Below are 144179 nucleotides of genomic sequence, written 5' to 3'. Positions count from 1 at the left end.
AGGATAGGCTGGTCTCTAAGGAGTTGCATTTTTCACTCCTGTTCATTTATTGAATAAAATGGCTGATATATTTAACCCTTTTCAAGTTGCTGGTCTGTAATAGCACAGATTACACCAAGACAGTCTGTTTCTGAAAGTCCTGGAGGATGGTATCTTGGATAAGAAAAAAGGACCCCAAAAGTTACAAAAATAAATCTTTTCAAGTGTAGTGATGTGTTTTGCAGCAGGTTGCACACACTGCTGGGCTCTGTATGCATAGCAGAGAGAAATCAAATGTTAGGATCTGCTCCTGAAAGGTTAAAGTAAATAATGAATCCTGAAGCTAAGGCTGTTTCATGGGGTGGTGGTTTTTACCATCAATATCCTGAATGCCCCACAGTCTCTCCAGTGCCAGTCCCTGGCAGGAGATCTGCAAGTCTGCTCCACTCTTGTTGGGTGCCACCTTGCAGTTCTCTGTGCCTGCCTCCAGAGCTGGAGGCTCCTGTTGGGGAATTCAGAGTGGGAAGAGTGTGGGATGCAGCTCCCAGCTGCTGAGGGCTGGGATTCTGGCCAGGGGCATGAAAGGTCTTTGTGCTGCCCTCCATGCTGTCAATGTGTGTTACCATGAGTGTCACTGAAAGATCAAGCCCTTCTGGAAATTCAAACAGAAAGAAGCTGCCTGGCCTATTATTTTTAGATGGTGGTAGAGCTGAGGAAGGATTCAGAAGCCTAATCTAGCAGTGGCAATATTTCAAAAACCTTGCCATATTGCTGTGAGGGGCATTTCCTCACCAATGAAAAAGCTGCCAGTGAAAAGTAGAAGATGCTGAATTCTAGACCTCTTTTAGCAGCTGATTTTGCCAATGTCCATATTTAAGGTTGCCTGAATGCCACTTCTAACTTCTAAAATTTAGTTCACACCAAGCAACACACAGTATGACAAATCATTTATCTTTCCCTTTGCAGTCCCCAGCATCTTTACAACAGTTGTTTTGTTTTGTTGACTAGCCCTTGCAGGGACTTTTCTCTGGCATATACTTACTTCAGTCCTGTAAGTCTCCCATGCAAACTTTGGAAAGTTCAGTGTTAATTTTCCTAGTGCTGAATTATTGACCTGCTCTCCCATGCAAGGACAACAGGCCATATGACCTCCTTCATTGAGAATAAGGCTTGGTATTACTTCTTTGACATAATGAAATTACATATATTGTGCTAATGAAAGATATTACTTTGAAATTATTTCTGTAATACTGCTCAAGTGTGTGGACCATTAAATCACTCTCATAGTGCAGAGTCACCAATCTATTAATTTCAATCCCTTTATAACTATGGATCTTTTTATCCTTATTTTAATCTTATTTTTAATCTATTTATCCTTATTTTATCCTTTGATTATCCCTCTATTTCATCTTGGGGAGAAGAACAAAATTTAATATTGCTCCTTAGATTTGAATTTAAATATGAATATGAACTGCCTTAATTAATCATCTGTGCATATGAATAACTATAAAATACCTACCAAACCAATCAAAAGATAACTAGCACTGTCAAAGCAACTGGCAGTATATAATGGGATGTAAGAAGAAAGACAGTGCTCATCCTGCAGAGCCTCTATGGCTCTATGGGAATGCACAGAACACTGGAAAAGGTTCAGCCCTTGAGTCTGTCAAATGACATAAGCAGAATTTTAAGATCTCTAATTACATCTAGTATGCTATATTTTTGTAAATGATTTACCTTCTTTTTATGAAGGAATAGATTTAGGAAAGCTGTATTTGTTTTCTATATAATTTAAAAATTCTAATGTCCAGCCAGAACAAGGCTTGCCTCCCATGTCCATGTCCTCAGCTCACTCAAAACCCATAGAATTTTTTTTTAAATTACCTTACCTTTCTATATTTTAATTCAATGCCAGTGGTACAAACACAGACTAGATCTTCCTGTAGTTTTTAGTTCCAAACAATGACTATTGTAAACCTTCAAAACTTGGGGGTAGGGAGTGAATGACAGACAAAAAGATTCTTTATCCAGGACACGATTTGCACTAATAATTGCACACTGCTTTGGCATCAATAGATAAAGTGAATCTAAAAAGAATGTAACACTTCTCCTATGTCACTTTGGCATGGCAAGATTTACTGTAATACTGCAGGATAAATTTCAGTGGCTAATTTATTGTAAATATACCTATGTGAGTTAAGCCTTTTTCATGGAAGCAGTAAGGATTCTGCATGATTCTAGTTGCTATATAAATAAATAAAAGGAATAGAACATCATGTTACACTCACTCTTGAATGTCTTATTGAAATTACATATTTTACAGCACTGGCATCGAGTGTCTTTGTATCAGGTAGAAAAAAAAAAAGCCATTTAATTCAGCTAGATGTTAATTCTGCTTCAGTGGACAATTCAGACATGAGTCTCCAGGGAAATCCAATCCCAAACAGGAAATAAAATCAGCTGCTAATGAGACTCAGCTTTTTACTGTGCTTTTCCAAAGACAGGTTATATTTGAACACAGCTCCAGGTTTGTGGCATCCTGTGTGCTGGCAAGCCATGCAGATTTTACATACTGCAGCATGCTGCCATTCAGAAATAAATAAAATAAATAAAGTGCAAGCTCAAGCTTCTCTCCATGGCAACCGCTGCATCACCTGAGCCTCGTGCCACTTCCTGAACAACTGCGCCTAGGAAAATAAGCCAGCAGCCAGCATGGGGGAAAACAACAGGGACAGGTACATAAAATATGCCCAGGCTGTTAGGCACAGTCTTCCTACAGGCTGTTTAAGGCTGCCTTTTCAACTTTGTTTCCATACATTCTGTGGTAGCGTCAAGTTTATCCTCACTCTGGCACAGGAGCAGAAGACTGGGTGGCTGATCAGAAAGCTAAAGCTGGAATGATGCAGAATCTTCTTCTCCCATGGGCCTCATGCAACAGCCTTGCCCCTCAGCAGGTCTGGTGGGCAGGAGGCAGGGCAGGAGGAAGGGCAGGCTGCCCCTGGGTCTTTCCAGAGCCACCAGCATCAGGTCACTGCAATGATTCCTCCCAAACATCTGTGGAGCTGTACTTGGAACCAAGCCCCTACAGCCAGGCAGTAAAGCAGCTTGTGGCAACAAGTAACCCCAGTCCCTGAACTGTGTATGGTCCTGCAACAGTCGTCAATTTTACATAGTCTCTTTCACTGAGCCCATTTTAGTGAGCAAAATGAGCCACAGTAAGTGGCTAAACTGTCCTCTCTTAGGTCAGGCTTTTGTTGTTCCAAATGTCCTGGAGAAAGCACCCTAGGACACGGCCATGTGCTGTCTGGAGGGAGCCCGGGTGGGAAGGCTTCCCACCTCTACATGTATGCTACCTGTCAAATCCTGTGGAGGAAATTGGAGCAGTGTTTACATGCCTCTCCCAATCCAATTTATGAATTTCCACATAAAAATGTTGGAAACAGGTAGACATCAGGATGGCATCAATAGGCAGTGCTCTTTTTACAGCTTTGCCCTTAGAGCAGAGACATTCAAGGGGAGATGGGCAGAGCCAGCTGCTGGAAGGGCCAGACTTGCTTTGAATTCAGAGTGCTGATGTGTATAGGAAGAGATTGGCAGTCATCTTGCAAACTTCCTGTGTTGCTGCAGGGATGGGAGTCTTACGGTGTTTCTGATATTCTTCTTGCTTAATAAAGTTCATTAAGGAACTAAATACAGTTGTGCCTAATGTAGGATCAAAGAACAAAGTTCATGACCCTCTGCTATATGAAGGCACTCCATATCTAATGGGTTTCTCTGCTGCAGCAGCCTACATACCCCTCAATATTAATTTTTTGGTACTTGGTACCATATGAGAGATGGAAACCCTATATTCAGACTTAAAAGCATACACCAAGCAATTGTACATAAGTGTATCAAGTGTGTATTTTGCATTTATCTGTATATATGCACTCTTCTTTAGCCACTTTCTAAACCTAATAATAACATTTTCATGAGTAATTGCTATAAATCTATTTTTTATTATATATGTTAAGCCAAATTATTTTTATACAAACATTTTGTTACACTTTGCAAATTTGCTGCTTAGAGAATGGCTCACTTACCAGCACTGTGAAAAATGGCAACTAATGATGAATCAAGGGGTACATGACTATTGAAACAATTAATGCAGGGATGAGTAAAAACCCCAAATCTCTCCTTTTTGATAGAAATAAATTGACTACAAAAGTCTTTGCAGAATACTTTCTTGGATTAACAGGTCAATTTGCCAAGCAAATGTCCTAGTCACTGGATCAGAGAAACATACTCTTCAGAGGTCACTGAATGCTTAATTATTTAAACAAGATGGAACAGCTAAAACTGTCGAAAAAATAACATTAGCCTTGTGGTAAGGGTAGTTAGCTGTCATTGGAAGATGTGGAGTCAAGTCCCTGCATCAAGGCAAGCACAGTGTGTAGGCACCACACAGGACAGCTGACCATTTGTCTTTGGCTGTTCTTCAGCAGCAGTGCTTACTCCTCTAATAGCAGTGCTTACACGTCACCTTCCTCATGCAATTTTTTAATTTGATTTGTTCCCCAGTGAAGATTAAGACCCAAGGCTCATTTTATTTATGAATAAAAAGAGGCTGGCTAGCTAGACATCCTGATTAATTTTCAGAAACAATTTTAGTTTGGGTTTTTTTTTCCTACAGAATATGCAAAATTTGATGGATTTAGTCAACTGAATTTGTCAATGGAGTGTAAACATGTGTATTTATCATTGGGACAATGGGAGGTCAAAAAGGGGGAAAAAATGTTATAAGGAGAGTAGTGAGAATTTTTCACGTTACTGATTCCATTGTCCAGCATCTGCTTTGGAAGTTTTTCTTTTTCCAGTTTAAAGGAAGATCCTCATAGCTGCAAATTCTCTTTTTGCCCATTTTCTACTCACAAATATTGAACAGCATTTCTCTACTTCCATGCCTTGTGTAATAGATGCTCTCTGCTAGATGATCTGCTGTACTTACAGTCAGTCAAGGTCTCTTTCCTTGTTGGACTCCTGCAGATTCAGGTAAAGTGGCAGCCTGCTTGGAAAAGCAGAGGAAACAACTGAAGGCAGCATTTGAGTGCCTTCCCATTACCACTGAGAGCTATTCAAACAAGTATTTTCCTTGTTTCAGGTCATAGCTGTATAGTACTTTTGTACATGTAATCGAGTACATATGTTATCCTTAACACAGACATTTTAGAAAGCTGTGCCACTGCAGACTTATTTAGGCTGTACATTTTGCAGGCTGGCTGTGACAACTCTGTGCTATAACAAAACTCTTGAAAGTTTTTCTAACAATTTCCTGGGGGTGGGGGAAGAAAATAGATAACAGATAATTATGGTGGAGCTTTTGAAATGCATGTAATAGCAGGTTCAAGGTGTGGAAATTTTTCCTTTTATTAGCGTGAGGATGATATGAAATTGACTGACTTTGGAAAAAGCTGTACTTTTATGCCCAAAGGTAGATTTGAGCCTTCAAGACATAGTTTGTATGTGTTGTCCTTAGATGTTCCTGGAAATGGCTGTAATGGCTGTTTTACAGAGATGTGTGCAAAAGCTCAAAAACACTTCAAAGCACAATTACTCTTTGAAGTGGTCAGCCAAGAATGGTCAGCTTATCAAAATTTGAAGTGACATATTAAGGTAGCCATTTGGATACTGCATACAGATAATAAGTGTTCAGAAAGAGACTTTCTTTGTATGTCTGTACCAATCTAATATCTCTGCAAATTACATAGACATCCTAAGCCACTTTTAAAACACTTTTGTAAGTACTGGTTACAGACCAGGCAATGTAGGCTACAGCTATGTGTGGCTTAGTCAGCACACTTGTTTCTTTGTACCTTGTGCTCAGTGTTTAGCAGCAGCAGCAAAACATCTGGAAAGACCAACTTAGAGGAGCTGTGGCTGACTGTAATAAAATTAGAAATCTTGTGTGAAGCTGAGGGAGCCAGCTGTTGGTTCTGGGTCCAAACCACTATTTCTTGGACAGATACAAGATTGTTCTGTCCTGCTCCAGGGCAAATGAAAGTTACTTGGATGTGGCTGCAAGGGTGCTGACCCTAAGCTAATACACCCTCCCTCACCAGAATGTATTGGCTCAGACTCATCACCATGTTAATTGCTTTTCATATCTTACAAACATTAGCTATGCAGAATGGACAAGTGAACACATGTCTTCTTATAAATAGCTATTCAGACATTGAATAAGCCAAATTGTCTGGTGGAAATAAAAGTGAGACACAGACAGTTCTTGAGCCCAACTGTTTACTCTGGTTTTCCTATAAAAGCCTGAACACTGTGTGTCCCAGATGGGATGTGAAAGGAATACCAAATTACATTAGCTGAGTTTTCCTCTGATTCTTTTTCAACTCAGTGGAAAGCATCCCAAATCTCAGGTTTCCACTTGGCATAAAAGAGCAAGAGTAAAGCCTTTTGTGTGATTTGTCTGTTGGAACAGAAGAATAATTAGAGACTGTTTATCAGTCTATGAAGACCAACTGACTCATTGCTTCTGTCTTTAATGGTTCTTTTGTGTTCACAGCTTATCTGAATTGTGCATTAACCAGGGATTCAGGAGATCTTCTTATTGCTGTAGCCTGTGGCATGACTTCTAGCAACAAAACCTTACTTGATTGTTTCCCAATTTGTAAATTATGAATAGTGACAACAAATACCAACTATTCCATCAGAAAATTTGAAATATGCTGATGAGAAGTACATATTAGAGAGAGGTATTATTATAATAATTGTTTACTTCTTGGTTAACTGAACAATAATTGATGCCACACAAGTATACATATGGTTGTGCACAGAGATGTGGCAAATAGGAATTAATGGATACAGAAAAGGAGACTATCACACAGATAGTGTCTGAGACCCTTTTTATCTTAGGAGCTTTCAATCTTATATTTGTATTAGAGAAGAGAAAAAAAAGGCAAGAAGAAAAACAAGAAGAAAGAATTGGAGGATGCATTTTTGAACATTATGTGATGCAGTAAAGATTGCCTCTACCTCCATGCTAATGGTTTTCACAAGTCAACACATTTGTTTGCTGAAAAGTAAAAAAGAAAATCTCATGAATGAAGGTTGAGAGGAGAGAGAGAAAACTGGTCCATTTCTTTAGCAATCGTTGGCAACAGCTGTAGCACAGCTGAGTTCTTGTAAGTGCAGTGGGGAAAAGCTACACCATTAATGGTAATTTATCTTATGTTGTTCTCCAGGCTCTATTATCTAAGTGCTCTGTGCCAAATGTAATAAAAGGGCCAGATTTCTCATTATAGAAAGCATAAATTGCTGAAAGCAAATCTATTATGAAGGAAACTGTCAATATGATACTTGTGCACTCCTGTGACTAAATTGCAGCAAATATACATGTATATGACTAGATACCTGTGTATGGTACCATGCATATATTCATGTATGGTACCACAATATATTACCATGTGTATGGTGACCCTCTAGACCATTTAGTGGGAGAATAACTGGAAGAGTGGGCACTGAGGATGTTTTATTCTTTTTGTCATTTTTATTCTTTTTGTCATTTTCAGTGCTACACAGCCTATAGAGATTACACATTACAATATATTTAAAAAGCATTATAAATAGGTCAGGATGCCACTATGTGCTCAGACACTTGTAATAATATAATTTTAGAAATTATAAAATTATTTGACCATAAATTAACTAGTAATTCAAGGGAGATGAAAGTCAGTGGATTTAAACTTGGCCTTTGTTAAAAATATGAAGTCAGCTGGTTTTATTGATTAAATACATGCTTCTCATATATAAATTTTTTGAATGTTTCTAGTGATCATCAAAGTCATCAAAGAAATACTGGCTAAGGTCATTTTAGTTTAATAGGATAAGTAGCTAGTTCTCACATATTTAATTTAAAATATTATTTATTATGAAACTAATTGATATTTTTAAAACAGAACTTGTATGCAATTATTAAACTGAGTTTTGGTATCTTCAACAGGAATAGTTTTTAACTAGGAGAGTTGAAACATTGTCAACCAATCTACCTGTTCCCTTTTTTAGGGTTGTTTATGAAAACCATGATGCAATTTTCAAGTATTAAATAAAATTATGCATCAGAAACAAAATTTTCCCAAATGGGGAGTCTTGGAAAGATGTGGATAGGATAGAAAGGAGGAAAGTGGAGATAGAGAAGAGGAAAGGGAAGAACTCCAAGTTGTTCTGGGCCCCTTGCCAGTGAATGAGTTCTGTGTTACTCAAGTTACCTTTCTAGTGACCAGGAAGGAATTTGGGATGGAAGGATTGAAAAATTTCAGAGTTTCCATCCTCAGGAAAAGTGAGAGAGGAGCTTCCCTGCTCTCTGTGGATGCTCCATCTACCTGTATGCTAGAAGGTCCTGTCTTCCCCTTGCTCCTTTTCCTGGACATCAATAGGATCTGGAATATGCTCCAGCCCCAGTGTTAAATGAGAGACACAACTCAGCTGACCTATGCACCCAAGCTGCCACGCCTCAAAGTTAGCCAAGATGCTGGAACAGAGAAGAAGAGATAAGATTTCATGTACAAATTAAAAAACATGCTTTCTTCATTTATCATTCTGCTCTTTGGCTTCACTTACAATTTTGAAAGCAATAAAATTACTCTGTTTTTCTCATGTTCTTATGTTTAGAATTACTTTAGATAATGCTGGCGAGCATTAGAACAGAACTCAGTTCAAAATTAAAGTATCAAATACAAGTACCTACAGAAAAGATGGCTAGATGTCTAAGTTCCTATGGCAGTCATTAAAGATCTCATCAGTGGGGCCTCAGCTCACCATGCAAAGTCCACTGACTACATTTAATAAATTTTTCAGTATGTGGCAGCTCAGATGCTTAGCACATATGTAGACACCTTCATTAATATGTAGCTATGATGGGTGAATTAAATCTCACCTATAATATCTTAATAAAAGCATAACAAATTATAGCCAGGTGTTTAGAAATTTTTGACCTTGATACAAGGTGGTGGGATGGCTGTAACAGCTGTTTTGCCCTTAACATTCCTGCATGGAGTAGGTGCTGTATCTACATCTATGTAGGAACACACCCTGGAATAATGCCAGGCAATGAAACCATGTGGCATGTCCTGAACTACCTTTTGTTAGTGAATCTGTCAGCCTCCAAAACATTCCTGTGCACGTGAATGTGAGCAGGAAAAGTGTCTGCTGGAAATGGCAGGGATCTCTTCGTCTCCCTGCAACATTCTGACCTCACACCACTGCTGAAACCCTGGGGTTTTATGCTGGGTGGCACGAGGTAAAAACATGCAGAGCAATCTAACAATTTATCCACATCTGACTAGAAACCAGAGCCTGGGGACATTCCTGGGCATTGTTTAATTTATTAGTGTACTTATAGCTTGTGAGTTGTACTTCTCATCTATATAACTTGCAGGGTTTTCCTTTGAATCCAGCATGATCCACCTGGACTAAAAGAGAGTTACAGTGCTGTGAATAAAATATAGCATTTGGTTACAGATGAAGGAAATAAATCCAGAACCACCAATCCAAGAAATCAAGAAATAAGGTACATATTGCTTTGTTACAGCTTCCTTACACAGCTTATGATAACTCAGTTATTGGTACAGCAATGCAACATTTCCTGGGATTTTCTAGTAATGAACACAAACAAGTGGCATGGGAAGGTAAATGGTGCCATGGAAACAGAATTTAGATACTGCCTTGAGCAGGCTGGTAGTGTAGTGTAGGACTAACAAAAGAATCTATAATGATGATGTTAAATATGGTTTAAATGTGAGTGAATCTTACATGCAAATAGAAGATAACAATACATTTATATTTGGTTATTTTCCACACCCCCCCCCAAAAAAAAAAATCTGTCTCACAGGACAGTGAAATCTGAGATTTTTATTCTATAGTGCCATGCCCTTTAACTTTTAGAGGTAACAGATGTATTTTTGTACCGTATCTGAATGCATTCACAAGTCACATTTCTTTTTGTTGTTTTTACTGTAGAAATAATACAGTTAACTCTAAGTGTCCTGGAAATATCTCTCATCATCAACTCAGTGCAAAATTAAATTATCACAGTGGATTAAGAAAAAAAAGAAACTCGAATGGTCTTATGCAGATAGCCCAGTCAAAGGAAAACCTCTCACTAGATTTGGTAGTAAAATATGGGTTAGGCAAATAGCAATGTTTTTCTTTAATTCTTGTCTTAAACATTCTCTTGAAATTATTTTGATTTAAAATAAAAGCAGATAGTTTTCCTTTTTACATTATTTTTTTGCCTTGCACATTACCTTTTTCTTCAAGTATTGCTGAAGTGTTGCACCTACCACCAGATTTTGGCATCTGTGTGCTGAATCTAGTCTTTACATTGTGCAATGCCTATTATCTCTTTCTGCTTTGAAATTATCCATCCAGCCATTCTGATCTATAAATAGCAGCATACTGGTGGAATAAAAATCTGTATCAGAAGTAATTTAACAGGATTTATGTTTCTGTCCCTACTTGTTTTGAATGAGCTGTCACAGTATGCTGGGATGCCCAGAATGTGTGCTTCAGGAGCTGGGACATAAAAATTAGGCCAGTTTGGAGCTAGCAGTGGCTTGGTATTAGAGTTTATAACCATAATATTTGAAATCATTATATTTATGAGACTGCAAGCTGGAGAGTGGCAAACAGAGACCAGGGGATGTGTAAGGAAAATGAAAAGTCTCAGTTTGTGGGAGCAGCTGATGCCATGGTCCCACACAGGCAACAAGCAGCTGCAGTGAGCAGGTGGATGGACACACAGCCCTTCCATGAGCATTGCCCATCCCACTCCATCTCAGCACAGCTTTCAGGGGCCCATTGCAGCCACTTTGGCAAGGAAGACCTGAATAAACTCAGGAATAGAAACTCACGAGCTGTCTTTGAAGAGTACAGCTGTATTTCACATTACAGAGATTGAATAGCTGAGGCAGAGAGATTGCCTCTTGCCCAAGGTTTCAAATCAAACCAGTAGCAAAACCAATAATTAGGACCCACAAGTTCCTTATTCACAGCTTTCCCCTGTTTGCCCAGATGCTGCCACTTCACCATTCCTTTATCATTTTCCTTCATTTTCCTTTTTATTTCTTTCTTTTTTTTTGAAAGTTAACTGTAATTTGAATTTTAATTCATCTTTGAAAGGCCAGGGCATGAATGCCTCAACATGCACTGGAAAGCATGGAAGCATGGCCAATGGTACTAACTTGTCTCTTGAAAATTGAAAATAAGATATTGAATTCCATTTTGTGTATGAAATGAAATATTTATCACAAGAAATTTAGGGAAAAGGATTTGAAAGGTCAAATTTTCCATTATGGTCTAGCAGCAGAAAGGACAGCATAGACCTTCAGAGAAAAGCTAAGGTAAAAATATCACTTTATTCTTAACCTTGACATGCAGACACTTCATTTAATTCAGCAAACTGCATCCTTTTGGTGCTTAACCCTTTATCCCCTTGACATTCACCTATAAGAGCAACGCTTCACAATTTCTGTGTGTTGTTTTTCCTTTCATTAATTCTTCCACACTTCAGATGTGCTCTTTCTGGATGCTCAAAAGCAGTTCTGTGAAAGTAAAATCTTTAAAAAAGGAATCGTGTAGCTTTTTCCCCTCTCTATTTGTAAACAGGTGATTTCCTTTTTAAAAAAATGTGTGAATCTCCCCCTCATTTTTGCCTGATAAAAGTAAAATTTTTTTCTGCAACTTTCTGGTGTCCAATCCACAGCCCATGGGCTGGGAAGAAAACTGAGAATATCTCTTGGAGTTTTCTGATTTCTCAGCTATGCACAACTTGAGTCTTAATGATTTCTATGTGTTTCAGACTCAGGCTTTGTTGTGTTTGACTCCTGTCCATCCTTTCATTGCACTTTGGTCATTGTCACCAACTCATATTTGTTTTTAGGAATGAAGGAACTACTCATCATGAACAAAGGCATTTTTACAATGAGTTTTCTAAATTATTATTTTTTTCTTGTAAGACTGTACTTTGACTTGTTCATGTTACTGCTAGACATAGAGAGCTAACATGCCAGATTTGGCATCTGGGCATTTTTGCACAAGATGGAAATGGTATGTACTGCAAAAATACCACCTTTAGAAAAGAAAAAAGGAGAAGGTCTAAAGATGGTCATCAAAGCAAAAGACAAATTCCAGGTTTTTTAGTAAAGTGCAGTCTGTATGAATCATGAAAAGTTATCCATAAAAATGCCAGACTAGTAAGGAAAAGAGAAAAAAAGAAAAGGAATAAAAAAGTTGTGCAAACTGAGCATATTTAATCTAATTTAGATTTTAATTTTGATGTACAGTGACAAAAAGTTGGATGTAAGCATTTTGATATATCAGAAACAGGCTCCAACAATTACTGATTCAGATTAAGGGACACTCTGAAAACTACTCTGGAATCTAAGAATGCAGCAAGAGAAAAGATCTATTATTTGTCTGCTGAGTCATTTCTAATGCAGAATATTATCTTCATAATATATTTTTCCATGGATTTGTTACTTGGAAAACAACTTAAGCAAATTTTTACATTTTGAAAAGCTGTCTTCCAGGCTTTATTTTGTTTTGTTTTTCTCACAAGTTTGACTTTGCCTAGACAAAGCAAGACATTTGGCATTTGAAGACAGAAGTTTCAGGACTCCAGCCATGTAGTAAACTAAATTGCATTTTTATTGCTAATGATTAAAAGCAGAAAAACAAAAAGTGAGTGTTAGCACTATGGAACCCACACAGACTCCCCAAAATTCACATTAATTCAACAAGAAGTTGTTGGCAATTGAAAAATGACAGGTTCATTTTGACCAAAAGTGGGGTTTTACATACCAGGTGCGATAGTCATGATGAAAAATATCTGAAATTTAAAAATAATGGATAAAAAAGTTATTTTGAGTGAAGAGGTAAACTGCTGTCTCATGCAAACACCGAGTTACTAGTCATCAGATTCTGTGGATTAGCAACCCAGGAATTAGCTAGACATGTATTAGTTCCTTTTAAAAGACATACTTATTTGTATTCAGCATTATTCTCAAATTTCTTTTTCTACTTATACAACTGTCTGTTTCCTTTCAGACAAAATCTGGATTGTTTGGTTGTTTTTTTTTCCTTTTTCTTTCTTTCCAACAGAATACTTTTTTTTTTTTTTTTTTTTTTTTTTTTTTTTTTTGAGATGTAAAAGCTATAACTGCATCTAGGAATAAAGTTCACTTCATGAAGGATATTGTAATTCTTTTAAATTCTAATTCAATACAAAACCCTCTAAATTTTTTATTCTTCAGCTAGAAGAATGCTACCATATTGGGCACTTCCTATGACAAGAGTGTCTCAGAGTTAAAATGCTGCTCAGCCAGGTCTCTGGGCTGCAGCCATGCTCCTAGAGAACTGAGGAAGTGTTCCAAGAGAGAATGAATTTATTTCCATTGCTGAGCTCTGGTGAAGTTTTGTGGTGATCAAAATATCTTCATAAAATGTCTTGACTCCAGGGAACAGGAGCCAGAAAATGCTGGATATTTTCTGAGCAGCACTTATGTTAACAAGATTTCTTTTGGTTTTCCCACAAAGGCCTTTCTTTTTGGAAGGGCTTGATTGGTATGAACTATTATTTCTTTCTCATCTGCTCATGAACTTTCTTTTACCTCCTAAGTTCTATTTTTTTAAAGACTTTTCAAACAAATTTTGGCCTTCACCCACTTCAAAAAATCAGAAGAATTAACATGAACATTTTTTTCACCTGTGGTACATGCATAAGCAGCTGTTGTAATAAACACAGTGAATTTTAGGGGATATTGATACATCTTGTTTTAGAAGACTCCAAATGATGAAATAAATAGCTGTAAGATTAATGGAAAGAAAAAATGCAGCACTGATAGTGAATGACAAAAACTTGAACGTGTTTAGATAAATAATCTTTGATATAAAAAATGCACTTTAAATGCCAGAGAATTTTAATTACTTGCAATTTAATAAGAAAATTAATTAAGGAACAGCACAAGTACAAAGTAAGAATGCCTGTTGCTTTTCTCAGCAGATAATTGACAGCTTTGAAATACTAATAAAAGCCAAGCTTGAGACATACAAGGCTATTATAGAGCCTAATATTTCATGTAGAGGTGAGTTTTGGGCACACAGTGAAAAAAATATCAAAAATATCATTGGGAAAGTACCAAATATAATCGGGACCCATAAAAAAAACCAAATAAGTTAAAAAATTATTGAAGAAGGAAATTAGACAGGTGTACATGAAGTGAAATCCCAGCAATAAAAGAAGGCTGGACATATAGTTAGGATCCTGAAGGATTTCTACAGTTATCTTCTGTCTCTACTTTTTGACTTCATGTCCATGGAAAAAGCAGACTGAATAAAATATATAATTAAGTAATATGATTTAGAAGCAATAGAAGAAACATATTGTTGGCTAAAAGTGTTTGGAATAATAGTGGGAAAGACAGTAAAAAATGTTATTTATTGTGAGAAAGGCTGTTAGGATCAGGGAGTAAAATATAACCTACAGTGTGATGTCTTAAACATTTCAGATGAGAAGAACTCTAGTAATCCCATATACACTCCTGCTTACTATGCTGGGTAAAGATTTTTTCAGTTTGCACTTTCTACCACTAGACCTATAAAATGAATGTTTGATTATCTGATGAATCATGATAGAAGGGAGTTTTATTTTTCAGCTTGTTGTTGTCCTTTCTGTAGATGTATCATATTCCTCCTAATTATGTTCAAATGGATAGAAAAAGGCAAGGAGAGTGGAAACAACCAAAGGAAGCATTGGTGTCTACTTTTAAAACTCTCGCTGAGTTTATAGCACATGACATAATTGAAACAGCAGAATAAAAAAACCTACAGCATTTTTATAAAGTATAGACTGAAACATTGAAATTAGTTTTGCTCATACTTTCATATGTTCTGTATAGTCTTAGATGCATCTCCAGGGGAAATCTGATTTCTGTCAATGGGAATACATATATGTGCCAATTAATGATGATTTTTAAATTCAATATATACAGACAGTGCAGTCCTAAGTTGCCACTCCATTTGAATACCCATTTTTTAACTATTATAACTCTAATTTATTTACTAGAGTGGTAGATTAGAGGGTCTGTTTTCAGAAGTCTTATGTGCATATTGTCACAATATTTATTGCCATTTAAATGAATCATGACCTAAGCAAGAGACATCTGTATCTTCCTACTTAGGGCACCCAAGGATTTGTTTCTTTGTTGCTTTTATTATGTTGCATTTTTCATGCCTGAAGCCATTAGTTCTTAAAAAAAATAAAAGATCAGCAAGAAAAATTCTATGGCTGCAAAGTTTCCAGGTGTCCTAATATTGATCTGCTGTCTCAGATTGTGGACATTTTTCCTAAACAGTTTTCAGTAAAACAACTCTTCTAATAATATTAGAAATACTAATGTTATCATATTACTAGGAATAACCATAATTTTCTAGTGTTAATTTGTTATTTCATTACTTATATGTTAAATCTAGCATTGTAGCGTTAGGAAACCATGAGCTGAGCAATGCAGCAAGGAGATTTTGTAAATTTAGGAGAATAGTATTTATATTCTTTAATTACAAGTTGAACAAATAAGAGGAGAAATTACTCTGACACAGATTGAGCAATGATTTACAGATATCATGCTAGTTCTCTGTCTAGAAGTTCTTTTAATGGAGTTTTTCTTGTTATTTACAAATTTTGATTGGAGTTTTGAGAAGAAAAAAGCTGTTCCAGTTGAGAAATTAAAATTAAGGGAACAGCTAGGGATATTTTAGAGTCCCCTGGGTCTACCCAGGGCTGGATCCATGTGTCCAGAACACAAGTAGTATCACTTGATGAATTGGGAAGGAAATCTTGTCATGCTGCTCTGGACAATATTATCCATGGACATGTTTATCCTGTCATCAAGTGTGATTTCCCTTAATTAGCTGAGCAGATGGGCTGATGTGTTTAGCTCCAGCACTGATGGCAACAAGGCTGCCCTTGCTCAGGCTTCAGTGAAGTTTTTACCAGGACCCAGTGTCTATTCTTGGTGGTGAAGGCCTGACTTGCCATTGCTTAGCAACTGGTGATTTCTAGCCAGATTAAAGTTTCATGGGCTGTAATGATTCTTAATAAGGCTTATGATCTTGAGCAAGTGTGTTTATGGGTGTGAGAACAGAGGGCTGAAGATGAATAAGCACACATCAGCATGTAGGAGGTGGAAAACTACTGGAGTGAGCACAGGATATCCCTGCTCTCACTGCCTCAATGATGTGGTAAAATTCAGGGTGGGCAGAGGATATTTGAGTGTAACATTATGGGATTTTTTATCAGTCAAAGCATTTCAACAAAATATGTCATGTTCTATATCTTTCAAAGGCAGTAAGTTTTAGTCACTGATAATTCCCCTTTTGTTCATAAATCCAAAAACCTTAACAGAAGTTCTGTGGAGGGAAAGAACTTTTTGTCTCCTTTTTATGGAATCACCTGCGAAATGCAATAATTAATGTTGGAAAAGCCTTCTAAGATCATCGAGTCCAACTGTTCACTACGTCAACAATTTGGGGTGTGAAAATGGAGGATATTCAAACAGGTACTGGTCTTATTTGGAGAATGGAACAGAAAACAGCTTTTCTCTATCACAGAACTTGTCAGGATTGCAAGTTTTCAGGACTGCAGCAAAACTGGGTCATGGGCTGACCTCATCCAACAGCCAAATTCCTACACTACCGCTTCCTCATTCCCTCGGCCATGGGATGGGGAGAAAATGGAAGGAGGGTGGACCAAGATAATGACAGTTATAAAAGAAACTGTTCTGAACACAGGACCAAACAGAGGATTCATTCACTACTTCCCATAAGCAGGAGTGTGGCCATTCCTTGGAAACAAGGGGCTCAGCAGTCATGGCGATGACTTGGAAGACAAATCCATAACCACATATTGTGGTTATTGCCATAAGCATCCTTCCTCTTCCTCCTTCATTAGGCTGACATGAAGAAAGCAAGCTTCATCCCAAACAGACCCAGCAGAAACTGAAACTTTTATGTTTGTTTTATCCTTCCTCCTTTTTTTCTTTTTAATGCGTGGCTGAAGAGTTTTTTTCTGATTTTTTCTATTCTACTTGACATTACTTGGTTTTTGGCATGGTGACTCATCTTCCCTCTGTCCTAACAAACATTTAACTATTTAAATTAGTTTTTAAAAGTCCAATAAAAAAACCCCTAGAATATATCAAGTCAGGAACACCAAGTTACTTTGAGTGCTTGTTCAAAGTGGGGACTTGTTTTCTAACAATTTTGACCCAGATAAAGTAACAGCTGACAGCTGCTTCTTCAATGCTGAATCAATGTCAAAATTAGCAAGTTCTCACAAGATTTCCTTCTCTCTTTGACTGGAAGAGGAAATCTTCATCAAAATTGATACATTCTTGCAAAGAAATTTAGTCCTCAAGGAATTTGCTATTTTCTAAGAATGGGAAAAAATGAAAAAAAAAAAAAAAGAAAAACAAAAACAAAACCCCCAACAATGCTCTCACTCAAAAATTTACTTACCCATCAAGGAGTGAGTCAAGAAAATTACCTCAGGAAATCCAAAAGGAAAGGATTCAAAAATAAGATATGCTTAGAGGTTACATTTTAATTAAGAGGCTGCACAGAGCACAGCCGTGAGTGTGCAATAGGTGATTGCACAGATATGATGGGAGATGATTCTACATATAAGAACTGAGGGTGCAACAGTGAAATTTAATCCATTAAATGCTTTCAGTGCTAGAACTGATGGCTAGAAAGAAATTGATATATGTTTCTTGTCAGTATGGCATCTTTTTGCTTATTTATTATTAGCTGCCTCTTTCACACAGTGATACTCTTTCTGCCACCTGTAAATACATGGTGTGCTTTCAGTGCCCTTGCCATTTTCCTTTGGACTGACTCCAAATAAAGTTAAACCAATGGAAGGTCTTGTATGAAGAGTGCATAGTTTGACTCAAATTATCTTTTTGCTCAGAGGCCGGAGAATGAATACAAAAAGTAATATTACTTTCCAAATAAAGTCATTAGTAATCATTAAAACAGAAGCCAAAAGCAGACAGCATTATAGCTGCATTAAAAAAATGGAAGTGGAAGTCAAACATTACTACTAATCACTGCCATTGTCCTGAAAGAGCAGAAATAAAGCACTGATTTAAACTCATTTTAAATCTCATTACTGAGAGACCAAATTACTAAAATGGTGGAGGCCTTACTCATGGATTTCCATAGAACAAAACCATCTTTGCATTCTTTAAATTTTCAAGTGTCCTTAAGAGCTTCTAGAATGACAGCATAGGAGCTACATCCAGTTGCATGGGTGAATAATGAGTACATGGAAGCCAGATTCCTAGTGCTGTCTTGCTGGTGTGACTTGACTCTGATGGGGTAAGAAGCTGACAGGTTATTTTAGTCCTCTTGCCCTTTCATTCTGAGACAACAGATGAAAATTTTGTCATGATGGCATGCCTCTCTTGTGGGAATTCACAGAACTCACTACTTTGTTTTCAGCCAAGGAGTTTGTCACTACCAGGCTGGGCTTGATTTGAGCATTACATCAGAAATTAAAGTCTCAATGATCCATTTTAGATTTCTGGCCTTTCTGGTGCCCCTATTTATGCTCTTGAATAAACAAAGATATGGAGAAGCAAAAAGAGCCTACCAGTAATCATTTGGTTTCCATTTGTAATGTGAGCTTGAAGACCCTGATATAAGCCATTCTCCTCCTTCCCTTGAAAATGCAGCCATGGCTAAAATACTGCATGACTATGTGTAACATCCCAGCAAATGTTCATGGCAGTCCCAAACAGCTCTTGGGGTAAGCTTGTGGTAAAAATGGATTGTAATTAGATGATACCGTGTTCAAGGTGCTGAAACGGCCCAAATATAACTGTAAAGGGAAGGATTTGCTAGTTTCCAGTATATTTGTGTCTGTGATGGACAGATCAAAGTGAGGGCCCTGCCACTCCAGAGTGTTGCAGTAGTTTATTATATCTCTGCTGACCCCTGGTAACTGAACTTCTTTACACTGTGCTATTGGCAGACAGGATCTAATTCCAGGTACTTTTACCTTACAGGCCATGGTTTAACTGATCTGACTCACCTTACAGGCAGATGGATGGTTACTTCAGCACAGCTGATATCCTTAAACACATTAAACCAACCAAATCTGATCAAGTATCTAAGCTGATGTTATTAAACCTTTTGTTGTTGTTATTAAATTTTTCAGCTGTGTGAGTTCTTCCAAAGAGCAAGCTGGATGTATTCCTGACCATGTGTCATTGCCAGGGCAGGAAAAGGCCAGGTGAACATCTGTGCAAAGCACCTTTAGTGCCTTGCAGAAACAGGAGTGGAAAGAGTCCATGTGCATAATGTCAGGGACCTTGGCTCTGTGTGGGTATCTGCTCACACACACAGACCTCAAAGACCTTGCAGTGAACAAGGCCTGAAAACTATTTTACTTTGTGGTTCAAGTAGGATTAGCAGCACTAAAATGTGGAAGAAATGTAGGTTGTACCTCTGCCAGCACAGCAGCTACAAACATAACCACAGCTAGTGAGGTGACCTGAGCAAATAGCACCTTTGATGAGAGCAAATATTTCTGTTCAGTTTCTCAGTTCCTTTTTAAGCAATCCTGACAGTCTGGCTCAATGTCATTTTGCTTTAGGCCCTCATTTGAGAATGAAGGTGATGAGCCTGGCAGCCTAGCACTTTCCTTAGTGCCTGGAGAAATGGGCTGGACACAGATCAGTCTAGAGCTGCCCACTCCTTACCACCAAGGGGAGGAAGACAAAGGGGCCCAGGCTCCCCAGGTGCTTCAGAGAGAGGCCTGTCCTTGAGAAATTAAATGAAAAATTTGTCTCTTTTCATGAGCTCAGTACAGTGAACTTTAGGATTAGGAACTGGCCAAGCACCTGTACACTTTTTGCAACATCCTAACTATTGATTCTGCCCATCCTGCAATGGACAGCTGATCATTTTGCTTTCCATTTTCACTGGCCACACAGAGAATTGATTCTCCTTCAACTTCATTTCTGTTTGTGTCATAGGGAAAATCCAAATAACCCAGCAGCTGCACAGGTTGTAATTGAATGTCACAACCAACAAACAGAAAGGTTCACCTCAGGCACATTGTAATTGGTTTTAAAATGTAATGAGTCAGTGTGTCTGTGTCTCCTAAACAACCACAGGAATATCTGCAATGTGTTACACCATTTCTAGAGCAGCTAGAGAGGACCCAAGGAGGGTTGCACCCACTGTGCAGAGTGTTAAACAAAAGGATTAGTGAGAAAGCTCTCTGTGGTGAGGTAGTTGGCATAACCCTTTTTTTTCATAAAGCACAACTTTCCTGGAACTGAAACTGTTTATGAGTCAGTTCCGAACAAATTCATTCTCAAAATAAAAATCCAGGGGGAAAGAAGAGTTGAAGTTCAATTGTTGAAGCACCCAATTTTGACATTTTTAGAAGTTTTATTTTTCCACCTTGAAGATGTGCTGCCTGCCATCTCTTTTAACTTGTGAAAAAAGATAAAACTGTTCATTGAAAATATAGACATTTCTTTCATTTTAGATTATCATTTAACAATTTTATTAATTATATGTTATTTCTAAGATGTGATTTTATAATTTGTAGCTGAAAATTGCTATGGAAACGAGGAAAATTTCTTTGGTTTTTCTAGATATTTGCAGCGCTCCATGAAAGACCTGGTGGTAGAAATAACTCAGTAAAGCACATAGTTGGGATTATACATGCATCATACACAGAATCTTCAGGTGACTTTCAACCTGTGCCATATTACTTGGACCTCAGGAGTATTAGGACTGTCTGTGGAAGAAGAAGATATTAAAAAAAAAAGAAAAGAAAGACTAATGGGAGAGAATTAAAAGGAAAAAAGAAGAAAAAATAAAGCATGTCTATGAAGGAGATGGCAAAGAGGGATGCAGGACAAGGGAAAGGGGAGGGAGATGAAAGGAAGTAGATGAGAGAGCAAGCCTCACATTGCAATTGCATAGGGATGGTGGGGAAGGAACTAATAACCAGTTGCTGGAAAATGCATTAAATCTGAGCTGCTGAGCATAACTTCAGCAGCCTCCACAGGATGATGAAAACACAGGGCAGAGAAATGAGGCATCCTGATTCATCAGTCTTTGCCTGCTACAGCTGCTCCAGACCCATGATTCTTTCTAGGAAGAAAACTTGTCCTGGTTATTGCTATTTTTGAGAGAGAAAAAGGGTTCGTTTATAGGTACTGCATTTCATATCTGCTTAAACTGCCAAGAGGAAGCTGCATATTATATAATATGTAATCATATTTGCTAAATAAAAAACCCCACCAGCTGTCAATCTTACCACCCCAGCATTTAAGTGTTCACAGAAATCCTCACCAAAATTCTCTTGTGTATGAAGCGTATGGAATGAATATATTTGAGCCCTCCCTCTGCTCCCTTTTAACCTTTGCACATAGAGAAAAACATATGCACATCCTGTGTCCAGTTATGGAGAGCTTCATCATCTAATGTCAAAAGGCTCACTGAGGGATTTCACAGCTGCAGATACTAATAGCTAATTTCAGTTTCCAGTGGAACTGCTGACTTTGCCCTCACATCCCATTGGGGTCAAAGGTTTTCCATACTAAATGCCTCCTACCATGGTAGATCAGTGGAACAAATGCAGTTGTTCTCTAATGTTAAAATATCTTATTTATTGAACATTTCAAAGACAGGGACATTGCTCAGACCTTTTGCCCCACCATAAAATGAATCTGTAAAATCCGAATGCCATGACCTACTAATAATAGTTGCTGTATATCTGGCTGTGGTTTTTACCAAAGAGTAAAGCAAAATATAGTGTGAGAATATCTAGTTTTAACCTGACAATGGAAAGGTTACAAAACCCATGTTCTATCAAACACAATTTAGTATTAGGGATTTCAGTAATTTTTAAGGAAAGTCTTAAAGAAATGCCTTTTCTAAAAGTGATTTTGAAATATATTGAAAAGGATAATTTCATCTACAATTTATTTTTTCTAAATGACTTTTCATTTCCATGCATATTCAGAAAACAAAAGATTGCTAAATAATCACACTCATCCAGTAAGAGAAATACCCTGTTTCCTCTTCACAAACCAGTGCAATTCAGGGACAATTTTTATATTTTTAGGAGAGGTGAAAGTCAAGTTTTCTGACCTATATACTCCTCTCTCACTACTGGACTGTCCTACACTTTGCTCTGGTGTTCTTCCTCACTTTTGACTCTCTTAAGCAAGTTTCCACATAATTTCTGCAGGTATTTTAATAGACTGGGTGAGCATTTTACTTCTCTGACAGAATGGTTAAGCCTTCACAGCTGTGCAAAATCCTTCTGTGTTCCTGACAAACATTTTCTATTTTTCCTCTCTGCCAAGGTCCAAGATAGACTTCTTGGACCTCCTTAATTGTCCACTGTGAGGTAGCTGGGAGTCCTTCCAAGAGCTGGCACAGTGGATGGAAGATGAAAGTGTACCAAAGGAAATGTTGCAGTTTACCTGAGTGAAGAAACATGATGGATTCTGAAGAGTTGTAGGGATAACTAAAGATTTTTCTGGGTTATCCAGAACTACTGGGTTCACAGGGTGTGGGTTATAACTCATAATAATGAGATACTATATTTTTTAATATTCCCACTTTTTACTATAGAATATTTGGGATTCCTCTCGCAGATCCTGAAACTCAATAAAGGATAAACAGTTTTTCAGGGCTTGACATAGTCATTCAGCCATGAAAAATCCAGGAAGAAAGAACTTTAAGGAATTTCACAGACTGTTTGAAGCACATCACACAGAGCCAAGTTTGAACACAATGTCTTATCACTGAGTTACTCTTTTTAGTGAGCTCGCAGTCACTTGTTAATTTTGATATAAAAAGATAGAGTTATTTAACTGAATTATTCATTTAAGTGTTAGAATGACTGAAAAGTCACTCTACTTTAAGACTTCACAGCATCATCCAACACATTTTTGCATTTATGGCTTTAAGTGAAGAAGGGAAGAGGAACTTGCAGATCTCTGGGGTAAAAGGGGTAGGGCAGCTCAGAAAGCCTTCCAAGGAGCAGAACGACCCTGGCTGGCTCAGGAGAGGCTGCTGTAGGGAACCAAAGCCTTTCAGGGTGATCACCACAATATTGCTAAGGCAACCACAACCTGTGTTTTGTGGATGATTTTCAGCTGCCAAAAGCTGGGAGGTAGGAGTTTGCCTACCAAGACCAAGATGATCTCTGACAGCTTCTGTGGTCCCCTGCAATATATTTTATTTTATCTTTTTTCCTTGAGAGGATCTGGGGGACACAGGCAGTTTTCTCTCCCTGATTTATTAGGCTGTGTGCCTCCAAAAACTGATGCCTGATTTCCTAGTCCTGCTGTCTGGAACCATACTGTATCAAAGTGGAAGGGCAGGATGAAAGCAAGAGAACAAGGAAGAGAATAGGAAATCCTCAGTCCTGATTTTCAGGGGGTATGAAGGGTGGTTTGCTTTTTCTCAGTGATCTGAGCTAAGTAAAAGGCTGGGATTCTTCAATATTTATTAGTGTAATATATAAGAGAAGTATGTTTGTGTTTGGAAAGCCAAACAAATTGTCTCTCTTGGGCACAACTTAATATGACTAATGAATTCTCTAAGTTATGAAAAGGGCAGATGAAAATATTAAAAAATAAAATAGAAGAAGAAAAAGCAGAGAACCACACCACAGTAAAAAAAAACCCCATACTGTTAAGCCATTTGAATTTCTGGCTACTGCATCTGAAAATGGGGCTGCAGAGGAACAAAAATGTACAGAGGAGAATGAAAAGGATAGTGAAAGTTTTAGAATAGCTTTGCCATAATAAAATACTAAACAGATTGATTCTTTGGTTTGGAAAAGGGAGGACTAAGGGAGGGATGTGGTCTACACAATTATAAATTATATAGACATAGTGAGTAGGGCTCAATGATCCCTTATTTTTCACAACCAAAGAACTAGAGGCACCTAATTTAATTATCAGACATCCTGATAAACAAACAAAAAGGAAATTCTTTTTCAAATAAGGCATAATTAGATTGTGAGGTGCATTGGCACAGGATGCAGTAGAGGCTATCAGTATAAATGTGGGCTCAGAGAAGATTAGATAAATCCATAGAGGATAGACCAGTTGGTGGCTCTTAAAAATGTTCTAGATTAAACTTCTGCCTCAGGAAGTCCCTGAAGTGCTGGTTGTAGGAAGTTGGAAAGGTATTTTAGGCAAACTATGTATTTGCCCTGTTTTTAGCAATGTCCTTTTGGGCCAGTTCTTGAGCCAGAATACTGTAATTAAAAGATCTTTGCTGAATTCATCAGGAACATTTCTCTCTCTCTCTCTCTCTCTCTCTCTCTCTATGTGTGTGTGTGTGTGTGAAAAAGAAATAGAAAAAAGGAGGCTGTGATGAGAAAAGAAAAAGCAACTTAATTAAACAATGACTTCCTCTTACTGTTGATACTTTTCATACAGGCCACTTGCAAAGGAAAACCTCAATAACCCTAAATTTGCTACTATCAGCTTTAATTTTCATTTCAATCAGAGTTTTCCCAGCCCTGCTGTCCTTCTGTGTATTTGTTGCCTATCAGCATGCTATGAAAACAATGCATGAGAATATTGTATTTGACAATACTGCCACCTGGGCTGCATCTGTAGTAAATTAAACAGTGCCAGGACAATGCCCAACAAATAGGAATTTGATTACTTGTAATGCTGCTCAGACAGATCCCTGTCTTAATTTTATACTTGGCCAACTAATTTTCTCTGTCCCAAATAATTCCCAGGCTTTACTAGGGAATTAGCATGGACAAGGGATAATTCCCCATCCCAGTTTGGATGGATCCAACTGTTCTTGAAGATATGGCTGTAGCATGCCAGCTGGCCTCACGGCCAGAGGAGGAGCCTTCCCCATGCCTAGATTGCTTTATAGATGTGATAAAGATGGGATGTAACCTCTGAAGGATTGGGTGAGGATAGGAATAAGTTTTCTAGAAGTCTTTTTGGCCTCTTGGGGAAGGTCCAAATCAATCCAATTAGCTGTCAGGAGGGAGAGGAGTCCAAAACATCTCCCAGGCATGCAGACATTTGGTTGTTTCCCTGAGGTCAGGACCAATTCTCAGTCCTCTGTTCCCCTGACAGACACTGAGCAGTCTGGGGATGTCTTTGGTCAGGGTGAAAGGCCACCTGCAAGAAATGTTTTGATTTCATAGCAGGACTTCAGGTACAGGAGATTTCTCTTCTAGATCTTTAAGTTTCCCTAGTCTGGGAGGGGTAATTTTCTTTTCTCAGATTATGGAGTGATGTGGTGAGTGTCCCATATTCATCCTCTGGACACATTCTGTCATTATGTGATTGAATGAAATTCCAGCTGCAGTTTAATTCAGACTCTTTGTGTTTTCTCTCATTTGTTGCCAGACTTATAATACCAGGCACTATATAGAAACTAAGAAAACAACAACTGCCATAGGGAGCTGGCAGGCTGACAGAAAAGCACACAGTGAAAAAAGTTGGTGCGAGGTCCAGAATAGGCCAATAATAAATAAATCAAATTCCTATGAACTAAGAAGTTCAGTATCAGTTCTAGTTCAGTCTTTCTCTTATATTGTGATGGAGAAGGCAGTTAATTGATTATAAGTCTTGCCGAGGTGAACCTTTTAAAGTATGTGAGCAACAAGTCCACTGACACTGGGGCCTATTTAATGGATGCATAGGTTATAAAAGAAGTACAATTAGGAGATGGAAACAGCTTGCCTGACTATTAAGGGTAAAACAAATGCATGAAAAATGAGGTCCAACAAAGAGGCAAGATTTTGCAGGTGAAGAAAGAGAATTTAAACTGATAGATCAGTTTCAGAGAGTAGACAGAGGTTAAAGCTGAGAGGACAAATTTGAAGGGTGGGCAAAGTGATTATTCATGCCTGTCACAGCACATACCCTTGACCAGATTAAGCCCATGCCAAGCAGTGCTTTCCTAGAGAACATCTCCTTGGCAGAGTATGGAGCAGCACAAGCCAGGCCACACTCCTGACAGACATCCAGCCTGCACTGGGGACAAAAGCTGTGCCACACCAGCTTGATCTTAGGCACTGTCTGTGTCATTTCCCAGTGTACATGCAGTAGCTTCAGGGTTGAATGAGCCGTCTGGATGTGTCAAGCTGGTTCCAACTCAGCATTATCTCCTGACGTTTCCAAGCTTAAGTCTGGAGAACTTCAGCTGTGACAAGTTCCTATCACAGTTTTGAGTGTCATCTGTGCAGTGTTGAGCTGGAATGAATGACAGATACATCACATATTTAAAAAGGAAGATGAGATACTTCATGTAAGTGATAGTTTTTGCTCTCCTACATATGCAGATCACAGCATCATTTTACTATACATTGAGCTTTCAAAGAAGCAAATTTCTCTGCATTTTTAGAGCCTTTCATTTTTTGTCAATGTTTTTGAGCCCTGTTGAGAGTGAAGAGTTTTCCTGCTATGTTTTAGTTTCAAGTTCAGAGCAAGAGTCTTGTTTTCTATTTAGACCTGTTTGTGATGCAGTAGTTTATATATTGATGTGTCCCTTGTGTGTGAACTGTGTTCCATACATAGTTAAAACACTGATATTGTAAATCATCCCATTTTCATAATCTGTTTGCAACTCATTGCCCATTGAAGCATTCCATGCTAAGAACACAACTTTTTTCTATGTCCACTGGTGTAGAATGTTCCACCAGTAGGTAGCAAAGGGCAAGCTGAGGCCCTGCATATCTATGAGACAGAGAAGGTGAATGACATGAGATGAATGCACTCATTTCTGACACTTGCATTTCAGCATGAGCCAGAATGCTGTGATAACCTGCCTGACCCATTTACTATGAGAAATGAAGTGTTCATGAATGCTGTGTGCTCATGAATGAAGGCCATGCTTTTCATTTTCATGGTCAATAATAAAAATGTCAATTTCTAGGAAAAATGTAGACTAAAGAAACAAAGGCCACATATGTCTGTTGCTGAAGGAATAATATGAGTTTGGAGTACAGTTTAATCTCATACAAAGATTATCTGTGTAATACTGCAAGAGCCACCAAGATTCTAGATTAATTTATGCTTCATAAGTGCAGAACACAAAACCTGAATTTTTTCAATGGCTGAAATAACAAAAGCCTTTTGAAAAGACAACAGAAATAATGAAATAGTGATGTGAATATGTATAGTGATAAAATATAAATAAATAAGACATCCTCATAATTAGGAAGTGAACTAATCGCTAAGACCTACTCATACCCCTCATACAGATTCATAAACCTAAGGGAATAACAAAGGAATTCTAAGTTCCTTTGAAATATCTGCAATTGACCTTATTTATAACAGAATATAACTTTTCTGCAGGAAGGACATTTTATCTCTTTGTGCTCTATGTAGGTTTTTCTAGGCAACAGTGTCACTGACATTAACAAATGTAGTACAGCTACAAGAAAGAAATTCATTTTAATCCTAATTCTAATGGGAAATTGAGACAGAAAGAGATTAAGTGGATTGTCAAAATTTGCACAGAAATGCTTACAGCAAAGTCAGAATCTGACTTACGGATCTCATTGCATGACCTTTCCCTTTAATTTTGGAAAATTTTTTTTTTTCTTTTTCTCAAACACTTCCCACCCTCAAATGTTTAGTTTTAATTAGCCCACTCCTAGCATCTAAGTCTAGTTTTGGGCAGATTTGTTTTATGGTGTTGATTTCTTGCAGGGGAAAATAATGTTATGCATTAATTCTGTATGCGTTTCTGAATATATGCACATGATAGACCTTTGAAATAGATTAATATATTTTTTAAAAATAATAAACTATCTTCTTTATTTTGAAGTTAGCAGTAAGATCTCCTACTTACTTACAAGAATGTAAAGGATCCTTCAGAATATTTTTGTTACACCTTTCATTACTTATAACTGATTCCTGTGCAGCCACATTAGAGGACAAGCATATGAGTTATACAATATAGGCAGATCATGTGGGCAAAGTCTCCATGGAAACTGCCTAATTTGTGCTTTTATTTAATTAGAGTTGTCCATTACCTCTCCAAATTAAGTTTAATTTAAATTCATATGCCAGTCATTTTTTAAATTGTGTATGACTTTTCATCCATCACTTACTGAGATCTCTTGCAGGCTGTATTTTAGCAGACTGAGTTTATTTAACAATTGAGTTCATAAACAGGATGTTTATTTGACAGCTCAGCTTAGCCAACATTCTTAACATCCTTGGAACCAATTATCTATTCTGTATCTGTGCTATACAACTCATTGTTATCAATTAGATATTCTTAACCTCAGAAATTGTCAAAACCGCGGAACAATTGCTTGAGAGATCCACATGAGGATATTCACTCATTTTGCTTGCTGTGAGATAATTGGGAAAAAAATTGAGTACAAATAAAAAGTGTAACCAAGAAATATGCAAAATGCATCTGTTTGTTAAATGGAGCATTGAAGCAGGCAAAACTGTGTGTCTACTGTAAGCCACACCAAAAAAGCATCTGGTCTCATTGAGGTACCCTTAAGAAAAGTCTGAGTTGGTTTGACCTGACAGGACTGCCTGCCTGAGGGTATGATAACGTGAACTGATGTGATTTATTTGGAAGTCATCAGTCCTTGGCTGTGCACCACAAGAGCATGGTCTGCAATACCTGATTTTATCTTTCTTTCAAGAGCTGCTTGTTGAATCCATAGTGAGAGGATATGAAGTACTCCATTATTTCCCAGTTCTTCTGGGGTGTCTTGCAACATACACAGATGATAAGAGAACAGTGGAAGGCTGTGTATACTCAATAATTCCCACCCACCTGAGACATCAACAAACATGGAGAACAGGGAAAACATAAAAAGAATTAAAAATGCAGTATTGAGTAAATACATGAAACATATTACTGACATATTTTGTATCATAATGTACATATTCTGAAGCAAATCTTGCATCTCATGGAATCATTATTGACCCAGTTTTCCATTTGCAGCTCCATTACAGAAATATCTAGACTAGGTGCCTGGTCCAAAATTAGTTTATGTGCCAGCATGACACGAGGGCGATGCAGAGGGAACAAACTGCAGCTCTGAAAGGGACATTAAGCCAGGGTAGCTCAGAGCTGCACTCTGGTGCCATTCAGGGGGTTTCTGCATCCATACAGCATATACATATCATCCAAGTTTAAATATTTTTTCAGAATTACAGAAGTTATCTCTAGAGAAAAAGTAAATTTTAACAATAGCAAAAAAGTCATCATCACATTATGATAGTTCACAATGGCAGAATTGAAAGTTTGTATATAAAAGGTAATAAAAGTGGCCTAAGAATCATGTGTGGTAAGCACTAGAGGTGCAACTGGAGGACCAACAATAAGGATTCTTCTGGAATAACTACATGAAGGCTAAAAGTCAATACAATTTAACATAACTAAGAAAAATTGGAGAGAACAATGTAAAAGATGTTACAAAAAAGGCATTTCTGAATAGTATGTAATATTAATGATTTGAAATTGCTAGAAAAATTAAAATAATAATAATTTATAATATTACTACTAGAAGAAAACTTGAAAAACTGGCGAAGGGATAGATACTGCAGATAATAGCAACATAGCAGTTTAACATTAACAGAGGTCCTGAATGGTAATAGGTGTCACCGAGTGGATTTAAAAAGTAGTGGAGAGTTATGTCTGGATGTAGAAAAATATCAGAGTTATTAAATAGCTACTTTGTTTCTGTCTTTTCAGAAGAAGAGGGTGGCGATCTGCTCAAGTCGAGCTTCAGTTTTCCAGGGACGCCAGAGGAGGAGCTAGGTACAGATCCATCTCTCAGACACCCGGGACCACTTGTGCACCCCGGCTGGGCGCAGCCGTGGGCTGGGGCACAGGGGGCTGCTCTGGGGTACGGCCTCGCCCTGCCACAGAGCCCACCACTGCCAGTGACAGTGGCCAAAAAACTCTCAGTCAAACCCTTCTACGCATTTCTGACCTGCTGAATGAGGTTAGAGAATGCCAAGGAAAATCATCAGATTTGGGTAACACTCAGGCAACTGAGAATTCAAAAGAAGGTATTCAAGGAAATTGCCAACCTTCCTTCTTTCGTCTTTTTCTCTTTGTCTTACTCTTTAGAGAATATCCTGAGTGTAGATGGAGTTTTCAATGTTACCTTTTCAATCTGAAAAAATAACAGAAGCAAGAGGAAATCAGAAACTGTTCAAGTCCATGAGTGAAATCTTGATACTTCTGTCTTACAAAGCTAGTACTAAAATGTCCTTCTGGCTTCAGTTTTATACATTTAGATTGTGAAAAATTGAGTTTCTGTTCCTGGAATTTCATACCCAGATTGTCACTGGTTTATGTGAAATCTGTCAAAATTTTGACTTATATGCAATTACTTTATGTGGTTATTTTTAGAAAAGCAATATGGGAAGTGATTTCTATATGTTTGCTACTTAAAGCTTCCTTCATTCAACATGAGCTTGCTTACATTTCAGAAGTCAGCGTAAAGTAATTTTCTTTTTGTGCATATGCTCATGTTAATATATTGCAGCAGTTTATTTGTTGTTATTAAGATGTTGTTGTAGTTGACAAGAATATAATAAACTTTTGCCCTGACTGTATTATTACCCACTGCTAGGAAGATAAATTATAGTTGCTGTGTTAAGGAAAACTACCCAAGCAGTTAGAACAAGAAGCATGAATTCAGACAGATTTGTGTCTTTATGTTTAGCCAATCTCTTAGAAGAGGATTCAAGTAGTGTTGCCACTCAGTTGCACTCAAATCAGTGAGTGTCATAAATGTTCAATGTAAAAATATCTTTGCTGGACTTGTTTATTAACCTAAAATTCCAAGATTAGTGAAAAAAAGCTACAGGATACATTGCAAAGACTCGACAGAAGAATGTTCAGTGACTTTCTGCCTTAATCAAAGTGGTGTAAAAGGGAAGATATCATTTAACACGAGGCTTCCTAGGAATCTCATGAGTGGATCCTATGGAGGAGTCATGAAATGAACAGGCCTCTCAGCCTTCTTGGACATTTGGAGTTTTTTCACGCTGCTGTCCCATTTCACAGGAATGAGTTCAGATGGTCTGGGTTAGAAGTCATCTCATCTGAGAGTTGGAAAGTATTTCAGATGTAGATGTCTAAACTGTAGATCTCAGGACTTCTTGTAGAGTCAATGAAGAATGATAGATTTTTCTAGGACATAGCAGGTTTGGCCTACTTTAGAAGGTTAATGAAGAGTGAGATAAGTAATGCTTTAGAAGAATGTCAAAATTGTTCTCCTTCCCATTTGTTTGAGAAAAAACTGTAGGATTTCTGGAGCCAGAACAAATGATATACAAGTCAATAATATTAAATGTCAGGTGTCTATAGGAACAAGGACCCTCTTATGAAATAGGTAGTCAAAGATATAACATAAAGATTTATTCTAACTGACCAATCATCCAGAACCCTGACTAGGAAGAAGATGGGGGACTAGTCAGAAATGAGAAATAGGAAAGTGAAACAGAAACAAGAAAAACAAATAACAACCAGACTACAAAGAAATTAAGCCGCTTTCCAACATTCCAACTATTTACAGCCAAGTGGCTGAAAAAAACATGCCAAAAGCAGGGAAAAATCTGTCCTTGCTCCTAAATTTTGTCCTTATTGCAGACCTCTGAAAGTAAGTTCCAAAGATTTCTAGATAATACTTGGGAAGAGGTGGATGGCTTTAATATTTTTGGAAGAAAATCCTGTCTTCCTGACAGGACCTAGTCACCAAACTGGAGGTGGTCAAAGTAAGTGGACTGGATAGTATCAGTAATGTAAAAACAGAATTTAAAAACATATCCCCTTCTCCCCTAGAGACAATCACTGAAAGTAGTAAGACTTTTAGAAAAGTTGTGGGATAGTTAAATTCTGTGTAGACAAGCTCTGCAGTTTCAGCTATGCTGATGTGCTACCCCTGTACAGATGAAGGACACATCTTTCTGTTTTTGCCCCAGTGTTGTGTTCTGGCACTTGAAGATTTGTGCTCAAATCAATGAACCATATATAGAACATAAGTAAGAAACTGCAAACAGGTCTTTCTCAGTCTTCACTTTTTGCTGCTGTTGCACATGCATAAAGTTAATTATTCAATGGAGATAAATATGATTCTGGGTGGATACTCTGATCCTTGGACTATGGAAATGGGCTCGCTTCTTTTCTGTTATATACATAACCCAATGACTATGTCATAATTTTGTATGAAGAGCCTCAATCTGACAGACTGCTAGAGACCTTCATCCCTGAAGAAAACCCAGAAAGGGCTTTCCTTGAGAAGTAAAATAAACTGCCCTAAGTCAAGACAGAGTCAGGATGATCTTTGAGGTAGCTCTAGCTGCAGGGCCATTCATTATTCTAGACTCATTGTCCCAAGGATCTTCAAGTTGTGATCTCTCTGGTACTGAAAGATCTCTGGCTCCAGGTCCTTGTTTGTAAAATGGGTTTAGAAGTGAGAGAGGTTTGTGGCTTTGGTGGGGTTTAATTAATGTTTGTGCAGTATCTCATGAGAACGAAAATGCTGAATAGTCATTAAATAATATTTTTAATAAAATTATCCACTGCCTTAATTGGTAAAAGGTATCAAGGGATAGGACTGATCTCAGATCTTTCCCACTATTGAGTCTATAAAAGACCTCTTTAGTAAAAACAAGCAGAAGAGCAATGTATTCCTTCAAAAAAAGCTTATCCAAGCATTATCAGTCAGTTCTTTAGAACATGACTTCATGGCTTTACCACTGACATTTATTTGTTACCAGAATTCAGGATAAGTATTACTGTTACAAGATTCACACTCACACCAAAAATTCCTATTCTTTTCAGGAAGAATATCTCAAATAAGAAACCCGGTTAAACAAATAAGAAAATAAAGGTAGCAGGACAAGGTGATGGGAGCAAGAGATCTGACTTTTGAGCTCAAGCAGCTCACTGTAAATCTCACAGAAACTGGAGTTCTTTCATTCCAGGCTTTCTTCTAGCTTGTGTTTATATCATCTAAACAATGTTACTGTATTAGGAAAAAACATTTAATGAAACTACTCTTTTCTATGACATCTGAAAATTTCTCAGTCTTTTTTACTTTAGGCATGTATAGGGTAAGGCAGTATTTTGCTTTAGATGTCCTAAGCAAATAGTGTAATCTTAACAAGAGACATAGAAAAATGCCATGTTTGAAAGGCATTTAAATAGTTACAGAAATGTGAACAGGGAAGATGGGATGAACTTCTCTTTAAACATATATTTTAATAGGTAGTAAATGTACAGAGTAAATAGGAAAAAATAGATTATTGAAAAATTATTTTAACTCATTTTTACAGGTAAGAAAAATATTTGCTTTACACAAGTTTTATAGTTAGGCTTTTTTATAGCTAGCAGGATCTAATGTCAAGCAAAGAAAGAGAACTAGCACTAAAAGCTTTTTACTGCAATAAATTGATGTTTTCTCTTTAGGAATGGGTATTGAGTTGATGTTAAGGAAAAGGTTGAAACCTGTAAAACAGGTTGCAGTTACTAATAATGCTCTTAACATGCCCCAGCTGCAAAGTAAACTGTTAGGGAGTTTAAGGGCAGGCTATGAAAATGTATTTTCATTTCACAGTTGATGCTTTTGATTAATTGGAAAGGTTCCAGTGTCAGACAGTAACTCATGGTTATTCAATCACTGCTGATTGCATGATCATGCCTTTATGACCTTATGTGTTGGGAGGAAGAAATGACATGGCTGTTCTTGAAATGGAAACATTAATGAAGTCCTGACTTTTCAGTCTGTCTGTCCTTCTACTGTGCACTCAGTGCAGTCAGTGTCTGAACACCTCACAAGGGTTTTGGCTTCATGTGCCAGGAACTACAGGAAATTTTCCCAAGGACAGAGGAGGGGTTGTCAGCGAGTCTCTCATTTGTGCCACATCCATGCCTTGGTGCACCTTCCCCCAGAGCATCCAGGGATAGTTAAACATCTGCAGACTGGAGCTGGTGGGACTTCAGCCAGACACATGGCTTGGCCACACAGAGTAACCACTACAGTGACACTCATCCCAGTAATCTGCAGGCCCAGGAACACTCTGGTATTAATTCCTAGAAGAGCCACAGACTGAATGTTCCCCTGGATTGTGACACTAACACTCAGAGGTACAGAAGGTTAATTGTAGTTCTATGGGGAATTGAAGTAGGGAGTCTATGAGAGATGTGCACAAAGGATCACTGCCACCCAGTGAGGTAAGATCAGCCTCTCCATGGCAACTGACACCCCTGCCCATGGCATTGTCCTGAAACATGCAAATAATCCATGGCTGACAGAAAACTTGTCTGCAGATTTCCCAGGTTAATCCTCTAACCACAGGGCTATCTTTCTGTCATGTAATAAAAAATATGTAGCCAGGTTGTTTGGTATGACAATATAAAAGCCTTTCAAATTTACAAGAGATTTTAAATATGACATGCCCTGATATGATTCAGTGTCACCCTGTAATTTCCTTATTGTGACTAGATTAACAGATACTGCAAAAAAAATAGCCTTTCTTATTTGTCTTATTCCACCATATCTTGAAATAATTCCACTTCATATTCTTCATTTTTCTCTACCCAGAATTGTAGTGTAGAAGGTTATTGATGTGATAATCAAGACTGTAGAAAACATTAATGAAATAATAAGAAATGTTTTTCAGAAAATAAATTTTGAACTTTAAATTCGTTTTAGTTATGCTTGAGAACTTATTCTTTAAATTGCTTTCAGTCATAGAACAAAATCATATCATATGGCCTGATCATATAATAACATATGAACTGTCCAGGATTTTAATTATAGATTATTGGCAACAAATACTTACCAAAAATCTGCAAATCAGAAGCTATTTCTAAAAATTAAATACCTCGTAATGTCAAATAACTGCAAAAATCCCATTAGGCCCAAGGTCAATTCACAAACAGGCAAAGATATTTTTAAGGATGTAACAATAATCACACAGGATATTTGTAATGAATTATTCATCCATTTCTACTACATAATACAAAGGGAGTTATGCATTCGTAAACAAATATTTCTGTCCTAAATGATTTCACACCTGGGATGTTGGCAAAGAAGGGACATTTTTCTCTCCCTGGTGGCCCGCTGGCTCTGTAAGCCCTGGGTGGGTGCGTACCTGACACACAACATTTACCTGCCCATAAAGAGAGTGACAGCTGCAGAGATGAGAGGAAGATGATGATGATGATTGAGATGAGATGAGATGATGAGATGAGATGAGATGAGATGAGATGAGATGAGATGAGATGAGATGAGATGAGATGAGATGAGATGAGATGAGATGAGATGAGATGAGATGAGATGAGATGAGATGAGAGACCAACTGCTTAGCCACACCTTCCTTCCTCAATGTGTGTCTTCACTGGATTCTCCCTTTTCACAAGCATAAACTGTGGAACCTTTTAAATGTATTTCTATAATGAGCAGATTAAATGATGTCCTCTCAACTTCCTCAAGAAGAAAGTTAGCATACCCTACATCCCCATTCATCATTGCCTGCTTAGGTTCTGTTGGGAGTGGGACAATTTTTGGCACAACCAGTGTGGTGGAGATGCTTCCAGTGTGGAGGCAAATGACTGCAGCTCTCTGTCAGAGTGCTGGGCACATAGGCAACTGTCTTCCCAGGGGAATTTGCCCTGGCAAAAGCAATGCAGCCACATAGACATCAGCAAAGATGGCTAATGCAATCCCAGCTTTCACTGCTGAGCCCAGTTGCCACCTTTCATTGTGCAACTTCACTTGTTTTTCCACCTATTTATAATGTCGTTTCTCTTCATAAGAGAGCAGACACCAGCATATTGAGATGCCTTGTCTCAAACTCAGCCAGAGTGGGGGTTCTTAAACCACCACCTTGTCCCAGGAACAGGAATCACTGTTTGGCCCATCCCTGCCCCATGGGAAATCTGGGTGCTAGTGATTGTGGGCACAGGCAGTCAATGTTTGCAGTGTTTGTAACAGATCCAAAACAGAGCTCAGCCAGGCAGAAAAGAGACAGCACCCTGATTTGAAAAATTCCCAATCTGGAGGTTATGTAAAGAGGGAGAGTGTCTGCCTGTTACTATGGCAACAGGTTTAAAAGGGATCTTGTCACCAGGCTGCTATTTCTTCCTGTACCCCACAGGAAAATCAGGATGAGTCCTCCTCCATCTCAGTAGGTTGAACTGAACAGAAAAGTTCACCATACAATGGCAAAGCAGCAAGAGGCAGCGCCAAGGGTGTACACCTAAGCAGATAATGATGAACTCTGAAAAGTAAAATAATTCTTTTGGGTCAGACCATGGCTAAAACTAAAATTTTTGGTGAATCAAAAACCTGTAAAAAACTTTTTCTGAAGCAAACATAAATTCAAATAATTTTCTTTAGTTCTGATAATTTAAAAGCTGAATTAATGTTCAAAAAAAAAAATAAATATAAAGATAATTTTGAAATAGAATGGTATTTTAAATTGAGCAGTCATTGTTCTATGGTAATAATCAAGGCTTTTGGGGATTAACCATTACATTATTTCTTTCCCAGAAGAGCACTCTGTAAAAGAGGTGAAATCTTTAAAACATATCCATGTTTTAAATAAATAGTAACAGGCAATTTAGAGGGAATATACAATACAAATTTTTCCTTGGATACATGAGCATTAGTTCTTACAGTCCCCTTAGTATTGGATGGAGTGGAAAATTTCCTCTGTGACATATCATAAAAAGTGGACAAATTCAGAAGAATTCCAGAAACACTGAGGAAAAAAATCAGGGAATGGGATCATAAATACCAGCATTAGTTTTTTGTCTGATTTTTTATTTAAGAATTAATGACAAATATTTCTTAGTAGAAAAGAAACCCTGGACATTTGGTAGTTCCATCCAGCTGAACAGCTGGTCCAAGTGTTTTGATCCTTGGGATTAAATTTTGGCAATTATGCTATCCCAGGCAGTATTTCAAAAAAACAGTTTCACCCTTCCATGCCATTGTCTTTCTGACTGGGAACACTTGCAGGTTTCTAACACATTTATTCCAATCCAGCACAAATTGTGCATTCTGCAAAATGCAGCCTTGATTAGAGATGATCTACCTCAAGTAACACAGGTGTCATTGGTAAAATGACCAAGAACTTCCTCAGCAAATGTTTGCAACTAATCCTGGCCCCATGAAATTAATGGGAGATTTGTTGCTGCAATCAGCATGACAAGGATTTCCCGTGTACTTCCAGAGCTGTGCACAGATTTCTGTGTGTGTCTTTGCGTTGAACCCTGCAATTACTTTGGTTGCCTTTAATTGCTGAGAAAATAGTGGCAGTTTTATGACCACAAGGGAAATGGATTGTCTCATGACCTAATAACTGCAAGCAGCAAAATTTTATCCTTTAGGAAAGAGAATCCATAAAGCCAGGCACAATAAGGAACAAAAGAAGTTAACTGGTGTTGGGCTAGCATTTGTGCTGTGCATTTGGAAGCATTGTTACCAATTGTTCAATGATATTCACACAGTGAAGTCCCAGTTGACTCCATAGAGCTGGATTTTTCCAGAAAATAAGCTGACATGTTAGCTATTTTAGGTCAGTCTAGTTCTGCTACATTATATTTTTTCCAGAACTTCATTGATCATACAGATTCTGTGAAAAAATATTAGTTGTAAATAATTTTGTGGACTTACCTGTGTCACAGATAAAAGGTGAATAATGGCAACATATTTCAAACTTGAAAAGCACTGTGAAGGCCTGTGTGCTGCATACTTGTTGGTATCAAGACATCACACATCTCAAACCAATGGAAATTTATTTTGCACCACCCTGAGGACTCCCTGTATTGCTCCACTCCATATCTTGGAGCTTTATACAAATCCCATATTGCCTCTCAGGGATTTCTGTCCTGTTATTTTTCATGGCATGGGCACAACATTGTGACTTACATCCTCTCCATACAGTCCAAGGGCTGATTTTTCTACCCAGAAGATGTGAGATGTCTTCATTCCTCAGTAACTGTTTCCACATTTCTTCATTTTCTCATAGAGTATGCCCTATTCTCCACGCCCGGCAGTCAGTGATGTAACCTGGCTTTAGCTTGTCCCTGGTCAGAGCTTTCCCCAGTTATCACAATTTTGTACTTTCCTTCTTCCCAGTACATTGTGCTTTGAATCCCCCACCAGCCTGTTCACCACCTCCAAGGTTCCATTCTTGCTCATCCACTATTATTTTGCACTCCTTTTTGTTATATATCCTTTTCTCTTATCATGCTTATTTAACTCAGAAATAAATGCCTTAAGATGTTGGACTGTCAGTCTACTAATCTTTATTTGAAAGATGGATTGACATGGAAAACTGTTGGGCTGAACAATAGGATTTGGTGCTATCAAATATTTGTTCCACATGCAGACACTGGTGTAACAGTGCTAAAAAACTGACTAGTGAATAAATTGCAGCATTCCACATGGTCCTTACTTCTCCCTTTGGGTTTTCTGACTTTGCTCCAATTTGGTATGTTCTGGACTCTGATGTTGTTCTAAGAATACAATTTGAATGTCCATTTTTATTTAACATGGGAGTTATAAAAACCATCTTACCCATGGTCATTATTTGGTTCCACTGAACTAGCTTTGGCTGTCAAAAATTTCCTGTGGTTTAGAAGTATCCATGTGTCTCGGATCACCTAAACTTATGCATTTTTGATGTAGGTTTCTGCACTGGAGCTTGTCAGGCATAGTTTTTGCCATAGTCAGCAGGGACAAATATGTACATGAAGGGTAGTATTCATCTGTCATTTTTGGACACACAGTTCAGACTTCAGAAGAATCATGCCAGTTTCTCACTCAAAAAATAAAAGCACAACCAGACTGTGTATTTGTAAGGATCTTTGGCTGGTGTTGTTCCTGAAATCATACCTACACATCAGTTCCTATTTCCCTAGTATGAAACTGTGATGGCAACTGCTGAGCTGTATGGGCTGGACATACCCTCCAGCTCTGTTTACACTGCTAGTGGCCACAGCCATACCAGCCTGCCAACAGTGCACAGGATTCTGAATAGAGCAGTATTTGTTTTTCAGGTTTATGTGTCAGAACAAACCAAGCATCCACATAAAACCCATGTGCTGTTTGACAGCTTTGGGTATTCTGGTGCTTGGCTTTAGGTCCTCAGAACCTTTGGCTGTGCAGAGACACTGAGGGCATAAAGTACCTTGTTGCAACAGTGCTACAAGAATCAATAAACCATGTCTCTGAGGGGATGCCACTCAGTGTTCAATATTTCAAGTAAGCAGCCCGAGTAGGTATGTAGGAATTCACAGAAAGGTCAATACACTGCATGAAGAGCACACACATCACCAAAAATACAAGTCATCTTCTAAATCTGGAAGATGGTCATTCAGTCTTTGCAATTTTATGTAAATTTTATACCAGATGTTATGCTACATAAATAGGTTGGCAATCTCATGAGACCATGGCAGAAGCTTAAGGCACTTGCATTTCCAGGACTTCTTCCTGGCCAATTAGTCACTCTTCCCAATCCCTGTAAATATTCATTTTCAAGGCCAGTAGAGAACAGAGAAAAATACTGTAACAAGTTAATGAGGAAACAGTACTCATATAATACTACTTAATGCAGACCTTGTACAGACATTTTTCCAGCTAAAACATTTAATTATGCATTTTCATGTTTAATGTCTACTTAGTCAATTAATATGCCCATTTCCCCAATATTTCATTTTTTATTAGTTATAGGTTAAGCTGTGAAGATATATTTTTCATAATGCATTTCAACACTGATTCAACTGTGTGAAACAGCAAGATGCAGCAATCTGTTTTTGTCTACTACCTCTTTTTGAAAGCTGGATTAGGTATCTTTTTAGCAGTGCTTTTTCCTGGTTATACTAAGCAGAAGAACAATTCCTTCTCCAAGGAAAACAACACAGATGCTTCAGATGGGAAAGCAGTTTACTGAGACTTATACAGTTAAATCAATTAAAATTAACTTCACAATAGAAAGAGAAGTAAGAAAAAAATCAGGCATCATTTAGTAGTTCCAGAGAGTATTATCACACCCTGAAAGCTTGCTTCTAATATACAACATACAAAAGATTTGTGGAGGCAAGCACTTCTTTTGAATGTCAGAGAAGTTTCTGTGTTTTTCTATTGATGCTCTTTAGCCAAGTGCAGTGTTCCAAGGACTCTAGAAATGCACAGCTCTTATGTTTCATTACTTAGAGGGTTTCAGCCTTCTAACCCAGAACATTAATAGCAATTCTAATTCACCATTTTAAATATTACGCTTGGTCCTTGAACTTATTTTTCTTTCCTTGATACTGACCAGCTCAAGGAAAAATCTTGGATGATCTAAAAATAGTGGCCAGACCCCAAATGCAGGCAAACCAACATCTGCTTGGAGCAAGAGAACAACTCTCAGAAAGTCCAGAACTGAAAACAGGAGAAAAAAAAAAGCAGGACACAACATGGCACAAGAGGGGAAAATTTGAAAGAGATAGGAAGGGATGCAGAAATCCTTCCATCTGCTGAGGTTAAAGGTTGGCATATCTGTACAGTAGTCTCTGAAAAAGAAGAGCTTTAAGGGATTTTCAGGGTTTTGGAATTACTGGATTCTCTGACATAACAGCTCTTGTCTTGTTCTAGGTCCAACCCCAGTCTTTAAATATTATCTGACTATCCATTGAAGTTACTTGGAGGATTCCATTCTGCTCTGATGAAATCTTAAAAAAGGCTCTCATATAATATATTTTTCTCTGTTCCTATTCCTTTATCTCTTTGTCTGCTTTAGGTTATGTTTATTTGTTCTTCTGTGTCCCTTTAGCTCTTTAGTTCTGATGGTGGCATTTTATGTTTTTAGAGTGATTGCCTAGAGCAAACATAAGAGCTGCTGTAAAAAAAAAAAAAAAAAACAAACTTCAAGTTATAGACTAAAACTTCAGTCCAATTTGTCATTATCTGATCTATCAAATATGAAAGTATTTAATTATACCAAAAATATTAAATTTCTTTTGAAAGGATTGAGAAAAAAATTGTTGTAGCTTTATGAATTTTTATTAATCAGCTGTGTTGTGATCATTGACCACAGAAATACTTTTAGCCCCTTGCAAATTCTTGAAAAGCATGTTAGCTTAATTGAGTTTTAAGCTAGGACATTTTTCTTGGCAGGGTAAGAGCTAGCTCATGGGCAATTACACTGCTCTGGTACCACACGGTAATTCATTCAGCCACAGCTCCATGGTTTCTTCAAGCACTTCAGTCTCCTGAAAAAAGTTGACTGAATAGTACAAAGCACAAATTACTCGATGAATTTTTATATTGTATTTCAAAATTCTGAAGATTTTTCAAAATATTTGTATGAAAAACCAGTTGTATCTGGGATAAAGAACAAGTCTGATATCCTAGATTGACAGACCTAATTAGAGTGATACATTTAAATGATGCACATGTAAGTAATTTGGGAGTTTATCTAGTTTTAGTTACTCTCTATGACAGAGTTAAGAAGGGGCAATTACTTCTGGAAAACATCTACTTCTTAATTCATGTTTTAATTATTTTGATTACGCTTAATAAATGCCTATAGCAGTTTCTAGCTACTGTGTTTCAAACAAAAATAATTCAGACATTCCATAAAATGCTAGATGAAAGCATGCTATGTGAAAGCACCATACAGAAAATGGTATTTTTATATAGTTGCAAAATGAGCTGGAATCACAGGGAGCCATGAGGGACAGAAAAGCTGTTGTTAGATTATCCATTGCAGTGCAGTCAAATCATCACTTCTCATATTCCTAGGGATGTAACAGGAGAAAAATATTTGAAGCCTTCTGGATTATGTTTGATGTTACATGAGGCCTAAACAAATCACCAGGGACTAGCAATTCTGTGCTCAAGAACTCCTTTAACATTACTTTCTTATTCTCCTTCTTTCATTCTGGATTTCTGCTGTGCCCTTAATTTTTTTTTTTTTTTTCTAAATACACTGGTGAGGCATAGTACAAGTTCTATTCATTCATAGAGGGGCAAGATTGTGATGAAAAGGCTTGGTGTTGACTGTCATCAGGTTGTTAGAGTGACAGAAGAGCTTTCTTCCACCTCCCTCTGGCTCACACCTCTCAGAACATTAATATCAGAAAATCCACAAGCACTTTGGAAAATATTTCCTATACTGCAACTTCCTATGTCTGTAAAAGGAGAACACTACCTTCCTTGGGTTGGAAGGCACCTTTAAAGGTCATCTAAGCCAAGCTCCCTGTAGTAGGCAGGGACATCTTTGATGAGATTAACCTCTTCCAGTGTTTTACCACCCTCACTGTAAAAAAACTTCTTCAGTCTATCAAATCTCATGGGTTTGTAAGAGCTACAGTAGTAATCTCTGTCAGGTGCTTTGGGAGCCCTTTATGGGAAGTACAGACAAAGTGAATTCAGCACATTCAGCACATGGTCCATTATAATTCCCCTGATAATGTTTGGTAATATCCTGGGTAAAGTACCACTAATTACAGGACTACTTTATGTGGCTGAATTCCAAAGCACTGTCATAATTTACTGCCATGTCTGTATATAATCAAAATTACGTCATTTCAGAGAAACAGTTATATTTCCTTCCTGTAACTACATTTATGCAAGGTATTATAACCTAAGTAGGACAACAGACTGGGCAATCAGATGTAACAAGATTTTATTTTAATATAATAATAGCCAAGAATTAAGTAAAAGAAACAGACAGGAAAACAAAATAGAAGCAGAAAAGGATACATGCACAGACCCATCAGTTTGATGCCATGATAAAGTATGGAGGTGACATTTATCCATCTTTGACTTTAGTGTGGCATCATTATGCCTTGGCTGAAGAATACTTCATTGTTTATTAGTTTAATGCTGAATTCATTTTAAAACGTTGTGTGCAACTCTGTTGAAATTACCGTGTAATAAAATTATCAAAACATCTCCCACAGTAGGAAATACACAGCATTTACATTAAGTTATCATGATATAACCCATATTAGTTTAATAAATTAAGAGAGATATGAGTATTAATCTGTTTCATGACCATATTCAGGCATTGAGTTTTCACCAGCAGTGGAAATATGACTTAGGAGAGCTTTGCCATATGGTTAGAAACCCTTCCAAGTGCTGTCAATTACTGTGTTAATTCTACAGCCTGGTTTCAAGTGTCCAGTTAATAAATATTCTCTAGCTTCCATTTTGGTTGAGACCTGCAATTTCCTTCTATCAACCACCTGTGCAAGATTATTTAGATTCTTAGAACAAATTTGCAGAAAGGCTGTGCTAAGTGGGTTGTATAAACACTTACACATCTGTCTTATCCTCTAAAGGATTATCTTGCATCTTATCTCTTTGTCCGCTATTGAAATGTTTCTTAAATAAGCTGAAATTGACGAGGGAAATTGAATGGGAAAATCAAATTGAAGTATTTCTGGGGTTGTTTTTAATTTTTTGTTTGTAACATTCAACAGCTGCAAGAAATTGCATGAGAGAAAAAAAATCAAAGGCTTAAGTATCAAAATCTTTGCTTACAAGCTACTCTTATTTAGCAATCATGGTTGCATAATAACCACAACTTGGAGCACATGATTCATAGGAACAAGTAATCAAGTATAGAAAACCCCATGGCTTGTTCCTAAACATATTTGTGGGCTTTTCTAGGAATAACTTAGAGTGATTAAGTAAATATTTTGTAGCGTGGTCATACAAAGCTTTTATTGATAAATTCTGTAGCAATACAAAAAATTAGCTTCATTTCAGCACGTTCATTTTTTTTATTTTTGCTGTTTATTATTTATATTTATGAATAGTGAACTTGAGATCATGAAGCTGAGATTCATTGAAGAACATGAAGTTCAATTTATGGTACAAAAATGAGAGAATGGATACATATAATATATCCAACAGTGAAACCACCAAAATAGAAACTAGACCCACATAACTTAAATGATTAGTCACAAAGCTTGACATATGAGCTATATATACTAAACAATAAACTGAATACTTGAATGTATCCATTAAATTTGAGTAAATTTACACAATTAATAGCTTCATAACATCTAGAATTGCTAGCCCACAATTTTACGAAGAGAAAGGAGGTTGTATTCTCCCCATAATTTACTCATAGTGAACAGTTTTAATTAGTTTTTAAATAGTGGAAAAAATTTCATGAATGGCGAGACTTTTCACCAAGGTCATAGAGAAAAAATGTTTAGTTTTTCAATATACTTAGAATTTTCAAGTTAATCTTTTAATCAGACACATAACACAGGTTTTATGTGTTCTCATGACAGACCAGCAGTACTCATGGTCGCCTTCTCAGCACTTCAATGAAGAAAGATACTCTCCTGCTCCGAGGAATATGAAAGGATTATCTGGTAGTCGCAATCAACCACAGTTATGTTCAGCTCATACTTGTGGCTTAGCATCCCCTGAAGATTGTGAACATACCCACGACCTTATCCACCATGGGCAGGAGCCAAGGCCGTCGTATCTTCTCAGCCCCACGGAGAGTTGCCCGCTGGACCACCACCGTTGCTCGCCCCGCAGCTCCATCCATTCTGAGTGCATGATGATGCCCATGGTAATGGGCGATCACATGTCAAGTAGCACTTTCCCCAGAATGCACTACAGCTCACATTACGACTCCAGAGACGACTGCGCCATGTCTCACGGTAACCCTAAGATTAACCGTATTCCTGCAAATCTTTTGGACCAGTTTGAGAAACAGCTTCCTCTTCACCGGGATGGGTTTCATACTTTACAGTACCAGAGGACCTCAACAGCTGCGGAACAGCGCAGTGAGAGCCCGGGCAGGATTCGCCATCTCGTTCATTCCGTCCAGAAACTTTTTACTAAATCTCATTCTCTGGAAGGATCGTCCAAGGGCAATGTTAATGGAACAAAGGGAGACAGTCGAGGGGACGATCATCATCACGGGCACCATTCCAAGCATAGCAAAAGGAGTAAAAGTAAGGAGCGAAAACCAGAAGGCAAGCATAAATCTGGAATGAGTAGCTGGTGGAGCTCTGATGATAACTTGGACAGCGATAGCACTTACCGAACACCTAGTGTGGTAAATAGGCACCATGCAGATCATATATCCCATTGCTATCCTGAGGCACTCCAGGGGCATTTTGGGGATCTCTCATTGAAGACTTCCAAAAGTAACAATGATGTGAAGTGTTCGGCTTGTGAAGGGCTTCCAATGACCCCTGACAGTAAATACATGAAAAGGAGTTCTTGGTCCACACTTACAGTAAGTCAGGCTAAAGAAGCTTATCGCAAATCATCACTGAACTTAGATAAGCCTCTGGTTCATCAGGAAATCAAACCTTCTTTGAGGCCGTGCCATTACCTTCAGGTAAGAGGAAGATTTTCTTGATATTTTTAATGGAAAGAGCATGCAGTATATGCCATAGTCATCGTAAAAAATATACAAAGGTACCTCTCAAAGAATTTCTGTATGGCTCTCCTAATGCAGATATAAGATATTCCATTAAAGTGAGAAATCTCTGGCTTTTGTCTTTGTTTATAGACCACAGATTAAAAGCTATAAAACAGGTGTGATATAAATTTGTTTCAGGTCAGTAGATGTGTTTTCATCTTTGGAATTCATACCGAATACCCTGATGAAATATCACACTGAAAAGAGAGCAGTACTCTCAGCAGTCCGAGAGCTAGAAAGAGTGTTTCAAATACATCCATGAATGGGTGATTTTAAAAAGAGGCTGTGGGGAATCCTATTTTTGTGTTCTTTTATTCCTTCTCTCCATGTTTTTGTAAGTAACAGATGAATGGATTTACTGGTGTACCAAATTGCTTTGTTGTGGTGATGATCACTCACATATTTCTTTTTTAAGACTGGATCACCCAGGATCATTTTGAACTGAGCCTCTTCTGAAGCCATACTATAACAACATCTGTGTTAAAAGATGCATGGGTACCTCAGGGAGAGAGATATTTCAGCCTGGGCCTCAGACTGGTTTTGATGGTGTTCTGCACATGTGCTCCCTTGCAACAACAAAGAAGCTCCCCCTTACTCCTACTTTTAAATTTTAATACCTCCTGCTTGATGATATTTGCCACTCCAAAGTCATGCTAACGTAACTATTTACCATGCTGCAAAATTATCTGGATCATAAAGTGACATAGGCTTAAAGAATACTTTCCAAAATACTATTTTTAGACATTTGTATAATTTACCTGGCCTACGTCCAGCACAGTCCCCTCACGAGTGACATAAGCACATCGGATTATACAGAGAACTCTAGTGAGTACAGAGCAGAAAGGAGAGAGTTCCTCAGAGGATAACTTCTTCAGCTAGCTTTGTCACCAGAAAAAAAATGTAGTATACAAATATTCCTTTAATAATTTATACTAAGTATAGCCTGAAAAGCCCACATTGTTCTGAGTACGTTCTCTTCTATTTTTTTTTAAGGAACTCCTCTTTCTCCAGAACTTCACCAATTCTCACATTAACATGGGGAAATCTCTAGTCCAGATCTATGAATTATGAGATTTTCAGTTTCTCTGGGCCCTGCAGAAATGACTGTACTTCTGTGCAGAACTCTCTCCTCTCAGAGCTATAGGTATCCAATAGTGATGAGTCACACTGGAAGAGTCAGACCTTTTCAAATGCATATGCCGACATCCAGGATCAATCTTCCCTACTGAAACTGGGAAAGTTTCTGATTGCAGAGAAAGGAAAATAAATTGCAGCCCTTGGAGCATTACCATGCAAATTGATTCCAATCTAGACTGACAGCTGTGGTATTTTATCACATCCAAGTACATTCTCATGTATGTAAAATAGACTGCACTTCCCTGGAAGTTTTTGATCTAACTCAACGAGCCAGAGCTGGAAGTGCGTCATGTGCAGAGACTTCCATTCTGTCTATGTTCTAAAACCATGCATACAGCTGTGACATTACAGAGAACTTTAGATATGATTAGATTTTTCCTTCCCATTACATACTTCTACCCTGAAAACTCTGGTTCCTCTATACTCTTTTGGGTTTAGTGCTTTCCTTCTGAATCACATTTTATTGTTTATTCTTCCCCATTCCCCCACTCCTACATCTCATTTGTCTGTGCAAAAGATATCAATTTTTAATTTTCATTTGCCTTCTCCTTACTCCTAACTTTTATCAGCATCCTCAAGTGAATGTGAAAGACTGAGCTCACAAACTAACTTGGTTATCACTAAGCTTTAGTGATAACCAAGATCAAGCCCAGTGACAGGCCTAGGGGTTAGAAAAGCACACTTTTTTACAGCCATTTTTCATGCTTTTGTGAATTAGGATTGCTGCAGAAAGGAATTTTCATTCAGTAGTTAGGAAGGCTTATCCAGCTTAAAATCTAGGAGATGTGAATTCAAATTTTTTGCTGCACAGAGACTTTGTGGTCTTTGTTTTTATGACCTTTTAAAAATGGGACAGTACCCATTCCTATTTACAGGGATCCTATAATGGAAATGTGTTACTACTCAAGTGCTCAGTTACTACCACAAGGAATCTATACTTGTGTCCAAAGCAGTAATACATGGAATTCTATAACATAAATATACTCATTATAAAATATTAAAATAAAACATATGTCTCATCATATCAGAATATGCCATTCAGAACATAGGTACCCTTCAGACTGAGTGACTGACTTATTCACTGCCCAAGGTCAGCAATCAAATTGAGGGGATTCCATTCTGCCAATGTCATAACTAAATGTTTGGTTTTGAAACTTCTGCTTTGAGGGATGTGTGGCTGTCATGAGTAATCATTAAGATCAGAAATATGTCCCATTATTACCTCTGCCAGGAACTTTCTCTCTGACCCAGGAAATGTAATTTTTTAATCTCTGAACACTTCATTAGCTTTATCTGCAAAACTGAGGGGGGATATTTAACTTTTCTTATGGCAGTGTAAGCAGCATCACTGAATAATGATTGGATAAAAATAATCATTAGGTTCAGAAACTGAGAAAAGTAGAGAAACATGTCAGAATCCCTACCCAGGAGATTTTACTGCCTTGCTCAAAAGTGGATGGCAATGAGAATTCAAAGGATTATGAAGCTGATGTGCAGCAGCAGCAGATTTCCCTGAGGTGCACAAGTGAACAGATTAGCATAAAGCCCCAAGGCCTTTCACAGGGTCTCTGTTTTTAAAGTGGCTTTAAATGCATTTGCCCTGACTGATGTTAGCTATACATTTTCAATTCTTTTTAAAATAAAAAAGAAGGACTGTGAGATTACAGTCCTTCAATGAATACACAAATATGTGAGCATACCTCTGAATAACAAAAAATGAATTTCTATATTTATATAATATTATTATTTTTTATTTGTTCTTGTACCTTTTTTCTACTTTTGTTCTACTACCTAGTTATATGAGGTTTCTCAGTAGAAACCTCAGTTTTCTATCTATTGATTTTCTTCCTATTATTTTTTTCAGTATCTGCATTAAATATTTCTACTTCTGTTTTCCACTGAGGCTTTTGATATGCAGAATCTCAAAATGAATGACCATGGCAGTCTTAGACCTGTGCTTGAGACTTTGTTTACTGCCTTATGTTCCTGAGCTTCCACTCTGTCTTCTGTCATAATTACTGAGCTTCTTTTCCTTCAAACTGAAACTCTGAAGAGTGAGTACAGGAATTCTCTTTCTAAGAAGGAAGCTACTAGCAAATTAACAAATGCCTGGGAAAAGGAGATAAGACAAGGGATTTTGAAGTTGTCTGCTCTTTATATGCTTCAGTCATGTCCTAGAGTTGAAAGCAAGTATTTCTTTAACCTGATAAATCTCCAAGCTTAATCTCTAGCTCCTCTTTTAGGGTTTTGCATTTCCTTCTCCACACAGAGTCCTTGCAGCTAAGGCATCTCCTTGCACTGGGATTGTGGTGCTGTGAGTCAGAGGTGATTCAGTCAACATGCCTTTTTCAAGCATGGGTGGTCATCTAGTCCTAAAGTGGATGGTTTGAGAGAACTAAATTAGTTGAAATAAAGCTGTATAAAATAGTGATTATTTTTATCATTTAAAACCCAGATCAGATTTGCTTCACACCTTCTACAGTGGAAGTGATGGGAACACACAGGAACAAGGGAGAGGGGAAGAGTGAGAAGCTCAATTGGGAGGGCTGTATTGTCAATTGGTTGACCAATTTTCACCTCAAGAGCAGAGGGCTACCATTTGTAACTGTGCTTTAACAGCATTTATCACACCATATCTTGTGAATATTTTATCAGACCATATCTTGAGATGCAGTTATTATGTATGGGCCTTTAATTTCTATTTTGAATGCAGACAAATTGAGCATTCCAGTGCATTTCTGGGCATCAAACACTTTGCCACCTCAGTCAGCAGTAAAACAGCCCAAGTAGAGCACACATGCAATAATGCACACTTTTGTATAGTTTTAGCCATAGTGGCTGCTACTGTTTTCCAAGTCATTTTAATTTTAACTTTAATATAAAATATGTTAAGAAGAAGATAAATGAGCTGTGAGATCTCCTCTGTCTTCATCAGCTGTTTTGGCTAATTAGGGTTCACATGTGTACAGTGCAATGACTTTGATTAATTCCACTCTGATATGAGTACTAGCAAGGAGCAAAGATTTTAAACAGAAAGAAAAATTGATATGAACTAGATAACTGTGCTGAAAGGATGTGCACAAAAGAGTCACTTACGACTTCCAAAACTGAAATAACTTTGAATGCTAGTTACAGAAAAATAATTCCTACAAAGGAGCCAAAAGATAGGCAAGGGCATCACAGTTACCATGACTGTAGTTCTGGAGCACAGTGCTATGTGTCACTGATTAATATTCCTTCCTCATTCAACAGCCTCCAAAGCAGCAAGCAGTTGGGGTAAACATACCACAAGGTACAGTGAGTGAGTCAGCACTAAAAAAGGAAATAGCATGTTGTTCTAAAAATGGCTTCAACCCACTCCTGTCTTCCTAGTGCATTTAAGTACGAGCGTCATCGTTACAGCAGAGGCGCTGCTAGGCATGTGGATAATAATGTCAGCTGTGTACTCTACAGAATGAAAGAAAAGCACAGTTGGTCTCTTGTAGAAAGAAAAAGAAAAAAGCAGCTGTTTCAACAAGGCTCTTTGCTGGTTTAAGTTAAGGCTACATGGAGAAAACCTTTGAGGACAAGTTAATGGATAAACAGGCCTTAAGCCCTCAGTTACATTTTCTCAGGAACTCTGCTGGTGGCAGTACAGATTCCCACAAATGAAACCACTTCCCTTGTGAGGCACACGACTGCTTTGTACTCTCTCTCTAGTTTGCAAGGAGGGATTTGAACTCAGTGCACTTTTCCCAGCACTTCATCTTTGTGAAACTAGATTGCATGTGCTTGCTTGACATAAAACCCGTGCACGAGCTACAGAAACTACATCCAATCCTCTACCAGTGAGTGCACACTGTGGAGCTAGCCAGAGCTAGCAGAGTTCTGATACTCACATCCAAATCACTCTCACCCACACTGCCTTCACAATGATTTATGACCAGCCACCACTGAAGAATTAACTGGGTTGTTTCCACAGCAGGAAAAGCTAGTATAGACAGTAGGGTAGCAGGGCAGTCTGCATCCTAGATCAGCATGGACAAATGCTGTACCATTTGGTTTTCTACAGGCTGAGACATCCCTGTCTCACCACCCCTACACCCTCCCAGTCAGCAGTGGGGATGTGCAAGACAAACAGGTAGTGCCCAAACAATAGGGAAATGAAGGGACAGTTTTTTGCCCTATGGTCATTTCACAGTGTTAATGTCAGCCTGCAACATCTTGTGGAGCATTCAATAAAAAGGAGTAATAAATCTTACACTTCCCTGTATTTACACTTCCCTGATGGTTTTGTGTATCACAAATCCTAAAATGCTTAAATACCCACCCCAAGGGGGAAATACATTCAATCAATGATATTGTAAAGCAAACCTCTGACCTAGCAGCTGTCTTCAATCACTGGTATCTTGAATTACTCTGTTAATCAGTGATACAGGGCTCTGCTTCCATGCCCATGTACTAGGATCCTCATATTAGATGAAATGAATGACTGAAACTTTTTTCCAAACAAGAGGAGAAAGATTTCAGAGTTAGTATTTTCTTAAAGCTGCCAGAACATGTCCCTATTACTGTGGAAATGTCAAAGCTATGAGTAGAAAAGGGAGGCCGTGATCCCACTGCCCTTTAATCAGGGGGAGTTGTCCTCCTTTATGATGTTAGAAATGTGTTGCCAAATTGTTTCTCAGTGTTCACTCCACTGAATCTGAAGGCTGACCTTTGCAGCTGTTACTCAGAGGTGTCACTGGTTCTGAAGAAGTTTTCATGCAGGAGTAACTCACTGTTATATGCACTCAGGCCATCTGTCGAAGGAGACTGCACGTGGGGCTGCAGGCTTGCTGCCCAGGGCAGAGCCAGCTCCTCTCTAGAGCAGTCCATGCCATTCCTCCTGCAAGAATTTGACTGTTAAAATGGTGAAGTATTCACAAATGTTGCTTTGTTTTTTGGTTTTGTTTTTTTTTCTGAGTCTGGCCATCTTACAATGCTGTGCTTATTGTTTGTTTTTTAAAGTAGAACTGCAAAAGTGTTGAAATAGCTCATTGTCCATATGGACAAGGTTCCTGGTACTTTGGTAGGGAAACACCTTTTTGAAAAGTATGCAGAAAATTAGGCATTACACAATAGATAGGAGGAAAATACTCATTTTGCTCTGGAAGTTAGATAATTGCAGTCATCTGGACTTGACCATTCAAAACATTATATCAATCTTTAGTAAAAATAAAAAAAAAATTGATGAGAGGCAAATACAGCTGTTAAACAGCCTTTAAACTATTTATGCTTTAAAGACATCCTGTCTTTCCAGTAGTAGATCTGTAAAAAACTAAGAAAAAAATATTTAATTTCTTGCATCATTAAGTAAGATGCTGTTTACCACAGGCCCCTTTCTGAGTCAGCCCTGCATATGTTGCCTTTCAGGTTCATCCTTAGGTTCAACCTTATAATGGCCCTGCAGCCTAGAGACCTTGCTCCTCAGTCTCTGTTGGGAGCACCTCTCCTTTTCTTCTTTTTAGGGACATTTTTTTTCTCTTACTTTACACTCCTGTAACCTTGAATAATCCGCGGGGTCTTGCCCAGCTCAGAAAAACTCATAGTCAGCTTCATGTTGTGGTTCCCTGGGCCTCATCTGCTGCCTGTCAGTCAGGCAGCCCAGTTAGCAGGTGTATTCCAGGCTCCCTTTCACCTGTAGTAAGAGACAGGCTGCAATTCTGTTTAGGTCTTTGGCCTTTTGATGCTTGGTTTTAGCAGAATATGCCTTTAATTCAATTTATAGAAAAAAATTTAAAGGAAAATGCAACTATGAGTTGGCCCAGAAAGACAAAGACATAGGAAAACAAACTCTGGCTGCAAACTCCCTTCCTTGGCAGAAAAGCTGCTTGTGGCCCTCATGCAAAGTTCCAAGTTGTGATCTTTGATGTTTCTGTGAATTTCCTTTAGTACAATAATTGCTACCTTATGCTACATCTATTCTATCAAATTACATGCTGTCAGGATGGTTTCCTTGGCACTGCATTCTGATCCTCAGTACTGTTACGTGGCTCAGCAGGTCTCAGGCATTTTTTTTCTTCCAAGCTAGCCAGTTTTTTCCTGAACTCCCTCCTGAACACTCTTGGCTCAGTACCAAGCACAGGCCAGGGTGTGTTCCTGGTAGCCACACTTTTTCAGAGGTAAAGATTGCTCCACATCCTGGGGCTGAAGTGCTGCAAGGCAGAGACCCCCAGGCAGGACAGTGGGTCTTTAGTGAGCTGTGTTTGCCCAGCCCCGAGGCAGTCACCAAACCATTTGCATCCTCCTCTCTCCCAAATTCTTTCGGGTGTGCAGCAGCACAGTGAGTTAGAGCAACTCACCATCTCAGCTGAACACTTACCTTTATTCTCCTTATTGCTGTTGTTAGGGTTATTTTCAGGTAGCATTCTAGGTCATATGACCATTACTAGCATTGCTTGAAAAGCTGAATATTGCTTCAGGAAAACCTGCCCCACTGAAGTTAATGGTAATATAATTTTAAAGTGGCTTGAGCTGACCACAAAGTAATGTCCTTGATCACATACCAGAGGAAATACACAGCCAATTGAAACACAGGTTTCTTGGTTGAAACTCTGCTGGTTTTGTCTCTTAGATTGAGAGATTATAAACAAGTTCTGATGTAAGTAGAGGCCAAGCCCTCCCTTCAGTCCAAGTTCACCTTGTAATAAAGCTCTGGCACAAGATCTCAGTGAGCTTAGCAGCTAAAATCACCCACGGGGTGGAAAAGCCCATGACTGCCATCTGACTGCACCTTGCTCCACCATGTCAAAACAGCAGTCCTGAGGGTCCCAGAGAGACCCAACCACACAGCAGAGGATTTCCAGGTGACTGAACTGCAAGGATCTGTGCCATCAATAAGAGCACAGATGGTAATGGGGCAGGAATTTGGCCCACTTTCATCCAAATAGTATAAACCAAGCCACAAAGTCCTCACACCAGTTACATCATTTAGCCATCCTGGAATTATAATTCAAATAATTGCTGGAGAATCAGTTGGGAAGCATAGTGCTGGTTCTTTTTTGTTGTTGTTGCTTGTTTTGGTTTTTGCTTTTTTTGTTTGTTATTTTTTAATTTTGTTTTTAATCACTTGTGAGATATGAGTTATAAAACATGATTAAACTGAAAAGAGCACAGTTCTTCAGAAAACACAGAAGCAATTTTAGTACACTGGACAGAAATCTTTCCTTCAAGGATTCCTTAGTGCAGTTTGCTTGGAACTCCACATGAGAGAATAAAATCAGGCAGTAAATAATGCTGACAATGATTTCCCTTTTTGAACATATCCCAGCTGGAATAGTATGTTTGTGGTCTGCATGGGTGTCCAGATTATTAACAAATCCCAAATTCCTGAAGTCAAGTTGTTTCCAACCCAATGTAAAGCATATATTTTTTGGGATCTACATTATTTCCTTCCTCTCTCTGTAACACTATGGCTGTTCAGAGCAAAGCCTGGAGAGAATGGCTAGAAAGATTACTCTTGTTTTCTCAAATTAGCTCCTGCCTTGATGGACAGTATCAACACACCTTGGGAATGCTGCAAGAACTCTCTGTGCTTCTGAGCTGTCAAGAAGTTCAAGGAGTCGAGGGTGGCATGTGAAAATTAAAGCTAATTATGAAGAATGACATTGTTAGTGGTGAGGAGGAGTCTCTGGTAGGTTTTGTAGAGACTTTTCAATGACTTCATTGCATAATTCACATTCCTTGCACAATGAATCAGCACATTAAAAAAAAAAAAAAAAAGCCACACAGAAGAAACTAGTCCAAAATGTGCACCGAGAATTGTGGTGAGTTGTAGACACAAGATTAGTTATTGAGGAAACAAACTTCTCTTTTCAGATACTGCACTCTTCTTTCCTGCAAAAATCCCGTGCAACAGGGTCTAGAGTCCACAGACAGTAAACAGGGAATGTCTTTGTGCCATTAACCTCAGAAAAATATTCTTGTCTTTGCTTGGTGTTCCTTCTTGAGTGAAATTGTTGAAAACACAGAGGTCCAGCTCCCATCTCCCACTGCAGCATCAAGGAAGCTTTCTGCTACTGCAAAAAATCATCTCTGTCTGCTCTGCAAGATTGTCATTTACTTTCATCTACTTGTATCTGTCCACAAAGGCTGTTTTTCTGAGGCTCTTCAAGACATGATCTAGGAGAAAACCTCTTACCTGCATTTCAGATTGTGTCATCTTCTTGACCAGGCTGAGAAAGCATAAAATTACAAAAATTATGTGTCTCATATGAAACAGAATGTTTCATATCTTATCCTTCTTCACATCATGCAGAGTCTAATTTAATGTACAGACAGCTTCTACTGCTAGTAATATGTGAAAGTTGTATTACTAAAGTAAGATTTAGGTAAAAATCAATATTTCCATTAATTTTATATCTGCACGCTAATTAAATTTCACAGAACTCCTATGATGTAGGTAATCCTCACTTTAACCTTTGGGAATGAGAATTATGAAAAAGTGATAGTCATCTCCCTCAGCTGAAGCCCTTTATTTAGAAGAGTTTCATTTTAGATAGTAAAGTAATCAGCAGTTTTAAGCAGATCAGCAGTTTAGCTGTGGAACAACTTTAAAATTCTGGGAGCTGTGAGCAAATGCCATAGAAGAGGATGGAACAACGGGAGCAGGTTTATTTTGAAATAATGGCTGTTGCCATTTTGACTGTTTTAGCTAAACCCTAAACAGAAATAAACTAAAAAAAAAAAAATCAAATTAACAGTTGTCAAAGTCCAAAAGAATGAACATGTCATTGATTCTTCCAGTTCTGTCATCAGTATTGCCTAGATACAAGATTAGATGTTCACACTTCTAGAATTAGTTTTAGGGGGCCTAGTTTGCCTATTTCTCATAAGGTATAAGAAAAAGCTTTTTCCCCCTCAGTGTAGTCAAACATTTGATCAGGTTGTCTAGGGAGGTTGTGGAGTCTCAATCTTTTGAAATATTCTAAACCCAGTTGGACATTGTCAAATTATCACTGAATATCCTGGGTTGGTAGGGATGCACAAGGATCACTGAGTCCATCTCCTGGCCCTGCACAGCACCATTCCCAAGAGTCACACCATGTGTCCAAGGGCACTGTCCAAATGCTCCTTGAGCTCTGTCAGGCTTGGTGCTGTGACCACTTCCCTGCAGAGTTCCAGTGCCCAAACACCCTCTGAATGAAGATATATCCTTTCCCTGATATCCAGCCTAAACCTTCCCTGACACAACTTCAGGCCATTCCCTTGGCTCCTGTCAATGATCACCACAGAGCAGAGATCAGGGTCTGCCCTCCCCTTCCCCTCACAAGGAGCTGTAACTGCAGTCAGGTCTCCCCTCAGTCCCCTCCAGGCTGAACAGACCTCATCCCCTCCTCATACAGCTTCCCCTGAAGGTCTTTCACCATCTTTGTAGCAGTTCTGGGCAATTTTCTGTACCTGACCCTACTTCAAGCAGAAGACTGGACTAGAGACCTCCAGAGTCCCTTCCAGCCTCAGTAATTCCATGATTTCTAGTTTTTTTCTGTAGTTTTGTTAAGTCCATCCCTGTTTTCCTTGACAGCATGCTGGTTTTTTCTTCCTGATAATCAGGGGACAGACTTACAGCTGAAGTCCAGTTAAAGGTCCAAAATCCTTCTTCTGTCAGGTCTGGTCTGAGCACAATCAGTGCACCCAGCAGGAAGAATAGAAACATAGAATCATTTAGATTGGAAATTATCTTTAAGGCACCGAGTCCAGCTGTTAACTCAGCACTGCCCAGTGCACCACTTAACCATGTCCCTAGGCACCACATCTGCACATCTTTTACATACATCCAGGCATGGTGACTCAGCTGCTCACCTGGGCCATTTTAATCAAAACACATCACAGTGTAAAACCTAGAAAATAATAAAGGAAGAAAAATAAGAACTCTACTCACATAAATGTGCATTGTTTCTATAAAAGGGGGATAGAAATAAGATTTAGAATAAAATTTAGAAATCATAACTTTTGTGGCCATTAACTGGTTATGTGACACTCCAAGTATTTAAAAGTTAGCTTTAGAAGTTTTAAAGCTAGCTCTAAAAGTTAGTAGCAAGGGGTATTTTACACATGAACTTCTAACAAGGAACAAGGATAGCAACATTTTATCTAAAGCAGGGAAATTTGTTTTATAGTGACAAAGTTTCTAGAATACCGACTGTGAAGATGACAGTTCAGTTTCTTCTGTAGGCTATAGAAGGTCAAACACCATCACCTCAGTTCCATGAGTTGCAGTCTCAGCAGCAGGATGTTCATCATTTTGGAGCAAAGGTACTTCTTGCTTTGTTAAGAGGCTGTAAAAGTTTTATCCAAACACTCTTTTACATAAAATTCATGAGAGTGTTTGGCCTAGGGGCTGAATCTGAGCTTCCTCTTCTCAGGTAAATCCCTGATCACAAAGGTGCATCACACCCTTTTATGTTAATGGAGTCCCTCTCTCCTAACCAGCCCTCCCCAGGCAACCTGTAAGGGCTTCCTAAAAAGGCTGGGAGTGACAAAAGGTGGAGGAGAGCTCTTCAAACATCATTGATTAGAAGGTGACCAAGAAAGTCTCCCATTTCCACAGCTGTTTCATCATAGAAGGAAAAAATAAGGCTACTGTACTTTGAAAAAAAAAAAAAAAACAAAACAAAAAAACCCCAACAAGCAACCAAAAAACCCCACCTTTTTTTCTTCAGATGATTTTAGGATCTGACAGGGAAATAACAGAAGGCCTTTCTGCTGCCTGTAATCAGATACAGTAAGACCAAGAAAAGAGAACTATTTGAGATTTTTCTTTGTGCTTTACATTCTGATTGCCAACTAGATGGACCTTCTTTATGTTACTTTGCAGCAGCTAACTCTCCTAAATGCCTTTCTGAGGAATTTGGGATCCTTCCTAAGGTTCTAGAATTCACTCTCAGTTCAGCTTTATAACATGCAATAAGTGTTAGGTATCAAGTGCTTTATTAAAATTGACCCTAGGTGATTAGTGTAAAATGTCAAAATGAATCAGTAGATGGACAATTGAAAGATGTCAAATTTTCTAAATCTGTTGCTCCTAACAGCAACAGTGGATGATACTGATGAAGGAGACTCATCATTCTCTGTAATAGCTGTAACCAGACCTTGTCAGCCAGTTGTTCTTGCAAAAGGAAATTCATATGGTAATATGCAGTATAACTCCTCTGTGGATAGAAACTACATATACAAGGATTCATGTTAACATCTAGAACAGAAGGAAGGCCTTTTTAGACATTATAAATATCAGCACTCATCACTGTATGTAAGTAGATAATTAGGGTAATTATTCCAAATTAGCAGCTGCAAGCCCTGCAGATGGGAATTTCAGGGGCTGGTAACTATTGTAAGGTAGAATTTCTGCAAGTTGCAAAGCCCTTTCCATATTTTGGAAGATGTATATTTAATCACCCTCATACATGATGTTAAATGTTTTTGTTAATATCTCAAAATAAAAATCTTTCCTGCACTTACATAATGCTTTTGCTTTTCTTTAAAGCTGTGTTGGGGTTTGAGGTAGCCTGGATTTGGAAAGATGCTTCCAAAAACTTAACCTATTAGCTCAAGTAAATGAAGAACTAAGCTGACCTGGGACTCAAAAATTTTGCTTCTATTCTCAGTCCATGAGGAAAAACAATGTCAAGGGCCCTTTCTTTTTTTTTTTTCTTTTTTTTTTTTTATCTTGAAGATGGCAAAAAGACTCTAACTGTTCTCCAAAGCTCTGGATGAAACCTCCTAAGAAAACACATGGTCAAGCTTCCTCACCATGTTCCAGAAGCATTTTCACTGCATTCATTGTATTGTGCTCCTTTGAATGGTTTAAGAGAAAAACAAACAAACAAAAAACAAAACCATAAAACAACAAACCCCAGATATTTTAATTGTGAATAATGTTTTAACAACCATAAATGCTTCTGTGATAGCCAATGAGTTGGTCTGATTACAGAGGGATTCTTGTTGCCTTGTGTACCATGAGCACATCACACCATAAATGGAGGAGGACTTCTTTGGTTTTTAGCTTTGGTCTTTAGCTTTGGTCTTTATATGAATTCATAAAACTTATGAATACAGACAGCAAAAGAAATGCAATTAACAGAAACAGTAATGCACGTAACTATAAGGTTTGTCCTTATCCCAGTGAAGAAGTTTAATTTTTTAGATACTTTAATGCACAAAATCAATAATTCCTATCTTTTAAAACAAATTTGCAACTTCAATCAACAAATAAGCCTGTGTTGTACTCATTTAAATCCAGTCCTTATCTAGTTATTTGAACATGGAATTTCAGACAAAATAAAGTTGAGAAAATAATAATTTTCTGCATTTAAGTAAAAGGTTATTGATCAATGTCTTTTTAAACTTTCTATTTAATTATCTTTGAAGTAAAATGAAGGAAAGAAGTTTGAAGCCTAAATAATCATTCTATGAAAAAGTTATGAAGGGATTTTTTTAGAAAATAATATTAAGACATGATAACTCAGGTTTAGGACTGAAAATTTAACAGTACACTTTGTAGTGGGCCTATGTAGATGCCAGCAACTGCTTTTTTGGCATTTGGATTTTGACTTTAGCTATGCTAACATATATTTAATAAAGACTATTTAAAAATAAGAGTATGTTTGTATGATATTAAGTAATAAAATAGCTCTCTAATTCAGGTTTTTATAGCTGTTAGAGTTGTCAGTTGAAGATTAAAAAATTAAATGTTAAATTCAATGTACTTAGTATATTTAGTATTTTAGGTGACTGGCTATGACTGCTATGACTACATGTAAATGATCCTTTAGATCTCATAGAATCATGAAAAGCATTCCTGAAACATTAATGTTATACATATTAGTTCTGAGAAAATAAATGAGAATGATGTATCACACTTACAGACTTTAAGTTTGGGAAGATTTCAATACTTCCTTTCACAATCCAAAGCTCAATAATGTGAAAAGTTGGTTTCTTTGCGTGATGTAACCCATATTTCCCTTAGATTCAGGCTCTGTCCTATTACTTTGTATAAGAACATGACTTTTTTTTTCTCTGATAGTTATGTCTAATATGTTTCTGATATGTGCAATCTATTTCATCTCTTTTTATCTGACTTCATCTTCAGGCTTTTTTTTTCTTTTTTCTTTCTTAAGCTTGGGCTTTTAAATTTAATATCTCTCTTTTTTCTTGTTCACCCCCTTTTAAAACTTCATTTCTCCCTTAATCCCTTTTTAGGACTCAAAGCCCCAGTTCTGTTCACCTGGTGTGCAGGGCTCATTCATTTGTCTTGAAAGGGCCACAGATGGCAAGCAGATCATGTTCATTCTTTAAACCCAGTCTCCAAGACTGCTGAAACCAATGGGAGCATTTGCTTCAGCTCCACACTGAACTCTGTCTATAGAAGCTTTCAAATATGTTTGACTTGAAAATCTTTATTTGACATCCTGCTTTGCAGAAACTACGAAGTACATGTCTAATTGAGATTTCAGACTAATAGTATATCAGTAAATAAAGACATTAAACTGCTTAATGTAAATGGAATAATAATAATGTTGGTAAAGGATTTGATGCTGCCAAGGGCCTCTGCCTTGGTCCACTGATGAACTCTGTCACATCCTCCATTCTAACTGTGAGTCCTTATAATGCATTACAGAGAGTTGCCTATATCCTTAAAACAAATTAAATGTATAAGTGTGTTTCTGGATTAGAGCCAGAGGACTCAGCACCTTGGAAAATTAAATATTAAAAAAAAAAAAGCAATACTGGCAGAGACAGGCTGTGTTTAATCATAAGCATTGAAACAAGGCTGATTTCACTTTGGATTGAAGAATCCACTCCTGCTCAATTCTTTGGTAATTTGTGGTGAGGAGAGATTTTCATCCACCAGCTGTGGATTATCTGACTACCAATTTTACTTTTTTGAAATCAATTTGAACTCCATAAAGGCAACTGCAATCCTGCAACCACATATAGTATTTAACTGGTTGAATTTCTGATATATTACAGTCTCTATCAACTATTTTGCAGTTTCTAAATAGAAAAAATACAAATGACCACTTTTTCTTTTTTTTTTTCCCACAGAAGTTTGCCCTAAATCCTAATCCCATCCATTTATGCCGAGATCATGGCTTAGTTTATCTGAAATACACCATTTACCTCCCTGAAAGCCCCTTACAAGGACTGCTGGTAATAAACCCCAAAGTGCTCGGCTTTCAGAGTTATAGCTCTGAGATTCCTGGTTAACCTATTGTTACCAGATTAAAATCTATGTGCAAACTTTAAGCTGCTTCCTGCAGTTTAGAGCATGTCTACATTGCAGCTCAGCTCACAATCCATGAGTTCATTGTTCCTCGGGTTCTAACATTTATAAACTGAAAATTTCCAACTCTGAAGTTGAAGTTAAATGGCAAAATCATTTAGGGTTAGAAATCTCTTTATAAGCCATCTGTTTCCGAAGAATAAAAAAAATCATCACTTGTCTTTGTAAAATGAATAATGGAAGGAAGTATTTAAACATATGGAAAGAATAAACCACATTCTCTGTGTGTGTGCTTTACGGTCTCCCTTAGGTACCTCAGGATGAATGGGGAGGATACCCAGCTGGTGGGAAAGATGAAGAGATCCCATGCAGAAGAATGAGAAGTGGGAGCTATATTAAGGCCATGGGAGATGAAGAAAGTGGAGATTCTGACACTAGCCCCAAGACGTCGCCAAAATTATCCGTTCGACCCGAGTCATTATTAAAATCCATTGCGCAAAGACCACTGGGAGATCATCAAAAGTAAGCTTTACTACACCTTCCTGGGAGTTGTCATGACTTGGATAACTTTTCTTTGTGTCTTATGGGCAATGGTCAGCTTCCATAGGAAAAAAAATTTGTAGTTTAAAACGTATATTTTTTGCTTCATTTTAACTTAGTTAGAGTTTCTTGTGATTTCTGGATGAACACCTGACATCTTCCACCCTTGAAATAAACCTTCTACTTCTGAATGAGCTTGTTATGTTTACTGAAGGAAATGTATACTTATTTTATGCCAAAAGTTCAAAGTTATGGGGTTTTTTCTTCTCTAGAAGGATTGGTTTATATTAAAAATTTTGTTATTTCATTGCTTTATCTGAAATAGAAAATATACTCTATTCTATACTAGTTATAATATTAAATATATAATTGTAGCACATATTGGGCATTTTACACCTTTTTTATCAGTGTAATGCTTTATGTATCAGCTATACTGTATCACACTCATTTAAACACATTGTGGATGACTTTGTTTGACTGGGTTAATTTTCATTCATACTACCATTCATACTGCCTACAATATGGCCTATTAAATAACTAAAGTAAATCCTAAAACTACAGGAAAGTATGTAGCTTTATAAGTTTTCCAATAGATCTTTATTTTCTTCTCCTTTTTATCTTTTCAATATATAATTTTATAAGTAAACTGTAAATATTCTTGTCAGGAAAGTTTCAAAGTGGTAGCCTGATTTAAAATCTGTAGATTCTGTGAATTTGACTGGATGTTTCTCATGGCTTAGCAAATTTATCCTTTTGCCTGGGATATAAACTAAAGAAATTAAGAGTGAAATCTTGGACCAAGTGCTTATTGCACTGTAGGTAATACCATATGGTTTACCATAGTGACTCACCTTTTCATAAAACAAAATAAAACAAAAACCATAGGCAAAAATCCTTTTGGCTTAATTAAATTGAATTATTTGCCTTGCAACCTGCAAGAAAGCCACCAACTTTCACTATTATTGAAGAGTTTCCCACTTCATTGTTTCATATGGTACTGGCCCAGGCACTGCCTGGCTGAGTTCTGGGCACTCTTCTAGGCCAGGGATCATTCCCAGACCCAGTTTGGTTGCAGTCATTCCAGTTTTGGAAGGGATGTCCTATCTTATTCATGCCACAAACTGAAATTTTTTTTTAAGACGCTGCTCTAACTTACTAAGCACTTAGACGAAAAAAATTTATTCTGTGCTGTTCTTTATTTCCAGCTATGATTGGGCCTCCCACAAGGGAATCTGAGTAGCAGCACAAATTTTCCAGTGAGTGACCGGTCTTGGTGCCTGCTCTAGACCACTACAGCTTATAACCAGATCCAGACAGCAATTAAACATAACTAAATATGCATATTAGAATAAGGAATATATTTCAAGAAAGAAAGTATTCCTGATTTGTTAAATCATGAAGGCAGGTGGTTGTTAGTAGGCCAATACCAAGTGTTGTGTCTTCTGTCATTTTCCCATGTATTGCAAATACAGCACTCAGAATTTAATTGATTGAAGCATGGGTGCACTGCTGATGCATGTACTGGGCTTGACAGCTGTGCTTGTTCATGGCCCTGGAGGATTTCATGGCATAGTTACCACTAACCAGTCAGAAAAGGAGAAAGCTTTCTGTAATTCTGTAAAATACTATCGGGGTTCTGTTGAAAATTTGTCACAGCACTGGACTAAGAATAACTGAGCAGCCAGGCTGCCCCTGCAGACAGATATCTTTTAAGTCCTCAGTTTTTCCTTAAACTGAAGGGCAACACCTTGAGTCTGCCAGCCTAACATTCACAGGTTTTTCCAGTGGACTTCAACGGAAATGTGACAAGTATTCTGGCTCTTGTAAGTCTTTCTTGCAAAAATCTACAGATTTCAGCAACCCTAAAGGCAGGCAGAAAATTTCTTGTTGCGCAGAAATACCAAGTGCTGATCCTAAACTTGGGTTTTCACCACAAGCCATCTCCTCCCAGTATATCTGTCTCCCTGTCCCTGTGGTTGCCTTTTCTGTCTGGCAGATATCTGTGAAGGATATAGCAGTGGAAAATGGTTATGGAGCCTTCCTTCCTGCCCCAGCACGGCTCAGTAATCCCCCCTGCGTGCTGAGCACTATTTGTAGCACTGATCATGCTGCTCAACCAGAAGCCAGGCCTTTGAACAGCATTCCTGCATGTATAACAGGGCTGAACAGCATCTCTGGCATGTGTTATGAGATATTACATAATTCAAGATGTCAGCTGCATTAGCTGGTTTTTTAGCTTGTTTACCCAGATGGAGGGAGCTAGTGCACAGAAGTGAAAAGGGGCTTTAATTCTCTTACTCCTCTGCTGGGGTGACAGGGTAGCTCAGAACTGAGGTCTGCCAGACCACAGTAATGAAAGCTGAATATTGATAGTTTTGGCAGTATAAAAACATTTATTGGCTGCAAAACAAAAGTAGATGGGTTTCATAAGGAAAAGCCTACTTTTCCTTCACTGTCCTGAATATGATAAAAAAAATTGGAACAGCCTTCACTTAACCTTCAACAGACGTTTGACATGTGTGCTTTTCTCCTCTGAGTATTATTAGGCATCTTTGCAAGGATATTTTTCCTATTTAAATTCTGTTTATGCTTCAACAAAAGTAAGCCATAATTTACTGGTTTGTGTTGCTCCAAGATCCAGCAAATTGAACATTAAAAGTTTCTAAACAATAAAAATGCATTTTTGCATCTGAATAAATAAATACAAATAGATGAATGTAAATGAAATGAAAGAAGCATTAAAATTCTGAAATAATATCTTTTAGATTGCTTTTGGAAAGGAGTCTATTTTACTCCAAGTTGGGAGATAAAAAGAAAAAGGTAGTGCATAGTCTGCCTCTGCTGGTTTATAAGGCTGACAGAAACAGGTCATACATCCAACCACAGCCATCTGATCTCCACCTCTGGCAGACAGAAAGCACAACCAGCAGCATCCCCAGCCCACCTCCAGCCCAGGACACCTGTCTCACCTCTGCATAGTGCCAAGACATGGTTCAGGGACTAGCTCTGTTGGATGCAGCCACTCTCTCAGTAGGAGAGTGGATAGGAAATAAGGAAATAGGGAAATAGTAGGGATAGGAAAGCTTGGGCCAGGGTCAAGTAATGGACCTGCCTTATTTCTGAGCATAGCTATAGCATTAGGGGCTCAATTTTTTCTGAAATTTTCAAAAATAAAATGCAGCTAAATAGCTAGATTACTGAAGATAAATGAATTTAAATTCTTTCTTTATGTTTCAAAAAACTAAATTGTATGTTGCACTACTTAGTCCAATAGCATCAAGTTGAAGCCAGTGTAATTTATTAGTATTATTAGGAAATTGCATTTGAGCAAATTATAATGCAATCAGACTTGCTGTCGTGGAGACAGGACACATACCTGAATCTTCCTTTCAACTTCTTGTTTTCTTGGAATGATGCCAGAAGTCCTATTTAATGTGGAAATTATGTTGACTCCCAGTAGCCCTGGGGGAAAAAAAAAGTTGTTTTTTTTTTTTTTAATTATTATTCACTGTGATTATACAAAATTGTTCAGATGTCAGTTTTGGTATGCTAGAAGTGAAATGCAAGCCCTTCTATTCAGTCCATTGTTTTCTGCTGTGCTGTGATGCTACTGAAGATGAGGTTAAACTGTGTTGGAAGGCAGTGGTTTGTAGAGGGTATGTCATATACTGCTAGGCATTTTCATTTACATTAGAAATCATTAATCAACTGAACAGTTTATGGAATGGATAGCTGAAACAAAGGGAGTATCTGCCCCTATCCTAAATAAGTTTTGTGCAATCCTGGAAGAGAGAGTGACCCACATGATTTGTAAGGGTATCCTTCCAATCTGTTAAATGCAATTTTTCTGTATTTATGACAAAACCATGCAAAGCTGAGATGGAAGCACAAGAGACTCTGGGATCAAGAAAGAAAAGCTGAAAATAAAACAAGAATTTTATACTCTGGAGTAGGAGAGTAATTCTGAAAAACTGAATATAATACAGTTTTTCGATGTTTTTCGTTTTCAGGGAAAAATACTTAATAAACTGATTATGTAAATGAACAGAATAACACTGTAGAAATAGCAAATTCCATTTTCAGTATCTCCTTTTTGAAGTGTTATGAAAGACTCTGAAAACCATCTCACCATTTAGTCCAAAGTGATAACAATAGCATTTAGCCCAAAGTAAATACACTCTATTTGAAGATCATACTGGTATCACTCACACAAATGAAGAGTCATGCTGTGCTGAAGTTTTCCATTATGCTCTGAAGTGACTCACAGGAAACTATGAAAATTAAATAGGTTAAGCTACAGCAAAATAAATTCAGTGACAGCAATGTGTACTTTTGTTTTGTAAACCTCTAATGGCAGATTTTCCTGTTGGTGGTAGTGCAGACACCTTTAGCTGATGGGTGGGCAGACAGAAAGACGTGTGAGCACAAAGGTAGTACAAAAATGTAGTGTTTCAATGAGGAAGGGAATCTGCCATAGTACAAATTGTTTGGCAAACTAAAATAGAACAATAGCAGTGATACTTCAAGCGGTCTTGAAAACCCAAGATAAAATTTTTCTCTCAATACTCAGACAGATTTTGGCCACTGTATGGAATGAGTATCTTAAATTATGAATCACACTCACAGAGAGAGAGCATCTGTGACTCCCTCAGATGTTTAACATCTTTGTTTTGTGGGTTGTTTACACCCATAGCACACCTGAGGAGCGTGATGCATGTCCATATTTCAGCCACTCTTACTCACAGCCTTGTGAGTCAGCACTCAACACAAAACACTTCATTCACTATTGTAAGTTAATGTGTCTAAAACCTGAAATGGCTGACGTGTTTTCTGGGCTTATAGTAAACCAAAGCAAAAGAATGACCTTTCCCTGCTCTCCCTCTTTTCAGAGTGAGAGAGTGCATCTATCCCCAGCCACACTAACAATGCTTATCTGGACTGTTATCCAAGGCATGTCCAGGTTCTGTTCTGCAGATTTTATTATGGCAATAAAATGTTGCCAAAGCATACAGCAAGGGGATTAAACCTCAACCAGATCTGACAGCACTTAGCTGCCAGATGCCTTGGCTCAGCAGGAATCATGGAATAGCACAGACTCCTCTAAGACACATGGGAAATTTCTATTTAAAAAAAAAAAATCTTTCCATTTGCAACCATTTGTGGTAACCATAACATGCTTAGAACATTAGAAAGTGAAAGCCAAAAAGCCAAAAGAGAAGTTTGGAAGCAATGCAGAAGACCAGCCCTGTGGGTTTTAATCCATTTCTGCCCATGACAGTGCAGACTCCACTATTCTTTAATGCCAAACAAATTTGTGGGTCTTTTTTCTGAGACACACCCCTTGGCAAGTGTACACAGAAAATTCTGTGGGTAAGAGTGGGTGTGCTGCAAAATGTCAGACTGAGAGTTAAAGCACACCCTCCTTGCTAGGGAAATTAGTGTCCTCTTCCAACATTATCCATTGCTGTGCACCAGTGACTCAAGCCTTTTTTGATTTTTAAGGTAAACTTCAATTTGCCATTAGAGCTTCTACATTTTAAATTAGGGATGGTTTTGAAGCCACTCCTGAGAAATATTTGTAATAGAAGAGTTAAGGAAAATCACTAGAAAAGGAACCCTCATCTTTTATATGCTTTTTATTTATCTTTGGGTTTTTTTTCCCCTCAATTTTCTGACTCTAAAAAGCCTCATTACACACTTCATTAGTAGCTTTCTGAGGCCCTATAGTGTAGTAGCATCTACTCAGAGTCTCTGAGGGGTGAAATTGGAGATTTACTGAGCAGAGTTTGAGGGCTAATTACAAAGCCTTATCAACTAAAAATGTAATCAGAGGGCCACTGGCATGGTGATAGCCTGCTGCAGTCAGTAAGATCTGGGTTAGATTAAGCTGCAGGGTTAAGAGGGAATGCTGATGAAGGGCAGACAGTCATCTGGCTACCTAGGAAACATCTTTTGTGGGGTCAAAAGACATCCTCATCTTTTCTTCCTTTGCAGAATAATAGCAAATGCTCTTAAGTAGTGTTAGGCATCTTGTTCTCTGAGAAGTAGCATAGTGTGAAATACAGGGAGTCACTGAGCCCAGACGTCCTACCTCATTTTAGTAAATACCAGCTTTATGTTTTAGGGCTGAAATGTATTACCCTGGATTAGGGATGGAAGGGGGATCCTAAGGCTTGACACAATGTCCAGAGTCTTTTCAGGAATAAAGCAGGATTTTCTCAGAAAAATGCAATTACATGATGGATTGTGGTGAAAATGCAGTAAGATTCAGGTCAATATAACAAGCACAAATAGTGACATCCAAGGGAAAATAGGCTTCAAGTTTTTGGTGGCTATTTGTTTCTGCTTCCAACAAAAATGTTAGTTTTACTTATCTTTTGAAAAGGATCAAAAGCTGATTTTCCCATTTGTTTTGTTTTCAATAAAAACTAAATAGGACTATAAAGGATGTGTACAGAAAGACTTCTTCAGGCAAGGATTTGAAAATTAAGATTCTTTTGGTTAAAAAACCAGAAATTTTTTGTGTGAGTGTATATACATACATACATATATATATATATATATATATACACACATATATATATATACACACACATATATATATAGATATATATATATATATATATATATATATATATATAATTACACACACACACACACATACACACACTTCTTTTCCCAATTCAACTCAATTGCTTCTCCAGAAATTAGTCACATTACTATCTTCAACTTCAGCATGAAGGTCACTTATTTTCTTTAGATCTACTGGTTTTAATGGATTTACATGTATGCTTAAATTCAGCTCATGTTCAGATGCTTTAATGAGTCCTGGCAGCCTGTAGTCTGCACTTATTCTACCAGATTAGACTTTTTGCATGTGTACATATATATGCATTAAAAGCATAAAGAAAAAAAAAAATAAGATCGCTTCCTGAGGAAATTAATGAATATTTCAATTCCACAAATGGATTTAGGAACATATATCCAATATTTCAGTTCTGCTTGCATCCATAGACCCATTTACTGAGCTGCTACATGATGCTTTAAATGCCCTTTTGCCATAGCATTTGCCTGAATTTTGTTGATGCTGACCAGCTTGTTGCTTGCTTGCCAGGGCAAGCTCAAAATATTATATGGCAACAAGACTTTTAGGATTAGCTATAGATTAGCTATATGTGTAAATCTGTCATCTTTTTGAAAGTTTAGAGTTCAGATTTCTGGTAGCCTACTTTTTTTATTACAGCAACATTTTGAGTGATTTGGAATACAGGCTTGGTTGAGCCTACGTCCTCTCTATCTTTGCAAGGAATGATCAAACCACCAGACTGTTTAATGATTCTGATGATTTCCTCTCATTCTCTTCTGGTTCATGTTGTACCAAATCCCTAAACATTTACTGACAGTAAGAGTTCTCTCCTACCAGTGATTGGTAGCATTTCATAAGGGCAGATACAGCAGTCTCCACCAATTTCCTAACATACTCCTGTAATAATGTTCAATATCTTTCAGGCACACTTTTTAAAAAGGTATGGGTCAATGATGAACTATCTAGGCACCTAAACTATTTCATTTGGCCCAAATTCTCATATCTACCAGTGATCAAAGAGAAGCTTCAGACTGGCAAATATTAGAAAAGGAATTCTTTGCTACAGATGAATTTATGAGATTTATGTGCACTTTTGGTTTTCCAAAGAGCCAGACTAAATGTGCTGTTTGAAAGGGAGAATCAGACTTAATGTCTACTCTCTGGGTTCTCCAAAGGGCTGCATGCAGGCACATCTGGGTGCCTTTGCAGAGCTCTATTGACTCCAGCAGGGCTCCATGGAGGTGCAGTGTGACTCGCAGCTGCTACACAATGGCACTGCTGGCTAAGCCATAATCATTAGATTCTGGTCGATGAGTTATTTCATGTATCTAGAAAGACATAGTTAAGATAGGTCCAGATAGAGAAATGAATATCCATTGAAATGCAAATCTCTCAATAAAATAGGTTTTGATAACTGCCGCTACTTTGATAATTCTAATGCACCTCCCTTTTAGGCACCCAAGATGAATTCTTTTACAAATTTTATCTTTTTGTCCCAGAAAGATGCTTCTGAATTGCATATACTGATTTGAACAGAAGTGATTGTACTTTCTTTAATGTTCCCATTCATTCTCACATTTTGCACAAATGCAGGCATGATCATGAAAATAAAAAGGTATGATTTTGGAATATGGCAATTCCAAAAATTAATTTGATGGAACATGGACTTTCTTTATATAGTATGCTCCCTGAATAAACCTGATAAACCCATTCAGAGTCAGAAGGTGACCTTCTTGCTACAACTTTTAGAGGCCTCAGAAGACATTAATTCACTTTCGGTGCCTCCTTGACCCAGGGTGCACTGGTGACTGAACATTTGACAAGAGAAGAGGTACTCTGGGGAGTGATCACTATTTCGAATGTGAGTAGATCAAGGAATGACCTTGGCAAGTGTATTGCTGGCATCACATTTGTACTGCTTTAACCAATGATATAAGGTTTATGATAAAATATGTGATGTCAATCATATATTATAAAATGCAGACAGTAAAATACAAAAGAAAACCAGTGTGACTGAGAGATCCCTTTCTCAGGAGTTATATAGTCCATTTTTCCCCTGGGGCTGTCTTGGCTCTCAAGTATTTCTGCTCAGGATCTACAATTTTTTGGAAGAAGTTAGGGGGCTTCTAGCTTCTACCCTGTACTTAGCTGTAGTGTGTTAAACCACGACATGGGCACTGGCCATGCCACACTTCAATTCCTGTATCCAGTTTTGGGCCACTCTTTTCAAGAAGGACATTGAGGTGCTGGAACATGTCCAGACAAGGGCAGCAAGGCTGATGAAGGGTCTGTGAGGAGCAGCTGAGGGAGCTGGGGTTGTTTAGCTGTAGAGGAGTCTCTGAGGAGACCTTATCCCTCTCTACAGTTTCCTGAAAGGAGATTGTAACCAAGCAGGGGTCAGCCTCTTCTTGCAGGCAGCAAGTGACGGGACACGAGGACACAGTCTTAAGCTGCACCAGGGGAGGTTTACATTGGCATTAGGAAGAAATCCTTCACAGAAAGGATCATTGGGCATTGGAATGGACTGCCATGGGAGGTGGTGGGGCCATGGTCCCTGGAGGTGCTTAAGGAAAGACTGGAGATGGCACACAGCTCCATGATCTAGTTGACAAGGTGCTGTTAGGTCACAGGGTGAACTTGATGATCTCAGAGGCTTTCAACCTACATGATTCTGTGATTTTGCAATTTTTTGGTGTTGTTTTGACCCTGGACTATCTATAAGATATTAAACCATGCCATTTTCTAATTCTGGCATTTCAAGCTGTTCTAAAAGTAAAACAGTATCGTTACCATACATTCCTTTTCACCAAACAACAAAACGATTCGTCTTCTGCAAAACGTGCAGCGTTTAAGTCCTGGTGCAGTACTGTGTGTTGTAAATCCAGCTCACAGCAATACTCATCATGCAGTGGTGCCAAGAGACTTCAGGAGACATTCCACAAACCATCCTGGGTGTTCATCAGCATTTGACCTCGGTGACAACAAAGATGGGCCAAGTGCTGCACAAAGTGAGCGATTTTGGCTGAGTGGTGCGAGGTGCTGTGGCGCACACCGCAGTGGGAATGCCTCCCATCCCCCAGCGCCATACGTGAAGTCACCGTGCTGCTTCAGACACTACCCATGGCCCCAAAAACTTTCCAAAAGTATATAAAGTATATAAAACAATGGAATTCAGAGAAAAAAACCTAAATAATGTTAGCCGTCTCTTATTTATAAAGTATCTTACTGCTTTAGCAAACACATTATTAATACAAAAGGAAATAGAAGGCTAAATATTAGAATACTGAAGATGAGGAAATGAGTCTGTTATCATTAGTTAATGCTCTTCATTTATCATTAGTTAATGTGTTATTGCAGCCATTGGATTAGCTTGCATTATTATTTCTTTCATTAAAACATGTTCCAAATAGGTCTCTGCTTTTCCAATCTTATGTTAGAAAGGCCTAAATTGGGAAAAGATAAAGAGATGTAGACATCCTTTTCCATCTCCTGAAATCTCTTCACAGACCTTATGTAGTGTTTTTTGATTGCAATACAAGAAAACTTAAATTTCTTTCTACATTTTTTGATATATGTCCTGTTAAGGATGACTAGAAGACAAGGAAAAGCATAAATTTAAACTGGGGGGTTGGAGTCAAAAGAATTTTAAAAAGTCATCCTTTTTTGTTTCTTTGGGTTTGGGTTTTTTTTACCACATCTTCTTGTTACTTGTTGTAAGGCTAAAGTAAGAGATGTCTTCCTGCAATTATATTCCCCCACTCTGCTCATAAACTCTACTCTTGATGAAGTGTGGGCAAGAACACAAAGTTAGTTTGCACAAGAAGTCGAGGAGGTTTTGGGTTAGTGGAAGTCTCCTAAGTGAGGGGGTGGAATTAGGTGGCATCAGCAGGTTGAGCAGGACTTTGGTGACAAATAGAGGTGTTAGGGGTACTTTTGTGATCTGCAGAGGACAGAAGGAAAAGTGGCCCAATGATGACTTCTGGGGGGGTGTTTTAGGACATCTTGAACAGGAAACTTTAAGGCAGGACTTAAAGAGGAAACAGTAAAGATTAGGATAAGGGTAGGTCAAGAATCAAAAAGAGCAGTCCTTGGGGTTCTGGCAAATGTGAGAAAGGGACAGCTTTCAAGGAGGAGCATCAGGACACGTAAGGTTTGGATACAGAAGCCTGAGTTTTTGCAGTTTAGAAATGCAAGAAAATGGAGACTGTAATGCAAGACTCTTAGAAACTTCTTAGGACTGCTTTTGGACTACTGTTTTTTCCCTTATTCTTGATTTTTTTTTTTTTTGGTTGAAATTTGCAGCCTAACCTCACTGCCATTCACTCTGTACCAGGGTGACAGGCTATCCCAGCTATGCCATCAGGTATGCTATCAGCTATCCTGTCCCAGATAAACATGTCATGCTATAGCTCACTTTATCTGGTTATAATACAGTATTTTTCCTCCCTGAGCACACTCAGGCAATCTGCTGAGTGCTGAATGTGCTATTGCAAATTTAGCTACCTTCACTGGGAGTCCTTCATTTTTAGAGTAGGGGTTCTCAACAGCTGTAAGGTCATTACATGGAAGTGCTTTTTTCCCCAAAATTTCTTTAGGCTTTGAGTTTTCTTTCAGATAAGATATTTCTCATTAAATTTAAGACCTCTGCCTGGCTGCCATGAACTTCTTCTGAAGCCAGTGGAGAATGGAAAGTAACCCTTGGGGGCAGAAAAGCTTTTAAAGGACATCTCTTCCTAAAATCTACTCTATTCAGAAAAACAAGTGGGAAGAGAGCAGACATACTAATTTAATTTTTCCTGTTATTCTCACCTTATTCCTCCTTCTCCATAGTGCTGATTTTTAGACCCACCTCTTTGATGTTACTATGTATATTTTTTTAGTGGTCCTGGAGATGTCTGTTAAAACATCTCATTTGCACATGCTTGTCTTGCCTTTCTGCAGTGATCAGCTGAGATATAAGATCATCTATACTGCTATAGAACATAAAAGAAAAATATTTTCTTTTTTCAAAGCAAAAGAACTTTGATGTTCTGGAAATGAAGGTCAAGAATTTTGTTCCTAAGCTTATAGATAGAGTGGATGTCATTAAAAAGTCAGCATTTACTAAGGCCAGATGTGGACTGTGTTTTCTAGCATTGTGGACAACCATGAGATTTCCTTGAGCAGCAGATCATGACATTTGAGAGCAACTTCCCCATGTAACTCTGGTATTTCACTTCCTGGATCACATTTATAGCAAGGTCATAATTTTCCCCATGCAGCAACACAATTATCCTAGAGGATAACTTTGAGATTATATCTCAGAAATAAAAACTAATAATTTCTATTTATCAGGAAAATTTCAAAGTGTTACTCAAATGAGGGTAAGATTGCTTTTATGGGCTTTTATAGCTTTTATATGTAACATTTCTTTTACTTTGCTTCAGTTCTATGAATCAATTAATCTCTGATAAATGAAAAACCATTTAACTATGAGGTAATATCCAAACTCATTCATCAAAACTCAGCTGCTTAGAAGTACTATGGAATACTGGGCTTCTTTCCATAAGAAATTATTGCTGTAAAAATTGTTGATTGTATTTAGTGATAGAAATACCAAAGAAGGAACCAGAATGTGATTAATTAAATACTGGGGTTTTAAGCATTATTTAGCAAAGGGGATAGTAATTAGAATCGGGTTTCAATTAATTAATTTTGAGTATTTCATGCAGTAACTTCTAAATTAATTCTATTCCTTCTATCTTTTTTTAATGCTGCCCATGTTTTAATGAAATCTCAATTACCTCTTTAACAAACTGTTTATGAACTCAGAATCTAGATTTTGCCACCTGATGATGGCAAGCTGAACACCCCGGAGGGACTTATTTGTTTTGAAAAATGCTAACATAACAACATCAAAGGGATTATTGGCAATACCAGACAGATTAAAAGTCTCTCTGCCCTGATGAGAGCCCACCTGGAGGAGTATGTCCAGGTCAGCACAAGAAAGATGTGGACCCCTTAGATCAGGTCCACAGGAGGCCAAAAGAGGATCAGAGGGCTGGAACACCTCTCCTGTGAAGACAGGCTGACAGATCTGGGGGTGTTCAGCCTGGAGAATAGAAGGCTCCTTTGCAACCTTCCAGTAGCTAAATGGGGTTTTTAAAGAAGAGGGAGAGTGACTTTGTACCTGGGCAGGTAGGGATAGGACAAGGGGTGATTAGTTTTGATTTAGGTTAAAATTTAATTTAGGTTAAATCTTAGGAAGAAATTCTCGACTGTGAGGGTGGTGAGGCCCTGGCACAGGTTGCTCAGAGAAGCTGTGGATGCCCCATCCCTGGATGTGTTCAGGGCCAGGTTGGATGGGGCTCTGAGCAATGTAGTCTAGTAGGAGATGTCCTTGCCCTTGACAGGGGTTTGGAACTACACGGTTTTTAAGGTCCTTATCAACACAAGCCATTCTGTGATTCCAACAGTAGTTAAAGCATACACAAAAGTTGGAATGACACAGAGCAGCTGTCAGTCATCAGCCCATCTAAAGAGGAAAGGCAGTTTAGTTGAATCCAGCAGCTAAATGTGGATAGTGAGGCTTTACACCACTTCACCTGATCTATTTGTCTTCATTCCTATGGGAACAAAAAAATGCTCTTGTTTTTATCCTCTAGAACCAAATTAGACCCACTATCAGCCTGTTATCCTAATCACAGAATCACTTTGACTGTAATGACTTAATTAACCTCTGAGCACACACCTGCAGTAATCTCATACATTTTCATTTGGTTTTAGCAGTTATAGCATAGTTTCTGCATAGTTTATCTCTGGCATGAGGTTACGGAAGAAACTGAATAGACAGGAAGAAATGAATTGTTTTTTTTCTCCAGGGAAATTTCTTGGGATTTTGAAAGGGTGTCTCCCTTGAACAAAGCTGAAAACAAAATGTGTCCTTTATTTTTGCTTCACCAGCTCTGTTACTCTTCTTTGGATATACTCCAGCAAATTTATTAGGAAAAATTTCTTCATTGAAATGATTATCAGGCATTGGAACAGGCTGCCCAGGGAAATGGCTGAGTCAGCATCCCTGGGGGTATTTAAAGGACATGTAGATGTGGTACTTAGGGACAAGGTTTTACTGTGGACTTGGCAGCATTCAGTTAACAGCTGGATTCAATAATCTCAGGGACCTTTTCCTAAGTAAATGATTCTGTGGATCTAAGGGAGATGCACTGGGGAAGCAGGGCTATGTCTGAGTTGACCCTGAGATGGAAGAACACATGGAAGTGCCTGAGAACAGACCTCCCAAGTATAAGGGTCTCTAAATCCCATCTGCTCTTGCAGTTGGTGGTGTGAGGGAATACTGGGTCATCACACACCAGACATCAAAGGACATGGCCACACAGATAGATGGATCTCAGTACGCTGCTCTTCCAGGCAAAGCCAGGATAAAATGTTTGAGATTCTTCCCAGAGTGCTCCTCAGGGATTCCATCCAAACTCAGGTTGTGTCTGCTCTGTGAGGAAGGCTGAGGTCTTCCTCAAGCACCAGCCTATGGTCAGTGTTTGATAAATATGGTCTGAGAAACAAAACCCTGGTTTGTGCTTCATCTTGCAGCAGGAGTTGAACCTGTGACTTTCCCACTCACTGAGTGGTCTTGTTCTTCCAGAGAGGGAATTTTACCCTTCACAGGGAAATTTCCAACAGCCCAGGCACGTGGCACAGACGCTGCTGGACTGACCAACCCTGCTAGCTCAGCATGAAGTAACTGTATGGACAATACTAGGCATTCAACTGGCACAAATCTACATTCCCAGAAACTGTTTTTGTTCAATCTGCCTTTAAGGAATAAATATAAAAGCTGCCTATTTACCACATGAAAACAAATATCAGCTGGGACATTAATTCATTTCATCACTGATGTGCAGGGGAAAGTTCCAAAATCTGATTTACAGAGGTTCTGAGAACTCTGGAGTACCAGAGTTTAATTTTTGGTATTCAAGGCAAAGTACTGCAGTTTCCTCAGGTTTATTTATTTTTATGGAATATTATCAATCCATTTAAAACAAAACATGGAGACTGGCATACTCTTAGTGTGAGAGCATACTGAAAAGGGCTCAGTCTGGTTTTACGGTCCCAGTCCTGCAAAATGGGAAATGTGTTGTAATAAAACAATTTCTAGAACTTCAAGCAGCTGCTCTGAGCACCTTATTAATTTATTTTTTAGCTGAACATGGGATATTTTCATCTTTTGTAAAAATATAACAATTCCCTGATGATAAAAGGGCTCTTGATGCCTAAAACCCTGATGAAAACCAGATTACAAGTAACAGATTTTATCTATGAAGGAAGATTTTTAATTACTTTGGTTTGTACTTTAGTTCTGTTTTTAGTTCCTGTTGACCCAGACCTTGTCTTTTAGTGAAGTTCAACATTAAAAGCCAGGAGGATTGATGATGTTGAAATAGAGTAAAGACTTAAAATTTCATACCATCTAGGCAGCAGAGCCACAGACAGATTCTCTGCTTGTGCTAAGACCTTTGGCTACAACAGATCTATGATGCTTTATCCAGAGCAAGATTTGGACCCAGGGGAGTGGGTTTGTGTGTCTTATACAAATTACTGCCTTTAGTGTCCTAATTGATACCATCTGTAGTTTTACACCCTTTCCTTTTTTTCTTCCTTTCTCCTTTGTAGTCAGAGCTACCTTCAAACTGCAAGTGACGTGCCTGGGGGTCACAACCTGGATCCCTCTGCAAACTACAATTCCCCAAAGTTTCGCTCAAGGAATCAGAGCTATATGAGAGCAGTGAGCACGCTCAGTCAGGCCAGCTGTGTTAGTCAGGTGGGAAATTCTTCTTATAACTTTCTTTATAGGTTAACCACAGACGTGAGAGTTGTAACTAGTGGATGGTTTTAGCTTTTTTGCATTTTTTAAATCAATATCAAGCTGAAGATGTGAATTGTGGAAATAATTCAGTTCTGAGGAATGTAACTCAAAATTTCAAGAAAAATGCTGAATGCTAGAGGCAAAGAAACACTATCAAACATTATATTTTCCATTTGTTTTTCATTAAAAATATAAATACTGGTGTTTTTATTTTAAGTCCATATTAAATATTTAATTGTTAAAAAGATTCAGACTGAGCATGAGGAGTACACTCCTATAATACTCATTATTTGAAAATACCTGCTCTGATTTCAGTAAATGTGGGATGCCAGATTAAAATATAGATTGAAAAAATTATACTCCAAAGGAGCAGTGTTTCATTCTTAATCAAATCCCTCACTCTTCTTGGGGGAAAGAATAAGTCCCATCAACTATTCCATGTATGGGGACTCCTGAAAAGGTACAGCTTTCCTCCCTACTGGCTTTATGTCTGTTAGTTAGTACTAACTCATGGTAAAGTGAGGTCTGAATCACACCTCAAGTGCAATAAGCCATAAGAATTATGTACATGTTCTGTGTAGCAGAGGACTTGACATAAAATTCCCAATGTTTCTTATGTTTATTGGTCCTGATTTTCTTCCCTGTGCTGTTCATGACAGAGGGGCCCTGCTCCCTTCTCAGACATGGTAGTTAATACTTCTTTGACCATTTACTGAGCCACCTGAGGGTATACATACACAGTGGTTATGTTAAAAGAGAAATCTTTTTAAAGCAATTTCATATTCATTCATATTCAATTTGTATTGCATGGCTATTCAGGCCTGGATTCAACTCATCTAAATTGAGGCTTTTAACTGAGGCAACAACTAAAGCTTCCTCTGTAGTTAATGGAGCAAAAGAGTTTCTTCCAGGACAGTGAACATCCTGAGTGGGCTGAGAGCCCTCTGGAAATGCCTGTCAGTCTCCACTGACTGTAGAGAGCTGGGAGGGACTGGTCACCTGACTAATGCCCTTCAGTCAAATTCCCTAATTCATGGGAGGTAATTCTAAATTTAATCTTAGGCAGCACACATTAGAATTAGAAACAGTCATTTTCCAAACCTTTCACTATTTTTTTCACAGCTCCCTTGTGCAAACCGTTCCCATGATTCTGATGCCTTGTTTTTTATTACACTGCTTATTGGTTATTGTGTCGTTTTATTATACTCTGCTTTTGAGAGAATTTCATGTGTATTAAATCCTGCCTTCAAAGCAAATGCTGTCAGTTGCCACCTAACAATGTTCTCACATAGAGCTAGTCTAACATCTTCTGCCTCTTTGACCATGTCTGTGCACAGAGATATTCACTGAGCTGTCCATGATAATTAATTGGTTTCAGTAGTGGTTAAAATTCTTCATTTCAGTGTGCATTACCTGGAAGGTGGCCACAATAGATTTCATTTGCAGGTAGATTGCTCAATTGGCCAGATTAACTAAACCTGCTGGATGTAATTCCTTGCTTTTTCAGTGTTCACTAACCTATGCAACTTTGTGTTAGCCACACACTTCCTACCTCACAGTCCAGATGTTTCCAGACCATTAATAAATGCATTTAATAAATATTACCCCAAGAAAATGTATTTAAAATATCAAGTTCTGAACCTTAGCTGTTTCCTGTTCTTTCTCCATGACATCATCCTCCTCTTGTTTCATCTACATAATATCAGTTTGTATAATTTGTGAGGTTTTTTTATGCCTTTTTGTTGAGAAATCCTTCCTTTTTCACACCTGACAAAGGGTAGACTCAAGAAGAATGTTGAATTCCATGGTATATATTTTTAATTTCAAATTGAAAACTTTTAATTTTCTATTGTCAGTAACCTTAGTTTGAAATAAGTGGCTAAGACTTGCCAATTTTATGGACTAAATTGCCATATATTTCCTGATCAATAATATTGCAAAATAATTTGCAATAATATTGCAAAATAGCTCAGAGTAAATTTTTTTTGATCTCTTTGAGATTGCATTAGTCTACTTAACTTTATTAAAAGCAAATTTTATGAAGAGTAATTTAGTTCTTTTCAGAAGATTTTCAGTAGTAAAAATGTCTTACACAAAATTATCAGTTATTCATAATCATCAGAACTTCTCTATAAAATTTCCATTTACTTAACCAAAACCCTAAAACATTTGAAACATTTGATGGGACTCTCTTTCCATAATGAATGAAGCACTAGCAGCACTTAGCAGCTGCATAGGAAAATTAATATCAACTGGATGCACCATTTAGTGATGCCATAAATTTAACTTGTAAAATTATTCATACTGATTCTGATTTCTAGCACCCACTCTTTAGAAAAAAAATTATTTTCAGAAATTCATGCAATTATCTGTTCAGTGTAAACTTCCTATGTGATTTTGGATAAAAATAATATTTAGTTATTCAGGTACATTTGCAGGTAGTTAGGGCTGCCTTCAGGGATCCTTTGAAAAACACTGTAGGTAGAATTAAGGTGCTAATCTTCAAAACAGCAACATAAGGTTTCCTGCTGAGTGGTTATCCAAGCCTGGCCACTCTGCCTGAGCCCTGCTCATCATGAAAATTGCCTCTAAAAAAGGCACAGTGTTGGATCATGCCCCACCTGCAAGGCAGGGCTAGCAGGTAGATGCTGGGTCCTGCCTAAGCCCTGCAGGGAGCTGGAAGCTGTTGCTGAAAGGGGACAACAGGGTAGAGGGTCCAGGAGGCACAGCTGGGCTGCTCTGCCAGGCAGGGCTCCACAGCACTCCTGCTGGTACAAGAGTCAGATTTTATATAATGTTGCTGAAGAAAAGCTCTTCCATGGAAGTGAATGGCTAACCCAGTTAACCAGGAAGTGAATTTGGCTTGGGTCCCTTCTCAACTATGCCAAAAGATATTAAATGGAACCCTAATGTATGGCATGTGTGATGCATTTAATGGAGATGTGTAAACAGCTGATCTAAGTAGAACAATGTGAATGTGATCAGAAGGGATTACTACATTTTAACTATTTGCTAAAACAGTTCTTCATCAATGTACAGGTGTCCATTTGAGATGTTGAGGCCGTGATGATCACAAAAAAGCAAGTCAAAAATCAAATGCATTGTTGTTGTTTATTCAGATGAGTGAAGCAGAGGTTAATGGGCAATTTGAATCGGTGTGTGAATCAGTGTTTAGTGAAGTTGAAGCTCAGGCAATGGATGCCCTTGACCTCCCTGGATGTTTCCGAACAAGAAGCCACAGTTACTTGCGTGCCATTCAGGCAGGCTATTCCCAAGATGATGAATGTATTCCTGCGCTGACATCCTCCAACATCACCTCAACCATCAGGTCAACCACAGGTAAGCCAGTCTCCACTGACCCTTTCACTGCTCTGCATGTAAAAACATACCAGCTTGTTTTCTAAAGGGAGGTTTGGCACTAGAAACATTTTTGCTGCGTAGAGATAATGTTTGATACCAGTATTATGTATTTTATACTGTACTATTGTGGCTACATCTTGGAATAAGCTCTTTCTGGGAAGAATGCTGAGTACATAATGTAATGGACCTGCATTTTTGACCTCCATTTCCCATACATACAGTTATCTAGGTGCAAATATAAAAATGCAAGTGCAAATGGTATAATATTGTTAGACATTTATGTGGTTTATCTATCAAGTAATTGATCTTCTAAATGAGATTAGTTGTGCTCATTTTCATTTTGGTTGTTAGAGTACCAAAAAAAAAGAGAATTAAGATTAAAAATATTTGATCTAAATACACGAAGGCAGTTAATGTAAAAGGTAATTAATTACTTTTAGGGAGGGTGTAACCAATTGTACCAGTGCACTGAATTTTAAACATTTTGGCAAGCTTTACACATCTGCTGTTACTCATTATCCATTAAGCATTCGTTGTTGTAACACTCACTGTTAAGATTTTTAACATTCTTCTGACAACTTTCTTTTTTTTTTATTAGTTGCTTAGCAAAGACAATAGCTTTATCCATTTTAGAATTTTAGCATATATTGGTAGAGAAAAGATTGCACAGGAAGCCATTCAATAATTAAAATGAAATCTATAGGAAGTAAGTATTCTTTGTAAACTGATCCAAATTCACTTCTACGTTTCCAAATACGTTAATGCCAGTTCCTAATTATGATGTTGTCCTTGCCACATATTATTAAGCTGTAGTGCAGGCTACCCATCTACAAAAGGTAAAAATGAGTTCAAAATGCATCATATAAAAATACTTTTTAAATTATTTTCTTAATACGTCTGTTGTATAAGAGAACAGTGGGAGCTTAGAAAGGAAGCCATGGTTGAATAATATACATTTGCATTCCAGAAGTAGCATAAAATGTTATTTTATCTCAAGCATAGTATTTTAATTGTTATGTAAAACTTTGTGTAAAGCTAGAAATTGTTGCTTACAGTGCCCCCTCTAGGGATGTTCCTGTTCTTTGATTAATAGAGGTATTATCATGATATAAAATGAGATCTTATTTCTACCCCAGAGGCTAATTTTCATCTTTATCATATATTATTGTGGGATCATTATGAAGACACCTTCCATGGCAAGAGACACAAACAGATGCTTATTTTGGAATCTGCTGCAAGTACTGAATTGGAATATTTTCAGAATTACATTGGTTACCAAGTGGACTGATTTTTACCTAAACTGTCTTGAGTTCACATGCTACATAAGCCCAAAATTCTCTCTGAAAAGAACTTATTTTATTTTCCTCAGAGTGAAAAAGCTGAATAATAAAATATATTTGGGAAAACACAAGATTAGTTAGTAAGTATGTTTGCATCACAGTGTCTTCATGCTTATGAGAAAGGGTATGCATTGATTAGTAGTCTGCTGGTTTAACACTGTGGTTTTGAAAATTTTAACCTTCATTTCAGTCCTAACTTCTCCCTTATCTCAGAAATTATTTATCAGATAGATTTTCTTGCCCACAACATAATTCTTCTTATTTTTTGTGGTGAGGTGATATTGACAATCTGGGAAAAAAAGGATGACTTGGGGTGTTTTCCTGTTCCAAAATTATTTCCAGTCTTATGGACTGTATACCGTTCTGAGTGTGATTCTGTAATTAAAATGTCTCTGTGCCACTGAGCAAATTTGTCCTCAGTTTCTATATAAGATAAATATGCAAGTCAGAAATAATTATCTGGTACAAAAGAAGAGTAAGGTTTATGTGATTCACTTTTAAGGGAAATTTCAGTTGCCAAATAAGTTCTTGTTTTTAAAATCCTAGGTGTAACGCTTCCATTTTTCTCTCTTCAGTCCTTGTCACCTTGGAGGGAGATACAGCATTTCTTATCCTTACTATAATTTTTACAAAAATCTTACCCCTTCATCCCTTTCTGAAAACTGTAAAAGAGGCAGTTGCCTGAAATGTGGAAATGGTGTTGGCAGATATTTGACATTCAAATAAATGTAAGAAAGATCAGACTTTCTCATCATCTTTTATTTCCAATTCAGTCTTTTATTTCTTAGGAAAATTACATTACCTTCTTTTTTGCTTCTGATGTAACAAATTCTTCTTGGCAAAGAAACTAAAGGAATTTTTTAGAAAATTGCCAGTCATTTCAATTTAATTATTCCATTCAATTTTAGTTATATAGGTCATGACTGCCCCTTATCATTGTTGCAAAGCAATTGATTCATAACACACAGGCTTAGCTAAAAATCAATTCTTGTAACTAAAAATGTAAAACTCAAATAGAATTTTCCATGAATTCAATTACAAAAGTATAGAATATATATTTACAGCATGCATTTTCCTAAAATATTCCTAGATGCATTTACAACTTTCAGGAGGTTGCAACTGTAATGAATATTATGTGGGATGACATTAATGGACTATGCTAATAGAATTTTCTAACAGATGGAAAAAGATCTACCAGCATCAGGCTCTTCACAAAGGAACGTGCGTACTAAAGAACACACAACTTCTGCATGAATCCATGTAGTTTAAATATTTGTGGAACCAGTCTTCTCCACCTCTGAGGGAGATTGTCCCAAGGCCTAGGGCACTCCCTGTGTCCCCAGGTGTAACTGAATGGGACAAGTGACAGCACAAAGGAGGCAGCCAGCATCGCTGGCCCATGGTAAGCTAGACCTGGCCTCTGTGTGACCCCTGCTGAGACTCTTCTTCCATTGAGGCTAGGGCATTTCCAGCCATCACGTTTCCTCTTGTGAGGAGATAATGAACCCAGTAAAAGATACTTGATGTTAAAAGCCCTGAATGGCAGCAGATGCTTTCTGTCTCTGAACCGTATCCAGTCGCAGCTGTCAGATGCGCAGCTGAGAAAATGCAGCTCCAGCTGCTGCTGCCTCCCACCTCGCTCCTCCATCACAGACAACATGTAATTTCCTGAATGGGAAGTCACTGAGTGCAGCAGTCACCCTAAGTGTTACTGACTTACAGCTCTGCTACTCCTGCAAGCAATGTTTCACTTTTCAGGAAGAGTTCATAAAAACTGGGTCACTTTCCAGGTAGTTCCAGCCTGGTTCCCTGTTGTCTAAGCACATCATCCCACTGTCAGCCCAGCAGACAGCCAGGGAGTGTGGCACAGTGCTGGGGAGGCACAGGCTGCTGTGCCACCACCAGCTGGGCTGAGTGAGCCCTGGCTGTAGAGTCCTGCTGGGAAATAGAGGGCAGTAGGTCAGGAGCAGTAACACCTTAATCCACCTGTAACACCTGCCTTCCCTTACTGAAAAGTAGTTCAGATACTGTGGTACAGCACTAGACTGTACTATGAAAACACAACCAACAAGGACATCTGGAAGATCTTAATCACTTCCTCATTACCCCTTTGAGAAGGTCAACTTATTTTTGCTACAAGTTCTGTGTGTAGAGACAGTCCTTTATATTAATCACTCCTTATGCTATAGATTTCTTCAGGATGTTTCCTCACAGTTTTTTTTAGTTTGGTTTTACTGTGAATGCAAACACTGAATTGCAATGGAAATGGAGGCAGAAGTTAGGATGGTCTCTTGTGAAGAGAATATGCTAAAATCCCTTCTCTGGGAGAGAGAGAGAGACAGAGAGAGTAACTTGATATTTGCACTTCTGGGCAACTTGAACACCAGCTTATCATCTCTTCAGATGTAGAAGCATACATATTTTCTCCTGATGACATTATATACATTGCATAAAATGTATAAAGTGCATAAAACACTTTCATCTTTATTGGGAGAAACATTTCCTCTGGATTCCTCTGGACCACTGCTCAGGATGTTCACTCCTCAGGTGGAATAGCTTCTCAGTGTCTATTGCTTTTATATTCAAATTGAAGCAGCTGGCCAGAAATAGTAAATATGTGACTCAATGCATGAAATCCTCCTCCAGCACAGACTAAGCAGACTCTGTTAAGTTCTTTGGTTTTCAGTCAGATGAATAAAAGAAGATAATTTTCAGTTCCTGAAAGCTACTCCACGTGTTCCTCTAACCCAGGTTTTTTGGCTGCAACAGTATTTTTTTACTGGATTAATGATAAATGAATGGATCAATGATAAAACAAATCCATGTAGCTGTGGACTTCAGCACAACGGGGACTTGGTCAGGGTATAAAAAGGATGCATAAAAGCATCCTGGATTTCTGTCCTATGTTAAAAGTCAGTCCAAAGTAATTTCTCCCACTTCAGGGATTTTGTGGTAATCTTGAGAAAAATTTAGCATAAAGCATTGCAGGATTTAGGGGACAGTGTTACTAGCCTTAAGTTGCCAGTATGCTGCATAAAATATTTAAATTCTTCTAGAAAATGAAGCATAATGCAATATGTCATATTTTTCCAATCCTAATGATTCTCTCAGTTGTGCATGCACCTCCTTTTTTCTGATTCATAGTAGGTAGATCAACTAAGTTCCTACTTGCTAAAGACTTCACTGAGGAAGATTAAGTGACTTTGGGTCATTTTACTTTTTGAAAACTGTCTTTGGGCCATTTTATTTTTCTCAGGCAGCTGAACTCTGCTTGGCAATGAGTAAACATCAGAGAATTTCACATTTACTGAACTATTCAGCACTAATTCCAAAACCAATTAATTCAAGCAAGGTCGCATTGGATGAGGAAGTTTTCAATTAGAACTCCTGCAATTACTCAGGATGCCTGAGGAATTGCAGGTTTCCCTTCTCCTGACTTCAAGCTATTCTCAGGTTTCCATTTTCAAATAAAGGACTATGTAAGGTGGATTTTTACAGCCCATGTTTGATAATTAGCCACAAAACTCTCATGGTCAGTGAACTGATTGCATAATCATGTACTTACAAAAATAAATGGATGAGAATATGATATTTCACAGAGAAATTGTACTGTTCCATAGCATGGGTCCCCCTCCAAACCCTAAAAGGACTGATTCACTTGTTGCTATCTGAACACTAATAACATTAGTTATTGTTTTAAGGTTTTACTGGTTTCTTAGGGTTTTTTGCCACATATGAGGATATCAAAGGTGGGAAAAAAGCCATGGTGCTACTACATATGACACCCCTCCCATGAGAAAAACATGTGTCAGGACTGCTGAGATTGGGAAAGAGAAAACTCAGAAGGAATTTTATAAATGTATATAAATATAAAAATTGAGAGGAAAATACTCTTCAGTTCTTAAAAGAAAAATCATTTATGAGCAACAGATGTGGGATTTTCTTTTATCTCCCCAAGTATGAGACACTTCATCCAGGTGGCTGTTTGGATCTTCTTAATCTGATGCACTACGGCTAAGAAAATCCAGCCAAATGGGGGAAAACTTATGCATGAAGTAACTTCTCCACAATTTCTGTTCTTTCCATAGAAATGAATGCTCAGTCTGAGAGGATTTTACTGGTATCCATTGCTAGGTAATAGCTAGCAGTGGAATCCACAACAGATATGTTTAAAAACACAAAGCAGAGTTCAAATAAGATATTGAATGCTGTGTTCTCAATCATAATTTAGTATGTTGACTTTCCTTAATTACTGTTGGGGCTCTGTGGAATTATCTGACACTCTAACTCTCTGCAGGAAACACCATCTATCTCTAGGAGCATTTGGGCATCCTGTGTTAATCCTTTGGTGCTGTGCCAACTTGTGTTCCTAAACTGTGAGAATAAATCTTATCCTAAGAAATTATGAACCCAGTTCTATGCTTGGATACACACACATAATTTTCATTGCTCTGGGTGTATCTGGAGAGCATAATTAGTCTTTAATTTTTTTTTACATGTTGAAGCTTTGCTGCTATGCTGACACTGCTGCTCAAGAGCAGCTCTGCACAGTAGAAATGGGCCAGGAAGTCACTAGGATGAAGGTGACACAATCACTTTGGTTCAAGGAGCTTGACAAGACAGCCAAGGAGTTGTCACAGTTGTTCACAACTCTGGGATTCCTGGCGATGGAGTAAGGCTGTGCTAATCAGGGCTGCCTGGCCTCCTCAAGCTGATGAGGCATGAAAGCAGTTGGAGCAGTAGCCAGGAGCTTTTCATAATTTTCATTCTCCCCAGTGCAGATTATCTTCAGAGTCAAAGATAAAAATGAAGTCACCGCCTTCCATCTATGGTTAGTTTAAAAATGTGTAATGATTGTTTCTCTCTTGCTCTTCTGTGCTTGACAAAATTCCTCCATAACCCACTGGATTTGCCAGACATCTGGTTCTTTTTAAATTAAAAAGGACACCTAAGCTGCCTCCCCTGGCAAAATTTGGCTTCAAAGCTGTTCTGTTTAAAGAGTTTTCTCAGCTATTTTTTCTTTATGGTATTATATGGTGAAAAAAGAAGTAGAATTTATCAGAAACATATAACATGCAAGGAAGGTGATTCACTGCTCAATTTGAACCCTTCCTGATGTGGTAGAAGCTGACAGTGGCAGATGTAAATCTCAGCCCAGCTATTTACCCTGAGGTTGCCAGAGGGCTTTGGGTGTGCAGCTGAGGGAAGCACATGGGGCCAGTGACCCTGGAAGCACCAGTTCATCTGCTTCCTTGCAGTGAAAAAGAATGAAGGACCCTCCCTGTGCTTCTCCTCCTGGGAAAGAAAATAAACTCTAAGGAGTCTTCTCAGAAGCTCTGCATGTCTTCAGTCCTGGTTTTCTGTTGAAGGGTGTGTGTGTCAGGAGCTGTAATGATGATATGTGCACTGGAACTACATTCCTTGCCGTGCTAGCTATACAAACATCGTTTGATCCATTTGTGCATCAGGAAACTTATTCAGACTCAGATCTACCCTAGAAAGACAACTGATAAACCTGATACTCAAAACATCCTGGAAAGGTTTTTTTCCAGAGCATCAGAGAAAATAAAGACACTGAAATTGGTGACATTCCCAGGGCAAAACCTGACAGAATTAGCCTTTGACCAGACAGGTTAGTTGAATTGTGTTGGGTTAACCTTCAGGTCAAGTCAACTAAACATAGATGGTTTTGTGCAATCTAGTTGTCTAAGTTCCCATGACAATTTACTCTGATCAGTTCAAAGACAATTGACTGGTACCATTTGAGACATCTACACAGGACATAGACAAGAAACTTGTTTAGGGAGGAAGGCTTTGGTACCTATGTTTTGGTGGGTTTGACTCAGACTGAATACAGTGTGTGGATACTATTGTGCACCAACACAGAATCAACAAACCTCAGCCTACACTGAGGTGCTTTATCATCGATGAATAGCACTTTGATCAGTCCTGACAAAGTCTTACTTGCTGTAAGGCCATGGTTCAGTCTCAGCATATAGTCCATTAAAATATACACACTGGAAACCACAGATACCAGAGCAGTCCCCACAACACACTACTACACCTCAAGAGCAACTAGAGGACACCCAGGGTTCTGGAAGAGGGCTTGAAATGAGTAACCTTTCACTCGGCTTTCTGAGAATGAGAAAATCATACCAAAGACACATCAATGAGTCATGAATTTTATGTGCATTTCTTTACTTTTCTGGACATTCCTGTGTCCAGATAAATACATGTTATTCCACTCTCTGTCTCCTTCCCCCAGTTTAAGAAATTATATAAATTTCAGTCATAAAAGTTCATCTCATGTGATACATATATCTAAAATGTATGTTTCAAATGCAATCACTTTAATAACCTATTATAGCCAGTGGATGTCTATGTTCTTTATAACTTGTACCCTCTATGACAGAAGTGGTCCTCTGGAGATCCCTGTTTCTCTCTGTTGTCTATTAAAATAGTCTAGAATGATAGCATTGCATAGCTAGTTTAGCTTCCATTAATCTAAGGCAAAAGTTAAACCTATTCAAATTGCATTATAGGATGGAAACTTAGGTTAAACTTGGGTCCCACTGAAAACAATGATAACCGAGAAAACTTAAAAATTTGAGAGATCAAAACACAGCAGCATCATTTTCTACACCTAAATACAGGGATGGGAGCCTGCAAGTAACTTTCTTAGTTTTGACTGGTTTTGACACTCAATCCATCTGTTTCTTGAGTAAAATGGTTATTGGATTTGACAAAAAAGTGCACTCTGAGTTTGTGTCCAGACTTGTAATCTCTGTGGATTAAGTTAATTCTTTAAAGGTACTAAATTACATTTGTTTAGAATATTTAATAATCAATTATGTTCCTTAATGTCAGATTATTATCATAATATAGTGATAAAATTATGCAACATTTCCTTAAGGGTAAGTGAGCAAATTATTTCTCTTATTCTACTTATCTTAAAATTCCTTACCGTAAATTAAATAAAATTACAAGCAACAAATAGTTACTGTAAGAAAGAGAATAGAAAATAGAAAAAATAAAACCAATTATAAACCTACCTAATATATTCATGAGGGGGTTTAGGAGGCTGATGGAAATTAATTTAACTGAGTGAGAACCGTACATGGGAGTTCGAGAAGAAATTTTACTTAAAAACATTTTCAATTTGTTTGTTTTATTTCAATGTGAAAAGAGTAGCACAAGAAAAGTTATTCTTAGAGTTTGGAATTTTTTTTCTTTGTCTCTTGCTATGTTCATGAGGTGACAAATGCAATTTGTATTCCTGAAAAGCTGCACACACATTTTGGAAACGAAATATAGTTAAAGAAACGTTTTTTCCTTCCTGCAATTGAAAAACTGAGATGGTGTTTTTTAATGCAACTTCAGTATTTTAGAGGCACATAGGAACTGCTTAGAAGAGCAGTACAGCTGTCAGCACTTCGCCATGTCGTCTACAGGATACTGGTTAGGCTATAATTTCTTGCTAATTAACTGATCTAAAATAAGAACCTTTTGTAACCAGTCCATCAGAAATCTATGAGGGCTGTGTTGCCCACATCTCTGTTAATTTTAGCAAAGGCCTACAGTTTCTGATCTTGATGTCTTGTTTGATTTGCATTTCTGTTTTGAGACTAACATTAATTACACTGTCAAAACATATTTATCATTTATGTAACATGGAGCTGCCTACAGACCTAAGTTTTCTCAGTATGGAGGTAACATCTTGTGCACTGAATCACTTGATTATAGTAATTCCTTTTATACATTTCTTCTCCAGGGAGACTGTGGTGGCTCCAGCTTTTTCCAAATTTAGTGGTCACATTTCCTCTTAATTGTTAGTTTCCTGCACAAAATCAGATAGATGTACAGAACTAAAAGGATCTACTCTGAATATTAAGGCTAACCTGTTGCACAAATTTATTTTATTTTTTTTTTAAAAAAAACCCTCATCCAGTAATTTTGCCTTGCACCAATAAATTTTAATTGAGGTTATGTGTCATACTAATGATTTCAGGAGTTTTTTAAAGTGCTGCACAGATTCTGTTTATCAGAGAGATGTCAAAGACAGATGCTGCTTAAAAAAATAGGGTTTTTATATGTAATTTATTTGGCAGCAGTGTCTCAGTGATGAGCTATTTTGAAAAACTTAAAACTTTTTTTTATAGGCAGCACAATTCTTGTCTGTGTCAATAATATATTAATATAATGGTCCAGATCTGGAGATGGTATGAATTGGACAGGTTCCACTGATTTCAATATCAACATTTTCAATGGGATTAACAGCATGGTCTAATCTAGTGCCTTTGACTGGTCATTTAATTTAAAAAGTTACAGAAATACAGAAGGGTTGCTTTTCATTCCTGTCTGGAGTTATAAAGATACCTTGGGCAAAGCTGGTACTGGCTGCCATGTAGCAGCTTCAGCAGAAGGGATCAAGGTGCAGGAAATTAGGTTTCAGTCATTACTACAGGCAAATTCCATTCAGATTTCCTTTACCATCCAACTCTCAGGGATGTGGAGCAGAGGAGATGAAGCTCCCACCTTTCTAATGAACGAGTAACAAAAGACAGGAGGGGTTATATCCCAGTACAAACCAGTGTGTCACAGAACAGAGTTTTGGCTGGAGTGTTTCTCATCCCTTTAGGCATTTCACAGCACCATAGAATCATTAAGATTGGATAAAACCTCCAAGGTCATTGAGTCCAACTTTTGACTGACCAAAACCATGTCAAATAAATCAATTGCCAGGCCCATTTGTTTCTTGAACACTGCCAGTGATGGTAACTGTCAAAATTAGATATCCTAATTTGAGCTGGTTGTCCTTGATTGTCTTTATGGTTGACAGAGAAAAGCACAGGATGATTCATTTCCTGGTAAAATTAGCATCTAAAATGGGCAAGAATTGCCCCCAGAATTGCTTATTTTTCTCACAGTAATTCTAAAAGTGATTGGACAACTAACTTAGACCTGGATAACTAGGTTTTTACCAGCAACTGATGTGAGGTGAGATAGATTCCCATGAATAGCTCCCAAAAACTGTCTTGAAGTTCTGATGTAATTCACTGTTATTAAAAGACCCTACTTAAAATACTGGCTCAGGATGAATGCAACATTTTGCCCCCACAGACTATGCCAACATGAGACTACCAATTAACATTTGACTTTAGGGTGTAACAAATATCCAGGTTTACTTAATCACAAGATGTGTAAAATGATCCAACAGGAAAAAAGGTTGCAAAGTTATAGATGCATACTACCCAGACAATGATTTCAGGTTTAACTAAAGTGCAGCCCATCATATAAACTGTGCTGATAAAAATCATCTGGGTGTAAGCAGTTTTTAAAAACAAAATCTCATAAAAATATCACTGTGATATTTTTATATCTTTTATATATATATATATCAGTGAGACATATATATATATCACTGTTTCTTACTGTTTAATATCAAAGGGAAGAAACAGGGTTTTTTCACAAATACCAAAACTTGAGACTCCCACTCTAGTGAGAAACTCTCTGGTCTCTTTGCTGGCTAGGATTCATCATGGAGGCCTGAATGAGAAAAAGGAAGAGGCAGAAAGATAGGTTAACAACTAAAGCATCTCTCTAATTATGTTAGAGAGAAATTTATTCAGAATTTAATTAAAGGAGTTAATTTAATTAAAACCGAAATTATCTGTTGAATTTGAATCACAGTATGACAGTGGCAAGTTTTAATGACTACCTTTGCAAGATTTTAATATTCTTACAATTAAAAAAAACCACTCTCAACAACCTTTAAAATGGAGAAACTCTTAAACATGGAAAGTCCTCAGGAATTACAGGATCTTTCACCACCAGAGCAGCCAGCAAAGGTGTGAACCTTTCCAGGGAGCAGCAAAAGACAGGGCTGGAGAAGCCTGGACTGCCCTACACTCACATACAGACAGTATTTCAATTTGAGTGCAAGTGGGTGTGTTAGAGGAGCACTCTGAAGAACTTGATTTACATTCAGGTGCCAGTCTAGGGTCAGGTAATGGAGCAAATCACTCTTTTCTTCTGTTCAGCCTGAGCACCTGCTGCTTTCAGCGCTGGTACCACTCATCAGTGTAGCTTTTGAGGTAGTCACTGAGGGCACACATTGAAAATGGCAAGCTTGGATCCAAACAGACTGATTTACTGATCTACTTGGATCCAAACAGTCTGATTCAACCTTTTCTTTGTCATTCTAACAGTTCCATTTTTCTTAATTAAATACCAGAGGCTACACATGTTAAAACCAAGCACTGTTAAATCTTTTGTTATAACCAAAATTTAAAGGTATAACTGATTCAAGAAGGAAGCCCCTTATTAACATTTCAGAATTTTACTAAGAAAAGCAGATTATTTTGTACAATTAAAGTGGCCTGTTTGATACTACAGTCCCCTTTTAATGATTTTTAGAATCAGAGACTGGTGTAGATGGAAGATGTAAAGAGACTTATATAAAAAAAATGTGTCCCAACACCCTCTCTTTTAAATGGGGACTTGTATTCTTATTTTTGACATCCATGCCTAGAAAAATCATCAAATAATTAATTCTTTTTGTGAGAAATAAACTCCTTTAGTGTCTGTGATTTTTTTTTCTATAAAGTCCCCTTTGATTTCTTAATATTATTTTAATGACCATCATTCTGTGTTTTGAGCAGTAACTGTGAAGCATCCATATGTACATTTATATTTTAGGGGTGACTCAGAATTTCTAATGACCACGATGGAGAACAGTGAAGAGATTTCAGGGCATTTCAGAGACAGTCATGTTAGCTGGGACTTCCAAAGCCTTTGGCTAAAACAGTATGCACCAAAAGACTCTTCCAAAAACTGAGTATTCTTTTGATGCAAGGTTAGATTTGATTGTTGCCTTCCAATATGAGAAGGTCTCTTCTTTCTCTTCTGAAATAATTTCAGGCTTGGTGTTGACTTTCCCTGTGCAAAGCAGAAGATCCAGCTCCAGCCTGGGCGTCTGCACTGGGTTTCTCCTGGTGCTGTGGCTCCTCAGGGGAGCCCTGTGTGCCTTCAGCAGCATGCCCCTGGCACCTCTGCCTCCAGGGCAGCTCCCAGCTCCCTGCAGAGCCATTGCCCTCCTTCTGGACAAACCTCCTTACAAAACAGAAAATCCAGTTTACTTCTGCCACAACCATTTCCTTTAATTGATGGTGCTTTCATGTAAATTCTTCACACAGCTCATTTTGTGATCTCAGCCTAGATAATGTTATTTTGACTAAGTGCTCCATGATTATATTGATTTGTCAAAACCCCTCAGGTGATTCTATCTTGCAAATGGACCCAAAGTGGTAATTTATGAAAAGGCTGCCTTTTGAAAGGTGTTCTAAATGTCACCCACAGCAACTGCTATTTCATCAAATAGATCACATTTCTCCTACAGCCTTGTGTCTGTGAAGGTCTCTGGCTAACCTGAAGTTACATCTAAACTGACTTATTTTAGTAATTTTATTTCTAGTATAAACTTTTTTGACACTGGAATATGGCTGGAATAACTGACTGCTATGGCTGTATCAACAGTAACTTTTAGCAAGTTTAGACAAATACAGTGTAGATTAAGAGGGATATTCTGCTTCCAGCTATATCAGTTGAACTGTTGTTTATAAATTATCAGGAAATCTTTCTTTCGTTTCTACTGTGTGTATCCAAGCCACCAAACTGCCAGTTCTCCAGTGCTGGAATCATCTTCCTGGCTACTCAGCAGTATTGCCATAGTGCCTGATATTCTGGTTATGACTGATGCTGCCTGGCTGGCATCACAGAGCACATAAAGAAATTAGTGTGGTTTACAGAACAGGTCATTCATAGCCACCTCTGTGCCAAACTCAGCACTGGTAGGCAATCTTGTGCATGTAAGGGTCTGGCACTTAGGATATCAATCCTTGCAAAACTAATTTGATATTTTACACATTTTCCTGACTGGGTGAGAAATTAATGCATGTTATGCTGCATTTTTACTTTCTCATTTCTCCTGAACAATTTATACCTAGTTTTCATCCTTGTTTATTCTGGCCCACTACAAGGCAGCACAGAACAATTTTGTTTACTCTCCATTTCTCTAAATGCCCTTCCTTAAAGGAAAATCTAGTGGAGCCAATTGCACATATTTATGTTGAAGTGAGGCAAGTATCTAAGCAGTTAATACTTTGATTCAAATAGGAATTCATATGGTTTAGAATTAGAACAGTTTGTCACCATTTTTGTAATTTTTGATTGATTATTATAACCTAATAGAGGGAGACAAAATGTATGCTCAGAACTTTGGAAAATATTTTTCCCACTTTATTAAATTAGGCAAAAAAATAAATTCTAATTTTTATATCAAGATAGCCTTTGAATACAACTGGAAAGAAAATTTTAGCTTCTTTTTCTAGTTCATTCATAAAAAGACATATTTATGTCTTGTGCCATCTGCTCTATTTTTCTTTGCATTTCAGAGCAGCTATAGATTGCAAACTGATTAACAGCATTGCAGAGGCCTGGTGCTTTTACTTTGCTTGAGCCTCATTGCTCAGCAGCAGGACTGGCAAGAGAAATATCAGGAATATTCAGGATATGCACACTAAAAGCACTAAAAATTCAAGAAATCAGAAAAATAAGGAATTCAGAAATCTTTGGTCAGAACTAGAAACAACAGGAGATTGTCCTGGATTGACATTTTATGTGTCCAAACATGAGGCAGGTTTCTGGCATCTGTTCAAATGAAAAATTCAAATCTGTCTGAAGCTATCCTGCACCAGCTCTGCCCTCCTGGGGCTCTTCCATGGCCTGCCTCGTGCTGGGTCTCATCTCCTGCTGTTGTGCTGCCTCTGATGCTCAACTTGTCTGCACTGAAGACAAGCTGAGCATCTCCATTCTCCATTCTCCATTCTCCATTCTCCATTCTCCATTCTCCATTCTTTCTCACTTCCAGTGCAATTTTCATCACCAGTGCCCTGTGGAGCTATGGGGCACTATCCTCAGCCATCACTCTGCACCCCAGGACTGCACTGCCCAGCACCAGCCCTTTCTGTGGGGCCAGCAAAGTCCTCCACAGCTCTGGAGCTTGCAGAATGACAACTAAAAATGGGGAAGACACAAAGCAGGGCTGAGGAGGTTTTATGTGCTTGCTTTGGATTAATAACTACTAAGGCAAATAAAATGTACAGGGGAGAGAATGGTGCAAAGGTGACAGGAGCCCCTGTCCATCGCCATAAATGATAAATAAATCATCGCCAGATGATAAATAAAAAGTTCATTTTCAATTAGGAGCAGGAAATGTTTCTTCCCATATATAATGTGTTGCATTTACAATTGCCAAGACCAAGAACTGGACATGATAGAAAAGGGTTATTGTTGATACCAGGATTATTCCCAGATGCCATTGTTAATGGAGATAATTTGCAAGTGAATAAAGTTTCATGCTTCAGACCTTAAGGCAATACTTATTTATTAGAGATCTAAACCCAAGCATGAACAGTAAATTGTTGATTACTGTGTTACTTTCTCCTTTAACAGGACCCTAATCTGTTATGTATCTCTCTCTTAAGTCAGCAACACAATCCAAGTTATCCCATTTATTTCACTAAAACCACTTGAGTGATTAAAGCAAATAGAATTTGGTAGCAAGATTTGACTCTCAAATGCAGGCCTCTATCCTCTTACTTGATTTTGTTAGTCTCCAATTAGTCCCAGATTTCTGTCTCTGAAACTGTTATTCCAGACAAGAACTCATTAACAGTGTAGAGATGAATTTTTTTTATTCCCTGCTCAGTGTTTGATTTCTGTGACTGTATAGGAAATAATTGAATTTCTTCCTGCCATAATCCACTGTAAACATGCAGCCAGTTTCCCACAAAATTCCAATATACTGGAAGTTTCTTCTACTTGTTGAGCATCTGTGGGATTTTTAATTTCTGTTTAGTGTTCATGATCAAATGCTTGCCAGAACACTGCCATTACTCTAATACCTGGTGGCTTTAAATCATGTCACTCCCCTGAAATAATCAGACTTTTTAGAATAAAATATTCAATCCTAGGGGGAGAAAAAAGGCGCGGAAGAAAAAAAGGCAAGAAACTGTTTTGGTTTTGCCACAGGAAGAATTTTTCTTTTTCAGAAATGTAAATGAAGATTAAGTCAGCTAAGAAGGGTTGCAGCAGCAGTTTAACATTTATATTCATTAGACAGAGAAGTGATCTGCTGCTCAAGCAGTAGGGATATACCTGCTTGTGATGTTTCATTATCACATTAACCATATGTTTCATTATTCACTGCTATTCTTTTACATGAAGACAGATGTAAAAACAGTAAAGTAGTTCTCACAGTGATAACCTGTCTTATGTTACAGGTAAAATTGGCTTCCTTTGCTGGATATTGTTCACCCTATTTCAACCCATTTTCTCTATTTATAATGTTTCCCAGTGTGTTGATCACTTGCATCTGAATTTGCAGAGTGGGGGAGCAGCATTATGGTAACTCTCTTAGTGGAAACATTCCTCAGACCCACTGCTTGAGTTCATTAGACACTAACTTAATTTTCAAGATTTACAGCCTCCCCCTTCTTCTGTGAACTTTCTGTACTCCCTAAAGCATCTGAAAAACATAGAGTTTTTTCTTTCTTCTTAATTGCTGGTTACAAAACTGACAGGAGATAAGACTGGTGATAGGACAACAAAATGGTACTTCAAAAAAAGCACAGCTTCAGATTTTGAAGAGCATGTTTCATGTGTTTTTACATGTTTCACTCTGTTTGAGCAATTTAGCCCAGAGCAAGGCTCTAAACCTCTATCAGAATTGAGCGGCATCAATAGTAATTCAAAATGTTCTTTAAACGAAGGTTTTCTTCCCTAGCTCAGCCTTTCCCTCTTTTATGTATGACAACACTTTAATTTATGATCCTCAAGAGTCAACATTTAAGAGTCACTTTCTCTAGATTCACTGTTCACATAGGCTAGCCTGGTGATACAGGCTCAGCAGTCCAAGGTGTGAATTCCTAAGCCATCTCTGCATTCCAGATAGCTGCAACATAGCCTTATATGAAAAGGAGAGGCTGACTTCATTGTGCATCAGCCCATACTGGTGTTACGGGAAGAGGAACTGTTACAGAACCTTTTTGGACTCAAGTAGCCCCAATTCCAAGGTTGCTTGAGTAACTGCTGCAATGTCAATCCATTAGTAACACCAGACCAAGGCAAGCTTACTCCTGTAACCATACAAGAAGTGAATTAGACTTGGTTTCTCCCTACAGGAATAAAGATATACCACAATGCATTGTTTTTTTAATCAGTTGCTAATTTTATGAATTATGATTTTATGTGCTTTGGGGAAAACACTCTTCCTCAGCAGAAATACTCTTATTAGTAAAAAAAAAAAAAAAAGTGAAAAAGTGTATAGTGGGCTTAAACAATTAGAAGATTCAGCTCTGTGATACTAATGATTAAAAAATAACCTCTATAAAACTTATAAAATTTTGTAAGGATGCAGTGTTGGCACAGTTCTGTGTCTGCAGAGTTTTATCGAATGTTTTGTTGAGCCTTATGCTGGAAGACAGAATCTATGTTAAACCAGCTTCAGAACTGCTCTGCTCATCAAAGTCTTAATAGCTTTGCATATATTAGAATATTTTTAACATGCCTTGAATTTCCTTTTATTAACAGTATTGAAAAAAAATTTCAAATTTATGCTTCTTGCACGAGTAAGTAGCCAACCTTGTCTAATTCCAACCAGTGTACCTGGAAGGATTTTAAAAGGTTATTGTGTGGCATACCATAAAGCAGTGTGGCATACCACACAGCTCACAGTTCAGACAATAAGAACAGGTTAAAAAAAAAAAAAATCTTCCTTTATTCCTTTCATGAGATTTATCCTTTAATCTCAGAAGCCTCAGCGTGTATTTACTCAACACAAGTCTTAACACACATATCCTTGCTAACTCTCTTTCATCTTCACTGTTATTTGGGACTCCCATTTCCACCCTTTCCTCCTTCCTTGTTGAAATAAAATGTTTCTGTGGATAGCCATCTGACTCTGAGTGATACTTTCAAATAATAATGAGGGTGATGGAGAGTACTATGTTACGCCATCATAATTTTTAAATAGCAGAACCTTAAAGTGATTTCTGTTGTCAAGTTTCCATCAGATTAATCTTGATTTCTCTCTTTCTTTTTTTCTTTCTGCTTTTTTTTTTTTTCCTTTTAATTCTTCCCATAGCCGTAACTTATACAAGTTACAAAAAAACCCCACCACCAGTACCCCCTCGCACCACGTCCAAGCCGCTGATCTCGGTGACGGCGCAGAGCAGCACCGAGTCCACGCAGGATGCGTACCACGACAGCCGGACCCAGAGGATATCCCCGTGGCCGCAGGACGGGCGAGCCATGTACAACTCCACCGACAGCCTGGACAGCAACAAGGCCATGAACCTGGCCCTGGAGACAGCGGCTGCCCAGCGCCACGCGGCCGAGAGCCAGAGCACCTCCATACGCACCAGTGACAAGGCCATCCTCGTGACAAAGGCAGAGGAGTTCCTCAAGAGCCGCCGCTCCTCTATAGGGATCCAGGTAGTCTATCATGTACATCTCTCTTGCTTGTCTCCTTTCTGTGAATAGCACAAAGTCATTCAGCTTCACTTGCTCTGATAATCTAACAAACAACCCCTGGCTGTTTAGAGTTAATTGCAATTCCCATCATGGCTGTGCAGAAAAGTCTTCGGCTAACACACTGTACCTGGGAGAAAATGAATGAATAAATCTCTAGGGAGGTTACCTGTCATTAACACTTGATAGGAAAATTATACTGCAGAGCTACAGGTGAACGGCATGTTCATCTCCTTCCCCCCATGAATTAACAGTCCTTTTAATAGAATTTCACCAGCTTTAAAATGCTTCACTGTACTTTTTCCATTATATTTCTCTTTTGACCTTGGAAAATGAGTAAAGTCACTCAATCTTCAAGTATTCTACCTAAAAAGAGACCCTTGCCCTTTTAGTCATGCTCGGAAGAAGGTACCAAAAAAGAAAAAGAAATGTGTAGCTACAGCATAGAAAAATAGAAAGAAATGTGTAGATACAGCATAATTAGAGATGGCAAGTAATAAAATAGCACTAATAAACACAGTCTTTGAGCATTCTTCCGTTTGTCCATCAAAACCCACAATATTTATTTCACCTGACAAAATCTGTGTCAGACTATGGAAAGCTAAGTCAAGTTCTGTTGTTTCAGGCAAATGAAATAAGACAATTCCAAATGCAAATTTTGATTGCTATTCCTTCTGCTAAATGGTAAGTACTAGATAGCTAGAAATGGTCATTTGTTCAAATCCTTAGGAAATACCAACTAAAAATAAAAATTGGAAAGCTGAACTTGCAAAGAATGCAAAGTCCTTTGAGACAGCAGTGGAGGAAAATTTAAGCTTCTGTTCTGCTGAATATCCCCTTTTACATCACTGGGTTCACTTTTGCACTTACTTTTGCTAGATTAGCTACAGAGAAACTGACATTTGTTTTGACATAGGTATTGTGGAGACAGCAACATAGATCTTGAGAAGGTAATCATCCGTGTAAAAAAGCCCAGCAAGTGACTGTATATTAGAAATATACAAGAATATAAAAGAATGTCTGTGATTTTCTTTAAAAGGAATAGCATTTCCATTAATTTTATAATATAGTCATAGAAAAGTGTTTGGGTTAAGCATGTCACATCTGCTGATTGGAATTTAAAGGTTAACATTTTAGCATGCTGTAATTTTGCTGTTCCATAATGCATTAGACTAATGGGAAGGTTTCTGGCACTAGACTAACGCCAGAAAGCTGTTTGTCCATTTCCTTGACAAAAAAAGTATTTGCTTCTGATTCTTCAGATGCAGAAAAGTAGAATTCAATTTAGCAACCATGGCAAAATATTCAGATGCCTGCTTTTCAAATGTTTTACAAAGTAATTAGTGTATCCTAAATTGTTCAGAGAAGGAGCTTGGGAGATAACACACAAAAGTTCAAAGGAGCAGCAAAGAAGTCTTTGGTACCTTTTAGCTCCTAACCTGAAAGCTACTATTCAGAAAGGAATAGTATCTAGTGCTGTTCTTATCTCTCCTTTACAGCAGCTGTGCACAGTGGTATCTATCAATGTTGTTTTGATTTGGTCAGTCCTGATATTCCAGCAATTAATTCTGGAACTTTATTGCACCGCTTGATCCTGTTTATAGCTACAGGTGATGCCCAGTACTGTTCACGGGGCCCTGACCCCTCCTCATGTGTGCTGTGTTTAATCATATGTGCTTGTAATCCACAAAAACACCTGTTTCCTTGGGTGAAGCAGATCTTCCCAGGCAACTTGCTATCTGACACTTGGACTGTAACAGTGGTCCTCAGAAGCACACATGGACAAAGGCAAATGATGTTTGCAGCAGCAGGGCTTGGAAGGGCAAGCTCTTTATTATCTTTCAAGAAATACAAACTGCTTGGTTGTACCATTTGACATTAGATAAAGTAGAATTTTCAGTAGTATGCTGAGCACATTTTAGTTGTTTGGGGTTTTTTTCAGCATTAAACTTCAAACATCACATTAGTGAGAAAAATACATTTTGCAGAACTTTTAAATAGGAAATACATTTTGTTATATTGCTATTGCCAAGTTTGAACAGAAAAAAAACCACAAGGTAGAATGTTCTTATTGCAAACTACACAAATACTAATTTATATACTGAAAGTACAGTTGCAGTATTTAATTTCTTTTAGACTTCTGTGTCAAAGTACCTTGGAAAAGGATGTTTTTTATTTGCATATTTCCTTGATTGACTAAATGACTTGTTTTCTCATTAGCATGCCATGTCAGGGTAATGCATTGAATTTGCATTTATTTGCATTAGTTAATTTGCTATCAGGATGGTTAATTTGTGCATTTTTTACTGTTCCACTCCTTTAACACATTGATGGGAGAATGTTTGCCAAGAGAGCTTCATACAGGAGCAGAGAGGAACAAAGAGTGACCAGTGGTGCCCCTGCAAGTGGAAATGCAACGGACTCAGCCAAGGGCCTTTTTGAGATATATGACTTGTGTAGTGTCCATGCAGTGAATAGAAGTCCTTTTGAAAAGCCCTGGCATGCCAGGCATGTGCCAGTAGGGCTGGTATTCACAAGCACTGAAAGCCTGAGCTCCTAGAGAAGCACTGCAGTAATTCTACATCTGTAACACCTGTCTGCAGAGACAGAGAACAGCACAGATACACTGATCCATCTCATGGTGTGGTACTTCTATCCCAGATGGGATTTTAAACAAAAAAAAAATACAAGCTTTGGAAATGAAGCTTTTTCAGAAAATAGCTGGGGGCTTAGGGGTTTTTTTGGGGGGGCTTTTGTGTTTTATTTTTTCCACTGACATGTTTCAATCAAGACAAATATTGTCAGGCATGCCAATAGGGACTGGGAAAAAATGCTGACTTATAAATTCAAATGAATTTCAAAATGCTGATTTTGAGATTAAAAATTTATTCAGCAATTGAAAGAATATATGGATATAAAAAGAGCAAGACTTTTGTAATACTAGTAGCTCTAAACCTGATATCTGTCTTCTATCATGACAGCAAAAGACTAATCAAAGTATGTGAATTAAAATGGAGAGTAGAGATTGTCAAGAGTAAAATAAGCACTAAATCAGAACAAGGTTGTTGCTAAGATATTTTCCAGGATTTTCCTCGCTCTTTTGCACACCCTGGTATATATGCTAATGATTAACATTTCAAATCTGCTCTAGTTATAAACCATTTCATATTAAAAGCATTGGTAATGTGAAATATATGAGAAAACACGTCAAGGAATTCCTTCTATTTATTTCAAGTCTTCAAAACATGCAGTCCTTTGTTTCTTCTCTATTTAAAAGACATCAAGGCTTCTCAAAATGAACAGAAACCCTGGAAACAAATGAGATGGAAACAAATATTCTAAGTGTGAAGTCTGATTCACGGTCGTATTTTTGGAGAGAAGCCCTAATTGTAGCGTAGAGAATGGACTCAGTCATCTTCATTTATCATCAGAAGATCACGCTTCAAAATACTTAGTGGGTTTTCTTTTAATCTCCAGAATCTACATTGAACAAATCCTTCTTATAAATCAAAGGCTGTATCCAAGGAGATTAATGCAATAGCTTGCTTGCCTAAGTTTTTTGTGACAAAAAGAGATCTTCTGCATAATTTATTTAAATATATATTTATATATATGTGTGTATATATATATGCACACATATATTTTATATATATATATATATATATATATATATATATAAATTATTCATGTCACTTTGTAAAAACACTGTTAATTATATCCTGCACTCTCAAACTAGAATTCCCCTTTAACACAAAGCATTTTGTACCTATGTGTTAAATGTACTTAGATAGGCTATCTACATTTTCTTTGTACAGTTTAGGTTATAAAATCTCTGTCAGTGCTCTACTTCAGTGTATACACAGTGATCAAAATAAATATTTGCATTGATTACACTGGTCTTTGGATCATAAATGATCCAAAGCTATTGAAGTAAGTACTGTTTATTCTCCTCCTAAAAGGACTGTTAGACTGTGCTTTTGTGAGATGAGTGTATGAAGTCCTTTGCCTGGAGAAATCTGTGAATATTTGTCGGTTCAGAGCAATTTGCCACTTAGCCCTAAACGCACCAAAAAAAGTTATCACATGTGTACATTATTTTCTTGCTACAATCTCATATAAGCTTGATATAAATCCCATTTCTAAACTCTGGCTTATATTTTTAGTAAAAAGTCCTTTCTTAAAAATCAGAGGAAGTTTTCAAGCTCCTTCTTTTGCCAATTAGAAGCTACTGTGCCATGCCACATATTGGAGTAGTCCAGATGTTCAGCTGGGAAGTAGCAGAGTGGCAAAATGGAGCTCCATGGTGAGACACAAGAAATCTCAGAAGCATTAAAATGCAGGGGTTTTTTGCCAGGTTTCTAAAAATTAATTTGAAAGAGTGTATGTTTTTGGCTGGTTAAAATCTTCCATCAGTTAAGGAAAGCAATATCTATTAGTACTAAATTTTTATTTGAAGTGTTTTTCCTATTTTGAAGTCACTGCATACAAATAAGGTCTCCTCATACTTAAGAGTGGTTATCTGAATTCACAATTACCTGTACTTGATCTAGTGTCAAAAGTAATGTTTTCTACTCTATTTTAGTCTTTTTATCAGTGAGAAGTCTATGCAAGAGAGGAAGGGTGAATTATTTCCCTTCCTGTACATCATCAGAGAGATTGTTTATTAAACTCTAATTATAGAATAAATTGGTTACAGCAGTAAAAACACAGTGAGAGCAATGAAGTCACATGGGGAGAGATAATGTGGCCTGAAGGACTCTTACTGCTAATGTTTATGAGAGTGAAGCAAAAGCCAACAGGTTAAAATCTGTTTTCTTATGCATTGGCAATATTAACTTCAAGTCTACAGTTGAGACAGTACGCATAGAAGCTTAGACTGCAACTTCTAGGATGCTGCAGTGTTATTGCATTTGCAGTGCTCACGTTTACGAGCAGAGTAAGGCTTTAACACAGAAATAAAGATTATTTTCAGAGTAGTTAAAATATTATCCAAAAAGCATAGTAAATACTTTGAAAGCATAATTCAGTTCATGCATTCTTTGCTTGAATGAGCACCTATAAACATACTAAGATTATTACAAGCAAGTTATTTGCAATAGCGATTTGCATTTATTCAAATAATTTTGTGTTCATATGATTTATTTGTGGATCCTTTACTACTAAAGCAGTGTAAGTATCTGATAGGTAGTTTTCAAATTTAGAGCTGTATCAGTCAGCAGTGACTGATCTCTGAGGACTGATAGTGTTGTGTGCTCCTTGTATCGACAGCAAGGAATGTGGAGGGGACGGCAATGTGTTTGTGAAAGGTTAGACACAGAGTCATAGAATCATGGAATATCCTGGGCTGGAAGGGGCTCACAAGGATCATTGATAAGATAGAAGTAATCTCAAGGTGCTCCACTACATTTGCTACTAATATTATAAGCCTAGTGGACATAAGCACATATAACAACATTTTTCATGGCATAAAATGACAATTTTAAGAAACTTTTTGTTCTTTTTTTTGCAATGAGAGACGAAGCTAATTTACTGTATTAGATCTACTCCTTTTTTCTGCTTTTGATATGACTGCCTAGTTTTTCTTTCCTCTTTTGTCTGAGATTCTGTCATAAACATATAAAGATAAAATTCTTCACATTGTTTGCTTTACTGAGACTGTAGGTCAATTTGAAAGTATTAAGGGTTTATAACCCATGTAAATATCAAAACAATAATGAATCAAGGACTATAATAACAGATTTAGTAAAAGTTATTTGAGTTCCAAGAGTCACACAATCAAACCAAATGTATTACTTTTTATCCTCTGCTCATTTGAGTTTAGCCTGGCCAATCAGATGAAAGAGTTTCCTTCTGTTTTCTAGCAGGAGTCTTTATAACACCTGTCATACAGCAATGCAATTTATTTGTTCATTATTTTTTCTTTATGATTGCAAATTACTGGCTTATTTTCCACTTTTGCTTGTCTTGGTATTTGCCTCCATTTTACATTTTGTTGGTTGTTACAATATTTGCAATGATAGATTTTGCCTGTGCACATGCACGCACACACACACTCACGCACACTCACACACACACACACAAAATCGACATTCTCCTGCTGTTACAAGGCATAGTGAGAAAATCAAAGCATTAAAATATCAAGGCAATCATCAGGTCATTTATTTAGTGTCAGTCTTGGCAAGCTGGAGGGAAAGACAATTTGGCAAGAATTTATATCTAGAGATAAGTAATATAATTTCTATTTTGACACCTGGATCATCATTTTTCTGATAATTTTTGGAATGAATTTTCAGAGCATATTACTTCATTTGGGCCTGTGAATTCTAGGTATCAATTCCATATTGGGTAAATTACTCAGGATTATATCTCCAGGGGAAAGGCCAGTAAGTAAACACTTGAAAACAGACCAATATTTTTTTTTTCTCTATGTGTTGCATCAATAGAAAGATACCAATCCATTCCAAATAAAGGTAAAAGTTAAATCTGCCTCCACATATCAGAAGCAGAGTTCAAAAGATCTATTTCTTACTAAACCAAAAAATATATCTGGCAAAACCAGGAATGTTTTTGATATGCAGTAATGAAGAAGGGTGTGTGTTGCAAGTCTGCCTGCTTTGTTCCAGAAAAAATTGATGGACTGATTGATGTTCTCTGTAGGGGCCTTTCCTTGTTTATGTCTTTGGATCATCATGTTTCCAACAACACTATGAGCCATCTCTCTGGAAAGCTAAAGTCTATTCTCTGTCCTTTGGCCATGGCTCACCTCCAGAGTGTTACTAGCTGTATGCTGCCCCCACAACTGTGATACCATTGACCCTCCTTACCCTATTTCTGTGTTCAGGAATCTGGCCCACCCCTCACACCCCAGGACTCACTCCCTAGATACCAAGAAGCACATTATATAAAAATGGTCATCCTAAGGGTATCACTCTTTGAAGGAAGTGCAGTTCTTTGGAAAGGGCTGAAGGCAAAGACTGACACAAGAGGAGATGTCAGCTTGGCTTCATCTCTCTGGCTTTGTCTCAGGTCTGAACTGGCCACGATGTCCTGTCCTCCTGTGCTGAGACATGTGAGTGAGCAGAAGGCCCTGATAAACCCTTTGCTCCCACCTGCTCAACTTCAATCTGGCCACCCACAAACCTCTTTTCCCTTGACAAACCTTAAGGCTTGTAACCCTATGGAGCCTGTGCCTACATCACTGATACCATCATCTGGAGTTGCAGTTCAGTCAAACAGCTTCAAGGAACTTGACCAACAAGTGGAAGTAATATGAAATTATGATGGTCTTTTCCTTTGGACCCAGTGCAACAGAATAATAAAATAGAATTGAATTATGGAATAATTTGGGTTGGAAGGGACTTTAAAGATCTAGTTACAACCCCTTTCCATGGGCAAAAACGTCTTCCACTAGACCAGGGACCTCAGGGTCCCATCCAAGTTGGCCTCAAACACACTTCCAGGGATAAGGTATCCACAACTTCTCTGGGCAATCTGTTCCTAGATTATGTGATTTAACTCAGACTGACTGGTTGCTTTGGGATGAACCCCAGTACCACAGCTCTTAGGAACAGTTTAGACTTCCTCATCACTCCAATTGTTGTTATGGACTTCAACATCAAACAACATCCTCCAGAAAATGTTTCCCTACCTCAGACATCATCTCCCTGCTAGCACTCCTACAGGTGCAACCAGGAGCCACAGTCTAAGCATTTTTGTGTTATCTGCTCTTATTCACTACACAGTCACAGAGTGGGTCAGGTTGGAAGAGACCACACTGGATCATCTGGTCCAACCTCCCTACGAAAGCAGGGTCACCCCAGAGCACACTGCACAGGAGTGTATCCAGATGGTTTTTGAACATCCCCAGGGAAGGAGACTCCACAGCCTCTCTGAGCAATCTGTTCCTGAGCTTGGTCACTCACACTGTAAAGGAGTTCTTCCTTGTATTCAGTTTCTGCCCATTGCCTCTTGTCATATTGCTTGGCACCACTGAGAAAAGCTTGGAAATATACTTTTGATATCCTTCCTTCAGATACCTGTAGACATTTATAATGTCCCCTCTCAATCATCTCCTCTACCCCTGAGAACAAGTTTACTCTTTAAAACCTGTCCATGCCTGTTTGACTGAGGTCTCATTGCAGAAGTCAAAGCTGTAAGTGTAACTTGCCTCTCTCCTCCTCCCCCTCAACAGCCTCCATTAGTATATCATTCTTTGCCCGGTTAATTCAGGAAATTATTGTGGCAGCTTTCCTCAAATCACTGAAAGGACTAGCTGAGTGTCTAGTCCCTCACTTAGACTAGAATTTGTTATTTAAGGCTCTTTTGGACTCTTCTTTGCTATAGATAGGTCTGCATTTCCAGATAGATAGACATCTCTTAGTGCTAACAGCTGGACCTCATGGCTGCTTTGCATAGAGCAATGTTCCTTCAGAGACTATGACACCCTGAGAAGCTGAGGCTTCTCATCCATGTGGAAAACCAATTTACCCATCATTTCAATTGGTTGTTCTGGCTTTTTTTTCTCCAAGCTGCTACCTCTGTGGTTGAGGGGTTTTTTTACCACCAATGTCAAGAGGAATCTTTTTGTACTAACACCACATTCTGTCACCAAGTCTGATATATTAGTTCTCTCAATGCACTGCCCATCAAAATGAACACAGCAAGCTTCCATGCAGTTGCCAGGGTGGAAACAGATGACAGCATGCACTGTCCCCTAGACCTTATATGGAATAAAGGGAACTGCTGGGAAATGTGTCTTTCCTGGACTGTTGTCACACTGATAGCCAGACATTTTAGCACACCTGTGCCTGGTGCTATACCATGAAGTTCAAGCATGCCAATAATATTTACTAGATGATTTGTGCACTAGTTGTTTCATAACCATCTCCAAGACTTACACACATGTAAATATGAATGGGTACTCATTGCTGGCTAGAGTTCCCTTCCATTCACCTACATATGAATGTAGGCTGAGCTATGGCTTAAAGATGAAAGGAGAAGTTACCAGCAACTCTCTTCCTCAAGAAGTATAGTCCATATATGCACTCGTTTCCCACCCTCCTCCCACCTTGTCCCTGGATCCCTTCAGAAACCAGGTGGGGTTGGGACTGTGCAGCTGGGACACAGCTGCAAAGACCATCAGGCTCTTTCCAGAGATGCCTGTGACTGCTGCAAAGGTAAAACTTTTCTTATCTTTATCATCAGATATATTCTTTGAATCCGCACTTGGAGTCTGCATATGGAAAACTGGTTGATAATTTATTTCTTTTTAATTAACAGTGAAAATATTGTTCAAAAGGAAAACTTGGTTCTACTCTTTTGCTTTTTTTCCTGCCTCTCCCTTGATTCAGTACAATTTGCATACTGCAGCACTTGCTCTGTCTGTGTCAAAGACTTGGGGGTGGGTGGTGGGGAGTGCTATATAAAATCCCACAGAAACTTGCAAATGCAAGTCTCAGTCTTGAAGGAAACTACTGAGAATATATTTTGGTAAGTGTATTTCAGATGGGAATGCTGTAGAAAGTGGATAAATTGCCTGCTTGATACATCATTTTCAGGACTGTGTTATTAAAAAAAAGGTGAGATAGGGCATTCTGCTGTATTCCTCACATCATTTAATGGTTTTATATTTGTCAACATAGTTGTCAATAAAATTTCATTGCTCCATCTCTTTTTATCACTTGCAAGCTTATGGGGCTACTTCAGACTTTATTTTATTTTGTAAATCAGGGACTATAATGAGACTGGTTTATATTAATATAAAATAGAGTTACCCTGTGGATTCCTCGTTCTAGAACAGCCCTTCCAGACTGAGCTTACTCCCTGATCCCACCAAACTGATTAATTGCTTCTGCTTGGATTTGAAACAGGGAATTACATGGCAAGAGTATTTGTGCAAAACTTTAATAAGATACAGCACCAAAACAATAATACTAGGCCGAATACCTATTGCATTTATTTGACTATGCTAGGTGTTTCTTAGCAGTAAGAGATGAAATATACAATTAATTTTGTATGAGTGTGTGCAAAATTGTGCTGAGTTGTCAAGGCTCACTCTGCAGATGTATCTTTTGTGTTGAATTAGGTGGAAACAGCAACTGATTCAGATACTGAAAGCAGAGGCTTACGGGAATACCACTCTGTTGGAATTCAAGTGGAAGATGAAAAACGGTAATTTAAGCATGTTCAGAAATCTGTAGCCTTTCATAAAACAACACGCATTTGTAAACAGATTTAATAAATAACACCTTACAGGTGCTGCCACTAAATAATCCCCAAAGCCAAATTCCTTATATGCATTATTATCATTTGGTAAAATTTGTGGAGATTGTTTAGCAGTTGCTTCACATTTATCTAACTTTCCATTTTTTAATTGGAGGTAAGAAAGTTAAAGTATTAAATTGAAATAGTGGCCTAATATAATTTCATTTTTGTCAGAGCAAATACTTAGAGCTACATATTGCAACAGTCTTCCTTCAACAGGACTCCTCATGCTGATCCAGGCTTTCCCAGTCCACAAAAGAAAGCAAAATTCTTAAGATGGTACCTTTATTAAACCTAAACTAGAATCAGCTTTCTGATTTGTTCAGTCCCTCTCTAGTTTTGTAAAGCTACTGGCCCATGTACTGACCCACAGGTTAAACCTGGTAGGTACTGTTTGTCAAGTACTGGAGCAGGACCATTATCTCATTTCACAACAGCTGTATGAGAGTATCTGGCTGCTAATTGCCTTTTGCCATCATGGACTACAAATAATTTGAGACAATGGACTCCAATAAGAAAAGATTTCACAAATAATCTTTGCTTCTCCAACATTTTAACACAAAGCTTTTCTAAAATGTTATTATTCACTGTCATATAACAGTGGATAATCAACTTTTAATGGGCACCCTATAAGACCAAAAAAAAACCAACCCACAGTCTTAAACGTGTTGATATTATCTTTCTTTTATTACAGGATTCTCAAAAATCCTAACCGAGCAGACTTTCAGATCTTTATACTTAATATTCTAAACATTGGAAAATTTTATATATATATACTTTACAGACTTCTATTAGGAAGTTCTAATTCTGCTAATTATTTCCAGTTTATTTAGTAATGACATGTGTTATTTTGTAGTATGAGAACAGATCAATATTTGCTTCCAGAGACAATTTAAATTATTTTCTTTTGTACCCTTGCTTAGATCAATGATTCCACTATGCATTTTGTTTTTCCTTTCTGTTGCTACTCACCATCTAATTTTAGTGAGATATACACAAAGAAAAAATGTTTAGTATGAAGTCCAATGAGAAGAACAGAATCCATTCCTTCTCACTGAAACATTATGCTGTGTCTCTGTACCATCACATACATTGTTTATATGTCTTAATATCTTTTCTTTCTTCCCTCTTCACCAAGACATGGACGATTCAAGCGCTCGAACAGCGTAACAGCAGCTGTCCAGGCTGACCTGGAACTGGAGGGTTTTCCAGGACACATCACCATGGAGGATAAGGGACTTCAATTTGGCTCATCATTCCAGCAGCACTCAGAGCCCAGCACACCCACCCAATATAGTGCAGTGAGAACTGTACGGACACAGGGACTGTTCAGCTACAGAGAAGATTATAGGACCCCAGTTGACACCTCAAACCTTCCACCACCTGAACCCTGGCTGGAGCCAGCCATCGAGACAGTAGAGACCGGCCGAATGTCTCCTTGCCGACGGGATGGGTCTTGGTTTATGAAGTTACTACACACTGAGACTAAGAGAATGGAAGGATGGTGCAAAGAAATGGAAAGAGAAGCAGAAGAAAATGATCTTTCTGAAGAAAGTAAGAACATTTCAGTATATTTTCAGTATACAGACAATTACTAAAATATGAAATCTGTTAGGATAGAGCTGTGAGTTGTGATTTGTCCTCACTCATTCTGTAGGAGCCAAGAACCATAATACATAAGAACACTGTCCTGTGGCTGGCTGCACAAGATGGTGCTTCCCAGAGCAAGTTTTGTGGAAGTAGTCAAAGAACCAACTCTAGAGTCCAGTGCAGGATCAAAGTATGGTATTACATAGAGCTCAGATGGTGCAATAGCTCCATCCACAGCTCCAAATTTGACACATTCTTCCCATTTACTTCTCCACTGCTTGACCCTTTGCCAGAGCACACAGGCAAAGGGTATTACACGAACATTGTTTTGCCCTTTTCCTAAACCCTGCGATTTTGCCTCTTAGTGAGCAGACATTTTAAAAATGTTTCCATTCTTTTACAGGCACTTCAGCCTGTTGGAAGAACAGAAAGCATAGCAGGCAAGAAAAACAGTTAAAGTACTTCTGCAGTTAGATAGGCATATGCATTATTGGAAAATTCAGCTGCATTTTCTTATTACAATTTTGTCAAGAATCATTATTATTCTCTCATGTCCTGTGGACACCTTGAAAGGAGTGATGGGATAAAGTGAAAAATAATGTAGACTATTTTGGAACAAGATCCAAGACAGCACTAATGATAGTAATATATCAAAGTGGTCCTAGGACTCAGTAGCCAGCTCCCTGTGATTCCCTTTGAGGTCAATTATCCTTGTTCTTCAGGCTCAGTTTTATAAATATTTCAGTCCCTGACAATCTGAGTTATTGTCTCAGCTGAGATTTTATCAGACCACAAATGAATTCATATTAAGTTTTCTTACTAGCATCTTTCCCTGCACTCTTAAAAATTTCACCATCACCTCTGAGAACTGTTTCCTGATCGCCTTCTTTCGCCCTCAACAAGTTCTTGCTATGATGTACCCTCAGGTCTTGAGCCAGGCCAGCATGGTGACTAAAAGGCCAATTTCTATTTCTTGCACTGACCTTTTCAAAGAAAAAAATGTCTGTGTTTTTACGTCATCATGTTTTTATTTTGCAGTCATATTTCTCTGCTGTGTTGTGCACAAATCCGCCAAGTAACAACAGAGGATTTGGGGTGGGGCAGTGAGTAAGGCTGGTTTTCCTTCCTTCAGCCTCTGGTCGTGTATGGACTGTGGGTTTTGTCCTTATTTTCATCATGGCAGAGCAGAGCTCAGAATTTTCCCCTTCCATTGATACTTTGAAGGCTTTAATACCCTTCTAGGGACTGTTAAATAACAACATATTTTCCTTTGATTAGCCTGTGGAAGATTTTCCAAGCCTTTCATAATGGCTATTCCTCAGTGCTTTTTGTCGCATGTGTCGTATTTTTCAGTTCTTCAAGTCTTTGCAGTGCTGAATACTGACGTTTCAGTGGCATCATTAAGAATCCCAAAGCACCTGCTTCCCGTACCACCTGTTACTGATGTAGGAACATCAGTGTTCTCAGTCTCAAGCAGAAGTTCAAAGAGAAAGACTTTGATCTCCTTTGAAAGAGTAAGATTATTTAGGGGGCAAAGGGAGAAACACACGGGTCGTTAGCCACTCTCTTTACTGGTGAGGAGTCTGCAGGCAAGAGCTGGACTTCTCCTGCCTCCTCTCTTTGTAAGCTCTTCCTTTTGCACAGCCCCAGTCAAATCTGCAGCCATATGAAATGAGCAATGGAAACACGCTCGCATCCGTACCCCTTCCTCACTCGGAGATGTGGAGAGGCAGTTAGAGCTGAGACTCTTTGGAATATGAAACTGGGTACTACATGAGGAAAACTTGGATGACCTGACTTTAGCTGTTAGCTTTAGCTTTAGCTGGGTACTACATGAGGAAAACTTAAATGACCTGTTCTCAGATGCAAAGCAATTCTCCTTCCCATCATGTGAACCTATATTTTTGCACTCCAGATATACTCTGGAACAGCTTACTGCATGGTGAAATGGAAATCAAGAAGGTAGTTTTCTATAAATTGTACACAGGACACGAAGACAATATGGACTTCAGTAATTTTTATTAATATTGGGAATTAGTGACACTAACTTGGAATATTTCAGTCAAAAAACAAAATATAGTACCAGAATTTTGTTTCCCTGTTTAAAGAGGGATTCAAATTTGGAAGAGAAAAAGAGCAATTCCCTGATAACAGAGCTGATAAAATACAACTGAAGTGTGGTATTCACATGCCCTCTGAACAGAGAGGAGCTGTGAGAGAAGCAGAGAAAAGAATGATCAAAACAATTCTTATTTCATTTGTTGCTCCTGTGTTTGTACTCATGTGGAATACGTTCTGGAGATTGTTTACCCAAGATGATTGCTTGATTGGATTCTGGTGGAATTGTTTATGTTAATTAGCCCATCAGGTCCAAGCTGTGTCCTGACTGTGGGGACACAGTCACAAGTTTTCTTTAGTAGGATTCTTCAGTAGTTGGTAGTAAGAATAGATACAGTATAGTACAATGTAATATAATCTAGTTTTAGTAAAGTGAACCTTCAGCATTCCGAAGCCTTGGAGTCAGATGCCAATCGTTTCCCAGATTTGGGGTCGCCTTGCGTTTTCGATACTGAAATCCTTGAAGTCTCTTTTTTTCTCTCTAACAAAAATGGGTTAATTACTTGTTCTTGGGGAACTTTTTGACCTCCCTAATAGGTTAAAGAAGTTATAGAATAGGTCTACATAGTGCTTGTTAGGTCACAATTTGTGTTCAGCTAACAGTCTAAAGTTCCTATTTTTCATTGTATATAATTCATTTCAAGAGGTCTTCCTGAAATAATTTCCAAATTACATTATTTTTAAATGGTCTCCATCTAATAACACTTACATTAAGTAACAGGAAGTTTTCCAAGAATTAATTTTAGCAGGGGAATGAGCTTCACAACATTCTAAAAACTCTGTGTGAATAACTTTTTTTCTGTTGAGTCCTTGAAACATTTTGTATATCCAGTCTGAGCTACAGAGGTTGTAAGGTGTGTATCCTCAAGAACTTAAATTTAATAACAACACAGCATGAAATGTATCTTGACATATTTAAACATTTGCCAGTTCTTGAGGAAAATAAATAGAAATGGCTGAGCCAAAAGCAAGTAAATATGGTTTTCCATCTTCCAGCAAGACTAGTATTCCCAAAACACTTCACAGCAATGTTTGCACATTCAAACTGTCATTCTTAATTCTGAATCATTTCTTTTTGGCCTGGATATATTAATTGTACGTGAAGACCGAACATAGCTTAACATCTCATAGGAGAAGGCTGCCTTTATGATACCACTTCTATTTTATTTCAAACATGGGAACAGTTAAAATAGAACTGCATTTTAGAAAACATTTTCAGTTTTGGTGTTAACACAGCAGCCCTGAGATCACCAAAAGCTGTCTGATTGCTATATTGATTTTTTTCTTTCACTGAACCTTTTCTTCCATGATGTTGTCTTAAGAACTTCACTCATCAGGTTTTAGAAAAAGAGATAATAATTGCAACAAAAATAACCTCTCCCTCCTTTTTTCAGAGTTTTTTTTTTTTTAATTTGGTCAGTTGCCATGAGTTTTATTTTGTAGTCTCTGCAAAATTCTTATATAGTTTGTGGAAGCAGTTATTTGTGTTCTGTTTATTATATATATATATATATATATATGTAGTGTGTTTGTGTTCACTATATGTAAAAAATATAGCTAAGTGTCTGTAACAGTTCCCAGGATTAGACATCTGGTCACTTGCACTCACAGGGTGCCTCCAGGCAAAGATAAGTGTTTCTCATGGGTGCCGACTGGAGTTTCAGTTTAACACCCTGAAAATTGTGTTTGGCTATTAGTGTGTAGGTGACGACAAGGAAAACAATTTCAAGTGTCACAAAGCTCTTGAAGACCAAGAGGGTCAGGACTCTGCATCCCATGAGCACGGTGATGGGAGCAGGGAGAGCAGAGCAGGGAGAAGGAGCTGCAGTCCTGCCTGCAGCTTGCAGGCAGGGCTTGGCAGGGGAAAGAAGAGAGCCCTGGGTTTCTCAGTGCCACCTGCTCGGCCACTGGAGTACTTGGTTATGGAGAACAGCTCCACAGAGTTTACCTCACATAAAAATCCTTAGGTAGGTGCAAAAATTAACTATAGGATGAACTATGCCAGCAGAAATGTTGTTTTGCTGGTATATTCTGCATTGTGGTTAGCAGCTCCGCTGGCATAGCAGCAGAGTGATCTCAAGTGGGGAAAAAAAATGAAGATATTAGAGTGAGAGCTCAGAGTATCACCTCTCTCTCTCTCATTCCCCTTAATTCCATGGATACTGGACCATTCCTTGCTAATCCTCTAGCTGATATTTCCACAGTACTAATAAGACTGAATAGTAATAGAAAACACAGAGTAAAATCTCCCATAATTTTAGGTGAATAAAAATCAACAAAAAAACTCCACAGCCAATTGATTTTAGTATATTCATGAATTAATTATCTATAAAAGCTTTCTTAGGTGTTTGACCAAATATAGATTATCCTTTAACCAAAGAGAAATTACTGACATAATTTTTTAATGCTTTTCACAAACCAATGCTTCAGGAGATATTGAAATTTCCAGTTGGAGTGTTGTGAATGAGTAAAGAATGTCTTAACTGTACTGAAACAGTCTATAAAGTCCTACAGTGTGACATCCAATAATTCCTCCCAGCATTTGTATTGTTCTGCTGGAATGTTCTCCTTTTTGAACTTAGCTTTGTTGAGGTAAGAAGCAAATCTGCAGCAAGTCCCTGTTGGTGAACAAGGGTCCCATTACCCTCCAGAGCATTGCCAGATGGGGGCTGTGCTGTCCTAAAATGCCATCTGAACATTGTATATTTATTTTTGTGTCTAGGTGCTCTGTTGATAGTAAAATAATATTTCTAAAGATTGCTAATTCAAGTTTAGAGATTAGACAAATATCATGCCCTACTTTGAGCTAGGAGGGTGAACTATATGCCAGTTTCAATATTTTTCCAGGCATATTATTTCAGATTGTGGAGTAATTTATTTACAAGTATAGGAAGGGAATGAGAAGATCAAATGGAATGAAAATTTAAATTAAACTATGTCATTTAAAAAGACAGTAATGAATGCCAGAAGCAGATTGATTGTTAGCAGTTTCTCACTGCTGGTGCAGCAGTGGCACAATTGAACAAAGCTTTTAACCTGTCAAGATCAGAGTTACAGCATCAGATTATAATCAATTTCATCAATACAGATCTAACTTCTCCCTCTCTACTTTTGTGATATGAAATAATTTTTGATTACAAGGTTTTGTAGAATTTCTCAAGCAGTTCCACACATACAGGGGAAAAGACACCATTGTGTTAACTGTGCAGTTTACACAATCTCTAATCAGGGTGTAAATCCTGAGCCTACTCTTACTGAAGTCATGGTCAGGGTTTTGTATGTCTTCAGAGCTAAAGTCATACAGGACCATGCAACAAAAATTGAGTTCTTCATCTGCTTCAGGGAGCAGAATTAAGGTTGTGTGACTCTTTCCTGACATTTGGGCAAATACAAAATTATCCTAATGCAAGGAGTTTTATGGATTACATGAATATTATGTCTATTTATGTGTATTGGTAGATTTTATCATAATTTATTTACAAGAAAAATCTCTAGTCATCACCAAACATCTCAATCTCTTCAGTCTCACATTCATCATTTTTTCATGGAGATAATCAATCTGCACTCATCAGAATAATTCCCCAATGCATGAAATTAATAACAAGGCTTTGGATGTCTATTAATATTGTGCTAAAGATTATGAGTTGAAGTGTTTTAATACTTTAATTTAATTACAACAAGGCAGAGTAGCATGAATATGAGAGATTCTAACCTCTATGTTTTATTACATCTGATTTACTTATTAAAATGGAAATAGAGTTAGATCTTCAGTAAATTCTAGGGCTGTAATTATACATGTGTATTCAGCACTGTGACTCAATGGCACATGCAACCATCACAGCCTTATGTCCCTGACAAATGTGTGTCCCACCACAATGCTATGTTGCCCTTGCCTAAATCTTGACCAGTCTGACTGGGCTTTAAATCCCTAATGCTTGTTGACATGATGCTTCATGATAATGAAGATAAAATTAATATTTATTTAGTATGAGGGTTCAGGTAGCTGAGGTTCACTAGAAAATATCAGACATATATAGATTCTGTCAGGATCTTTATTTCAGCAGAAGAGCTACAACCAATGTCCCTTACTCAGACTATGTATTTGAGCTATGAACTGTAAAATTCAGCAGAGGAAACTAAAACTGGACTTTATTCACTTGAGACAACTATTATAACCATCAGCCCATTGAATCAACCTCACTCTTCTTTTTCCCAATGAATCACTGAACATAGCATGGAATAGGTGATGCCAGGGACCTGCTACAGCATAATTCCTCATCCTGGAAAAAGAGAACCTCTGACCCCACACTGGGAGTTTGTCTAATGTCCTAAGCTGCAGATCACCAAGAGAAAAAAGGAGGATACAAAGCTGTTTGTCACTAAAGTCATTGCCTTTATTAAAAATGTTGAAAACCAAATTAAAGAAATTTGTGTCAGATCAAGTGAAAAATTTATTTTTTTATTTATGTTTTTGTATATTTGTTCAGGTTTTAACACTCAAATATTCCTTCCTCTATGCCAGTAACACTGTAGAGGAAAGTGAGGGGTTTGATGATCAAAAACTCCAAACCAATTAAAATGATTTATTTCATTTGGCCAACAGAACAAAAACAAACCTCAGTGAATTACTCATGCAGCTGTGAACCACTTAACCCTTCTACAATGGATGTCACACAGGACTGATGAATTATGTATATTTCTGTTTAATTTGGTGTTGTGGCACAGCTGTACTGTTTGCCTAACAGAAAATGGGATAGAGTTTGAGAACTACAGCTCTTCATATTAGCACATGCCTTCAAAGTTACTGAGACTTTAACTAGAGCCCAAAATTTTTAAATTATCTCTTGCTACTTGTAGGTGAGCAGGTGTTTCACTGGTCTAAAGAAAGCAAAATTAAAATGTAAAATCTACTACCAAAGTACTGTTTGGTAGTAGATTTTACACATGCCCTCCTGTACTTATTCTAAATAACAGCAAAATTATAAACCCTTCCACATTTTAATGTTTCCTATATCAAGGGCTGCAGATCAGTTGTGCTGTATCAGCTTTATTCCACACTTACACTTTACATCCTGTGTGAATTATCAAACTCGGTTTCTCCAAATTGAAGTAAAATATATCAGAGTAATTCCTGTCTACATTTACCCCACCTCTCTATATCTGTAACATTATTTAAAGATCTGGAAATTCTCCTGCTAAAATGAATTTTTCACTGAGACTGCAGTTTATAATGCTTTTTAAAACTTTTTTTTTTTCATCACAGAGATGGATGTGGAGGAAAGGAACTGTAGGAAAGTATATGTAGGAAGGTATAGAAAAGCACGGTGCCACCTACCAGTGTGGTATTTATCCCAGCAGATGTGGGAGTCAGGATGAGTTAGTTTCTTAGAGATAAGCCAATCCCCTTAGGTAGTACCGTCAAAGAAGGACAGAGACATCTCCAGGAGGAAATTCAGCTCATCTAAAAATAAGTGCCTAGCATGGCTCAGCTGCTCAACTCAGATCACTGATTATAATGCATTCAAAAATTTTATTTTAGACAGATGACTCTTGGAAAGGAAGTCAATGAGTTTGGTCATTTGGAAACAAAGTAAAATTAATTTGGTGAATTTCCCCAGTGCATACTGTATGGACCTGTACATGGACAGTGAAGAAATGCCAACACATCCAGGGGGGTTGGTCCTGGTTCAACAAAGTCCTGGAGCACCTCTTTGTGTCCCACTCTGTCTGGAGCTCCTGTGCTGAGGACTTTGTATGTTTTCCTGGGCAGACAACCTGTATTCCTAGTGGGTGTACCAGACACGTCTCAGAGATGTAATTCCTGAGAGGATTTAATCCTTATAGTAGGAGTATGTTATATCACAGCTGAATGTAGTAACTTTACCCTCAGAACAGATAAAGAGATCTCACCCAGGGATCATCCACACAAGCACAGTGAGTGAGGTGATTAGCAATTGCAGACCCAGAAGGTATAATCTAAGGTACATGTGCCTCTGACATCAGAAGGAACAGGCATCCCACTGGTTCTTGAGGCAAGACAATTTCAACAGCTCTCAATTCACATGAGCAAATGTAAATGGGAGAGGTGCCATTTACTTTGAAATATAGAAGTATTTTCAAAATCATGTGGATTGATGGATGCCCACTTCAGAAACCTGAATAAACTCCCTTAGTTTTTTCTGCTTCCTTAACCTAGTAAAGTCTAAGCTGTTTTGACTTATAAATTTATCATATCTTATTCATTCATTATTGCTAAAAGATAAGGTGCCAATGAGTTTTCCTATCCCTCAATCTTTTTAAAAAATGTTTCATGTGTATTATCACAAACAACAAAACCAAATATTTACTTCCCTTTTAAAATAACCAGGAACTTCACTTGCATTTTTTTGAGCTGGATATTGTATTTATTGCCAAAAAACATTTATTGGTAGTAATCCATCTGTATGCTTAGTCCTAGGCAAGATCCGAAGTGCTGTTGGAAGTGCTCAGCTCCTCATGTCTCAGAAATTCCAGCAATTTTATTGGCTTTGTCAGCAAAATCTGGTAAGTCACTTTGCCTGGTTATTCTTGAAGAGTTTAAGTTTGTTCATCCATAATATTCCACAAAATGTCACTTTAAATTCTAGAATTTAATACTTTTACTTCAAAAACAACTGTAGTGCACCTGAGCAGTAGCATTCTGAAATGTTATTTTCATGTCCCACATTTATTTCCTTCTTTTTTTATACTTAGTTCTTATGTATGTTGTTGGTAGATTTTTTTAAGCATATATGTAAATTCAGTGATTTCAGTCTGATTATGTTTTGCTTTTCTCTGTTTGCTGTCTTTATTGAACAAAAGAAAATGAGAAGGGAACAAATACAAGTTTTCTGAGACACAATATTTGCAATACCCTAACATAGTAACTATATTTCATGTAAGGAAGGGTGAAATTTTCACATTAAAATCAGAGGAAAATCATAAAATAGAATAGTGGCGATGCATGATCCAGCCTTCTACCTACCTGAAAATAGGACTGATCATGGAAATGAGATATCTATAATGTTCATCAAATTAAGTTGGATGATTTGTGTTGCCAATTATAAATGAGATGTCCTGGGGCTAGAGGAACAGATACTTTATATTACTTATGAGGGTTACTGCTATTGTTCTGGAAGTTCATTAGAGACTAATTCAATTCTAAATGTTATCTTCATTAATATGACAGCAGCCATCAGTGATACAAAGGTTGTGGCAAGATGATACTAACCAATGGAAGAACGTAATTCTTCTAGCTACAGCTGGTGGTAGAAAACCTTTCTTTTCCTCTCTCATACAGCAAGTGTACCTTTTCCTTCTGACTGTCCCCAAACCTCAGATCTTGAAAGAATTTTGTTGTGTGCATGCCAGCAGACATAACCTATAATCTGCTTACATACTTTTCTTTGCCCGTTAGAATCTGTCACATAACTTCCAAGGCAGAACATTTGTTCTGCAAAGACCTACTTGCTACTTTCCATCCATAAAGTTAAACATTCAGAATACCTACAGTGAAATAATACTGAGAAAATAATGCCAAAAATGTCATACCTTCTGACAGAAAATATTAAGATACATGGTTCTCATTAGGAAAGAATCCAGTTATCAAAAACTCTGTCAAAACAAGAATTTTAAAACCTGTTGCAGAATAACAGAGGATATATACAAAGTCTGACAGGCAAGAACTGAGCACATCTGTATTTTTTATCAATTATATAATGTGTGCTTCCTATCTAGTAATTTGTTTCATACCAAAAGAAGGGAATCTTCATAATTGTCTGAAACTTTCTCTCTGCAAATTTAAAAGTGCCCTCTATTACCTGATTGATCTGTGCAAACTAAGATTTGGAGAGCCTAACCTCCACTCCACTTCATTTATCTTCAAGTGGTCCCAGCACTTGTGCTAGAGAGCATTGCTGTAAGAGCAAGTGCAGCTCCTGCTCAGCACAGCCATCAGCTGTTTGGGAGAAAGAACAATTCATTACTGCAAAAGAAATAGAGAGCACAAGGAAAAATCTACAACTTTTTAGGCAGCACAACCAAAAAGATGGCAAGATTTTACTTCTCTTTTTCTTTTTTTTTACTTCTCTTTTTTCTCTTTTTCGGATAATAAACCTCTGAAGTCCATAACAGTGGCTTTGCCCCACTCTCAAGATTTAGGTTCTGAAAATCTTTCACTTTCATTAAATCAGTAATGGGCTCTGCAGAAAGCAGTAGCTGCAAAACTGACTGTAGGTCATTTGTGCATCGAGGCTTTTCTTCCATTACCTAATGATAAAGTTTATTGCTAAATAGTCACCTAGTACATACCTAAAGCAGGGTTTCCATAGGCTCCTAAGGCAGAACCTTAGTGCCCCAGGGGAATGCTGCCAGCTTGTGTACTCCCTTTCTCTAAAACATTCAGCATGTACAGGGATGCCAAGTGGCAGTTTCTCTGACAGTGTTCAGCATCTATAGGCTTAAATGTAGGACACAAAACAATAGCACTTAATTGTGCCAGTTCAAAATGCAACAAGGGTTTCAGAGGAATATACTTACTCAAATTGAAATTCAACCATGAAGGTCACATATGGACTTCTCTAAAGGATCATGGGAACTTCAAGTGGCACATTTGATTATTATCTGTGTTAGGAGCTCTTATCAAAGACTCTCACTTAGGGTAAATTCATAGTAATATAAGCTTCAATGAAGTTTTCTATTTTATGAATCTGGCTGGCTATCTCCTACATGTATACTGATCCCCCTAACTACTTGGAAAATGTCATTACTGGTTAATAACTAGTCTCTTTGGTGTAATTAACATTACTTTTTCTAACACCCTTTTCTTTCTTTGAAGTGTCCTTCTCCATGCTCTCTAGTCAGCACAGATCCTGCTCGGTTTGTATGTCATGGCTGCAGGCTAAAACAGAGCAGCTTGAGCACCATCTAGGTGCTTGTTTCTTGCTTTAGGCCTCCTTTAAAAAGAGGGCTGCAAAGCTGAATTCCAAGTAAGACACAAATAAATAAGCAGTTTTGAGAAGAAGCAGGTTTAAGCCAATCTTTTCAAAACTAAGTTGGCTGTAGCAGTACTCATTTGTGCCAGCATTTATTCATGAACTGTGGATGTGTAAGAAGCAGGAGGCAGCCCTCTTGTGTCCAGAGCACACACAGCACAGCCCTCTGCAAGAGTGGTGCTGGAGGCCATGGTCTTCACAAACATTGTGAGCAGAATGGGGTGCACAAAGGTACAGAACAGTAATTAGCTTTGATTCAGAAGGCAATGCCCTTGCAATGAGTGGAATCATTTTCTGGCTTTTTAGAGGAAACTGGGGAGAGTGAGTGAGGAGACCAGGCAGGAGACAACAGATTGCAAGATGAGACAGACTGATGTGGGACTCCCCTCATGAATTTCACACAGGGAGTCAGTTCCTAAAACCTGAAATATTGACCTCTGTAGAGTAAGTAACCACACTGACATAAATTTTAAACTGTTTTGTAACAAATTGGGATCCATCCAATGAAGTAGTTTTCAGTAGACACTAATCTGGAGTTGTAATGTTTCCCAGATGTCTGATATAATCTATATGGCCACTTCTCTTAAGTCCCTGAAGCTCCCTATTAAAATGAAACTTTCTTCTAGTAAAGAAGGCTTGTAAGTTGTTCTTGGCCCAGATTCCAGTAGGGGTCAAGAAATGGGTGACACTACATGTTGTCATGTTCAGTTCCAGGCCCTAATCTCCCACAGTGGGATCTGTAAACCCAAGTTTGAGTAGCAATTCCTAGTCTAAAACCCTCAGAAATGTGTGATTCGAGGGAGAAATTCAATAGCAATGCTGACATATCTCCCAGTTTCTAGACGGCTGTGGGGTTGTGTTTAAATATAAAATGCTTTTGACCACAAGATTAGAAAAAGGTGGGGAACAGAGCCTGCCATAGCAGTAGTTATGCTGACATAGCAAACTAGTCTTCACAGGTTTTGGCCAGAAAGGGAGAGATCCAGATTCTGTTTGGTATGGTTTTGACATTCTCTCTCCCAGCTCCATTCTTTAGACCATCGTGGTCTAGAGAATGGAGCTGGGAGAGAGAATGGCTTCCTCCTGTCCTGGAAGGAAAAAAGCATTTCTTCATTGCCTTCACAGACATGATTATCAATTAAGCCCTATTTCGATAAAGTGGCAAAACTCTCTTCTTGAACTAGTACCAGTGCTCGGAGAAGGTAGGGTTAAAAGTCTGCATACTACCTTATAATACAATTTTTATCCAGCACTGGCATCAAGTTAATTATCAAATACAGGATCATCTTGCTAATTGTTACCACCAATGTTTGCTCCATTAAGTCTTAAGCACATAGAGCCTCCTAATTGCAGTACCTGGCAGTAATATCTTCCCAGTTCCTGAGTGTGATTCAACTCCCTGGAGAACAAAGTCCAAGCACCCCATCGAGATTTCATATTCCATGTATACATTTGAAGAAAATGTAAACATCAAGTTCAGCATCAGGTGACGTCTTTGTGGCATTGTTTTGTCTTAATCAGCTCTGTGATTGTAATTTTGAACCAGGAAGACTTCAGGCTGGCTGGAATACAAACCCCACTCCCCTTGCCTTTAATAATCAGCAGACAGAGGCTGTTGGCTTGTTCCTTTTGAGAAATGCAGGTCAGCACAGCATATGGTGCTAACAACTTCCCATGCCGCAAATTCAGGAAGGCTCGCGTGTGACATCCAACTCATTCATGTTTGGGTTGTGTAGGAGGCACAGCTTTCCAGTCACAGCTCCCAGCTGCAGAGCAGGCAGAGCCTTAGCACTGAGCAGTGCTGCAGCAATGAAACCTGGCACCATGCCCTTCCTGCCTCCGTGCACGCCGCTGAAAGCCTCCCGGAGTATTCACGTTCTCTCCTTTGTGCGCTACAGGACCCGAGTGCCATGCCAAGACCAACTTCCCAGGACCTTGCAGGTTTCTGGGACTTACTGCAGCTCTCAATTGAAGATGTCAGCATGAAGTTTGATGAACTGCACCAGTTGAAACTCAATGAATGGAAAATAATAGAATCACCCGAAAGGAAGGTAAGCAGACCACGGACACAATACCATTTACTCCCCATTTGTAGTTCTGCAGTCTCCTTGTGTTAAATACAATAGTGAAACACAATAGGTTTCTAACCCTGGGAAGTATTAATTGGCATGGCCCAATTTTTACATGGAAACGTTCATCAGACGTCAGGAGTCTTTCCTTTTTTAACAATGCTGAGCTGAATTATATAATAAATAAAATGAATTTTGCTAAGCTAGTTTACTCCATGACACTTTTGTTCAAATTACTTGATTCAAATTCTAAAAGCTAGAACTGAAATATGTTCTTAATTAATTCAGAGGGAAGACAATAGCCCAAGAATTCACACATGGTAAATTCAGTACTCTGCAACATTTGGGGCAGCTCAAACGTGAACACTGCAGTCTTTAACCCTGCCTGCATGACACAAATGATAATAGAACCGTAGAGAGAAAAGCATGTGACAGAACAGAGCACAGGTCATACTAAAGCTCAGCTGACATACTTCTGGGGGACAAAGTGCTGCTGGCGAACTCACTGCACCTCTGCCCTGCAACTCCACCACCTGGGAGACGCCCCACATGATGCTTACAAACCAAAGGTGACAAATTGCCCATAAAAGCAGTGTAATTCTGAAACTGCCTTTCCCCTCTCTAGAACTTCATCCCTTATCTTGATTATCTCACTATCCCTGCTTATTATTGTATCAGTCAGATGAAAACAGCATTTGGTTTGAGTCAGTATTGTTGGCCTCAGGTGAATATTTGTTTGGTTTGGGAGGAATTAGGAGGCATTTTGACAACTTTTTCATTTCTTCATGCTCCTCTTGGATTTTAATTTTCAGCCAACGGGTTGGTGGATGGTGAGTTTGCAACTCTTGCTTACTAGTGGCAACTGGAAGTAAGAAATTATTATAGTGACAGCAACTGTGATATTCCTAAGAGGGAAATAATTAAAAGTGGTAAAGAAAATAGGATGGCATGACAGGAATGGAGCTTTTATGAAAACAGGAGATAGAGAAATAAAGACAGGCAGAACTGGCTATCATGGGGAATAGCATCCCAGGCTGTTGCACTCTTCCTGTTTAATGCAGAACAGTGTTTTTAAATAAACTCGGTTATTTAGTCTTGGCTTGCATTTGGATAGTAGAGTCAGAATTAGTTTAAAAAAAAAAAAACAAAGAAACCCAACCAAACAAAACAAAATAAAAAACTCAGTGAGGAGTCTGTAAACCATAAGCGTATCAGTTCAATTTTTGTATTATTTGAATCCTGCTGTGCATCAAATTAACTGTGTTCTCCATAAGGAACAGCCCATACTCTGGACTATTACCATTACTTTAAGAAATTATATAGCAAAAACATCTATCATAATAACTGTACCTATACAAATGAAGTTTTGGAGTCTTCATCTTCAGGGCTATACAGTCCAGAATTAAACATGAAATGAAAAAAAAAAAAAAACCCAAAATAACCAAACCTAACCAAACTGATTTAACTTCAAAGTTGCATCTAATTTCAAGTGCACTTTGAAGGGAGATTGTATGAAATCACCTCCAGAGGTCCATCTCTTCTAACCTAAATTAGTGTACAATAGCTTGGTTATAAGCCCTCTTATGATATTTGATAGTCTCTAATGGTCAAAACAATTCTTGATTTAACACCTGCAGAGAAATTTACAGCTCCTTTGTTAACAAAATCTACTGACTTCACTATATAATTTGATAATTCTTCAGAATAATATTCTTTAAAATGGCCCAGACTTGCAAGCAGAACAATTAGCCCTATGTTCTCTCTCTGGTTGGCACTTGAATGTTTCCATAGAGCAATTCCTGGAGGAGACTAAACTAATAGACATGTATACACAGCTGTTATCTCATATCCAGCTGAGGCTAAACTCAGTATGATTAATTTAATCAAAACCCCTTTCCTGCTAATCTTAGAGAGTCTTTTCACTTGATCAGACCACACAGATGCGCTGAATTCTTATTGGAGAGACAGTGTGTGCTTCTGTTTATAATGAGTGTAATAATGTGTCAGCTTAAATCAAACAAATCCATATGAAAGCGAGGCGTGCAGATTGCATGTGCCAATACCTGCAAGGACGATGGAAGGAAGTGCAGTCTTTTTTCAGGCACAGGACCACAGAATGCATAATGGTTGTCAAATTAGAGGGTTTTGTCAGTGTCCCTAGTGTGGATAGCTGTTCATGTCATCCATTAGTCAGCTGATGGGCAAGCAAAAATTGAGCATGCTTGATGTATGTAATCAGTATTTCGCATTTCATGTCTTTGATGTGCATGCTCTGCTGACAAGTACCTTCTACACGCAGCTCACCCTTAGTTTTAATGCCCTGTTGCAGGAAGAAAGAAAGATTCCTCCTCCTGTACCAAAGAAGCCCCCAAAAGGAAAATTCCCTATCACAAGAGAAAAATCTCTGGACCTACCTGACAGACAGCGGCAAGAAGCTAGAAGACGGCTGATGGCTGCCAAGCGAGCAGCCTCTTTCCGGCAGAATTCAGCCACAGAGCGTGCAGACAGCATTGAGATCTATATCCCAGAGGCTCAAACCCGGCTTTAAAGACAGAATGCTGCAGAGTTCCTTTTTTTAAACAAAATGCTTGTACAGTTTGTCACTTACCTGGTAATTTTTGTCTCATTCTCTCCACTAAATATGCCCTTGATGTTGTGTTCTTTGTGCCATAAGCACAGTGGAATGCTTTTGATTTCCTCAGAATTTGCTGAGCTCACCGCAAGAACGACTTCTTTTTGTATTTATTGTCTGACTTACAATCAGCTACAGTGGATAGGGCTTGTCAAGACCTGACTTATCCAATATATTCTCAGAGGACAACAAGAAACACCTCTTGAGATGGAACCCAGCTTACTTTTTGTTATTTATATTTTTATAAAATGTGTGATAATTAGGGATAAGAATAACAAACTATAAATGGGTGCATCTCACCATTCACTAGAGGCATTAGCTAATCCAAGTAGAAGGTGCTACAAATGTAAAGAGCAGGAAAGAAAGAACCCATTTATCTCCTTGACCTTCAGTTTCTTTTCCTAGAATCCAGCTAACATATTTACCCATGCGCTCTGCCACTCTGCTCATCTTTGTTACTGCAAAATAATAGGTCTCTCATCTCATTCGAGTTTCTGGAGATGAACAGGGATATCCAGCCACTAAAACTCCAAAGTTCATCAGAAACCAAGAAGCATACAAGTCTGGTGATGGTGGGAATGTCCACTAAGAAACGTTTGCTGTTAGCAGTATAACGACACTCTGAAACCTAAGCAAAATTGTAATGCAAGAGGACTTGAGTGATGGGTGAAAGGAAAACGGAAGCCTTAAAAAGTTAGATCTTCTGTAGTAAGATGAGTAAAGAAAAAGTTATACTTGCTCCTTTGGACCACTCATTGCATTTTTAACTGTTCTTTTACATGTTAATATTTATTTTATAAACCTTCTCTCTTTCATTTCAAGAGCTGTGCTACATGTACTATTTCAAACTCTCAAATTGTTATAACAATTGAGTTTCCAGGGTATCCTTGAGAACAAAAAAAATCTTGCTTGTTTAAAATGCCAGTTGTGATGTTGTAAACAGTTTAAGAAATATGAATGTGAGTGGTAAGTATATATAAGTTTAAATGGTTATGTTAAGGTAAAGGTGAACTGTGGTTTACAATTGTAATTTTTTTAGAACTATTTTTCTATGCAGTATCATTTTGGCAAGAATAAGGTTCTTGCTTGCTTCAGACATAGGAAAAAAAAAAAAAACCCGACTCAAGAGATAAGTGATTTCCAGCCATGGAATATAAGGAAAATAATATATTTTCAAGCCTCATATTGTCAGAAAAGAGAAGTGGTAGCTACCACAGTCAAGAGGCTTTAATTTAAAACAAATTAGGACAGAATTATTCCACTTCACCTACCTTCCAGAGCCACCCAAGCAATCCAGCACTTAGAAGTCTTCAGGTGAAGACGCAATAAAAGGAGAAACGTGCAGCCCCCAATACCAAGGTTTGAATCTTATTGAACACGAGTTTAGATGAAAAGAATGAGAACCCAGTGAGACAGACAGCCCCAGCTACCACATTCCCTGTTTACCTGCTTTAACAAATGCAATGTATTTAGCCATAGGCAGAACAATTCTTTAATTATACACGAGCACTTTGGTTCTTCACCTGTCGAGCACTTTAAATCCAAATCCCACCCACCCTGCAGCCTGATGGATGAGTGAAAACGTGAAGTACCATAGGTTTTGCAGATCTGACATTGCTTCAAATCTGTTTTCTTTTGTTTGGTTGCTTGGTTTTTTCCTTCTTTTTTCCTACAGTGTGTGGTATTAAGCATGAGTTCTGTCTTTGGACAACTGATAAAGCATGCTTGGCTTCAAAGTACGAATCTTTAGAGATGAAGTTTTGAGAAGTTCCTGTGAGAAGACATCCCTGTAAATTGAGCCTGGTATCTGGTATATACTTTACCAAATAGCCTTAAACTATATTTGAAGCAAAAACCAAGACGAATGTATATCCTTCAAGAATGCAAAAAAAAAAAGAAAAAAAAAAAAGAAAAAAAAAGGAATAAAAAATAATAAATCCCTGAAATATTCTTCTATAGATGAAAAAAATGTATTTCCCATCCCTTTTGTTTTCAAGGCATTTTCTACTGAGGAAAGAGATGAACCCTAGGCAGTGTACAATATTGATGCTACTTCCTATATTTGTTGTACTATTTTAAATACAGAAGTACATGCAGAGACTGGCATCATTAATCTTGAAAACTGGTATCTTAAAGTGGAGCTGCTAATTAGAATATCCACAAAAACCAAAGCCAGTATTTTTCCTAGATTGAAGAAATTTAAAATAGAGACACACACACCTGTACGTATATACATAAGGCAGCTGACACATTTTATCTGATTTTCTGTACACTTCCAGGAGGAATCACTTGCTTTACTCACTTGAACCCTCCTACCTTCAGGAACAGGTCATGCAATCAAGACAAGCTGTACCTGATCTTGCCAGTAATCAGACTTTACGAAGAAAAATTGTAAACCAAACAGATTACAGATGAACTGAGACCCCCAGCTGGCCTAATAATGCTGGCTTGGAGGACTCTGTGTTCTACATTTCCCATGCTGTTAGAAAAAATTCTAAGCAAAAGATTTATAAATCTATGATTTCTGTTTGTTCCACCTTGTTCAAACAAACAAAAAAACCAAACAACTAAAAAAACCCACAAAAACAATTGGAAAAAATCAAAAGTAGACTAGATGCCTACTAAAAATTTGATAATGTTGTCTGTGCACATTATATTTTGAAGTGCAATATATTAAATTGTTGTACAGGTAACATTATATCTTTTAAGGCAAATAAGCCATTATAATTTACATATTGCACGCCTGGTTAGTTTAGAAAGATAACATTTTGCTTATAATATTTGTGTTGCAAATAAATCAGATTGCTTCATTCTCTGACATGAGAAACATCCTATCTTAATAAACATATGTCCAGATTGTAATCTGACTCCTCATCACAAAAATAAAAGTCAGTTACAAAACCAAAGTAGGGGGAATATAAATAAACAGAAAGATAAGAACTAGAACGCTTTCTCCTTTGAGAGTTCATGGTATAGACCCACTCAAAACAGCTGAATATAGCAAAATAGTCTGATGTTTAATTAAATATTAATTGGGCTAATATGAATTTAACACATTAAAACTATAGAAAGTCTCTGCTTGTTTAGTCATTGCCTGTAAAACACAAGTGTACAAAACAGAATTCAGAAAATTTAAATAAGGAAAAAGGCCTGAATGGTAAAATTGTTGATATTTACCATACTTATTTTTGCTTTGTATATTTTTTTTAATTTGAAATTCTTTGTAATTTGGTGAAGTACATTATGAAGTGTTTTATTATTTCATGTCCATCTGATTAGACAGGCCTTTGGCAGGATGCAAACATGAACAACGTTGTACAGTTTAATGCCAAAAAATGATATTTTCATTCATGCTTAAACCTTGACACTATATTAGATTTTAAATCCATCAGGAAGGAATTAAAGAGTGCATAGGAAAGAGTGTGAATTTCATATATATAGATAGATATAACATATATTTCATATAATGGAAATTATTTGTTTTAAAATAAGCCCACGTCCTGCTGTATCAGTAAATTAGTACTCTACTTCCTCAGCACTGCATCTAGTATATAGTCAAGGAATCTTTGGTCATGGGGTGGTTTTGCAAGGAGCTGCTATGTGACAAGTGTCACAGGTGTCACAGTGTGTCACAGGGGGCCTGCAGCCTCCTCGTGGCCTGGGGAAGCAGTGCCCTTGAGAGGTTCCTGGCCCCGTGGCACCTCAGGCAGTGTCACCATTCTGTCCCAGGCCCTCTCCACGCAGGGCCCCCGGACCTCCCATCAGCCCAGCTCAGCCTTTTACACTCAAAGCCTTGAGCCTGCCCTGCCCAGCTGGTGGGTTTGATGTCCTCCTCAGCATGTCAGAGTTGGCACCAGTGGCGAGGGCACACTGGAGGCTGACCCATCAGTGGCTGGTTTGTGCATGCCCATTTGAGGTCTGAAGCTGGTTTGGCAGCTCCAGGTGTCAAGCTGTGTGCACTGGAAACCTGTGAGACCAGAGCCTCAGTGTAAGGGAGCTTAAATGAATCGTGAAGCAACTCCCATTACTGTTCCTTGAGCATCTCATGCTGCAGGGATACCACCGGCCAACTGCGCTCGAGGTAAGGAAAATCAGCAAACCCCTTAATGTCTAGAGAGGTGCTTCCTGGTGTGTGACAGGTTGGCACCCACACTTACACAGTGCCTTTCATCCAGAAGGATCTCCAAGCACTTTATTAGCCAACACACAAACTCCAGGCTGGGCTGCAGCTGGGACAGGTAACCCAGCATGGTGGGATGCTGGGGGTTCTCCCACCTGTCCCCACGCTGCTGGGAGTTTCCTTCCACAGCACGCTTCCAGCATCTGGGACCTCACAGTCTGAGCCTGTGCTGAAGGAGAAGAAAAGACTCACTGAACCAAGAGGAAGACCTGAGCAAAGCAAAGATGAGGGCAATCAGTGCTCATACCATCCCCTAGGGAGTAGGCAGGGAGTGATGAGCATCAAATTAATCATCCAGAACAATCTCTGCCTTTTCTGTTCCTGACAACTGCAGGGAGGTCCTGGTGGTGGAGGAGCTCCCTGGGAGGGTGCCAAAGGAGACTCCTGGCTGGTGCCAGGCACAGGAGCTGATGGCACTGGCAGCTGAGCCCTCTTGGTCAGGAATCTTGGCAAGTCTCCCCTTCTCAAGTGCATTTTCCTCGCTTTCTCAGCGGGAGAGATCCACCCGGGGTCCTTGCTGCACAAGCAGCCTTCCCCAGGCGCCCTGTTCTCTCCCCAGGTCTGCCTCCAGCCCAGGGATGATGTGGGGCACAGCACTGAGGCATGATGATTGTGCTTTGGTTTGGGCAGCTGCTCTCTTGGGAGACTCAGCCCCAACCCTAAGGGTTCTTTTATGGCAGAGCAATGGGGGCACCTCTCTCTGCATGGACAGGATCCACAGAGGAGAGGCCACCATTTCATACTGCACAGAACAGAAAGAGGATACATACATGTATCAATAGATACACACAATGATTTTTCACTGTCGAGGTTCCAGAGAACCAGACCCAGGAGCCACAGTCAACCCTCTCACTGCTGCAGATTGTGCCACTTTCTTGCAGCTCATCCTCAACACTGATGGCTGTGGCAGGTTCCCTGCCTACTGCAGCCCCATGGCCCATCAGCAGCTATTCACCATGTTCACCTCCAGGGACCATCTTTCAGGAACATGGCATACTCATATGCATATACAGAGTCCTGTCAGGAATTAAGCCCTCTGTATCCACAGAAATTGCTTAATTTATCTCTGAAATGCAGCTACCTCTATGGCATAATGCTGTAGCTGTTTAACTACATAATAGGCTGTTCAGGACAGCAAGTATAAAACCAAAATTGAAATGGAATGTTGCCCAAAAGAAAATTTGGCCAGCATATGTGGGCTGATTCAGCTCCTCTTAATGAAATAAAGTCCCAATAGCTGAAAGGGGCCATGGCATTCATTACTGAATGTCTTTTCCAACATAAACAATCCTATGATTCTGTATCTAAAAACGGTATTCCAGATCTTTTCTCATTAAAGGCATATTGCATTTCATAAAAGATTATGGCAGAAGAAGACTGCATGTTCACTGATCCACCTTTCCACACCCAGCTTTTGTCCCATTACCCTTCATTGCCAGAAGAGAACTGGGCTTTTGAAGTCAGATCGTAGTTAAGGTAAATTAGTCTGTCTACACAGCTTGCTCTTTAACTGAGCAAATACAAAACAGTTTTCATCAGCTGGCAATTTAATTCTATATTTTATTAAGGCCAAATTGTTATTTTTCTAAATTGGTTTTGTTAGACAGGATTTTTTACTTCTCTAGGTACAAAAACATGGATATTTTCACCTAAGCATAAATGAGGGGGAGGCTTATTTAAATATATAGTCATTGTTCACAAACACAGTCCATTAGTGAGGAATTTTCTTCTTACCTTGCCACTCTTTCATTCAACACACCATTTCCCATTCCTAAAGCTTCATTGTCATACAAGTTTCTTATTTGTGAGATGGATTATTGCAGAGCACCGGGCTAAGTTCTGATCCCAGTTGTATTAGAATCAACACTCAGAAACTGAAACCAGAAAGAAATATCAGATCTGAATCAATATAATTCAGATCAATATCTGACTCAGCAAGTCTGAGGTAGGAAGGACTCAAGGCAGCAAGCGTGCCATTACTTTGTAGGAGTTCATTTTTCCTTTCAGGAAGGTCAGAGTCACGCAGAGGGCTCGGTAGTAGATCTGAGTCTCTGAAGAGAATCCTCACAAAGACATGCCAGCTTTGTTTATAATTACCATGGAACCCACATGCTCATATCCATGCTTTGATTTACCCTTTGGAGGTTTAATAGAATGGCCATCTCATTTTAAAAGGGCTCAGCATGTATGTATTATTTAGTTAAATTTATACATTAATTTCCTGACTGAAATAAAATTCCCTTTCAAGTAGCCTGGCTTATATGCTCTAAAACAGTTCTTTCCTGAAGAAAAGCCACTATGACTGTGCAGGATTTTCTGTACAGAGACAAAACTCATACTTTCATTTACCATGGACCTGCCAAAATAATCAAGTGTGGCCTAAGGACTAAATTAAATGCCTCCTATAGAACTTCAAGGAATGTTAGAACCAGGAAACTAGCTGTTTAGTTATCATTAAAAGTATATATAAATATATATAAATATATATATACATAAGAAATCATATCAACAATGAGGATGAACTGAGTGCCAAATATTCACCATCTGTATAAAGCTACACTCCACTAGAATTAAACTATTTTATGTAATTCTTTCTCATGCTTTTATGGTTCTTTTGATAAATTCTATTTAGTAGCATGCAGGATACCTAAATTGAATGTACAGTATGTTGTTTCATTGCTACAATAATTTATTGCTTCTCAGTAATATCTTCTTTACCAGAATGTTATTTGTTACTTTGAAGACATATTTGAAAATTGTTTTATTATTGAGTTATTCTTTTTTTCTTGGTTCTCTACTCACCTCCAGCTGATTGTAAGAAAATGTGCTTCACTATTTTGCCCCATGGCTCTTTTATGAAGCTGCCTCTTTCAATTGGTTTCTGTATTGTTTATGTTCATCTCCTGTAAATAATTCTGCAATTAAATTTTTTGAGAAAAAATAGAGTACACTCTTTATTATATTTTAAATTTTGCATTAGTTAAAATCTGACATTTCCAATTAGGCAATTTGTAGACAACACTAAACTATTACTTTAGACTTGCAGCCTTTGGGGTGTTAGGAAATAAATTATAAAAATAATTTTAATGGGATTTTTACCTGAAAAATCCCATTAAAATTATTTTTATAATTTATTTTTAAAAAAATCAGAGAAAAAAAAGAAATCAAAGAAAGATACATATAAAATCTGATGGAAAGTAACAAATAATGGAATAAGCTATGCCATTCCATCAATGTGTTTTGATTTACAGTCATTGATACTGTAGGTATAGAATGTAATGTACTGATTTTGAGTGAGAACATTGTGTATCAGAACAAAAAATACTGGTGTCTTCTGTTTGTAAAAACCCCAAAACTTAATTACTTGTGAGCAGTCATTAGTGGACAGAAGTGACTGAATGGATTTGTTTTTACAAAGTGAATCCTGAAGTATCTCCGTCTGTTTTTGCTGTTTGCAACAGGATAACCAAAAAGAGCTTCAAACCTACTTCATGGTTTCCAGCTCCTTTCAGGGCAGGCAAGTCTCCTTCTGGGAATGGCTTTAGCAACTCAGCAGAAAATCTGATTATACTTTGCCACATTTCTTGATTAGACAAAAGCCATGGTAGGCATGAAACAAACATTAGTGTAAACAAAGGAGGTATCAGAAAAAATATGAATAATAGAAATTTATTTGGCTTAGAAAAATGCCTAGTTGCTTGAGTCATTAGATTTTTATTGCTTATGTATAATATATGCTATTGTAATGCTTAGGAGCTCTAGCTACAGACCACTTGTACATTTGAACATTGTATATTTACAAACTTAAAATTTTCCCTCACCATGAAAAATTTCCAGTCCAACCAGTTGATAAGAAACAACAGATAGGCAGACACAGGAGAGAAACTGATGGGAAAAAGTGAGATGCTATTAATTAAAATGAAGAGCAGTATCCCAGCATCCCATCAGCTGTCATTTGCTCTGCAGCCATCAGAAAAAGAGGGGATAATGAAGTGGAAGATACCCTCAGGGATGTCTTCCCAAAGAGGGATTGAGTTCAAGAAAGACATTTGTTTGAAAATTTAATACAGAGTTGATGAATTTTGGCATCCTGAGGTACCTGGAGGTGGAAGATGACATCTCCTGACTTAATGGCTGGTGCTAGGTACACCATGGACAGGTGGTGTTCAAAGAGGCTGTGAAAGGTCTTGACAGTAAGACCAATAAAATTCAACATTTGATACTCTGATGGCTCATTGCTTCTATGAAGGAATTTTCATTTTTATTATCTCTTGTGGAAAGCTCAAGATTTTCCAGCTATATTTATTCATATATTCAGCAGTTTTAATGAGAATGAGATTTAAGGAGAGGTCATTGGAGCAGCTTAGGGTTGTTTTTGTCTATATCCTAACACTGGATGTTGTGACATGGAGCATCACTTACAGCAGTTCTGTGCTATCATATCAGAACTAAGGCCCTGATCACTTCTAGATGAAATTCCAGTAACCTTTTAGCTTCCCTTAGCCTTCATGAGTTCCCTAAAATAGGCTGATCCTTCCTGCAATCTGGAAAGGATCTCAGGACTAACAAGCAAGCTGTTTCTTGTACTCCAGCTTCACAGATGGCTGAATGTCAGCTCAGTGTTATAGGCACACCCGTATAAATGAGGACAGGCATCACTGATGAACTAGTAAGGTCAAGTAAAGCTGGGGCATAGATGTGACATATTTTATTTCAATTGCTGAACCAAATAATCAGGTGCAGAGTACATGCTCTGGAATTAACATATTTATTCCAGTTGAACTGCACTGACACTGACAGTGGGTTTGTGGAAGGCTGCTATTGTTTTAACTGTAGCAGCACAGCTGAAGTGTGAAAATTTTGAAATGTAGACAAGTACCTTACATAACCCATTGCAGCCCTAACACAATCCCTCCACAAATTTTGCTGTGACTTTTTAAACAAGCAATTTATAAGTAGCTAGAGGATAACACAGTGATAAAAACTAGGCAGTGCTGGTCTGCCAACATCCTATCACGTCAGCCAATTTAATTTTCCTCTTCAACAAGATGAATGGCCTAAGGAATTAGGTAAAAAAGAGTAGGCTGTGATAGATCTTCATTTCATTGAGGCTTTTGATTCAGTTCCAGTGTACCATTTTCATATAAAACTAGGAAAATATTCTCTAAATAAAGTTTTTCTAAATTAAAACTGATGCATCTAAAAATATTGTTTTAAATATTTGACCGTTTGTGAAATCTGAAGGTCTTTTGCAGTGTGAGAAGGAGAAAAATCTAACCTTCTCTCAGTACTATTCAACAATTTAATTGACAACTTTGATGATTTACTATAAAATCATCATTGATGTGGAATATTATATTCATTGACCTGGGAATAGTTACAGGTTTTACAGAGGATATGATCAAAATTCACAGCGGTCCCAGGAAAACAGGCATGCTTTCTAAATTCAGTGTGACGTAATTCAGTGAGGAAGAAGCAAAAAATGCTTCAAATACAAAAATGTATTGAACGCTGTATTAAATGTTGTACTCTGATGTGACAGAATATTCTTTTGAGAAAAAGCAGAGCAAAGAAAATGTGATCACAACCTAAGGGAGAATCAACCTAATGCTAAATCAACACATGCTAAATCACATGCTCTTAAGAAAAGAGGAAATCTAATAGTGAATGTATTAGCATATCATTAAATTAGTGTGGCTTAACAAATTATTGTGCTGTGTAATCATCCATGTATACACAATCTTAAATTGCAGCATGCACACATTATTGGGCTTGACATTGCAAGCCAAGAGAAAACAAATTATCCTCCCATTGAAGGAAGAAGTCTTCAGATGGATAAAAATCAAACTGGTGTGTGGAGACATGGCTCATCCTCCCCCATCCAGGCTGCTCGGTAGAAATCTCCTTGGGCACTGCATTTTGCTCTATGCCAAGTGTCTAAGGACTTCTAATAGATTTGGATGGAGGTGGTGATTTTCCCTGTCCTAGGTATGAACCCCAGCAGGTCTGGGATACAGGGCAGGATGCTTTTTGTGTGCTTGTCTGCCTGTGTTTAGGAGCCAGACTGTCATATTTGGGCAATGGTGGGATACAGACTCTCTGAATCTTGCTGTCTTCAACTTGGCTACTTCCACCCACATTCTGTCTGAGATGGCAGAAATTACCCTCTGGATCTCAAGCAAACAGTCAAACACAAAATGTTAACAGGTGAGATAGGCAGAAGTATTTCTTAATGCTTGAAAGGGACACTGACTGGCTGAGTATGCAGTGATGCCCCTGAGAAAATGGCAAGTCAGATGCTGTAGGGACATTTCCTGGGTGCTACAGAGGTTCTTGTTCCACTTTGATCAATACTGTTGAGTTTTGGTTAGATTATTAAATCCTGTTTTGGACGAATTGAGAAGCAGTGGAGAAAATTTGAAAGAAAGAAATAGATTGCAAAATATTTGGAAGGCATGACATAAGTGAACAAAGTTCAGAAGATAAATAAAAAAACCCTGATTTGTTTCAATCAAATGAGTTGGTATGAGCTGTTAATGAAATTGCTTCCCCATTCCCTGGAAGGAGGGTATTAGCATCATTAGCAGTAATGTCTAGATTTTGTTTCTTTGGATAAGGGTAGTGAATCCCTGTTTAACTATTTAACTCAAGGACAAGGCAGCACACATATCCTATGTGGCTTGGCAGCTGTGATCCACATGTCAGAACTCCCTGAAGAGCCACAGGAACCACCATCTAGCATCCTGGCTGCACACATGGTCTGAAAAGGATGTGGCTGGACCACTGGTACCCTCATCTCACTTGACAGATGATCTTTTTTATAAGCAACTGACCATTTGCAAGTGTGAAAGAGGCATTCGCCTGCCAAAGCTGCCAGTGCTGCTCCCCAGCTCTTCCCAGAAGGAGAAGCTGACCAGGAAGATGAATAAAGGGGCTGGTGCCTCTGCTGGCTTCAGCACTTGGGGAGGTGAATGCTCAGGGTCTCCACATCTCTGTGTGTTATGGGGTTATCTGCTCACATAGGAACAAAGAAGTGCTGCTCTTGAATAAAACATCTTAATATTAAATAAGGGAATTGCAGAAAATTGGTGATAGTAGCTGAGTCAGCAATGATCTTTTCTCTGTATGAGGTCCATACACCTTTTTATTAGTACCAGGCACTAGGCTGCTTGAGGTGCTACAATTAAGGAAAAAATCTAAATAAAATTTCTGCTCTACATGAAGAGTAGCATCATCTCAGCCTTTACCCCTGAACAGAAGCCCAGATCTTGACCAAGAGTGGACTTTATTAACCTGCTTAGCCAGAATCTCTTCAAAAGTCTTTGTGGTTGTTGTGGGGCTCTTGTATCCCTTGTGACCTCCAGTAACTCACATGCACAGGTGAGAGCTACCTGAAACATGGAGGAATTTGCTGGTCAGAAAAGCTCTGCACCTGACATTGCCATTCTTGGCTTCCTCCTCACATCTGAGCACCATCACACTCACTGCACAGCTTGGCACCAAAATATTTGAGAAGGACAAGGCTTAGGTCATTGGAATGGAAAATAATGACAAATCAATTTAAATACAGATCCTGGAAGAGTATATTATAATAGACTGCTTCAGCAAATCTTAAAGGAAATTAGCTTTGGTAAAAATCTAGGATTCAGTGTATTAAAAAGTGACATAATCCCAATCATGAGAGGTGATAAATCAGTTTTGCAAGATAGAAAATAAATCACAACTGAACAGTAAGGGAAACAGATGAATGTTATGCTTTGGGGTTTGAATATGTCAAAGTGAATTTTGCAAAATATTTATAAATTTATGAAGCATTGACAACATCTTTAAAAAATCTGGTATTTAGACTTTTATGAATGTTTATATTTATATATTTCTGTGAGTTTATGTGGCTTTATATGTGTGTATGTATATTTATATGTATATACATATGTATATGTGTAAATATCATATGTATGTATATATTTATCCATACAGAAATAAAAGAGGAACAGCTGTAAATTTTATATACATTTAATATTTCTAAATGGCCAGAAATCATGTTCTGTTTGGTTTGTGCATGTCTGTGTCTCATGATAAATTCATTTGCTTGTCTAAATCACAGAAGGAGGAAGTTGAAAATAAAAGCTGAGGAAAGGGAAAACCTGTAGAGCAAAACCAATGTCAATGCTATATTCTTTATTTTTGCGTATTAGAAATACCTGATTGTTTTAGCTGATTTGGAATAGGACTTTACCATCATTCTCCTTCACTGTAAAAGAGCATTTTTGGGCTAATTCACACTAATATCAGTTTCTACAGCCAGGTCTCAAATCAAATACATACATGCATATTGTGCCAGAAAGCAAACAGATTCTGCATGAGATGAGCTAATTCATTGAGACACTTTTCAGCCTCAGTTAGGAAATGGTCTTACTGTTTTGTGACAAAATGGTGTAAAAAGAATTCAAATTCAAGATCTTTTAGTCCTCCACTCAGATTCCCGCTTCATTTTCCCAAATCTTTCCAAAATACATATTATCATCATCCTATTTAATGAGACACAGAGTAAACAAATTTTACAAGAGCATCCTCATTTGAAATAACAAGTAAGAAGCTGTAACCCTGCATCAGATTTTACAACTTTAATTAGTAACTGAAGAAGGAAGAAAGCCTAATAGCTGGAGATAAATGTGAATTTCTATCCATTCCATTAGAAGGGCCACTTAAGACCACATGCAAACCAGCTGTGATAGCACATGTGGAGGGGAGGTTCTCCCTGAGTGTCATTTCCCAGCTTGCTCATCTCCAAATATCAAAGTAAGGTAAGTGTAATAAATATGCTGCTGTAAGTCAGGAGCTACAAACTTTTCCCTGGAATTCACTGTGTCGCAGGAGAAGGAGATGATACAAGGAGAGGAAGGGTTTTGTGCACAGGAGAACCTGAGGAGCAAGCAGCAGCATTTCATGGCCACGTGATAGACTTGTAGGAAGCCTCTGGGGCACATTTACCATCTGTGATGCGTTTCACTTTGATGGCATTTACCTTGTGAGACGTAACAGATGGTGACCCTTCCTTGGCTTCTTTCTGGGATCAACTTTTCTGGAAAACAGAAGAGCTGGTCCATGAGCTGCTAAGTATTCATCTTTATTGTCACAAATGAAATATCTGTAAATACCTTCTGTGATGATCTGTTGTGTTATCTAGTGTCAGATGCTATACTGGGACTACCAACTTTTTTGGACAAAGATTAATGGCTTCCGGTGAAGAAAAATGTTAGGTGAGCTCAGGAATAAGATGAGTGATAACTCTCAGTCAATTCATGAAAGGGGGTAGTTTTCAAGGTAAAATATATGAGGGAAATTGTTCCTGGGGAAGTGGGTGAGAGATGTCAGAGATGGATAAGAATGAACAATAGATGCTTTTCAGTCACAAGTTCACTTCCAGTAGCTAAAAATGAAAGATTATTATGACCAAAATAGTATCTAACTTGCTCTAATTGTCATTGCACTAACTTACATTACCCAAGGGACATCTGGTTTTCAGAAACCATGTGAGCAGCTGACAGTCCTTTCAACCCCCACCACATCACTGTGCTCTCTCTGCTGATGTGCCCCCCTTTCTGTATATCTCCAAAGTTATAATGTTATTTGCTTTTGCTCTAAACAAGCAGACACTGTCCAGGGTCCTGGGAATTCACTCCTTGTACAGTGCTGCTGGTTAAAGGCAAAACCCCTTAGACCCTTCTTGCTTCACTTCACCTTTTCTGGAAGGAACCTCAATGTTTCTAACATTTAACTAAATAAACAAGTATGACCTGTATAAAAAATTGGTATAAATGTACTTCTCCCACCCTTCTTTGTCAAAAAGGAAACAGAAACAAATAGACTAGAGAGTGCTTTTGAATACTGGCTGGAGGGACAGTCTGGGGAGGCACTCAATTATTCAGCTCCTTTTGGCTGGGTCCAACAGGACAAAAAGCTTCTTATCTTTTCACAGTCCCATTTGCTAGTCTGGAAAGTGTGAGGAATGAGAGGCATACATCGCATCTCCTTCCCAGGCTGTTCCCTGGATGTCTTTCCCAAGGCAGGCAGCGTGCAGCAGGATTGCCGCACCCTCTGCCCGCGCCCTGCCGCGCAGCTGGACTGGGGGCTGCTGGCACAGGCACAGCGCAGCTGCCGTGTCCAACAGGCTCAGCCAGCACTTCTGAGCACAGCTCTCCGTGTTTCAGGGGTTTATACTGCCACCCATTGCTGTATCTGAGCACATCTTCCCCGAAAGGGGTAGCAAACTCCTGAACAGATTTCATTCACAATAACACATTTCTCTTTCTGGAATCACAGCTCTCCATCACAGCAAACAGATCTATGTGGGAATAATGCTTTCTGAAGTGTGTCTGCGTAGGTTAGAGTGGAAATGCTCTCTCACAGGCAAAGTGTGATCAGACTGTGGAGTCATTGGATCTATTTTCAGTGCCTGCTTCTTCTCAGCCAAGAATACTTTGGCCCCAGATGCTGTCAGCACATTGCAGTGATGCAGGGGAAAAAAATCAGGTGTTTGTAAGCTTTGAGGCTGAGCATCCATTGCCTGACAAGATACATTACACCACATGATTGGAAACAACTGCACCTGCAGGGCAGGTGCAATGGGAACTATGGCTCCTGTAAAATGAGATGAAAAGGAAACTACATTTGGGACTATGCTGGTACATCTGGGCCATCAATGCATGCTGCTGAAATAATGGGATCTGTGTTTTTCTGCAGACAGAGCTTACAAAAAAAGGCATTAAACTAATATATCAGCAGTAGGTGTTAGCACCAAATTCAAGAACTTTCTACAGTAGTAATGAATCACTCTTTTTCAGAGAGTTTTGGGTTTTCATGTTATCATGTAGTTCTACAAATATTTCCTTGCACCATGCTTGTGCTATTCAAAAAACTTTATTACATTTCTTCCCCTTTGCTTCATCTGCTATAACTAAATACAACCAGTTTGCATCTGTGTTTCCAACACATGCACACATGAATAAATGATAAATTCCATTACACCAGTACTTGTCATTAATGAACTTCAGTCTCCAATTTTCCATACCATTGGTCAAGCATCTCATGAAATTATCTGGTAGAACATTTGTAGGCTAAGAAAGCATTTCTATAAGTGAGACTAGGGAGAAAATTATTTTGCTTGTATTAAAAAAAAAAAATGTAATACTCATTTCACCATCATCACAGCACTGAGGAACTCCGTGATATGTCTAGAATAAAGCTCAGGTCTGCAGGAGTCCTGTGGAGTAAAAAGAAAAACAAAACCAGAAGCCATTTGTGCATGTCAGCTCAAGCTGGAGGGATTTTGGGAGCTTCAGGTCACAGTAATCATGCAGAGCCCAGTAAGGGATGGGATAAGAGACCATCCCTTCTCTTCCAGCTTTGAAGAGACTGGGCTGAGAAGATTTTGCTAACTGAAAGCTAGGAAGTACCTCCAGGGATATTTGTTTTCTCCTGCCCCATGCTCGGGAAACAAGAAGTTATTGAGGAAGAAATCTGGCTCATTCTGAGAAGGAGGGCGGCAAGCTTGGAGAGGAAGAACAGGAAAAGCACCAGGGGGTAGGAAAGGTATGCTCCAGGAAACAGGAAGAAATACATGCAGAAAAGTGCTGAGGGAGGCCAAGACTGGCTGCTGGGATGGAATAAGAACTTATTCTCCCTGGCCCAGACTGAATCCAGGGCTACTCAACAGTAAATGTTGAGCTACTCCCAGTAAGTGCCTCTGAAAAAACAATGGATCATTACTCAGCTATGTCTCAGCCCCCTTAGGAGACCAGTTCACACAGAGGTCAGTAAAAATGAGGGAAGGATCTAGTCCTTTCACATACCAAACTGGATTTTAGTCTGGGGTTGAAGGGTTGGGAGACTTTAAAAGCCTCTTGCAGAGTGCAAAAGTGCAAAACAATCCCAACCTGTCCCTCCTCCTATAAAGAACAGATTGAGCACAGCTTACATTTGGCCAGAAGAGCTGCTGGGAAGCAGGATGAGCAAGCTCCCAGTGGGCTCATGGAGGGTTTCTCAGCACCCTCTATCCATTTTCCCACTCACAGGGCTGCCACATAATATGCAAGTGTGAGAATCTACAAATAAACACAGGGATTTATAACACAGCAAGGAGAAAACTACATAATGAAATTAAACAAGGTTCCCATCTGAACATAAAAGAACTTCAATGATTCTAATTAATGGCCAAGAGACACATTACAAGACACAAGACAAGCAATGAGGCATAAATGAATAAATAAAAACACGAAGAATGCTGAATCACAGAATACATTTTGTTCATTTTATTCGCTGTTTTTTCATTCAAATTACAAAAACAAAATAAATTGGAGTTGTAGGTAATATTCAGATCTTGTTAACACTTTAAAAATAAATCAACAAATCAAACTCACTACAAAATATTGTAGATGCAATTTCACTTCAATAATGCATAATCAGCCATAGTGTGCCAGGGAGGATCAGCAGTACATTCATTGAACATAACACAGGTATACCAGATCTTATAAAAGCACCTGCTGTTGACTCTGTACTCATGTTTGAGTAACCTTGTTCTTCACTTTAGTGGCCTGGGCTTATCACTGTGGATTCATGAATAACACTTGAACTTTAAATCTACAACTGGAATTTTCTGACTGTCTATATTTAGACCATTGAAGCAAGCAGCAGAATACTTCCTTTTATACCTCTAAGTAAAATTATTTAAAGCATATCTTAAGTGTAAGCTAAGTTAGATACCACCTAGTTTCTTCCATTTCAAAATAACAATATCAGATTTGGTCTATGATGTTGATATTGCTATTTTAAGATACACAAGTTTTTTAATTATAAAAATAATAAAATTATTACAATGTTTCAGGAGTTTATACTTTTCACGAGTTTATGTATGAAAGTAATAAATGACCCCGTTTCTTCTAAATTAAAAATGCTGTGAAAGACAGCTCTTGACTGACTGAGCATTTGTTCAAGTAGTGATTTTACAAGGAGTGTCTAAGTGACAGTTCCATCCAGCCCATATGGGTTTACCTTTAAATTACCCTGAAATTCAGCAATTAAGGGATTTTTTTAATAGCTGCAGCACTCTAGACCCCAGTACTGTCTGATATCATTGGTAGAAAAAGCTGAGTTAATGAGAGGTCATGGGATAGAAATCACGTGCTTTGCCCCAGTGAACAAATTGTCATATATACACAAGGACTGCATGAGGCTTTGTGGCATATGCATTTGGAGCACATTTCTATATACTGCGGGTGAGGAGAAGCCCTATTAATTTCAGATGGAAAGAGAAAAGTACAATTTGAAAATAAAAATTTGTCATACATATCAGGATGAGCAGTCACAACATGAAAACTGACATGAGACAATACCTTCTCCAAGACTGTGATTTCCCCTCTTCCCTGCTCTGGTCCACTACCATCATCAATGGCCAAGCAGAAAACTCACTGAAGGCAACTTTGCACCTGGCTGGGCTCAGTCTATGCTCAACAACTTTTCTCTAATGAGAAAACTGACATCATTTAGTATATCTGGGGATGGGAAAATCTGCTGTTCCTATTTTTGAAACATTAACTTTCTTCTGCATTCACCCACCTAGAGAAAAGACACAGGTCAGTTCAAACTTTACTTTTATTAACTACAAAAGGATTTTCAAAGCATTAGTAAAGGATCATTTACCAGAGTCTGATACTAACTGATTGGGCATGGCTAGTCAGAGGCAGAAGGGAGAAGCCAGAGCACTAGTCACATCCTAGTTGAGACTAGAGAGGACAAAGGATATTCCTCTCCATGTATAGATGTTGTCTTCCACAACCTTTTGACAGCAGTTTCCTTCTAGTAGACTTCTCTTGCACCATGTTGGATTAATGTTGCTCTGCTGCTATTAATATTACTACTGCTTTCTCTGGATAAATGCTGTCTGCACTAGAAAGAATGGAAAAAATTGAGCAAGCAAATTTTTTTTTTTTAAAGACATTTCACAGTGAATTGTGTAATCCCTTAATAATTTTTATCTAAAGTAGTCCAGTTGTGCAAGTCATCTCAATACCTAGAAATCAGAACATTCTGATGGAATGAAAAAAAAAATTATGAACAGAAAAAGCAATTTCAAAGAAGCTGTTGTTACATTTACATG

At 38.1% G+C, this 144179-nt stretch overlaps 1 protein-coding gene across 1 annotated transcript; it reads left to right on the top strand.

Moving 5' to 3' along the window:
- Nucleotides 1–44405: 44405 nt before the first annotated feature.
- On the top strand, nt 44406–126359 carry DLGAP2 (DLG associated protein 2). The gene is made up of 10 exons (XM_050972296.1): nt 44406–45422; nt 61196–61407; nt 76679–76826; nt 79991–80210; nt 97776–98125; nt 108246–108331; nt 109563–109978; nt 118584–118675; nt 123042–123194; nt 125542–126359. The coding sequence occupies exons 1-10, from the start codon at nt 44421–44423 to the stop codon at nt 125758–125760; spliced, it is 2898 nt and encodes a 965-aa protein (XP_050828253.1). The 5' UTR covers nt 44406–44420; the 3' UTR covers nt 125761–126359.
- The last annotated feature ends 17820 nt before the right edge of the window (nt 126360–144179 follow it).

The sequence above is a fragment of the Serinus canaria genome, chromosome 3, assembly GCF_022539315.1.
Source record: "Serinus canaria isolate serCan28SL12 chromosome 3, serCan2020, whole genome shotgun sequence".
NCBI lineage: Eukaryota > Metazoa > Chordata > Aves > Passeriformes > Fringillidae > Serinus > Serinus canaria.
This window is presented reverse-complemented; position numbering and strand designations above follow the sequence as displayed.

Coding starts and splice junctions, on each gene's coding strand:
- DLGAP2 (XM_050972296.1), top strand. CDS start 44,421: ATGAAAGGATTATCTGGTAGTCGCAATCAACCACAGTTATGTTCAGCT. Junction 45,423..61,195: donor GGCCGTGCCATTACCTTCAG/GTAAGAGGAAGA, acceptor GGTCTCCCTTAG/GTACCTCAGGATGAATGGGG. Junction 76,827..79,990: donor AGGCCAGCTGTGTTAGTCAG/GTGGGAAATTCT, acceptor TTGTTTATTCAG/ATGAGTGAAGCAGAGGTTAA.